Below are 144,179 nucleotides of genomic sequence, written 5' to 3'. Positions count from 1 at the left end.
GGGTTCTCACAGAGCTGGCGGGAAGGGAGTTCTGGGAAGCCAGGAGTGTCATTGAGGATGGAATCTCAAAGCCGGGCCGGGAAGCTTGTATCCGACCCCACCCCGGTACTTGGGGACAGACTCTGACGCCCTTCCTCGCGCCAAGTGGGGCCATGCGTGGTGGAAACCCCGGGGCAGTACTGTGCTCTGCCATGTGATTAAGGGCAGCGGGACGTAACCCTTTGTTATTCATTCCCAGGCTTTGCTGTGAGTCAACGCGCTGCCCCAGGAGCAGAGCACAGAGCAAATCTCCTGCTTCAAGAATGATGCGCCCCACGCCCTCCCTCCGCTTGGCACAGAATACACCCTGTATGCGCCAGTGCCCCTGCAATGCCTCCGCCCTGCTGGCGCCTGCCCGCCCACACGCGTCCACCTGTCTTTCCTCTGACTTCTAGAGGCTCCGCTCATGTTCTGTGTCCCAGATCCCATCCATGCTCCCTTGCGTATATCACTGGACTTCTTGCTTGTGTTCTCCATCACGGCTGATTCTTTTTTCAGAAACCTGATCATGTTTCCCCTTCTAGTTTCTAGTAGATTGTGATTTGCTCCACTCCTTGTTTCCCAGTGAAGCACAAACCAACCTGTGGCAGAAAAAAAAGAAAAATTGTTCCGACATCTCCAGGAGCCCCTCTGGGATGGTACGGTCCAGGGGCGACAATAGGGATATGGGTGCTGGCAGCAAGGGCGATGACTTGCAGGCTTAGTCATTACAGCCCAGGCTGGCCCTGTCAGACGGCTGCGCCTCATGCATCCTGGGAGAGCAGAGAGCAGCCGCGAGCTGAAAAGCAGGAGAAATGGCCAGATGACCTGGTTCTACTGCAGTGCAGCGGGGTCTGAACCAGCAGACCAGGTGTGAGCACTGCTAAATGCTTGGCGAGGGCAAATCTAGTCTGGGGGAGCCTGGGTTTGGACCCAAAGCTTTCCAATGGAGAGACTGACGCCCGTCCTGGGATGTCAAATCTGGCTTCTCAGACCAGGACTCTGCCACCCACGCACTGGGGCCAGGTCTATTTCGAAGTTAGTAAATTCGACTTAACTCCCGATGTAACAAATTCGAACTCACGTGTTCTCAACACGGGAAAGCCTTGAAATGAGTCCAAGGCAGGCTCCCTTAATGTGGATGCGTGACCTCGGACTTAGAGCTCCAGGAAGCACTGGGGAGTAATTAGCTCCAGTTAGTCTGGGGAGTGATTATTTTGAAACAGCATCACTGGCACATTCACGCTCACGCTAGTTCGAAATAACTATTTTGGAATTCGTGTTACTCCCGATGAAAAGCAGGAGGACAGATTTCAAATTCCGTGGCTCGTTATTTCGAAATAACAGGCTTGGTCGTGTGGCTGCATCACTTATAAATTCGACCTTGGGGGAGGGTGGTTATTTAGAAATAAAGTCTTCGTGTAGACCAGGGCGGTTTGAGCCTGGAAGAGCCACACACATTGGGAAGACTGAGGGGGGACATGAGAGCAGTTTTCAGGTATCTCAAAGGGTGTCATAAGGAGGAAGGAGAAAACTTGTTCATCTTGGCCTCTGAGGATAGAACAAGAAGCAATGGGCTTAAACTGCAGCAAGGGAGGTTTAGGTTGGATAGTAGGAAAAAGTTCCTAACTGTCAGGGTGGTCAACCACTGGAATAAATTGCCCAGGGAGGTTGTGGAATCTCCATCACTGGAGATATTTAAGAGTAGGTTAGATAAATGTCTATCGGGGATGGTCTAGACAGTATTTGGTCCTGCCATGAGGGCAGGGGACTGGACTCGATGACCTCTCGAGATCCCTTCCAGTCCTAGTATTCTATGATTCTATGACATGCTGCTAACCCATCTGAGGACATACGGAAGAAGAGCAGATGCTGCATCAAAGCAGAATTTTGCTGAGGAAGCTATCTATGATTAAGAACTCCCTCCCTCTCCTTTGTAGTCCATGCGTGTCTTCATTTCAGAGGCCAGTTAGCCTGTGCTGTGTGTCAGGTTGTGGCTTTGATGAATAAGGAAGCAGTAAAATTCGTTCTTCTGGACAGGCCTTTGCATGTGTGGTACTACCTAGCGCCTGAGGGGTTCCAGCGCCCTTCGTATGGCGCTTATATTCCATACCTTACTGCAGCGGAAACTGTACATTTCTATTCTTGGCTCTCTGAAAAATGCTAATTGCTGTGCCTGACCTCTCCAAGATAACAAGGGAGAACCTCCCCTCATTAGCACTGCGGTCTGTGGGTGAAGGAAATCAAATGTTTATTGTAGAATGACTGCGCTTACTGTAAATTCCAGCATGGGCGGTGGAAAAATACTAGCTAAATAAGACTTCAGAAGCAAGGAGTGTTTAAATAATAATGAATACCCACTGCTGTTTATTACAGAGTAGAAATGTAATGAAAGACAAAGCTGCAGTTGCATTTCATCTTCCTTCCAGGACACAGTGTATCAGGCCTGCAGTGAAGAAGCTGAAAGAAACAAATCTGAGTGACACAGGAACACGAGAGCAGTAAGTCGGAGCTTTTATAGAGCTCTCTAGGAATGTTGACTCATTCTGCTTCCCAGCATCCGTCTGAGCTGGGTGACAATTTCCCCTGTTTCGCCAACGCGGAAACTGAGGCAGGGAGCCAGGCAGAGACTTTTCCTGGGTGCCCTTGGGGTTGAGGGGTCTGTATTACACAATGACAATAGCTGAGCTCTGAGAAGATCCCGAGAGGAGAAAAGCCAAGGCATCCGCAGGTCAAGCTGCAAGTGCTCAGGAAGGATTATACAGGGAGCCCCACTCCGGAAGAAAAGGAGGACTTGCTGCAGGTTAAGTATGAGGCACAGCTGCAGAGCTGTGTGAGATTGGGGTAGCAGGGATGTGGCAAAGCTGGGGTATTGTTAGCAAATTATTCTGCAAGTCAGAACTAGGACTCACTGGCAGAGCTGTGAGTGGAGAATACACCTACAAATATTACCCGCTTTAGCGAGAACCGTAGGACCAAATTCATGCCTCATGTCATGCCCTGGGCTTCCGTGCAATGCAACAGAAATTAATTTGGCCTTACAGCTGTTCCTGACAGCTTGCTATTCTGACATCCCTGTAAACCTCGTTCCACGAGGAGTAAGGGACGTTTTGGAATAGCGCTTTATTTCAAAATTTGGCACTGGGGAGACAGCGCAAATGATGAAATAAGAAATTTGAAAATAGCATCGAAATAAGATACACAATTTGGGCACGTCTAGACTACATTTTATTTTCAAAAGAGGGTGTTTCGATCGCTTTTTTGAAAGCAGGTGTTTCGAAAGTGAAAGTAGTCTGAACATGGGTTTTTTTCGGGGGGAAAAAACCCTTTCTTGAAAAACTGCTTATACCTACTTTTTTGAAGAAAAGTGGTTTTTCGAAATGGGTTTTTTCCCCCCCGAAAAAACTGCATCCAGACTACTTTCACTTTCAAAAGACACGCTTTCAAAAAAGTAATCGGAGGAAGTTATGCAAATTCCAGTGGAATTTGCATATCCTCTTTTGAAAATAAAACGTAGTCTAGATGTGCCGTTTGCATAATTCAAATTGCGTATCTTAATCCAAGTTATGGTGCAATGCAGCCGCACCCTAAAATTCCCTTTCTCTCCCACTCCCCAGGTTTGTATTCATCTGTCTTGATGCACAAATCCACCCACGCAGCGTGCGATATATCACTGGACTTCGGACAGGTTGCTGAAGGTGGTGCCCATTTAAAGAGACAGGCCTAATAAAGGCATTTTGGGGGACTTAGCTGCTTCAGCAGGTTTCTAATGCCTTTTCCTCCTTCCTCTCTCCTCAAGCTGAACGCTGCATGGACCATGCTAACCCTTGTACCTCCCTAAAGACGCCGGTGCTATTCTACAGCTCTCTTGCAGCTGCAAATGCCTGGCCCTGGCGCAAACTGCGGAGTTTGAATTTTTATTTGGCGATTTTTCTTGTAATGTGCTGTGGAAGCTGAAACAGCTGCCTCCCTCTCTCCAAAAGCCTGAGCGTGGCACAAAATGGCAACCTAGTCGAAGATTTACGGCCAGCTAGGAGAGATTCTCCAAGACTTCTAGGTCGCCAATGGTCACTGCTGGTAGTTCCGATGATATAAATTAATTATTCAGTCCTAATTAGGACTAATTACCACTTAACCCAGAGGAGGGACATGCCCAGAGTGCCCAGCAGTTCAATCTATTGCCTACTGAATAGCCTCCACCAGAGCTAATTAAAAGGCAGGAGCTATAGGCTGCCCTGGCCTTTCTGCAAACTTGTAAAGAAACCACGAAGTTTATTTGTTTTGGAAGGAAGGGCCTTGTGTAACGGAGCAAGCAAAGTGCTCACACTCGCAGCCTGAGGTCTGTGCCATTCCACTCAAAGCCTCTCTCGTGGATGTCGTCCTACAGGACAGTCTGCTGCACTCGTCATCTTATTTTGATTATTTTTTCCCTCCCTTCTGGTTCAGCTTCATCTTCAAATGTCATTCTCTCTCTCGTTTTTCACCTTTTGAAGAGACCTTTTCCTTTCCCCCTGGTCCCTTGAGCAGTCTCTTTCAGCGAATGTTTTTTCTGCATATAACACTGACCTTTCCTCATCTCCATAGGACAAAGGCAGCTTGGCACTTCCCTAATGGGAACTGGCTCCAAAAGTTCCCGTAATTGCTCCATCCTGAGTGTTTAACTGCGGAGTCTCATTCAGCTTCCACGGCTGCAAATGCCTTCCCCCTCTCCATGCCATTCTTCTACGATTGGGACAGACTGCAAACAGATTGTGAATAAGAGTCCCAATTAACAGCCCTTTAATCCGAACCTCTTTCCTTCTTACTGGGCCCTTTCAGTTTATTATTATTTCCACCCTATTGTTTGGGAATTCTGCAGCCTGAAAAACTCTCCAGGGCCACGACCTTGGCTTTGCGATCAGTGTTGCTGTGCTGAGATGCCCACTGCATTCTAAAAATTAAGGAGGTGAGATGCTCCTCGCCCCATCTTTTTTGCTTTTACCCTCCCTACATCCCACCCTGATCCCACTGTGCATTGTGGGCAGGAGTTGTATGGTGTGCTTGAACTCCATACACTTGCATGAATCCTGCATACAGATGTGGTCGCCTTATCTCAAAAAAGATACATTGGCATTGGAAAAGGTTCAGAAAAGGGCAACAAAAATGATGAGGGGCTTGGTAAGGGCCCCGTATGAAGAGAGATTAAAAAGACTTGGACTTTTCAGCTTAGAAAAGAGGAGACTAAGGGGGGATAGGAGAGAGGTCTATAAAATCATGACTTATGTGGAAAAAGTGAATACAGAAAAGTTATTTACTTATTCCCACTATATAAGAACTAGGGGTCACCAAATGAAATTAATAGGCAGCAGGTTTAAAACAAACCAAAGGAAGTTTTACTTCACACAGCACACAGTCAACTTGTGGAACTCCTTGCCAGAGGATGTGGTGAAGTCTAGAACTTTGACAGGCTATTAGCCAGGGTGGGTAGGAATGGTGTCCCTAGCCTCTGTTTCTCTGGAAGTGGGTGACAGGGGAGGGATCACGTGAGGATTACCTGTTGTGTTCCCTCCCTCTGGGGCATATGGTATTAGCCACTGTCAGCAGACAGGACACTGAGCTAGATGGACCTTTGGTCTGACCCAGCCTGGACATTCTTATGTTCTGATGACCGTGGCATTTATCTGGCCATTGCAATGTCAGATGTGAGCACCTTCCAATGATGAGCAGACCTGTGAAGGGGCCAGGAGTTGCAAACATCTCTTACAAATGAGGAACCAAGGCATCCCAAGGTGCTAACGGTCACATGGGAAGTCCATGGCAGTGGTGGGATTTGAACCTACACCTCCCAGGCTAGGACCTTAGCACCAAACTCATTCTTTTTCCTGCCTATTCCACTGCTTCCCTGCCAACGCACCATACTGGAGAAATTCACCCGGAATTGACCCTGTCTCACAAACAGTTTTGGTTTTGACTAATCAGCATTTTGTGTTGGAAAAAATACTGCCTGCAAAATGTCCTGGCCAGCTTCGCTAAAAACCATTTTCTTCCCTCCGACCCCTCACCCCGGGCCTGGACACAGAACTCTGGACAGTCAACTCAAATGGCCCATCTGCTCTCATCTGCAAGGCTAGAACGTAAGGCAAGAGGCTGTATTTGGAAGTGAGCAGCATCTGAACTAGGCTGTGTTTTACAGATCCCAGACACGGCCTGGGAGCTGTGACATAAGAAGTGCACAAGACCTACTCTGCCCTGCCAGAGATACACCATTAGTCCTGTGGGGCACTGCTTGCTGCCTCTACCACTTCCTAGGTGGTCTGGGATTGTCGCTCGCCCCTTGCAATAATCTGAGCTAGAGCAATAAATACAACAAGGTCCCAGAGCCAAGAGGAATGGTTGCAAATTCCTGGCCAATCTCCTACAACTTGTCTAGCCCCTTGCCTCAGTTTCTTTCTTCTCTCCCCCAGCCAAGCGGCATCACCCACCTTATCCAAACTGAGCGTCTCCCTCGCACCAGATTGACAGTCGCCGTCCCGCAAGCCTGTCCCTTTTTATTCACTCCCTACCAGAGGAGGAAAGAGTGTTTGGTGCCTAACCAGGTTTAAAGGACTTAAACATGTTTGGACAGAGCGCTGTGAATAATACTCATTTGGACTGGCATGTGCGCTCACTGGAGAAGGGAAAATAACATTTTCTCACGGCCACAATGAGGTTAGAGCAGCCTGTGGAGACAGGCTGCCTCGCGGTGAGAAGCAAACGCCGTTTCTTTGCGCATGGAGCTCACTCTGCATGCAGCCACATCCTTCGCCTCTTCCGGCTGCTTGTAAAGCCAACATCCAATGCCTGTCTCCTCCCCGTTCTCCAGAGCAGTGGAGCCCAGCAGCTCTGTGTTGAGCCGTTGACCGCTGAACAAGATGCGCCGGTTGCTTTCTTGCTGTCTGGGTAGAACCTACAGACATCTGAACTCCACCATGCACAGCTCCAGCTCCCAAGATCCTTGCAGAAATTCTAGTCTGTGTCTTTTTGCACTGCGTTAGCTCCAGCTTCCGCTGTGGAGGTGGCACTTGGGGTGTGTCTATACTACACCGCTCCGTCGACAGAGAGATGTAGATTAGGCACGTCAAAATTACTAATGAAACAGGGATTTACATATCCTGTGCTTCATTAGCATGAACATGGCCGCCACTTTTTTTCAACATGGAGCTTTGTTAACAAACAGCGGCAGTCTAGACGCAGATCTGTTGAAAATAAACCCTTTTGCGACAGATCCTGTTTTCCTGAAAAATGAGGATTACGGGACCGGCAAAAAAGGGTTTATTGTCGACAGATCTGCATCTAGACTGCCGCTGTTTGTTAACAAAGCTCCATGTCGAAAAAAGCAGCGGCCATGTTTATGCTAATGAAGCACGGGATATTTAAATCCCTGCTTCACTAGCAATTTCGATGTTCTTGATTTGCATCCCTCTGTCAACAGGGATGCAGTCTACAGGTAGCCTTGGAGGGCTCTTGGATGGCTCTCCCGTTTGCACAGCTGCAAGCCCATTTTGCTCTGGTGCCGTATGTCTGCCCTAGAAGTCTGCACCAGTGAAGGGATATTCATGTGGTTACCCCAGTGCAAATTCACCCCCTCCAGACAAGCCCCCACATCCATTCTTCCAAGCTTCAGCTGTTGCTACTGCGAGTGGCATGCAACAATGTTAGTAACACAGCTGGACCCGACCAACAGCTGTTCTTCCTAGCTCCCAGTCATCAATCACTGTTGATGGTCTGACCTCCTTGGTCAATAGCATGGGCTTCACCTTCATTTCTGAGGTGGTTTTCTTGCCCGTTGGAGGCTGCAAAATACCACTTTGCAAGCACAGGTAGGGCTAATGATAGATGGCAGCTTCATGGATATGCCAGAGGCTGTGACCTAATTGTCACCGAGATACTTTCTGATTAACTAACAGAAAACCTAATTAAAACTTCTGCTCCTGATCAAGTCTCTTCTCTCTTTACTGTTTCTCCCCCTTCTGCCCTTTGTTTTAAATTGGCTTCAAACTAAGCACACTTGGCTAGGTATTGCCCTTTTCCTTTGGTGCTCACCAACCACCTTGGAAATCAAGCCAGTCAACCAAGAAGCAAAAGTCCACGTTACTCCATGGCTGGGCCCAGCTCTGAGCTCACTGGAATGGGCTCGCTGGGAGAAGAACTGAAATTAGATTTCTCTGTCCAGCCGGAATGGACCCTCGGGCATCTCACAGAGTGACCCAGTGGAATCTGAACCAGATTTCTCAGCCCATCTGGAATGGATTCTGGGTACAGCCAACGGGAGGAGGAAATCGGAAGTGGAGTTCTGCAGCAGCCTGGAATGAACACTGAGTTCCCCGACTTTTATTTTTTTATTTCTTTGCTAAATCTGAATAAAACTACAACCCAGCATATGTCTCCTTAGCACATTTACTTTAGAACATAAGAACATAAGAACGGCCGTACCGGGTCAGACCAAAGGTCCATCTAGACCAGTAGCCTGTCTGCCGACAGTGGCCAGCACCAAGTGCCCCAGAGGGGGTGGACCGAAGACAATGATCAAGCGATTTCTCTTGTGCCATCCGTCTCCAGGGACACCATTCCTACCTCTTTGGCTAATAGCCTTTTATGGACCTAACCTCCATGAATTTATCTAGCTTCGCTTTAAACTCTGTGGGTATGTCTACACTACCACCCTAGTTCGAACTAGGGTGGTAATGTAGGCAACCGGAGTTGCAAATCAAGCCCGGGATTTGAATTTCCCAGGCTTCATTTGCATAAAGCCGGGCGCTGCCATTTTTAAATGTCCGCTAGTGCGGACTCCGTGCCCCGCGGCTACACACGGCACGGAGTCCGCACTAGCGGACATTTAAAAATGGCGGCGCCTAGCTTTATGCAAAGGAAGCCCGGGAAATTCAAATCCCGGGCTTCATTTGCAACTCCGGTTGCCTACATTACCACCCTAGTTCGAACTAGGGTGGTAGTGTAGACATACCCTGTTATAGTTCTAGCCTTCACAGCCTCCTCTGGCAAGGAGTTCCACAGGTTGACTATGCGCTGTGTGAAGAACTTTCACTTATTAGTTTTAAACTTGCTACCCATTAATTTCATTTGGCGTCCTCTAGTCCTTATATTATGGGAACAAATGAATAACTTTTCTTTATTCACCCGCTCCACACCACTCATGATTTTATAGACCTCCATCATATCCCCCCTCAGTCTCCTCTTTTCCAAACTGAAAAGTCCCAGTCGCTTTAGCCTCTCTTTGCATCACTTCGATGTGCAATAACTTAATTACCATAGATTCATCCCTTGCCCCCCTCCTCCCAGTGTTGAATCACATAGAGCATTCATACAAATCAATAGAGATCCTCTCCGATTAATTCCATTTCCCTTTTTTACAGACCGAGGCATGGTCGTATTGCTTCAGGTTCAGAAAGAGGCTTTTCTAGCCCCATTTAAAAGGCTTATTCATGGTCTTTTCCAGATATTCATTTCAGCTCTCTTTGACCACACATCAGGGCCTGAAAGGGGTCTTGTGTGGGAAGGGGGCTTCTTTGGCTTTGTAAACCCCTGTGGGGTGCACAGCTGGGAGTTCAGTCTTGCAGCACGTCAGTGCCAAGCTGGGTGATGGTTACACACAGGCGAAAGCAGGGTTAGTGCTGCGCATGACTCCCAGCACTCAACCCCACAATCTCCTGAAGGGTTCCATTCAGATCTTGCGCAGCCCAGTTATACTCTAGAGCAGGTCTAGTGACTCCACCAGCCTTATCTAATAGGTCTGAATCTGGGTGAGCATTAAATCAGGCTGCCCCAACCTCCTTGTCCTGCTCATCTCTGCAGGTACTAGACTCATCTGCTCAGCCCTCCATGCAAATGCGAGGCAGGAGCGAATCTTTCATGCACAGCAACATACTAAGGGAGAAGAAAGTTGCCGGGTGCCACCATCATGCTTTGAACACCCCGGCTTCAAGTGCCCATCACAGGATGTCTCTGCAGCACTCGGTGTCTCCGGAAGGTGCAGGCGTCCATCTCCAAGAGAAGGGGTCTCCAGAGCCAAGAATCTGCCAAGGCACGAAAGTCTCCTTGGCTGGGTGTTTTTCTGAAAGTGCAGAGCATTAAACTGACATGCGTGGATACTGGACTACAGAGCAGGCTCAGCATACGGACTGGCAGAGAAACCCCCCTTCCTGCTAATCTCTCCCATTCCTGACCCTGTCAGGTTAGTGGCAAGAGACTACTCAGTCCCCAAGACCAATACGATCTTTACCCTGACACTTCAACTGCCATTGAGGGCACAGCTGTCTGGGGGGCAGTCTCACTCTGCTGGCCTAAAAGCCAAGGCCTATTCTCAGCAGAATGGCCACCGGGGCATGGGCAGCTAGGAGCCAACCTCTTCAGAGGCTGCACCAGTGCTTTCTCTAACACCGTTCCCCATTCCTGGTGAGGGAGAGTCGTTGCCGTGCTGAGACCGAGGCTTCCCTGGAGTGCTTTTCTGCGCGCTCCCAGCCAGCTGATGAGTTTAGTAGATTTGTAACTGGATCTTTACTCTCTGTCTCCTCTGCTGGCTTCTTCTTCCCTTTTTGGTGCAATCTCTAGCTAACGAAGTCAGTCCCGCTAGGTCATTTTACACTCCCGGGTTGCGTCTAGACTGGCATGATTTTGCGGAAATACTTTGAATGGAAAAGTTTTTCCGTTAAAAGTATTTCCGCAAAAGAGCGTCTATATCGGCATGGATGCTTTTACACAAAAAGTGCTTTTGCGCAAAAGCATCCGTGGCCAGTCTAGACGCGATTTTGCGTAAGAAAGGCCCGATCGCCATTTTAGTCATCAGGGCTTTTTTGTGCAAAACAGTTCTTCCCTGTCTACACTGGTCCTCTTGAGCAAGTATTCTTGCACAAGAGGGCTTTTCCCCGAGCGGGAGCGGGAAAGTATTTGCGCAAGAAGCACTGATGTTGTACATTACAAAGTCAGTGCTCTTGTGCAAATTCAAGCGGCCAGTGTAAACAGCTGGCAAGTTCTTGCCAGTCTAGACGCACCTCTGGAGTTTTTCAGTTGACTTGGGCCGGCTGAGACCCAGTGGCTTCCCCTGGATTCATTCTGGCGCTCTGGGAACTGGTGAAGATTTGAGCAATGCCTGGCCACGGTGGTTTCGGCTGGGGCTCCAGGAGACGGGAGCAAAGAAGGCAGGGGGAGGATGTTTGACATTGGACCCATCTGAAGATGAGCAAGATGAGGATCAAAGGAGCTGTGAAGAAACAAGCTAAACGGTTCGGGGGGAGTGGGGGCAAAATGTGCAGGGTAATCTGAAACTGCAGGAACTTCTCTGTTCTAGCTCCTAGCAAAGGTAAGCAAGGCCTGTATCTCACGTGTGGCAGCTGCATATCAGCTCTGCTCAAACCGCTGCCACTGCCCTTTCTTGAGGGTGTTCCCGGGTTGGAGAGCACTTGCTGAGAAGAGCTAATGTGAGGTTACGCCTCCCTTCGCTGGCTGGACGATGGCTTGTTGCACCTGCCCCGGTGAGGTACCCTGTCCAGGGCCTGCTCTGCAGAAGAGGCCATCAAGTCTGTTTGCTGCTTTACCCAGGCTATCGCAATGCCGTGACTCAGCGGGGGACTGTAAATGACTTCATCGTTATTGTTCCTCAAATTGGACACCCCCTTGGAGCTTAGATAATATGATATGAAACTGCCGGCAGGAGGTTGCAGTCAAGTGGAACTGTGATGGAGTGTTTTTTTCCCCTTCCTAGAAGAAACACTCCATATATTTGCTCCTCCTGCACAGCTCCCCTTCTCTGTTACAATTTCTAGCAGAGTCACACCTGGCAGTGCCAAGGGTGAATTTAGGCATAATCACCAAGCAAATTGAGCTGCCTGAACCTTGTACGGATGAATGCATTTTGCATGCTAGGATTTGGAAATACAGATTTGACAGCAAGCCCTAAAGAGGAATGGAAAAGGAGAGTGTGTGTTTCGGCTTCTCACTCTATTTCCTACTCAAGCCGGGTTTTTCAGGGGAATGTTATTATCAGCAAAGTAGAAATATCGTTTCACGTCATTTGGCTTCACGGACCTCATAGAGCCATGTGAGGGCTGAAGGGGAGAGGGAGAGGGGTTTGGCAGAGAGGGACACTTGTGATGGGAGATGGGGAAAGCACAGGAAAGGCAAAGAAACAGCCCAAAGCATGGGGAAGGGAAAAGAGGGTTTCGGGGCTTGCAGTTATGAGATGGAGGCGGAAGCCCAAATGTGGGGGACTGGCAGAAAGGCAGCATTCTGGAGTGGGGACCCAAGCCAGAAAGGGTATGTCCAGACTACAGGCTTTTTTCGACAGAGGCTTTGTCAACAGATGCTGTCGACAAAGCCTCTGTCGAAAAAGAGCATCTAGACTACAGCCAGTTCTGTCAACAAAGCAAACCACTTTTTCGACAGAGAGTCTAGATGCTCTCTTTCGAAAAAGCACAGTGTGGATCCAATAGCGCCTTTTGTCAACAGAACTTTGTCCAAAAAAAAGCGTTATTCCTCGTAGAATGAGATTTACCGCCGTCGACAAAACTGCCGTGTTCTATCGACTTACTGTTTTGTTGACAAAAGTCCACTTCTGTTGACAAAACCCTGTAGTCTAGACACGCCCAAAGAGTGCCGTGCGGAGGGAGGCTGGGGAGGAGGAAAAGGAACTGGAGTGCAGAGATTGGTGTAGAGCTTGGAGGACAGCAAACCGCAGTTGGGGTTAGGTGTGGGGAGAGGAGAAATAGAATGTCACAACGCCCCAGGGTTCTTGGGAACTTGGCTTCTCGACTCCTTAGAAACTCCATTTTTCTCAGCTGAGTTATTTAGATTCACTGATTGGCTCAGCCACTGATTTTCATTTAGCTATTATCTCTAAGTCATGTAGGGAAAAAATTCCCTAGAATTTAAAACAGGGGTGGGGAACCCAAGGCCCAGGGGCTGCCTGGCGTGCCTAGATCCTGCCCCCGAAGCTCAGGACTCCACCCCCAGCACTGGGTGCCTGCGCTGGCTCTCCAGCCCCTCCCCACCCTTTGGAACACGCAGAGTCCACTAACCTGGGCCCCCCAAGGCTCTGGCGTGTGAGGGGAACGTGTGGAGTGTCTGTAGCCTTCTCCATCAGGGGCCACGTCAGCGAGGGTTCGTTTGTCATTAGCTTCTCACTTGCATGCAGCCCCCCTCACTGATTTTTCAGTGGGTCAGTGGCCCCCTACCCAAAAAAGATTCCCCGCCCCAGGTTTAAACAATGTTACCGGCGTCAGAAAAAACCTCTCACTTTGCAGGGACCTTCCTAACACCTGGAGTCACAGCACTGGGGAAGCAAATGCACAGGAGGCGGCAGATCCTCCCTACAGTCACAAAGCACATGCCTGAAAAACAAAGTGGTAAGGACATGCAGCTCTCGACTAGTAACAATAGCTAGCACCTCCGTGGTGAAAGGGAGATCCAAAGGCTTTGACTGGGAGGGGTTTCAGGACTGCAGCTAGCCGGAAGTCCAGGACTAGTGCAAAGGGAAGCACAACAAATGCTATAAAACCTTATCTGCAGGAAGTTTGGGACAGTTACTGTCTCTTTGGTCTGTATTTGCTACACCTAGCATCACGGTCCCAGTCCATGGCTTATGGTCCTGGGCACTAGCACTGCAACACACAGATAATAAAACAACACAATCAACTCCACTGAGCTGACGAAACTCCCATTAACGCTAAGGGCCCAGGATGTCAGTCCTAATGGCTGTCTACCTATCTGTACGTGTCTATATTGGCTGACACACTTACGTGTGTGTGCACGCACGCCCGCACACACATAAGAGGGGTAGCTTGAATTATATTTCTTCCAACACCTCCAAAAGGAGCATATTCACAGTACCCCAGCTAAAACATTTCACAGCATTCTTTCCAATTCCAGAAAACTCGCAGGAAGCCGAGCAGAGGGAAACTCCGCGTTGCATGTGATCACAGTCATTCTGTTTGCCTTTTTCCATAGCAGATCTGATGATTTAAATTAGGTCTCGATTCTTGTTTAAATTATAGTTTACTGTTCTGCGCCCCGCTCAGAAGTGAATTACCTTAAGCAGCAGTATTAATAACACGGTTATAATTAAGCTTCATTACTGTAGGCAGTTTGCTGAAACAAATTGCTTCTTCATTATTATTATGGCACCTTTGGTAAAAAGACATTTCCCCAGAATGCGACCTTGATGCTTTATATAGCAAAAGCCGAGATATGATAGAGATATAAGGATGAATTAGCATCTTTTGCCTTCTGCATCAAGCTCATTAAAAGGAAAGCAACTCAAGTCAAAACCAAGCAGCTTTCATGGAAATTTTAATCTGTGCGAAATGGATAATGAATAGGTTTGAACTTTCCCTGCCATTTTTATAACAGTGCTTTATTTATATTACACTATTAAGAAATACAAATAAATAAATAACAGAAGTGAGGAGATAGAATATGTACAAGAATCCAGCTGGCTCAAGATCCCAAATTGATTTTAGCCCTGGAACAAATTGCCTAGGGAGGTTGTAGAAACTCCATCGTTAGAGATTTTTAAGAGCAGGATAGATAAACATCTGTCAGAACTAGATGCTGCTTGGTCCTGTCATGAGGGCAGGGGACTGGACTTGATGACCTCTTGAGGTCCCTTTCTGTTCTAGTATTCTATGATTTTAGGATTACGCTGCAGCTGGGGTTGGACTGCAACGCTGTTGCTCAGAAGTCTAGACTATTCTTTTGTCCAGAGGTCTGGACGAAAGAATCCCAAGCATTGTTCCAGGCTGGGGACCGACTGGCTAAGTAGCAGTTCAGCAGTCAAGGTCTTCTCTAATCACTAGACCACACTCTCTCTCCCCGGCTCTGGCCCTAACCAATCCTTCCTTTCCTTGTTTTGAGACCTCTCTGCCGAATGGGCTTGCTTAGGTGGTCAGTCTGACCGCAGTAGGACTGAGCGTGTGCCCAGGAAAGGACAGTAAAGAGGTAGATCTAAGTTATCTGGAGGCAGAATACTTTGGTCGTTTCATGGGTGTTTAGCCCCAGTATAACAGCACCCTGAATTCCCCAACGGGAGCCTCTAGGTACTGCCATAGAACGTATGCAATGAAATATCTGCTCACGCGTTACTTTAAAAGAAGCCATTGGTCAGTGAATGTTTAATTCCTGCTCAGCGGAAGGGGCCATGCTGAAAATGGCTGGTCAGCAGCAAGGAGGATAAAAGGAAAAGAGTTTTGAAGGGCAGGCACAGAATGGGAGGGGAAGACGAGTCGGTCGTTGGGAAAGCAACAGGCCTCAGAAGCGTTTGTACAACACACACACTAGCACGGCGGTTGCCAACCTGGACCATCTCCCTTCACTCAGTGCCCTTGAGAAAGGGCTGCAAGGAAACCAAACGGAAAGCATCTTCCCACAGACCATCCCCAGCCGTCAAGTGGATCACACGCCGTCTGTGAGAGGTAACGTCACTCAGAAAGACTGGGCAAGAACCTTGAAAGAAAACAGCCTCTGTCCAGTGAAGCTGTAAGAACCGTGCACCCGCTGCCTCCATCCCTGTTTAGGAGGAAGAACTCGCATGCTAGTCTAGCCTCTTCTTTTATATGGCTCGCAGGAGTTGGTGCTCGATGGCCAGCTAACTGTAACTAGCCTTATCGCTGCCAGCACTCACCTGTGCCCACCACAGGTGGACAACAGGGAATCATTTAACCCTTCATGCACCAACCTTTACAGCTCGGTCCAACCTGGACACTAGGCTAGAAACTGAGCAGTGTGAGCACATGCAGGGCAGGAGTCAGGATGCATGAGGTATTCATGGGCATCTTCCACCAGCCCTCAGGGCAGCCTGGCCCACCACACTTCCTGTCTCTGCACCTCAACTTCTCCCCCCACCACCCATAAAATGGACATAACCGCAGCCATAACCCGGGGGGATTCTGAGGATTAATGAGAGTTTGCAACGGGCTTGGAAACTCTGGGGCGGAAAATGTTCTGGCAACACCAACCCTTAGCACTCGTATAAAGTCTTTGGCATAATTAAATCCCCAGGAGGGTTGTGTAAGGGTCATTTAATTATCCGAGGCGGTTGGTTTCTGGCATGGGCTATGGGGACCAATGAAGCAATGGCAATATGTATATGAGTCAGCAGGATGATGCTGTTGAAAAAAAAGCAAACATGATTCTGGTGAGTTATGAGCAAGACAGGAGAAGTCATTCCTCCGCTCTACTCTGCGCTGGTTAGGCCTCAGTTGTAGTATTGTGTCCAGTTCTGGGCACCACATTTCAAGAAAGATATGGAGAAAGTGGAAAGGGTGCAGAGAAAAGCGACAAGAATGATTAAAGTTTTAGAGAACACGAGCTATGAAGGAAGGCTGAAGGAATTGGGCTTGTTTAGTTTGGAAAAGAGAAGACTGAGAGGGACATGAGAGCCATTTTCAGATATCTAAAACGGTGTCACAAGGAGGAGGGAGAAAAATTGTTCATCTGGGCCTCTGGGGATAGAACAAGACGCAATGGGCTTAAACTGCAGCAAGGGAGGTTTAGGTTGGACATTAGGAAAAATTTCCTAACTGTCAGGGTGGTCAAACACTGGAATAAATTCCCAGGGAGGTTGTGGAATCCCCATCTCTGGAGATATTTAGGAGTAGGTTAGATAAATGTCTATCAGGGATGGTCTAGACAGTATTGGGTCCTGCCATGAGGGCAGGGGACTGGACTCGATGATCTCTCGAGGTCCCTTCCAGTTCTAGTATTCTGTGATTCTATGATTCTACTTTCCCTCACAGCTCTTGCTGCACCTCGTAAATAATGCACCTGAGTGATTATGTTTCACTCGAGGGACTGGTTTGCATGGTCATTTCATTCACTTCTTGGGTTAAAGGAAGGAGACGCCTTTCATGCATGTCATGGCTGTCTTTCTTGATGTGGACCAGATCTTTGGGGTTTTCTTACGCCACCTCAAGCCCTAATATGACTCTCCCAGCTGGGACAGGTGATGAAGTCTAGGCAGATGGATGAGGTGTTGGGGAGAGCTGCGGCCAATCATATTTTATTCAATGCCTGGTGGATGTTTAACACTGGCCTCTGGTTGATGGAGTCTCTGGTTGAGAGCTTTGATCTTTTCCTCTCTCATTCTTTGGTTCTCGAACCAGTTTCCAACGCACCCCATACATGTGACACACCTTTCCTGCCTGCCAGACACAGAGTCACACACATGTCTCGTGTAAAACAGTTGCAGCACTGAAAAGAAAAGCTGCCTCGTCGCTACTTTGGGCTTATAGATCTCTTCTAAGGAAGCATCTTGACACTGACGACTTGTTACTCAACTGCTACAGGTCACCTACTGCCACCGTAGCCCCTGTTAAGATGCACACACATGTATCTGTTTTTACCCAAGACTTTAGCCATAGACGCTACAGCCTGGCACATACCTGAGCAATGTACAATCACACCTGCATGAGCAGATTTTCGTCCACACAGCTGCTAGATACATGCTGGCTTCAGGCACCCAGACAATGCTCCAGGTAAAACTCCATAAAGCCAAGGTTCAAACTTTAACAACCCTTCAAACTCTTGTCATTCCCCCTCCATGTAGCTCCTAGCAGCTCTCTGTGAATGTCTGTTAGCATGCAATTAAACTAGCTTCTCCAAAGGTTACTGATAAAAATGTTTCTCTCCATTGTTAAGCTAGGCATTTATCGAGTCTTGTACTAACCTTTAGCATGGAACGGTTTAACACTTCATGTGCCAAAGGCTGCTGAACATATTTTTGTATGCTTATGCCAGAAATGAGGAAGCTTTATATTATGAATAAACTAGTAAAAAAAAGGCCCGTTTAGCTTCCCACATAGCAGAAGCATGGACATTGCTATGCAAAACAGATCACTGGTCAACTATTCTTATGTTTAGGGCTTCTGTGCAAAATAACTTTCCCTTACAATTGCTAGTAGCTATATGTAGAATACTTCATTATTGAAGGTAGGATTCCCTTTGAACCCTGTTTAATGCTGCAGCATGACAACTGATGTGACTGGTAACATTTTTACTCCAGTTGATGACAAGTATAGCTGTGTGAGATTCACTGATGCTAATATCAAATCGTTCTTAGGAATTGAATTGCATTCTTAATACTACTGATTTCCTGCGGCATTGAGTTCCACAAGTTGACAGTGTGCTGTTACATATTTTCCTTTCTATATGCACATTATAAATCTAATCTGTTTATGCACATACCCATTGAAAAATCCTTTCGATGTAGATTTAATTGAGAGCTTATTCTGACAACTATATTTATTATTTAGTTTATCTGGATCCAGTTTAAAATCCATTTAAGTAAAGACTATGTCTTTGATAACTGCGTTTTATTTGTAATGTAATAAAAAAAAGCTGAAAAATAATGTTCTTTTAAGTATCTTTGCCCCTGAGACACTTAGTTTATCTTGGATAAGCCACGGCCTGTCTCTTTGCCTGAGTTTTCCCATATCTACAATGGGAATAATAGTACAAAGTACCTCCCACACATGTGAAAAGTTGTCTTCTTCATCTTGTGCTTTATGGTGAAGCAGATTCACCTACTAAGTCTGTAACCACGAGGTACAGCATTACTGGTATATTCAAGCTGTAACACTCTTAAAAAAATATGAGAGAGCTTTTTAAGTGTTACTCCTACCTTTTCCCAACACTCACACTAAATGCCTCTTAGTAGTATACGCTGGCACTGTAAAACATCTAAGTTTGTCTGAAAAAGCCTCTTTCCTGGATCACTCCCAGTATTCCCATATCAGCTGATCCCTGTTTCTTTAACCGGACATGTTACATAACTCAGCTCTGTGTCTCTTCAATATGTACCAATTAGTATGTAAACCTCCATAGCCAGTTAATAGTCTCAATATGAGCATTTCAGGGATCCTTTCAAAACTTTGGAGTAGCACATTATCCTCTATTCTTGGGCACCCTTCATAGAATCTCCTTTCTCTTTGCTCCTTGGTCCCCAATTCTTCCCATCCCCTTTTTAACTCAACTTTATAATTCCTGTTTACTCAAAGGAATCTTTACATTCATTTCTCCATTTTTTAGACCATTTTTCACTTCTTTCTCAGCCATTTCATTGCCAAGTATCTCAGCATGTGCTGGAAGCCATGCTAGTACTATATTCAACCCCGGTGTACTAACTCTGTCAGAAACAATATTTCATTTTTTAGATCATTCTTGCATTCTGAGGTACTCTTCTTGAATTGCCAACCTACCTGATAATGAATCCGAAAAGCAAACAGCTGCGGTAGGCTGGAGATGCCTTATCCAGTTCAGTGCTAACATTATTCCCACCAATTCAGCTGTCATAATGGCTACAAAAATTAAATATTCCCTCAGATTTCTTAACACCCATCTCAGGATGCAAGAGGCTTCTCCAACTCTACTCTTGTTTTTGTTTTTTTTCATCCATCGCTATACATTTGGCAATGACAACCCCATTTACCATGTTACTCAAATGTTATCTACCATGCAGTGTGACTTTTCCCCCTGTATTTTATTATCTCATTCTAAATCCACATTTGGAGAGAAGATTTCTCAGGTATAATTTACTATCCCACAACAATAGATCTTACTGTCTTCTAGTCCTTCCTTTTCGTTTAACTCTTTTACCCACAATTTAACCCCAGGAGCATGAGTGAGTTTACTGTTCTGTATAACAGCTGCAACGTTATTCATAACATGTCTATCTACTAGACCTAGGTGTGTTTGTCCACTAGTCTTTTCTGCTCTGTTTCCCTTAACATTAGCTCAGAATGTTAGATCTAACACTTTCATTCTCAGGGCATGTCTTTCCTACAGACTGGATCGACAGGGAACAATCAATCCAGTGGGGGTTGATTTATCGCGTCTAGTTTAGACTAGATAATTTGACTGCCGAGAGGTTGCCTGTTTATTCTGCTATTCCAGCAAAACGGAAAGGGTGTGTGAAGTCGATGGGAGAGCATCAGCTGTCAACTTACTGCTGTGACGATACCATGGTAAGCAGACCACAGTATGTCAACTTCTGCTACATTATTTATGTAGCTGAAAATGTGTAATGTAGGTCAACGGCTAGCGATAGTATGGACAAGGCCTTAAACTGATAGGCATTTCTCCAGTAGCTAGCAGCATTACACACAGTGGTGTACAGGCAGTCCCCGGGTTACATGGATCCGACTTACATCAGATCCCTACTTACAATCGGGGTGAGGCAACCCCGCACTAGCTGCTTCCCCCCAGCAGACTAGGGAGACGCGAAGCTAGCGCCTCCCCCCCAGCAGACCAGGGAGACGCGGAGTGGCTTTTCTCAGCAGACACCTCAGCTTGAGAATAAAGGACTGAGGGAAGTGAGGTGTGGGAGAATAAAACTGAGCTCTGGAGAAATGTTTGGCTAGAGTTTCCCCTACAATATGTACCAGTTCCGACTTACATACAAATTCAACTTAAGAACAAACCTACAGTCCCTATCTTGTACGTAACCCGGGGACTGCCTGTAGTAGGGAATGCACCACATGTAATCTGTAGCACTTGAGAGCTTGAATTGGTGCAAACATTTAAGCTCCGATATGGATGCAGATCTTAAGGGCTGATATCTATAATCTATGACTGATCTTATTTATGCTCTTCATGACATCATGAGCACTTTCTTATGTGCTCCCTAGTTCATCCCAGTAGATCAGTTGTATCCTTTCATTTGTTTGTAATACTTTCCGTATAGCTCTTCTAAGTACATTTAGTATCAAACGGTATACCAGACATGTAAAACAGTTAACTAAGTGCACCTGTTCACCATAGATATATACATTACATTTAGCTTTAATCTCTTCTAGCGAACCCCACGCCCTTTGTTTGAATGACAGGATGGGGATCTGCTCATAGATTTAAATTTCAGCGACCACCTTGAGTGCCTCAGTGAGTCTCTCTCTCTAATTACGTTTATAGAATCCCAGGGCTGGAAAAGACATCAGGAGTCATTGAGTCCAACCCCCTGCCCGAAGCAGGACCAATCCCAACTTCTTCTGGGTTTAGCCAATATAACCGTTTTGTGAGGAGTATTAATTGTAGGACTGAAAGGGATATTGGCAGGTCATTTAGTCCAGTCCCGTGCACTCAAGATAGGACTAAGTATTGTCTGTCTAGACCAACATGTGTTTGTCTAACCTGCCCTTAAATATCTCCAATGATGGAGATTCCACAACCTCCCTTGGCAATTTATTCCAGCGCTTAGCCACCCTGACAGGAAGTTTTTCCTAATGTCCAGCCTTAACTACAACGTAACCCCATTGTTTCTTGTCCTATCCTCAGAAGTTAAGGAGAACAATTAATCTCCCTCCTCCTTCTAGCAACCTATATGCACTTGAAGATTTATGTCCCCTCTTAGTCTTTTCTTTTCCAGACTAGACAAACCCAGTTTTTTTTCAATCTTTCCTCATCATTGGTCATGTTTTCTAGACGTTTAATCATTTTTCTTGCTCCTCTCTGGACTTTCTCCAATTTTTGTCTACATCATTCCTGAAATGTGGTGTCCACAACTGGACACAGTTGTCTAGTTGAGGCCTAATCAGTGTGAAGTAGAGCGGAAGAATGACTTCTTGTGTCTTGCTCACAACACTCCAACTGTCAAAGAAAGCTATTAGGTTGGTTTGGCACAATTTGCTCTTGGCCAATCCCCGCTGACTGTTACTTATCACCTGAATATCTTGATTTCAGATCCCTGGATGAAAGATGTTAACATTCACTGTTGCTGTTGTTAATGATTTATTATTATTTATTAATACTGCTAATTATTTTAGCTAATGAGCTGTCCCTGCACTTTTCCAATGCAATGCCATAGATAACAAGTATACAGTACAAGAGAGATGCATTCCTAGCAGTGGAAGGAGTTGTTCCCAAATGTTTGGAAGTAACGGTCTCAGTGTCGCTATAAAGTGCAGAGTGCTCTCAGTGCAGGCTCCCCTGATTTGCATAAGTAATTGACAGCTCATTAACTGCTCATTAGAAAAATAGGGATCTTTATGACAAAAACAAACCTGAGAAACTCAGAAGGGGGCAAAGATCCTGCTTGGAAATTACCGAGGAAACGCTCTGAGATTCACAATGACCAGCCAGCCAGCAGCCTGCTGCCCTGGAAGTAGACACCCTGCGCTCGGGAGAAGCATCAGAAGCCGTAAACATTTGGAACGGAGAAAGGAATCATTCTGGGTGTTTAGAGTCTGTCCCTCTCCCATGTCTCTAGCCCACGTTTGCTGGCCATAGGGGGCTGCTAGATTTGGCGTCTCTATGCACCTCTCCAAGTCCCCTACACCGGTAAAGTCCTCCTGTCATCAACTACAACTGAGCCACAGGGCTACAACCCAGCCAGTGCTCTCAGGGCAAGTGTAATGTGTGTCGTGAGGCCAAGTGGATAGAGTCTATCTCTAGACTCAACAAGAAGGGACCACTACCCTCCGCAGAGTTAAACCTGCCCAGCCTTCTTTTCCAGTAGTACTGGGGGAGGACAGGAAGCATAAAAGAAGGACTCTGTAACTCAGCTGTGGCTGAAACAGGGAAGGAGGCAGATAGACGTCTGTTCCAGGAAGAATAGTAATAGAGATGTAGCCGTGTTAGTCTGGCCTTGGTGAAACAAAAGTCAGGACTATGCAGCACTGGAAAGACTAACAAGATGGTTTATTAGGTGATGAGCTTTCGTGGGCCAGACCCACTTCCTCAGATCAAATTGTGGAAGAAAATTGGCCTGACCATATATACCAAAGGGATACAATTAAAAAAAGTGAACACATAAAATTGACAAATCAGATTTTAGAACAGAGGGGGAATGGGGGGAGGTTCATGTCTACGAGATAATGATATTAGCTGTGGTAATTGGGGAAGCTCTCTTTGTAATGGGTAAGATAATTCGCATCTTTGTTAGGAGCTGAGCCCTCTTCAGACAGCGGCCGAGCAGACTAACATCTGACTGCCTGAGGAGGCTGAAGGCTCTGAGGAGTTACCAGAAATGACACCGCCCAACTGCCAAGCAGCGAGGTGGAGCCTGGTGCCAACACAGCAATGACAGCAGTGTTAGGTAGGAAATAATCCAGCGGAATCAGACTGTGGTCCGGTTGTGCTACTGGCAAGTGAGGCAGCTTGGACGTGTTTCTCCACTGACACAGGGGTGGGGGCCACCTGCCGCCAACGGGGTCTGGGCATGGACTTGGTAGACTAGTGTGGGCCTGGGTACCCTACCATCCTCCCCCTGCAAGTCTATGAAGAGGGAGTCGGCAGAAGCCATGGTTCTAGTCATGTGGATGTGGAGGAGGGCATGAAGACGAAGGTGAGGGGGCAAAGGGGAAGATTTTTAGCTAGCTCCCCTCACCTTTTCCCTAGAACAGTCAGTGTGGCAGGGTGGAGTCGCAGGAAATACCTTCCCCGAGTCAGAGCTGAGGAATGACCTCTTGAGTCACAACACATCCTAGAGGCTGGATACACAGTGGCTGTGTCTAGACTTGCCAGCTGTCTACACTGGCCGCTTGAATTTCCGCAAAAGCACTAACTTCCTACTGTCTGAAATCAGTGCTTCTTGCGGAAATACTATGCTGCTCCCGTTCGGGCAAAAGTCCCTTTTGCGCAAAACCTTTGCGCAAAAGGGCCAGTGTAGACAGCTGAGATTTGTTTTGCACAAAAAAGCCCCGATGGCGAAAATGGCAAAAGCGCGTCTAGATTGGCATGGACGCTTTTCCGCAAAAAGTGCTTTGCGGAAAAGCGCCGGTGCCAATCTAGACGCTCTTTTCCAAAAATGCTTTTAACGGAAAACTTTTCCGTTAAAAGCATTTCCAGAAAATCATGCCAGTCTAGACGTAGCCAGTGAGTACCCACCAGAAGCTGGTTGTGTGAGAAGAGGATACTTACCCTTCCCACAGCCATTGACACACTAGACGGATATTCAAGTTCTCGGAATACCACACCAGGCAGGTATTGTTACCAGCAGCCTTCTCTTGCAGCCCGGGGAACTGACGTGCAGAGAGGTTCCGGCAGAAACTGTTTGGAGGAGGAGGCCTGCCGTTAGGAACTTACATGCATTGGTACGTCTTTAGTAAGTGGCTTAATTTTCAGCTATGCCCGCAGCTCCTGTCGATTTCAAGATATAGAGGATGGAATCTTGACCTCGCTGAACTCAGCAGCAAAATCCCCCTTAACTTCAATGGATCCAGGACAGCGTTTCTCAACCTTTTTTTATGAAGTACCCCTTTAAAAAAAAAAGATAAGTACCCCCAGGACCTACAGTTTTCAGACACACAAACAATTTTTCTACGGTTGAAAAACATTTGGATAAACAACTCAATCGTAGCTGGGCGGGGGATGAAATTTTTGGGTGTAAAAAGTACAAAAATAATAATGCGCTGTAAAACTGAAAACAAAAATTCAGTTTTCTCCAAATTTCAGTTGTGTTGGCGTAACCCCCAGACTTCACTGGTTGAGAAACACTGACCCAGGACTTCCCCCAGTGTCTAAGGCAGGGGTTCCCAACCTGGGGTACCTGTGCCCCCTGGGGGTACAAGAAGCTTGTCAAGGGGGTACGGGGAATATTTGGTAAGTAACTAGATTATCCTAATTGAAATATTCCAAAAGTAGTCATGTTAGTGAAAAAAGTTGTGAATTCTAGAGTCTAGAATTTATTTCCTTTCATATTGAATAGGGGGTACGAGAAGGTTTAGAACATATATAACATAAGAACATAAGAACATAAGAACAGCTGTACTGGGTCAGACCAAAGGTCCATCTAGCCCAGTATCCTGTCTGCCGACAGTGGCCAGCACCAGGTGCCCCAGAGAGGGTGGACCGAAGACAATGATCAAGCGATTTGTCTCCTGCCATCCCTCTCCAGCCTCTGACAAACAGAGGCCAAGGACACCATTTTATCCCCTGGCTAATAGCCTTTTATGGACCTAACCTCCATGAAATTATCTAGCTTCTCTTTAAACTCTGTTTAGTCCTAGACTTCACAGCCTCCTCTGGCAAGGAGTTCCACAGGTTGACTAAACACTGTGTGAAGAAGAAAGTGACACGTTTACTAAAAGCCAAGAGGGTACGGGGACCAAAAAAGGTTGGGAACCCCTGATCTAGTGTCTGTCTTTATGGGAGACAGGTTTGGATAGTTTGCTTGATGTGACGAGCACTCTTGGGCGCCCTTCCATTACATGTGCTCTAAAAAGCAGGAGGGGGACCCGTGTCCATTTGAAGGGACAGTCCAGTTGCCTTTCTTGTCCTCTCCCCCACCACAGGGACCCAGGAGGGTCTGCTCCTTGCTGTCACATGAATGAAGAAATTGGTGGTGACCCATTTACATGTGACGTGGGGACATTGACTGAGGGAATTCCAGACCGAGCTGCTGAAACGCACCCATAGGCCCCATGCCTAGGGTCAAGGGGTGTTCGCCCCGGCACCCAGAAAAATGAATGTGTTGCCCACCCATGCTCTGGCTGGCCCACATCAACCTGCTCAGCAGTCAGAATCTGTGATAAAGTCCAAGGAATAGAGGGAGACAAGGTGGAGGAAAGGGCTAGAACGGCCCTTTCTGCCCAGCCGCCGCCAGCCTCATCTCTGCGAGCGCCGCTGAATAGCAAAGAACCATTTAAGTTTCTTTGTCTCCCTTATCAGAGTGAGCAGCCAATCTGCCATGGTAACTACAGTCTTGAAAGTCGGGGGTGACAGGAGGAGGCGATCCAGCTGTGGGGTATGAATTCCTGGTGCTCTCAATGGGACGGTCCACGTAGGCCTGCCTGCTACAACAAGATAAGGTGACTGTTCGCTCAGGCCTCTGTACAGATCTGGCGCCTGTGTGGCATCTTGCTGTGAGGGAGAAATATCTCCAACCCACATAAAGGGATTGCCATGGCAGAAAGGGAGCAGACGGTGCCAAATGTTACCCCTCTCGCTCAGTGCGGGGGCTGAATCTTAGAGCTCACGGAAATTAGGGTATGAGGGACTTTGGGCTGTGCCAGGGCAGGTCTCTTGTGCTCCCATGGGTGCCAAGAGGTAAGCAACACCACCCAGTCCTGCCACTAGAATTCAGTCCCGATGGGCGCCCCCCTTCACTGTTCTAGTCCTACTCTGACAGCTCTGTGGCAGCACCTCCGCCCTACCACCCAACCACGAGGAGCGCCACAGTCACGTGACCAGCACACGCCTCCCCCTCAGGGACATCTGGGGACCAGCAAAGCTGTGTTGCCTTGTTAGGAATTGACCTGCAAAGCCAGCTCTCCCCGAACGACAAGCATTAAACTCGCCCCAGTGAGACAATCTGCAACCTCAAGTACCGACCAGTGTCCTCATGTGAGGGGTGGGGAGGGTCTGGCCAGGTTGCCCATTCAGGGGAGAACGAGCAGGATAAAAACAGACAGGAGAAATGTCCACCTAAGGGTGGACTGTCCTGCTCTGCTCTTTGGTGTTGCTCTTGGTGTATTTGGGGAGGGTCTTATAGTTATTCACAGGAGAGCTGACTGTGAGCTCTTGGAAGAGGAGGGACCTTTGGGTCAAGGGGTGGAGCCTCGGGCAGAAGGGGCGGGGCTGGAGGCAGCAAGCCCTCCCCATGCCCAGTGTGCAGCACCTCCCCGCTCAGCTCCGAGTGCTGCCCGGCGGCCACTACTGCTCCAGCAGTGGAGGCAGCAGGGAGCCCAGGGGCTCTTTGGGCCACAGACCAGAAGGGTCACTTCACCCACCACGGAAATGCAGCTATCTCTGGGGCAGAGCACACTGGGGCTGTGCAACAGCACCAACCGTCTAAGGAAAGGAGGAAGAGGAATACTTAACATAAAACACTGGATCCACATGGAACAATACACGTGCTCAGTGCCTTACACAGTGTGGGCTCAGCCTTCATGGGGAGGCAGGACCGGTCTCCTCACTTTGCAGACTGAGGCACAGAGAAGTGAATGGCTCAGATCACAGTGAGTTAGCAGCAGGATCCAGGCATCCTGCCGCTGAGTCCCACGCTTGGCTCTTGCTTTAGCCTTCCTGCACAGGCCAGGGGGCTCAGAGCTGCTGATTTCAGTGGCCATGAGTGTACCTTGGAGAATCTGTGCCTCCGGGCCTGTTGCCTCATCTTTACATGGGAGAATAATCCTTCCTCTCCCCCCCATCTCCTTTTCCCTCTATGCAGCCTGTAAACTCAAAAGGGCCCATCTCTCACTATGTGTTTGTGCAGCTCCTAGCACCGTGAGGCCCTGATCTCAGCTAAGGCCAGTAGGCACGACTGCAAAGCAAATCCATAATAACTCCACTGCAGCCGTGATTCCCATCTGCCGTTAGCAAAGAGTACTGGAACCGCTGTCGGTCTGAAAGGTAAGATAATATTGTCACTATTCATCCACTTGTTCCAAAAGGCCCTGGCCTTCAAGCTCCAGTTTGCTCCCCCTTAAATACCATCTCGTAGTGGTGTCCACACTGGGCTCGCCACGTAGTGGACAAATAATTTGCATAACTTAATTAAATTTAAGCAAGCTTCCCTGAAGCCTGCCTGGAAATGATGCTGTGTACATGGTCTTAAAGCAAATCAGTGCAAAATGATGAAAGAGCCTATTTCAGTTAAGCAAATTATAAGGAGGCGGGTGACGTCCTTAGTATAATAATTCCCTGTGAATTATTTATATGGAATCTGCAATTACACTGAGCAAAACAGTGTTGTATGCATAAAGCACACTTAATGAGCCAACCACCTGTTATGAATTCAGGCGCAGCTCGTAGTAGTAGGTTATCAACATACGGGGCAGGAAGAATTGAGGGGCACATCACCTGGGTAAAAGGGAGCATTGGAAATGAATTGTCTAACTTGCTTGGCTGCTGAAAATAGCAACAAGTCAGTTTGGCCAAGCTCAGGACTAGCTCCCCTGACAACAGACTCTCATCTTTCTTCACTCTATCCCTTATTGGCATTGCTCTTCCCAGACCTGGCTCCAAGCCAGTGTCTTTGTGGGTGTTTCTCTTACAGGGTATGTCTAGACTGTAGAGTTTTTCCGGAATACTGGAGGTATCCCGGAAAAACTCTGCTGTGTCCAAGGAATGCATCTGGTGTTCCACATTTTTTTCGGCAGAGTAGATGCATTTTTTTGGCATCCCTGTAAACCTTGTTATACAAGGAAGAAGGGACGTTCTGGAAAAGGGTTTCTTTCTGACATTTGGCCCAGTGTAGATGGGCCAAATGTCGGAAAAGCCTCTTCCGAAAAAAGAAGTGGAAAAAGATACGCAAATTTCGGTTCACAATTTGCGTAGCTTTTTCCAGAACAGCTGTGTAATCTGGACACAGCCACACACTGATTTCCAGATCCCTTCTCTATGCACTTGCAGACACCAAAAGTTGGTCAGTTTGTCATCCGTCTGGATTCATCTGTTGGCACTCCTCCCGGTACCTCCCAATCCCATCTCCGACCTGCTCCATCATGCCTCAGCAGCCTCCTCCTTCCATTCTCCCTTGAAGCTCGCCTGTTCCAAAAGGCCAGTGGCGCCCCACAGGGAAGTGGTAACGAAGCCAGCCAGCGGGAATCCAAACAGACGCCCAGAAAAGTTCCAGACAGAACAAACGGAGTTAACAAGAAGGGAGCGCATCTCAAGCTGGGATTCCGGCTCTCTTCCCCTGCCCCCTGGTTAACCCAGTGGGAGCAGTCCGTCAGCCCCAGGGCACAAAAGCAGCTGCCACCTCAGCTCCCCTCTATGCTAAGATGAAGTGTAGAGCCGATACTAAAGCCAGCAAAGAGGGTGTAGCTGGCGCTGCACTACAGGCTGCAGGGAAGGAAACAGGGCTGGCTCATGTGGGCTCTGTTAGGTCAGCGGGTGATCAGCGGTGTCACCGGTATAAATAACCCGTCGAGCACCTCAGAGCAGTAGAAATAAAACTCATGAAGGATTGGGTCCGTCAATGGCCATTAGCCGGGATGGGCAGGGATGGTGGCCCCAGTGTGTTTGCCAGAGGCTGGGAACGGGCGCCCGGGGAGGGATCACGTGAGGGTTCCCTGTGCTGTTCACTCCCTCTGGGACACCTGGCACTGGGGCTGTTGGAGGACGGGACGCTGGGCTGGATGGACCTTTGCTCTGCCCCAGCGAGGCCGTTCCTCTGCACAGGAGCAGCTAAGCGGCAGTTGCACCTGCTACCTGGGCTGCCCTTAGGGAAAATGGCCAGCTGGGCGAATGTTGGGCCCCTGTCTCCTGCTGTGTCCCCCTCCCTCCCTGCACCACTTGTAGCCACTGCTGCCTCCCCCCATCCTTCCGGTGACCCTCTTCTTCCCCTGCGCTCCTTTCCACACCCTGCACCTCAGACCCGGTCCAGTCCTTCCCTCCTGACCGCAGCGGGCCCAGAGGCATGGCTGCTGGACAGGGCCCCGACTCTGAAGGCAGCGCCAGGGCCATCAGTGGCGCAGAAGTAAAGGCGGCATGTTAGGGGGCCAAGTGTCCGAGGCCGAGGCAGGAGCTGAACCACCCTCTCCCACAGCCTCCGTCGATCACGGCGCAAGAGAAGGCGCCTCGCCGGCTCGCTGCCCAAAGACCACGTGGCACAGCGTCACCCGCTGGCCTGAGGGAGCCGCCCCATTTCTGTGGCCCATCCCTGGGCTGTAGGAGGAACCTCCTCACATCCTTGCGCCACAGCGGGCCACAGCGGGCCGGGAGCGGGTATTAAACTGGGAAGACAGTGCCCGGTCAGACTTATACTTTCATGCCCTTGCTGCCTCCTGACATAGCCTGGCATCGCCACAGCCCCTGCTGCGGCTCCTCCCAAGGCTCACTGCCCCCACGACCGCCCCATTTGCCCTCAGCTTCCTCCCGTGGCACCCCAGGGCAGGCCCACCCCGCTCCTCGCCTCGTGGCCACGGCAGCTGGAATGCAGCAGCTTCTGACTCAGCCCCGTGGCAAGTTAAGCACTGATAGTGTCCTCCCCTGTCTCCCACCCATGGAGCCCTGGGCAGTCGCCCACCCGTAGGGCCGGACCTGCGAGCGAACCCATTGGTAATTGGGCCGGAGCACCAAGTGCTGAGCAGTTCTCGCCTGCTTTGCAGCCCTGACCTGCTTTGCCGCTGCTGGGCCACTCCGGTGCAGACATCACCAACGGTGTCACACCACGTACCCCCTTGACGTGAGGCAGAAACAGCCAGCGTGGCTGCCTCCCATGCACTTCGCACCTGCTCCACCGCAGCGGGTTTCCCACTTTTTTTTTCCCTTGTAACCCAATTGAAGAAAATCGTTGATTCCCGCGACCCAGCAGAATGTGACTAGAGTAGGGGGCTCCGGGGTGGGGCTGAGGAGGAGAGCTTTGGGGTGTGGCAGGGGGCTCTGAATTTGGGGGGGGGGGGGTCAGGCCTGGGGCAGGAGGACTTCCCTTGAGCAGCTCCCAGTCAGCAGTGCAGCGGGGGGGCTAAGGCAGCTTGCTGACTATGCTGCCCCCAGAAGCAGCCGGCAGCAGGGTCCCAGCCAATGGGAGTGCGGAGCTGGTGCTCAGGGCAGGGGTAGTACACAGAGCCCCCCACCCTCCCACCTAGGAGCCGGGCCTGCTGCCGGCCTCTTCTGAGGCGCAGCACAATCTGTGGTGCCAGGACAGGCAGGAAGCTGCCTGCAGCCCCCCCTCTCCCCTCCCGACAGCAATGAGACCCAATGCCTGACGTTCCACGGCTCAGTACCGGGTCGCAGCACCTTTTCTAATGTAGCATCCCCCCCCCCCCTCGGCGGGAAATGGAAAATCCCTTCCCTTCATGTTCCTCGGCCCCCAAGGGGGGTGACATCGGCTGGGGCAGGAAGCAGAAGCTAGTTGTTGAGCGAGTGGCCCATGACGGCATGGGATCTTCCCCCGTTCAATATTGGACCATTCGTGAATGTTTAATAGAACAGAAATGAGTGTTTTTCTCCTTTAAAGATTTACCATGTACAAATGTATGAGAATATTAAAGGCAACAATTAACTTTATTGGAAACCTTATATTCTCCAGCCTCATTAGAACTGCCAACAAGATCTATTATTAGTATTACTATGCAGATAATGTAATAAAAAGGGTATTTAAAGTAGATAGTTTTGCATTGAAATCAAATAGCTTTTCTTTCCCTATTCTCTCACTCACTCTCTTTTTAAAGAAGTTTTACATCACATTAAGCAAGTGTCTGATCACTCCACCACCCAGCCGGGGGAGGCTCTGGACCTTTTCCGGTGAAAATGTTTTCCAGCAGAAACAGCATCGGGATAATGAACAATGCACTGTACTCACGGAGCATCTCGCTGAGTTTCGGAGATGCTCCTCGCACAGCCTCTAACAAGGGAATCCTCACAGCCCCTAGGGTCTGTATTAACCTCAATTTCACCCCCGGGAAAATCTGAAGTGCAGCAAAGTAAGGTGACTGCCCCAAGGCCACACGGTGCATCACTGGCAGAGCAAAGAACAGCACCCAGGAGTCCTGACTCCCATGGAGCCTCCTGTTTTAAAATGCAGATGCCTTGTAGCTCGGGGGCTCTGCTTCCAGCTGCAGCTCTCAGCTCTACCAGCCCTGCCACACGTGCACTGATTTCCTGCACCACTACAGCGAGGGCACAAACTAGCGCCTTGTGTCTGTGCTCTCCACGCAGCTGTAAGCACCCCGGGGACCCAAGCTGGGTTCCGAATGAGTGAGCTTCCCAGCAATACCCCCACTCACAGGGCCACCTGCTATGGGCACCGCTGCTTTGTCAGGCTCTGGTGGCTCGTGCAAAAAGAAGGCAGCCGTGCAAGGCTCCCAAACTATTTAAAGCACAGGTGGGAGGGAAAAAAGTGATCGCCCCTGGTGAGCCGCTGTGAATACATTTACCTGCACCTCTGCAGGCATGGGAGATCACAGCTCCTATTGGCCCCAATGGTGATCCACGGTCAATGGGAGCTAAGATCCTCTGTACCTGCAGAGATCCCCTGGCAGACCAGGTACAGCCTGCAGGCTGGTATTTGCTCCCTCCTGATTTAAAGGGATACTACCCACTTCCTGGACACAGCACAGCGGTTTTACATGGGCGGTTCACTCAGGGCAGATGGAGAGCTGAGCTGTTAGGGGAACTAAGGGGATTGGACAGAAGCTGGGTTCACCAGCAGATCCCTCCCTTTTACGGTGAACCACACCAGGAAGCTTCTGAACTCCTGCCTTTAAATTTCAGGTCAACCAAACTTTCCCTGTTCTTCACCGGGATACCCGGGGGGCACCGAATTTGTAAGGGAGAGGGGGCGTAGGAGGGAGGCGGGATGGCAGGGAAAAGGGGCTAAAAGTGCAGAGAAAGGCAGGGGTTGCGTTGTGTGAACCTCCCACCTACTGCCGGCTGTGGGTGCTCTGCAGGGTGGCATTTGAGTCTTTCCCGACTGGGCGCCCAAGCACTCAGGTTCCAGGGAACACTGCACAGCCCCGGAGTGATGGCACCAGGGAACGCAGTTGGAGGCTGCCTGACAGCAGGAGGCGCAATGGCATTTTCAGAGCGGAGAGCACGAAGCGTGCGTTATGTCCTGGTGACAGCACACGCTAGCCGATGCCCTTCACCGCGGTGACCATGTGAGTGGGGCGTGAGTATGGTGTGTGCATGTGTGCGTGCGCACGAGGATGTAAACACAGACGGCTGCCCGGCAGCATCGTATAGCACATAAGTGGGGAAACAATTTGCATAACTTAATTAAAATTTTACAGTAATCTTCAACTCGAGTCAGGTTCTAACAAACAAACATAAAATCCTCTGCCTTAAACCCCAAAGGTTAATTAGCCTTTCATAGATGGCTGCCACCTCAAGGAAAGCGAATTGCAAAAGAGCAACAGTGGTCTTGCCTTGTTTTTTGACCGGCTGAGTAAGATAAATCAGCAGCTGCTTAAACAGAGCCATGAAAACCAAAATCGCTTGGAATGGATACTATTGCCAACCCTCAGGTCTCAGTCCAGAGATTTGCTCCTCTTGGTCTTTGTGGTAATCACTGGTCCCCCAGGGTGAAGATGCAGCTCATGCCAGGTGCAGACCAACTGGAGAAGAACATAGGAATCGTTGTCCTGTATGAGATCATTGTCCGGCTAATCCAGTGTCCTCTCATCAACAATTGCCAGCACCGGCCGCTTTAGAGAAAGGTTCAAGAAACCCTGCAGTTATAACCTATCCCTGGAAAAACTTCCCAGCCCCCCCAAAAGCTAAAGGCTGAATGAGGCTCTGAAGTCTGTTGTTAGTTACTGGAACGGGTCAGAAAATGACTCCCCCTCCTCAGAAAATTGTGACTCTTCAAATAAATCGAACCCCGAACATTCTTGGCTGAAAATTAAACTTTGGGGGCTGAAAAGGTTTTGAGATGCTTGGTTTTCTGGATCAAAATCAAAAACTTGTGAGGAGAGCAGACACATTCCTCCAGAATATTTGTGTAATCAAAAATCCGATTTTCCATAGAAAAAAAGATACCAATGAAGATTTCCCACAGTCTCAGACCAACGATGCAACTCTGCTTCGCACTGGGAAAGACAAATCTTTCTCTGCATCACCAAACTGTAAAGATTTGATCCTGTCTGATGCCTATTTTTTTCTGTTTTATTTTATGAGAGACACTTCCATCTCTTGTTCTAGTCACTTAGGCTACATCTAGACTGAAAACCTCTTTCAAAAGAGGATTTCTCAAAAGATACTTTTGAAAAAGTCTCTTTCGAAAAAGAGCCACTAGACTACAATCAGTACTTTCAAAAAAGCAAGCCGCTTTTTCGAAAGAGAGCACCCAGGCAGTCTGGAGGCTGTCTTTCGAAAAAGCACAGTTTGCATTACATAGCATCTTTTTTCGAAAGAGAACTTTCGAAAGGCATTATTCCTCATAAAATGAGGTTTTCCATGGTCGAAAAAAACTGCTGCATTCTTTCGATTTACTTCCGAAAGAATTTGGCAGCAGTCTCGATGCAGGGGAAGTTTTTTCAAAAAAAGGCCACTTTTTTTTTAAAAAAAAACCCTGTAGTCTAGACAAACCTTTAGGCTACGTCTAGACTGGCATGATTTTCCACAAATGCTTTTAATGGAAAAGTTTTGACGCGCTAAATCTAGAGGCGCTTTTCCGCAAAAAAGCCCCGATCGCCATTTTCGCAATCGGGGCTTTTTTGCGCAAAACAAATCTGAGCTGTCTACACTGGCCCTTTTGTGCAAAAGCTTTGTGCAAAGGACTTTTGCCCGAACGGGAGCAGCATAGTATTTCTGCAAGAAGCACTGATTTCAGACAGTAGGAAGTCAGTGTTCTTGCAGAAATTCAAGCGGCCAGTGTAGACAGCTGGCAAGTTTTTCCGCAAAAGCAGAAAAAATTGCCAATTTAGACACAGCCTTAGGGTATGTCTACATGGCACACTTATTTCAAAATAAGCTATTTTGGAATTTTTTTTCTGAAATAGCTTATTTTGAAATCACACATCTACACTACAGAGAAGCCTCAAAATGAGTCTGAGATAGGCTCCCCTAATGTGGATGCAGTACCTCGATTTAGAGCTCCAGGAGGCACTTGGAGTACTTACTTTGAATGGCCCTGGGAAGGAGCTATTTCGAAATGGCAGCAGTGGAGCATCCACACATCTGCTATTCTGAAATCGCTATTTCGGAATGTGAATTGCTGTGTAGACACTCGCACTGTTATTTCAAAATAATGTCGGTTATTTCTAAATAAACTCTGTTGCGTAGACTTGCCCTTATTCTTGTCCATAGTGAGCTGCATGGGTTAGAACTGCTATTCTTTCATGCTGCAGCTTCTATTTAGCCAAATTATGTCCGTGCAGCAGGTGAGAGTGGGAGAGGAACAAGCGCTTAAGGAGTCCAAAAAATATTTACATTTGGTCACACACACACAAAAATCACTGCGTAAAAATATCTGGGGGCGTTCTCCTTCTCCTTCCTCTCCTGAGTTTTGCTCTGAATCACAGTGTTAAATATGAACCTACAAGCACAAAGTGGCACTCGACTGCAGGATTAAGTCAATCGAGTTACCCCATGTAAAACTGGTGTAAATGCAAAAGAGAACCAGGCCTTCTCTCTCCTCCAAGGCAATGCGGAGCAGTGTCCAGGGGGAGCAATGAAATCCACGGCCTAGCAGCTCAGGCCCAGCACGGGGATTTGAGAGGCAGTGGAAGCTGGTCGGGAATGAACCGACCTGCTCTTGAAAGCCGTGAGCCGTTTGTGAACAGTGGTTTTGCTGCCCGCGCTGGCCTGCTCAGCACAGCGGCGCGGCGCGAAGGGGTGTTCAGGGACTCGGAACACGGCCTCTTATCACCATAAAAAAAAGGATTGTTTAATTTGTGGGTTTAAATTTTAAATAACTCTGCCAGAGCAGCGCTGCTCCTGGGCCGCTCTGAGCTCTCGACCTCGCTCTCAGCCACTCCATTCAAATTCCATCTCTGTAAGAGCCCCCTCAGTGGGGATTCAAATGCCATTTAAATGAGTCTATCGCTCTCATTCCTCCTCCTTCTGAATTCCTCGCCGCTGCGCAACACAGGGCAGGACAGTGGTGCTCATGCCCATCACTACAGAGCATCTTCACCACACACACTGCAGCAGCGCAACCGTTCTGGCTCCCATGCGCTGCTGCCCTGCTGTTCACCTGGACACGGCCTAAGAGAGGTGAGCCGAAGGACCCGGAAGCAATGCTAGCCATCAATAACCACTCCGCTCCCACCGACTGACCGTTAATATTCCACCAGGGTCTCCTCCTGGCCTTCCGGCAGCGTGCGAGGGAAGAATTTTCTGTCGGATATGTTGAGGGCTGTCTGGAGACCTAGTCGCTATAGCTGAGGCCTGCCTGCCCCTCCTCATAGAATCCTAGAGCTGGAAGAGACCTCCGGAGGTCATCAAGTCCAGCCAAAGCTGGACCAATCTCAACTCAATCAACCCAGCCAGGGCTGTGTCAAGCCGACACTTAAACACCTCTAGGGATGGAGATTCCACCCCCTCCCTAGGGAACCCATCCCAGTGCTTCCCCACCCTCCTAGGGAAATAGTTTTTCCTAATATCCAACCTAGACCTCCCCACTGCAACTTGAGCCCATTGCTCCTTGTTCTGCCATCTGCCCCCACTGAGAACAGCCTCTCTCCATCCTCTTTGGAACCTCCCTTCAGGAAGATGAAGGCTGCTCTCAAATCCCCCCTCACTCTTCTCTTCTGCAGACTAAACAAGCCCAAATACCCCTCAGCCTCTCCTCATAGGTCAAGTGCTCCAGCCCCCAAATCATTTTGGTCGCCCTCCTCTGGCCCCTCTCCAATGCGTCCACATCCTTTCTGTAGTGGGGGCCCAGAACTGGACACAGTACTCCAGATGTGGCCTCACCAGAACCAAAGAAAGGGAAATAACCTTCTCTAGATCTGCTGGCAATGCTCCTCCTAATGGACCCTAATATTCCATTCGCCTTCTTGGCTATAAGGGTGCACCTCTCCTTCCATTCCTTCACTTAATACTTGAGGGGCTTCTATGCAAATTCAAGAGCTTCTTGGCCTCTCTTTGGCTTGGTGGCTATTAAAAGGATGGCATTCCAGTGCCTTCATTTCCAAGGCAGTGGCAGAACTGCGGTGACAATCAATAGCCCTTGCCTAGAACGCTGATGGCTCAGGCTAAACTAGATTGTAACGTCACTAGTTCAGGGAGGGTCTTTCCACTCAGAGTGTGAATGTTGCCTGGTGCTGTGGGGTCCTGACCAGATTTAAGGCTCCTGGATGCTAGCACGTTACAAATGCAAAGAAGAAAAATGCAGGCCCAGCAGTCTTGCCTTACTGGGAGGCCCAGTGGTCCAGGCAGCCTCGCCTCTCGTTACACAGTGAGTGAAGCCGTGAGACCAGACACGGAAGCCACGCCACCTGGTGTGCCTTCCAAGTGCAAGGCTCAGCGCCTCTGATCGGACACTGAGCTCAGATCTATGCAATTATCTGTGGAGAGCCTGGCTTTGCTGATAATTTGTGAGCTCCGCACATATCCTTACTAATTATATATCTCAACCAAGATTTGCATTTTTATGAAATGCTGGTGCTGGAAATCTTTATTAAAAAGAAACACCCGTACATATTAATTCAATCTAATCTTGGCCATTTCAAGTTCCATAAGAAAGTGCTTTTGTAAGGCTACAAACCCAACATCTATAATTCTCCAGTTTCCCTAGCCAGCAAACCTCTGCATTAAGTGTCACATTTATCTGTGAAGATGGCATATCATCCATTTATAATAGAATCTAATGAAGTCAGAATCCTCTACTACCCCAGCATCTCCCTGGATGCTTACCGAGGCTGAATGCCGTGGGTCAAATTTATCCTTGAAGTAACTTTATTGCAGGAGGATAGACATGATCTACAGCTTTGCAGGGAGAGAAAGCAATCAATGGAGTTACACCAGACGTGAATTTGACCCAATTATTATTAGTCCCATAGATTGTAGGGCCAGGTGTTTTCCAAAGACGGAGAGTATCACAACCCCTACACCAGCGAGCTGGCCCTACAATATTTTTATTAAAAAGAAACACCCGTACATAATAGTTAACCAATGACCAAGAACTTGCTTTTCCATCACTGCACCAGCTTTGTTCAAATACAATTCCACTGACTCCAAGTGGGTCGTAGAGACACATAGCAGAGGATAATCAGGCCTTACAGTTTCTATTATTTTCTTTTCCTTTCCCTTCAAACATTTTTTGAGTCTGTTAACGGTGCAATGGAGAGAATCAGGAGCCAAGCCATGGGACAGAGATTTTGTGTAGTATCCATGGGGAAAAATCAAGCCAGATTCCAGTTTGCAAGGGACTTGTGCAAACATCTGGCAATCAGACTTTGGGGAGTTCCATTCAGACCTGTGAGGATTGGCCCGTAGGGATATCAGTTAGCAGGGGGGTTCTGGCAGACCTTTGGGGTACTGGAGGGCACACGCTGGAAGAAGGCTTTTTCAGTCAGTGGTATCAGTCGGGGAATGTGAGCTGTCACCCACACAGGCCAGTGCTGGTTTGCAGCTGCTGAGATGTACAGTGCATCACTGGTTTAATAGGAATAAAACCCAGGGGAACCAAGGACAAGTTTGGGATGGACACGATGGAGCAGATCCAACCATCTGCCCAGCCTTACATGAGGCAGATTCATGGGGAAAATGCATGAACCGTTGCACAGTCAGCTTGAGAACTGGTTTATGAAGAAACTTGGAAGCTGTCCTGCGGTCACTGTGTCACACGATGGAACTAATCAAAGACAACTTCAGTTCCCCTCACGCTTCCCTTTCATTGGCCATAGGCGCTCCTGAAGGAACGCTGCACGTGCAGGGTACATTGGGCCGTTTGAAACCTTCTGTTCCACTGGCTGAACAGGATTCTTCCTCTGCTTGTTGGAACAGGTTTATTGTTTAATGTGTGGTGGTAGCACCTAGAGACCCCAGACAAGATCAGGGCCGTCCTGTGCTGGGTGTCGTATAAACCAAGATGGTCCCTGCCTCATGGAAATTAAAGCAGGCCACTTGTCCCCAAGGTGCCGATGGGGAATTGAGGTATTGAGAGGTAAAGTGGCTAACCCCCACATCACTCGGAGCGTGAGGAGCAGGACACAGGGTAGACTCTAGAGGTCCCTATTCCTTATCAGGCTCAGTGATTGATCTGCTGTGCTCCCATGGTGTGACGTAGTGGGGGGTACCTTGCTGGTTGCTATGCTGGGTAGAGGGTTGTGAGTGACCTCCACTGGCTGCTGTCTGCAGCACGGCCCAGCAGGGCAGGGGATGAGTCATTATGCAAGGGGGCTTCGAACCTGTCTGACCAGTATCTCCCAGGGAGCAGAACAATGGGAAGAAGGGGAGTGGAGCCCTGGCTGGGGGCAGGGCTGGAAGTGAGTCAGATAGTTTTCTGTCTGGTATCATGGAGGAAGCAGCCTAGGCAACAGGCTGGGATTTAGGGGCCCAGGCTCCCCCATCTCAAGGGGGGCTGAGGCATCCTAGGCCTGCCCTGTAACCAGATGACATCTGTGCTGTGCTGTATCCTGGAGAAGCAATAAACTCCCTCTGTTCTACTGGCTGGTGGAGTCTGTCTGTGCCACTACGGGGGTGCAGGAGATGGGAAAACCCCAACGCTCCATCACACATGGGCAACTCATCTCACTTTGCCGTGCCTCAGTTCCTCTGCCCCCACACTCTTCTGCTATTTCGATTGCAAGCTTTTGGGAGTGGAGAATCTCTCCAGCGATGCATCCCTACAGCATCTAGCTCAATGGACCACCAATCTCTCTTATGACTGTGATAGTACAAATAATGAGCAGATCCAGGAACTCAATGCAGAGTTCCAGAATCCCAGTTCAGGGCCTTAACCCCACTCCCCAATATTGTTCTTTTCACCTTCTATTGGGGATGAGAATCCCAAGCCCATCTTTCAGCTAGAGACAAATCGAGTCCCCGGGCAGAGGAGAGAGTGTTTCACTGGGCTCTGTCGCGAAAAAGTCACGGAAAATGTTTTCTTCCCTTTAATAGGGACTCTTTTTTAATTGGGCTCTTCCTCCATGAGGCTCAAAGCCAATAATTTAATCAGCAATTTGTATCACATTTGAAATGCCTTTGTCTGGAGTCAGGGGAAAAAAAGATTAGCGTTTGCTCCCTGAAATATGGCTGCCGGATGCAAGGGAATAGAGAACGCAAATAAGCAAAGCAAAGTTAAGCTTTCTGTATAGAGCTGGAGGCTTAGCAGCGCAGATTACAACAGCAGGTGATGAGCAACTTTAGCCTCGACTGTGTAGGCTGTGAAAAATCCTGTTACACTCCAAAAGCATTTTAGCTACAGCTCTGAGCTTCAGAAATGATTGATCTGAAATCTAAAGGGCCAGCGACAACTGGAGACCAAAAGTTATTTCGCTGTTGGCCAGGAGGAGACAGTCAGGCCGCCAAAGAGCTGTCGGATTCCAGGAGCGAGCGCGAGTTTGGAGCCTGCCTTCTTTCTCCTCCTCACCTGGGGGAACTTCTGATCTGCCTTGGACCTTCTGGATGATGATTAATGAAGACAAAGCCCAAAGAGATGAAAGGACAATGGAGAAGAGACTGGAGGACGTGGTGACACCAGAAGGACGCGAACACAGAAGGAATGTTGTCTTGAGGGGAACTCGAGGAAAGGTCAGAAGCTTCATTTATTGATTTAAATAATGTATTAAACACTCATCTGCAAAGACAGCTGAGCACAGTACAAAAACAAAAACACAAATAGCCACACACTGGGGCATGGGGATTTTAAAGCGTCACCAAAAGAAATATTGGAAGATATGATGTGTGCAGAGGTCTGGCAGAGCCACATAGCTGAGCCTCACCTGGATCCCCAGCAATGCCTGTGAAGTTTCTGTTCATTACAACGAATAATTAACTAATTAGTCAATTAGCTAATTTTTTTTAGATTAGATCTTGTTGACTTCAATGGCGCTGTGCAGATTTTAACCTTCTGAAGATCTTGGATGAAATACTGGCCTGGTAGAAGAAAATGGCAGAAGTCCCATTGACTTCAATGGAACTAGGATGTCACTTCTTGGTTTAAAGAGATGGTCTCAATCGGGGTGGGCAATATAACTGTGGTGTTCACCTTTGGTGGGCTGCAGCCGCTATATTTACCCACACCTCCGCAGGTACGGGCGATCGTAGCTCCCATGGGTCAGGAATGGCAAGGTGCAGCCAATAGGAGCTATGATTCCCACATAGCTGCAGAGAAGCAGCTAAATACATCAGTGGGGGGGCCTGCTGGACCAGATCCAGCCCATAGGTTGGTATTTGCCCACCCTGGTCTAAACACAAAACTGGCATCAGTTTAACTGAAATCGGTTTAGTGAAACCAATGCAGGCTCTATATGTAGACACACTTAAATCATTTTGCAAGACGAGTCTGTGGATGGGATGAATGACCAGTGTAAACAGGGATTTAGGGAAAAATCGGAACAAAAAAAAACCCTCAAAAAGGGTTCCAGAACCAAAACTCTTTTTGTGCTGCGGAACACTTGCAGATGGGGAGGAACACACCTGTCCAGTCTTGAGACGCTCAGCAGCCAACTCTTCCTGCAGTGTGGACAGACCCCTGGGCCAACTGGCTTTGATGGAAAATGACACAAAAGGCCACATTGTGGTAGCTGTGTGCCGTAGTGGGGGTACCTTGCTGGTTGCTATGTTGAGCAGTGGGCTGTGGGTGACCTCCACTGGCTGCTGGCTGCAGCACGGCCCAGCAGGGCAGGGGATGAGTCATTATGCAAAAAGGGTCTCTCAACCTGTCGGACGAGCTACCCCCCAGGGAGAGAAACAAAGGAAGGTGGAATGCCGCCCCTGGCTGGGGGGCAGGGCTGGAAGAGAGTTAGGGTATGTCTACACTACCCCGCTAGTTCGAACTAGCGGGGTAATGTAGGCATACCGCACTTGCAAATGAAGCCCAGGATTTGAATTTCCCGGGCTTCATTTGCATAAACTGGGCGCCGCCATTTTTAAATCCCTGCTCGTTTGAACCCTGTGCCGCGCGGCTACATGCGGCACGAACTAGGTAGTTCGGACTAGGCTTCCTAGTCTGAACTACCGTTACTCCTCATTCCACGAGGAGTAACGGTAGTTCAGACTAGGAAGCCTAGTCCGAACTACCTAGTTCGTGCCGCATGTAGCCGCGCGGCACAGGGTTCAAACGAGCAGGGATTTAAAAATGGCGGCGCCCAGTTTATGCAAATGAAGCCCGGGAAATTCAAATCCTGGGCTTCATTTGCAAGTGCGGTATGCCTACATTACCCCGCTAGTTCGAACTAGCGGGGTAGTGTAGACATACCCTTAGTTAGTTTCTGTCTGGGAGCATGGAGGAGACAGCCTAGGGAAAGGGGCTGGGATTTAGGGGCCCAGTCTCCCCCATCTCAAGGGGGGCTGAGGCATCCTAGGCCTGCCCTGGAACCAGATGACATTTGTGCTGTGCTGTATCCTGGAGGAGCAATAAACTCCCTCTGTTCTACTGGCTGGTGGAGTCTGTCCGTGCCATTATGGGGGTGCAGGAGATGGGAAAACCCCAACACACCGTCACAAACTGCTAAGCTCAGCACGGATTAACCCTGTGTTAGGACAGCACCTAGCACTATAGTGCCCTGAGCCTTATGAGGGGCTCTGCCTTCTATTATCACAGGGCTTATTATTCTACTAGGCAACACTCTCTGAAGTCAGAGTCTGTTTATTTCACTCCTAGTGAGGAACTAGCTCGTGCCAGGGCTCCACATTTTCCTGTCTGCTCAGGAGTTGGAAAAGCATCCTTTAGTCATACTGGCAGCCTGCCTTCGTATAGGGAAAAGTACCATCCTTATCCTACCTCCAGAAGGCTCCCAAGAGGATATGAACACCTGGGGCTGTTTCACAAGTATTCCTTCATGGCATTCCAGTCTCTTGATACTACATGAAAGGAAGCCTCTTCCTAGGCCGTGTCGGACATCCCTGGAGCTTGTCCCAGTCAGCAGTTAAACCTACAGGCCCCATTTGTGCAGCCAGCCAAGGAATTTACTCTTTCTCAGAGAAAAAAACAGACGCGTCGAAAATCTCCTGGTTTGCTTTCTTAGCTGTCTCCCCTGGGCACACCTCTAGGGATGATGCCAAACTCCCCCATCTCTGAAGCTTCTGCAGAGGACAGAGGGGTGGGTTCACTGGGGCAGACCCGTGAGCTAAAGACAGGCAGAGAGAGACGTCAGGGGTCCTTGGCTGGGGCTGGCCCAGGTTTGGGGCATTCTGTCTACCACTGTGTGCTTGCTTCAAAGCCTCATTAACGACAAACCAGGCGTCGGCGTTCTAAACCGGCTGGCTAATGAAGCCCAGCTGTTCAGAACCCTGCAAAACTCTGAGGCACAAAGGACAGGTTAGAAACCTTTACACCCTGGGAAGAGCCTTTTAGCTGTAGTATTCAGGTGTGTATATATATATGTGTGTGTGTGTGTGTGTGGCGGGGGAACACAAGAGAGGTGCATGGGCATTTACTTCAGTTCTTAGACATCTGTAGTGTAACGCCAGGACAGAACCTACTGCCAGGCGGGGATCGCTAACATCACAAGGCGCGGCCTGCTGCAAGGGCACGCTGCCCTCCGATGCCAGTCACACCGGAAAGCACCAGCAAGCGGTGCCGGGAGATGCTGCCTTGGGAGGTGCAGCCGTAGGATTCAGCTCCATATCGCTGTGCAGCAGTGTGACGCCGTGTGGCAGGCAATCTAGTGTAACGCCCGGGGTTTGAGGGTGTGCAGGGCAGTCTGTCACCCCATGGCAGTAAATGCGAACCGTGCTTAGACAGAGGCACGATCCAAGATACTGTACTTTTGGCAAGCCAGCAGCTACCGATATACCCGGAATATTCAGAGGCACAAACAGGTGCAGCCTATCTGGACAGACAGACCCTGGGATGTGCAGACAGTAAGCAACTCAGGGTGTCTCTTTAAAGCAGGGGTGCAGAATCTAAGGCCCAGATGTGGCCCCTGGCTTGCCTGGATCTGGCCCCTGAGGCTCGGGGCTCCCTACCCTCCAGCATTGGGGAGCTCATGCTGGTGCTTCAACCTCCTGTTCCCATGGGGCTGGCGCACCACAAATCTAGTAGCCTGGGCCCACTGAGGCTCTGGTATGGGAGGGGAATGTGGGGCGCGTCTTTCTCCTTCTTAGTCGGGGGCCACGTCAGTGAGGGTGTGTTTTGTTTTGGGGTTTTTTTTTCGCTTCTCACTTGTGTGTGGCCCCCGGCTGATTTTTTTGTGGTTCAGCATCCCCCCGACCCAAAAAAGGTTCCCACCCCTGCTTGAAAGACCCAGGCACTGTCCCCAACAGACGGCGGAGGCCAAGCGCACGAGTGAGACCTGTCGAGCCCCATTGCACTCCACCAGCTTTTCCCTCTCCACGTGAAAACCCTTCCTGCGGCTTCGGATGCTAATTTCCCCCTGTCTGGAGGAGACAGGAGGGAGTGAGGTTGTTAAGGAGACGGGCTCTGCATCCATTCTGCTTTCCTCCCTTGGCATCGCATTTCATTTTGGGTTTATTATCATTATTGAGGGCTTATTTTTATTAACTTTATGGTAATGATGCTGGAGCGGTGTGGGTCCCAGAGCCTTTGGGTTTGGCTGAAGGAGGGGCTGACATTTCCAAGCAGCAGGCTGCGCAGAGACGAGATGCAAGCGGACGCGCACGCTGGGAGAAGATGCTCGCTCTGGCGCAGCTGAGTCAGGAGCTCCCCATACGCCCAGTGGCAGGGAGAAGAAAGCAGCTTCATTAAATGTAGGGAAATGTCTACTAAGAATACAGAGGGATCCACAAAAGGCCTTCCCGTAGGAGAAGAGAAAACAGAGCAGGATATGCTGGATAAAATACACTGCTGGGCCCATATAAATATTTAGTGGGTTCAGAAAACTTTCCCCATCTTATTGGAGTGCGCAGGTGGCAAAGTCAAGCTCTCCAAGGTTCGTAAATGCCAGAATGAAATTGCCAGTGCCTAATTTGGCCCCCTTGTGTATATTCATTACAATATATTGCTTCCTTCGGCCATGGGACTCTGTTCCAACACAAGAATTGTTGGGAGACATAGGCTCCGCCTAACCAAGGGAGGGAAGAGCATCTTCATGGGCAGGCTTGCAAACCTACTGAGGAGGCTTTAAACTAGGTTTGTTGGGGGACGGTGACCTAAGCAGGGAAGTTGGATACCGGGAAGAAACACAAGGAGGAAGGAACAACAAAGGAGGACCCTTGATTTGAATGGAGATGGTCGGGCAATCAACTGGCTGTCTAAGGTGTTTGTACACGAATGCAAGGAGCCTGGGAAACAAACAGGAAGAATTAGAAGCCTTGGCCCAGCCAAAGAACTATGATTTGACTGGAATACCGGGGACTTGATGGGATGACTCACAAGACTGGAACACTGTCATGGAAGGGTATAAAGTGTTCAGGAAGAACAGGAGGGCGAGAAAAGGAGGAGGAGTTGCACTGTCTGTAAGAAAGCAGGAGGATTGCTCAGAGCTCCAGTCTATAGAGGGAGAAAAGCCTGTTGAGAGTCTATGGGTTAAGTTTAGAGGCGGGAGCAACAGGGGTGAGGTTGTGGTTGGTGTCTGCGACAGAGCGCAGGATCAGATGGATGAGGTAGATGAGGCTTTCTTCAAACAACTAAGAGAAGCTTCCAGATCGCAGGAGCTGGTTCTCATGGGCGACTTTAACCACCCTGACATCCGCTGGGAGACCAGTGCAGCAGGACACAGACAATCCAGGATGTTTTTGGAGAATGTTGGGGATAACTTCTTGGTACAAGTGCTGAAAGAATCAACCAGGGGCCATGCGCAGCTTGACCTGCTGCTCACAAACAGGGAGGAACTAGTAGGGGAAGTAGAGGTGGGTGACAACCTGGGCAGCAGTGATCATGAGATGATAGATTTCAGGATCCTGACAAAAAGAAGGAAGGAGCACAGCAAAATACACACCCTGTGACTCCCTCAGAGAACTGACGGGCAGGATCCCCTGGCATGTAACAGAAAGGGGAATGGAGTCCAGGAGAGCTGGCAGGATTTTAAAGAAGCCTTATTGAAGGCCCAGGAAGAAACCATCCCAATGCGCAGCAAGAAAAGCAAATATGGTAGGTGACCAGATTGTCTTACCAGGGAAATCCTTAGTGAGCTTAAACACAAAAAGGAAGCTTGCAATAAATTGGACAGATGACTAGGAAGGAGTATAAATATATTGCTCAAGAATGCAGGGGAATTATCAGGAAGGCAAAAGCACAATTGGAATGGCAGCTAGCAAGGGATGTGGAGGGGAACAAGAAAGGTTTTTACAGACATGTTAGCAATAAGAGGGTGATCAGGGGGGGTGTGGGGCCCTTACTGGATGAGGGAGGTAACCTAGTAACAGATGTGGGAAAAGCTGAAGTACTCGATGCTTTTTTTGCCTCTGTCTTCACAAACAAAGTCAGCTCCCAGATTAAGGCACTAGACTACGCAGAATGGGAGAAGGTGGGCAGCCCTCGGTGGGGAAAGAACAAGTTACGAACTATTTAGAAAAGCTAAACATACACAAATCCATGGGCCTGGATTTAATGCATCCGAGGGTGCTGAGGGAGTTGGCAAATGTCATTGCAGAGCCTTTGAACATTATCTGTGAAAACTCATGGGCTGTGTCTACATTGGCACCCTTTTCCGGAAAAGGGATGCTAATGAGACACTTCGGAATTGCAAATGCCATGGGGGATTTAAATATCCCCCGCGGCATTTACATGAACATGGCTGCTGCTTTTTTCCAGCTTGGGGCTTTGCCAGAGAACAGCGCCAGTCTAGACCGGATCTTTCGGAAAATAAAGCCTTTTCCAGAAGATCCCTTATTCCTGAATTTAAGAGGAATAAGGGATCTTCCGGAAAAGGCTTTATTTTCCGAAAGATCCCGTCTAGACTGGCGCTTTTCTCCGGCAAAGCCCAGAGCTGGAAAAAAGCAGCAGCCATGTTCATGGAAATGCCGCGGGGGATATTTAAATCCCCCGCGGCATTTGCAATTCCGAAGTGTCTCATTAGCATCCCTTTTCCGGAAAAGGGTGCCAATGTAGACACAGCCATGGAGATCGGGAGAGATCCCAGATGATTGGGAAAAGGCAAACATACAGTCCATCTTTAAAAAAGAGAAGAAGGACAATCCAGGGAACTACAGACCAGTCAATCTTACCTCAGTCCCCAGGAAAATCTTGGAGGGGATCCTCAAGGTGTCCATTTTGAAGCACTTGGATGAGAGGAAAGTGATCAGGAATAGTCAACACGGATTCACCAAGGGCAAGTCATGTCTGACCAATCTGATTAGCTTCTATGATGAGGTAACTGGCTCTATGGACAAGGGGAAGTCAGTGGATGTGATATACCTTGACTTTAGCAAAGCTTTTGATATGTTCTCCCACAATATTCTTGCCAACAAGTTAAGGAAGTATAGGATTGGATAAATGGACTGTAGGGTGGATAGAAAGCTGGCTAGATTGTCGGGCCCAATGGGTAGTGATCAATGGCTCGATGTCTGGTTGGCAGATGGTTTCAAGTGGAGTGCCCCAGGGATCGGTTCTAGGGCTGGTTTTGTTCAATATCTGGATGAGGAGGTGGATTTCACCTTCTCTGGAGACATTACAGCCTTGCTAATTCACACCTCCCTGGTCCACAAACCCAGTAATACTCCCAAGGATACCTCAGCCCTCCTCTCAGCTCTGATTTCAGAGTAGGAGCAGTGATGAGTTTTCAGTTACTTATAAGCTCTTTCACGGAATGTTCACTAGTGTTCACTACAATACAAAGTGTCATTGTCACTTAAGAGTCTATTGCTCTTGCTCAAGTTAAGAAAAATATCAGGGAAGCAGCAATGCTGAGGTTTATTATTACACTTGCTCACCAGTTCATAAATGACTTGAGCCAGAAACCCAGTAAAGATCATGGAAAATCTCCCATTGACGTCAGTGGCTTTTAATCAGGACTCAATTTGGCAACTTGCAATGCCTCTCCTAATAAGTAGTGTGAACTCTGTGGTTACTTGTATTTGGAAGGGGGCAAAAACTCTACATTAACCCTTTCAGATCTCAGCGTGTGTGACAGTAGTTGGCTCTGAATTCCCAAAGTCATTTCCAACAGAGTTTGTTCCATGCTGGATTAAAGATAAGCAAAGGCCCAACTGTGAATTTGTTCTTACAGAATCCAAGGCCAAGCTGGTGGATGTCTAATGGGAAGAACTGGCCTTGGAGATTTCCACAATTCAAGATGGTGGAGACAATGTGTGTTTGGCCACAGAGGATTGTTACTGTTTGGTGCTGACAGTGCAAGAGAGAAACTGAGTTCAGATTTTTTGCTTTGAACCTAAACCTTGATCCTAAATTGGATGTGACCAGTGGAGTGCCGAGAAGCTAATTAGAGCTGGCTGGGAGGTTTTTGCCAAAACCTTTTATTGTAAAATTTCAATCCATCACAAGGTGAACTTTTTTGCAGGAAAGGGTCAGTTCTGATAATTTTTTTAACTCAAAAAAATCTTTTCCAAAAAGTTTTTGAATGGTTAAAACATTTTGTTTCAGTATAATCCAAACAAAAAAAATCTGATTTTTCCTATTCAAAATTACTTTTTCCCTTCATTTTAAGCTAATGGAATAAAAAAGGGTTAAAGAATAAAGAACAGTCAAAGCTGAAAAGAAACACTTCAACTGACCCAATACAATTTTTTTTCCAAATTTTTTAAAAAATTTGGGATTTTGATTTTTTCCCTGAGTGAAGATGAGAAAAATGTTGAGAGCTCAAAAATTTCCATGGCCTGGGAAAACCATTTCCCACCCAGCTCTGAAGCGAATACCTAATGTGAAGTCATGCCCTGGGAGGGTATATCTACACTGAACACACTGCACTATAGGTCAAAATAAGATACACAATTTGAGCTATGCAAATTGCATACTTTATTTCGATCTTATTTCAAATAGCTTATTTCAAAATGTGGCGCTGTCTACACAGCACTTATTTTGAAATAAATCACTATTCTGAAACATCCCTTACCCCCCGTGCAATGAGGCTTACAGGGACGTTGGAATAGCAAGCCGGTTATATTTCTAAATAACGGGTTTGCTCAAAGACGCAGAAGTGTAGACGTAGCCGAAGAGAGTGAAGAGGCTTCTCTTGCTTAGAAGACTGCTAGTATCTGAGGATGGGTCAACACTAGAAAGTGAGGTTGACCTAGATACCTCACTCCACAATATGACAATTCACAGCCCTGAGAGACAAAGCCCAGTGTAGACAGAGCCAAGTTGATGCTAAAGTTCTTCTGTTAACCTAGGTGCAGCCTCTCAAAAAGTGGATTTACTACCATGATGGAGAAATGTGTGAACAAGTCCCCACCCCGCTGAAAGGCCGCGGATGGAGAAGAATTATTCCGAAACAAAGCGTAAAAGACTGGCAAAAACATCTCTCTCCTCCTCTGGAGCTGCTCTTTGAAATGGATTTCCTTTGCGGTGGCATTTCTCATTTTGATTGTTTGTCTCCCAGGAGCATCCTGAATTAATATTCTGTGTTCCCGGTGCCTGATGCTGTCTGGCTACCTTTTAATTGAGGGGCACATCTGACGAAGCCTTGAATCACCGCAGATAGCATGAACAATGGAACTTGAAACACCAGTATCTCATCCCTGGGAGCTGGCAGCTTGTTTCATTGCAGGTGTCTAGGGCAGAGGGGGGAGAAAGAGATGAGCTACGCATCCAGATTCAATTCGAGCCACTCCTGCAGAGCGACCTGCTTCTTCCACCTTGTGCCAGAGCTGGCAGAAGGCCCCGTGTAGATCACAGAGGATGCAAAACATGTCTGATAAGCCACCTGTGTTGTTTTAAGTGACTGTGATGCTGCTAAAAGGTGCCAGGGTAACAACCTGAGGGATATAGTGGCTTGTAGCCACAGAACAGGTACAACAAAGGAGGGGATTCCCACACCCTCTTCTGCCTACCAGTGGGCCCAGCTGCTCACTTGGAAGCATCTCCTCTACTAATTCATGCGCTGAGGATCCGCTGAATTCTTGGCCTCTGTGCTGAGAGCAGCCAGCGGAGCAGACAGGGTGGTTAGACACTTGGAACCGGGCTTGTCAAACTCATTTCACTTGGGTCACCAAATCTCTGCCTCGTGCGGTACTGGGGAGAAAGAGATGAAGTGCTCGTAGTTTCCACTGGTCCCTTGCTCTGGCAGAAGCAGGACCAGAAGGGAGAAGCAGGGAAGGGCTGGCATTTTGGGAGGAGGGATGAGGATGGAAGAGAACAAAGAGACGCACCCCAAGTGTAACGGTCCTTTGCAACTCCAGCACTTGGCTGCAATCCATGCAAAGAGGATTCCTCGGTGGGGGCTGTTTGACACACAGACCCTGCAGCTCTGCCTGGCTCTGGCCCTCCCACACTGCCTAACGCAGCCCCCGCTGCCTAATGCCACCACACCGCATCGCTGAGTGTTGGTCTATCACAAGCAGCCAGGAAACAGCTGCCTACGTGGCCGAACGATTCAGATAAGCTCTTGGAAAAACAAGCAAACAAGCTTTCACAGGCTTATCCATAGGGATGCTCTGCTCCCTGCGAGGTTTGTCCTTTGCTAGAAATTAGCGACAACTTTCCAAAACGTTCCTCCACCATCTGCCCTGGCTCTTTTGGAAAGTGCGTTGGACGGGCAGGACAGGCGCTGCTCCTCACAGTAACGCCAACATGATTATGAAATGTTCGCCAGAGGGAAGGGCTGCATTTAAACTCGTGGCTTCCCCCCGTAAGTGGAGAAGGGGGGGACTGAGGTTGGCTTGGAGATGATAGAAAGCCACGGGAGCTTAAAATAAGCATCAGCTAATTCCAGCAAAAACAAACCTGCCCTGAGAAGAGCTATTCCCCCGGACCACATCCTCACTTTACAGTGCCTGGGACTTCTCGGAGGCCCATTTAGAACACCGTCTCCTTTCAGGATTTCTCGCTTGCTTTGCTTTGCTTTGCCGGCTCCACGCAGGCAAGTGAGGTTTCAAGTTTGAAACCCTGTTTTCTTAGCAATGCTCAAACAAATCCTAATAAAGGTGCTGCATGCTGATCAGCCTCCTGGCATTTATAGCACAGTCCTCATTATCCTGGGGGCGCTACTGGGGCCTTGGCACTTTGGAGGGGACAAAGTTAGGCAGCCGGGTGTTTTTTTAGCGGATGCCGTAGGTGGTTTTTCTGCAGCGAGGCTGGGGTGTGTGAAGCCGGGAGGCAAAGGGGTTTTCTGTGGGTACAAAATGGGGTGAATTTTTTTTTTCTTCTCTGAAGCATCTTGACATGATGGAGACCAGCCTGGCTGCCCACGGGATGTGATGCAAAGTGCCCCTTCTCCTCCTGTCCCCCTGCAGGTATCATTAAGCTGCTCTCTATTACCAGTGCTGCCAATCCTACACACATGCCAGGCACGAGATTGCCTTCAAATCATGACATTCTTTTAAAAGTAATATAGTGTGGCTGTGTCTACACTGGCAAGATTTTGCGCAAAATCTTGCCACCTGTCTACACTGGCCATGAGTATTTGCACAAGAACACTGATGTTCTACTGTCTAAAACCCGTGCTTCTTGCCCAAATACTCTGACACTCCCGCTCAGGGATAAGGGTTCTTGCGCAAGAGGCCAGTGTAGACAGGTAACATGAATTTCTTGCGCAAGAAAGCCCAATGGCTAAAATAGCCATCGGAGCTCTCTTACGCAAGAGAGAGTCTACACTGGCACGGATGCTTTTGTGCAAAAGCAAATCTTTTGCGCAAAGGCACATGCCAGTATAGACGCTCTCTTGCACAAATACTTTTAATGGAAAAACTTTTCCGTTAAAAGTATTTGTGCAAAATCATGCCAGTGTAGATGCAGCCTGTGGGAATTCTTATTAGCCTTTTGGTTCCTGAGCTTTTCCCTGCAACCGGGAAGGTTGGAAACTTACCTTTCACTTGGAAAGGAAGCCTAAATTCCACCCGCATGATTCCTGGAGCTGGGGCTTCTGACGAGACTCAGGATAATCACGAGAGTCGACAATGACAACTAAGTATTTCATGCCACTTATCGCCTTTCCCCAATGGATCTTGCTTGCCACTCTATTGGCTTGGACATGGGCTGTGAGTCAGGCCCCGGGGGATCTAGGTGCAGCTTCACGCCTGCCGACAGGGGAGCAGAGGTGGCAGAGATTCAAAGGGGGGCCCTGGGGCCGAGAGATTCAAACAGACCCAGAGCATCGCTCTGTGCTTTTCTAAGGGTGGGCGGGGAGTGGCGGCACTAAGGGCTGAATGCCTTGGCCACGCCCCTTCCACCTAAGGCCCCGCCCCTTCCAGGAACACAGAGCCAGCCCCCACACACCCCTTGCTCCCGGAAACCTCAACCCAGCTGCTCAGCTCTGGCACTGACCTGGAGCAGGACCTGGGCTTCCTTTCCCTGGGCTCCCATTGGGGCTGACCAAGGGGCCCATCTTAATAAAGTGCTTTGAGATTTACCGCTGAAAAAGCAAAGCGAAGCCCAGAATCTGCTCTCAGGCCTTGTGCAGTTCTTCCCCCCTCCATCACCCACAAGCGGTGCACACCCCGCCTTTCCTCCAGCGCACGGCACAATGACCGGGCGGCTCTTTGTCACCTCTGGTGTCGACGCCTGGAATGTGGTTTATGAGTCTGAAGCTGCCTCTGAGCGCAGGACCCCCCCGCTCCATTGAGTTCAGAGGCGTTGGGTTTGTTCTCCGTCCATTGTCGTTATCTTTGCCTGCTGCATTCGTGGTTTGCAGCTGTTCAGGGTTTGGGGGCAGTAGCTCCCTGTTATTAGGTTCACTGTGAATTCGGCAAGGCAGACTGGCCCGTCTTCCCAAGCAGGCGACCTGACAGATTCTGCTAATTTAAAGGACCAGGGGAGGGGGGGAACCCCCAACCATAGCCCACTCCCAGTAAAACAGTCCATCACCTAGGCCATGGTAATCCACTTCAGACAGATCTCCTTCGTCCACAAGGCCCTCCCTCTTTTCTTTGCATGCCACACAGAGGTAGACATTGATCATTAATAAATCTGGCAGAGGGGAATAGAATATGCTGTCAAATGTTAAGGCATCAGAGGTGCTGGTGGGATTGATCACGGTGTGAGCTGAGCAGCCAGTGCTAATTAACGTATTGTTTTCCAGACACTGCTCTCCTACAGCTCTGTGGGCAAAACTCACATGCCAGTGTAACCCGCACACTCTGTGTACACTAGCGGGTTCTTGCGCAAGAACCCGCAGAGCGTCCACACTGTCCGTCCACTCTTGTGCAAGAAGATTTACAGTACAGCATCAAAAGACAGGGCTTCTTGCGCAAGAGCTACGTTCTTTTCTAACAAGCGTAAGCCCTCTTGCACAAGAGCTCTTGTGCAAGACGGCAGTGTGGACGCACGGCAGGGGTTTCTTGCACAAGAAAGCCCTATGGCTAAAATGGCCATCTGAGCTTTCTTGCGCAAGAGAACGTCCACACTGCCATGGATGCTCTTGCGCGAAAGCACATGGCAGTGTGGACAAGATGTTCTTGCACAAGAACCCGCCAGCGTAGACATAGCCCTCGTCTGTCCCATGCAGTGGCACCGAGACCACAGCAACCGATAAGACCAAGAGACCTCGACAAGAGGGGCTGAGCATCAGCTGGCTGTTAGCTCAGAGGGTAGAGGCACCTTTACCAAGCTGCAGCAGTCCCAGGTTCAAATCTACCTGGTGGCAGTTACACCAGCTCTTGCAAAGCTGAGTGGCCAATCTCTGCTCTCTAAGGCTGTGTCCAGACTCAGGGTTTTTTTCGGGAAAAGTAGCCTTTTTCCAAAAAAACTTCCCCTGCGTCCAGACTCAAGCCGCGTTCTTTTGAAATTAAATCGAAAGAACGCGGCTTTTCTTTTGATGGCGGTAAACCTCATTTCACGAGGAAGAACGCCTTCTTTCGAAAGTTCCTCTTTCGAAAGAAGGCGTTCTTCAATGTAAATAGGGCTTCTTCAAAAGAGAGCATCCAGACTCACTGGATGCTTTCTTTCGAAAAAGCAAGCCGCTTTTTCGAAAGTTCAACGTGCAGTCTAGACGCTCTCTTTCGATAGAGGCTTGCAGTCTAGACATAGCCTAAGCTGGTGCCAGTAGCCAAGCACCTTGGGTCTGTGTGCCAAGATTGGAAGAGGCCCTAGGGAGATGTGGTCTCAGAGCTCTGCTGGAGGACAGTGCTTTCCCTTCCTACCTGTGATTGGGGGGAGTAGATAATGTTTTGCTGGGCTTGAAATGTCCCAGAAAATGGCCAGGCCCTAGAAAGAGACTTCGTGCACTTCACCACTTTGTGTGTCTCTCTAGTCATGTGGCTGTTGCCTCCTGTAGGGGGGATGAGAGAGTGTGACTATGGGACTGAAACAGGTTGAATTTACTGTTGCACCATCTCAGCCTACTGAGACAGGCCTAGGATGGCCAACAGGGAAATGCCGGCATTGCTCAGCCCCAAAATGACTAACTCACGGCAGAAGCCCTGGAAATGTGTTCCCTCCCAAGCTATGTCTACGGCTTCTTGCGCAAGTAATATGCAAATGAGGCTAAGCATGGAATATCGCTGAGCCTCATTTGCATACCTAATGAGCCACCATTTTTTTTCAGAAGAGGCTCTTGTGCAAGAAGGAGCGTCTACACTGCCCCTTCTTGCACAAGAAAACCCCTCTTGTGCAACGCCGTTCTTCCTCTCAAGTAATCGGCATAACGGCATTGCACAAGAGGGTTTTTCTTGCGCAAGAAGGGGCAGTGTAGACACTCCTCCTTGCACAAGAGCCTCTTCTGAAAAAAAGGTGGCTCATTAGGTATGCAAATGAGGCTCGGCGATATTCCACGCTTAGCCTCATTTGCATATAACTTGCGCAAGACGCCACGAGTGTAGACACAGCCCCAGGGTACAAGAGCCCCATCACCAGTGGGGTACTAGAGAGCCGCCGAAAGAGAAGGGCACCTCCAGGGAACTACCCTGCCAAGCAGCTTAGCCAAGGCATGCTTTACAGCCTCCCAGGCATGCTCAGTTAAGGCTGACCCATCTGGCATGGCGACCTCCAGCCAAGGGTCTCAGAGCACTTCCGCATGCGTTATGTCATTGTTACCATAATTATTTACATTAGCATGGTACCTAGATGCTCTCATTGTGAAGGCTGCGCACTTGGACGGACACCTAGGAGACTCAGATGCCCCCCAGCTGATTAGCAGAGCGTCCACAGTGCCCACAGCTGGCAGCGTGTGTTTCTACTGGTGGTGCACATTCACACATGCCTCAGTGCATATACACATTTATTCCACACATGGAGAAATTAGAGGAAAAGAGAGGAGCATTGACCAGGACTGCACTTACATAATGAAACCCGCTACTGCCCTTTGCCATGTAGGTAAGTATAATTTTCTCCATTTCAGAAAGATCCAGCTGATATGGTGATATGGCTTGCCCAAAGCAACACAACCGAGTGAGGAACAGAACCAGGACTAGAACCCAGGCGTCCTGATCTAACTAAGATAGCCCTGACGGCAGCAGGTAGTTTCCTGTAGATGTGTGTTATCTTCTGTCCTCATTTCACAGAACACTAGAACTGGGTGAAATGTTTCCAGAAGGAGAAAAAATTCCACCCCCAAGACAGAGTTTTGCCAAAACCACTTTTCCCTCCGGGGAAAACATTGGTGGGAAGAGGGAGCATTACTACACATTTTTTAACCTTTCAAACAGGAAATTCCAAAATGAAATGGAATATTTGAGGGTTTTTTCGAAGATGAAAATGAAACAAAAGTGTTGACTCCCACCAAATCAAAACCAACATTTCCTATTTTGAATGGACATGAAACAAAACTGTTTGTTTCACTTAGCTTAGAAATCTCTGCTGAAAAAGCCTGACATTTGAATAAGGAGCTTCAAATGAACAAAATGTTCAAAAGGCTGTGTGGGGGAGGAAAAACAAGTTTTTTAAAACCAGCTCTAGAAAATACAGGTCTTTCTTCCCTGCTCAGTCTCCTAGGTATCTAGCAGGTTAATGTGCAGATGTAGTCGAGAACCTCTGAGCCCATGGGTCTGATTCTACAAAACAACCGTGTTCCGAGGTTCAGATGAGTTGCAGAGCCAGGAAAAGCATCCAGGCACTTTATCAATTCACACAGATAATAAGCAACAGGGAAGCAGAAACCAGGATTTTTAGATCTAACATTCCAGCTGCCAAACAGCTGCCCGAGGTCTGTCCCCTGCAGAGCGGAGATGCCAGGGATGTTACCATGCAGATGTGCAAAATAATTGTGAGTCATCTGGAGGCAATTTAAAGCTGGGAGCAGGCATGAAATATGCCCCTACCCCAATGGAGAGGGGAAACTTCAGATGGATTTCAGATGCATTTAAACATCAGAGAAAAGCAAAAGCAGAGGCCTCTTTTGCTTGCATTGCTAACTCTTTTTTTGCCCTCGAGATAGTAGAATCAATGACTGGGGTTTTTAAAATAGCACAGACACAAAGCCAAGCAGACAGACAGGGGAACCTTCCTTTCCTTGCAATCTAGTTTTTGTTGTTTTTTCTGTTGCCCTAGATTATGCGTTGTTTGATATGGAATTTCAGATGATCATTTAAGGATCTAATTAGCCCAGAAGAGCGCCAACTAAGCAACCGGGTGTAGCGTGGGTTTAAGTGTTTAGTGCCTTTTTCGCTCGCTTTTTAATTGGTGTTTAACTAAAGAATAAATAAAAAAGAAAAGCAGCTTTGCTTGGGCCATTTGGGTTTACTTATTAAATAGCATGTTTGTTCTTGGGAAGGGAGTGGTTTAGGTTTGCCAGCAACGGGCTTTTCGGTTCTTTACACGATGCTCGGCGGACGCTCGGGGTCAGCCTTGCACATCCTTCACCTTTCTTGAAGCTGTGTGAGGCGCAGATGTTGTTTGAACCAGGGAAAATGTCAGCTCCCAGGAGGAGCAGAGAGTTAACTCACGGAGAGCCCCGAGGAAGGCCAGCCCTGCAGGCCAGCTATAGTTTCTTGCATGCATTTACATATGCTCTTTCAGACAGCTTTCGGTGGTCTCCCACTTCATTGATTTCCATTTCTTCCCCTCCATTTCCAGGCAGGTTTTCCCCTCTCGTCTTTCTGCCCCTTCCTCTCTCCCCTCCAGGCCTTGTAATGTCTTGTAGACACACGCATGTGCGTGCGCACACACAAACCGAGAGGACATTTTCTCAGTGGCTTTTGATGTGCAGGGAGGAGAGCAACAAAAAGAACAAGAGGACCAGCGCCGTGAGAGCGCGAGCATATTGTGAGTCTACCGCAGAACAGTGGGCGGAATTCTCTGTGACTCTATTAACCTGTGTGGTATTGGGGCTGCCTTCCTGCAGACAGGCAGGGACCTTGCAAAATGGGATGACACCAAAAATAAAACTGTTAGTGTTGGATTGCAATCAACACCCAAACCTCACTGCTCTGTACTCCTGTCCCTGCTCCCCCGGCCTGCCCCAGCCTCGCAGGGGAATCCCTGCGGGATGCCCATTATTGCCAGAACAAATCTTCAAAAACCGTGATTCTGACCCCAGAAATCCTGAGATATATATTTTTTTAAAGACTAGACTCTGGAATCTTTGTCTTTGCCTTCTGGTTTCTGAGATTCAGCTTTTCTCTGCAAGCATGAGGATGACTCTTATTTCTATCATGTGTAGGTGCCCATGTCATGGATCAGGACCCCGGCGGCGATGTGCTGTACTAACCCGGGCCAGAAAGCCATTCTGTGCCCCCAAAGATCTCCGAAACATGCTGAGCACAAAAGATGAGCTTCCCAAGGAACCCCATGTGGGCACACGCTGGGGTCTTGCGGAAAACCTCACATCGTGTGAGAGCTGGCCAGGAGCACTGCTTGAAAAGTGGCCTTGCCTTTGAGCACTTGTACATCTATATTTGCGGCTGATTTATCCTCCCTCACCAGGGCGATCAGCATGAGCGACCCAGCGACGGCACCTGCCTGTCTCCGAATTCTGGGCGTGTTTCTCCAGACGTCACCCTGTACCTGCTCTCTCTCACTTGGCACCCTCCTTTCCCTGAGTACATTTTCCAGCGGCGGCCTCCTTGGCTTTCCCCTTGAGGGGACAGTCTTTGCGCCTGCAATGCGGCCTGAGCCGAGATGCAGCGGAGGGGGCATCCATTAGCAAAGTACACCATCATTCCTGCTCTCTGATTTATGATCGTCACTAATGCCTGAAAATTGTCTAGTGTGCTCACTTCCTTGGTCTCTTGGCAAAGGGCGGAAGGGCTGGCAGACTAAGTTATAACAGCATCAGGAAGGCTATTATGTCTGTCCCACTGCTCAGGCATCCAACAGTAACTGAGGAGCAGGTAGTCCTGAGCAACTTTCGAACAGAGCAGCTGTCTCTGCTTTCTCCAGGAGCGTAATTACAATAGGGGAGGAAAGAGCTAGGTCTTCTCTTCCTACCTTTCCAAGGTCATCCCAGCTAGGACTATCGGCTTGAGGGCTAGTCCCATTCCCTCACCGTTTCCCTTCTGATTTGGAAAAACACAAGACCCTATTTGTCCTGCAAAAGCCAGACTCCACCTCCTGCAAGCCCCCTGCAAGGTGCTTGCTTTGTAGGCAACGGCGTATTGCAGTGTTTCTTAAACTGTGTTCCACTATATACCGGTGTGCGGCGAGGCAGTTGGAGGTGTGCCGCGGAGAACAATAGAACTCAAAATGGACAGCCTTAAAGGGGCAGGCAACCTTTTTTTTTTCTCTTGCTCAATAACTTTCCCCCAACCCTTTTTTTCCCCTCATCAAAAAATCCTTGGTGTTCCTCATTAAAAAAAAAGGATTGTTTGGTGTTCCTTGGTCTTAAAAAGTTTAAGAAACACTGGTGTATTGCAACTAATTGAACCCTCCCTGCTTGGTCTCAGTAAGGGAGTCCATGCATAGGCATGGACAGAGGAGGCCCATCCATATAGGCAAACTAGGTGGTTGCCTAGGGCGCTAAGTTAAGTGGGGCACCAAATGGTGGCGCAATATTGTTGAGGGGTTTGGAGGTGGGGGCGTCAATTGCATGGGTCGCCTGGGGCGCCAGTTGCTGGCAGCTAGTCTAGGGCCGCCCCTGGGCAAGGAGCTTATTTCAGTGCAACGGAACATGGCCAACATCCCAGCACAGCGCTGGCAGCAAGACGTCTTGAAATAGCAACGCAGCGTTTCTGCACCGTTCCACAGCTCCCATCGGAGAGGAGGTAGGCTGTTCAAATCTTGCCAGCGATGGCGGTCTCTCCACCCTCCCCCTCTCCAACCCAGCTAGCACTGCACATCAATAAATAAATAACCTGGGAACGTTAATGGTCACAAGTTTATCTTTCCCCTGCCTCACTAGAATCTGGGGGGATTCGACTCCAAACATACAAAAGGCGCGTGCCGAGGAATCTGAGCATGTTCCCGGGTTAGAGTAAATCCAGAGTACCACAGGAAAGCTGACAGATGAAAGCAGATCACAGGCCAAAGATCAAACAATCTAGAACCACTTCTAAGCCTTTTACCACTGGAGATTATTAGCATTTGAAAGTGAAGAGTATTAGTGAGGTGGGTGTGGAGAAGGAAAAGTTGGAAGGAATTTCTGTCGCCAAGATATAAAAATCTGAACTGAGCAAGAGTGGACAAGGAGGAATAAAATGGATCAGACATATTAAGCAACATTCCCAAAGCGGGGGAGTGGTGCATCTCTGAGGGAGGGGAAATCACTCGTTTATTTTTAGAACCCGGATAAATATTTTAGTGAACTGAGCCGATGGTGCGTTCTCAGCCGTGTTGTTGAGGTGGTTTGGTCCAGCAGGGGAGTGGTTTCCTGCAGCAGCTGGGAAAAGGCTCCGTCTTGCTCATACTGCGGCTACCGTAAGTGTGTGGGAGGGATGGCACCTCTGGTAGGGCCTAGCTGCAGTGCACACCTCCTTCCCCCCATATGATGCTGAAGGACAGGCTGCTTCGCACGTCGGTCCCAAGGGCGGACCGTGGGGTGAAGTGGTGGGAGGGAAGGGTGTTGGAGAGGGTGACCCCCTGCTGCCCTGTCAATCCAGACAACCTTCCTCCCCTCGCCACCCCGCTGGGTTCTCTGCGGCCTGTCTCTTTAGAAGGGGTGGGCTGCGGTTGACGGGAATGGAAAGGGAGCCCAGCAAAATGTCAAGGATGGGGGCGGGTTCCCGGTGAGGCTCTCAAGCAGCAGGAAAATAATTTGAACTGACCAAATGAGAGGGGGGCCGTTAGCAGGGGAGCGTTCTCCCGTTCATAGCAGTGCGCCGAGCGCGGCTGGGTTTTGCTTTCGGTCGGCTTCCTGCCGCCTCCTCCTCCTCCTCCGTGTGAGCGCTTTCCCCTCCAATGTGGCCACTATTAGCAGCCTGGTTTGTCAGGCAGCGGGGGGAGCACAATCAGAACCTGATCACAACACCCAGCAGAGCTCACGCATGGCACCAGCCTGGCCATTCAGGCTAATCTCCAGAAAGGAAAAAAGAAAAAGAAAAAAGCCTGGGTAGAAAATCTCACGCTGGATTCTGGGCTACTTAGGTAGCCTTGTCTCTGAGCCCTGGTCCTAAGGGGAGTCTTATGGCATGCAGACTGAAGCCTCGCTGCCTTTGTGGGCAGGAGCATGCTTTGCAGACACGCTTGTGTGCCCTCAGTGTTAGCTGCAGGGGCAAATCTACAAATGTGTGCCACAGGGGACTGGATGCATGGTAGCAGGAAGAGACACAGAGGCTCAGCTCTGCTCTCATAAATCACAAGTATTCCGTACCCTGAGTGCCAGGGGCAGTTCCTCACACAGGAACACTTACCTCCCAGCTAAAAAAGCTCATCCCAGATGTGCAGCTCTAGCAGTCTCTGAAAAGAGGCCAATTCAATGGACCATGGAAACTAAATTGTCTTTTTCTGCACGTGGCATGTCCCTCTGGAAGAATGTTGTTATATTTGGGGGGAGTGTGCCCAAAAGAGGCAATGCGACCTAGTGCACGGGACTCTGAGATTCAGAAAATCCAGGTACTATTGCTGGCTCTGCTATGCAGTGCATACTGCTGCGTATACTCGCTGCTTCTGCTATGCAGTGCATACTGCTGTGTATACTCACTGCTTCTGCTATGCATACTGCTATGTATATTCACTGCTTCTGCTATGCAGTGCATACTGCTGTGTATACTCACTGCTTCTGCTATGCAGTGCATACTGCTGCGTATACTCACTGCTTCTGCTATGCATACTGCTATGTATATTCACTGCTTCTGCTATGCAGTGCATACTGCTGCGTATACTCACTGCTTCTGCTATGCATACTGCTATGTATATTCACTGCTTCTGCTATGCAGTGCATACTGCTGCGTATACTCGCTGCTTCTGCTATGCAGTGCATACTGCTGCGTATACTCGCTGCTTCTGCTATGCAGTGCATACTGCTGCGTATACTCGCTGCTTCTGCTATGCAGTGCATGCTGCTGCGTATACTCGCTGCTTCTGCTATGCAGTGCATACTGCTGCGTATACTCGCTGCTTCTGCTATGCAGTGCATACTGCTGCGTATACTCGCTGCTTCTGCTATGCAGTGCATGCTGCTGCGTATACTCGCTGCTTCTGCTATGCAGTGCATACTGCTGCGTATACTCGCTGCTTCTGCTATGCAGTGCATACTGCTGTGTATACTCGCTGCTTCTGCTATGCATACTGCTGCGTATATTCGCTGCTTCTGCGATGCAGTGCATACTGCTGCGTATACTCGCTGCTTCTGCTATGCAGTGCATACTGCTGCGTATACTCGCTGCTTCTGCTATGCAGTGCATACTGCTGTGTATACTCGCTGCTTCTGCTATGCATACTGCTGCGTATATTCGCTGCTTCTGCGATGCAGTGCATACTGCTGCGTATACTCGCTGCTTCTGCGATGCAGTGCATACTGCTGCGTATACTCGCTGCTTCTGCGATGCAGTGCATACTGCTGCGTATACTCGCTGCTTCTGCGATGCAGTGCATACTGCTGCGTATACTCGCTGCTTCTGCTATGCAGTGCATACTGCTGTGTATACTCGCTGCTTCTGCTATGCAGTGCATACTGCTGCGTATACTCGCTGCTTCTGCGATGCAGTGCATACTGCTGCGTATACTCGCTGCTTCTGCGATGCAGTGCATACTGCTGCGTATACTCGCTGCTTCTGCTATGCATGCTACTCTGGGAACTTACTGAAGGACCACTAATATGGGCAGGTGCATGTGAGCTGTGCTCAGACCCCAGCTCACTATGCAGACGGAGTCTAACTTTGCACACCTGTCAAGTGTGCCCAAGTCATTGCTGCCAGTGTGTGCATTGTGAACAGGCATTTGCTATTCACTGCTCAAAGAATCCCCTTTGCTTTCTGTAGATGCAGAGACGGGTTGTGTCACAAAGCTGAGATTCACAGCGCCTCAACTTTTGGGTGTTTGGGGACCCGGTGTTGGTTCGGGCCCCTGTCTGTCTTGTACTTCGCAACCCCAATTTACAGCGGGCTTCATACACAAAGCCTCCATCTGTGAGAATGCGTCGTCTCTCAGATGGGCCATGGCTACGCACAGCTCTGACTTTCCTTCAGGCTGAGGGTATGAGCTGCCATTTGAGCATAAGCGCTCTTCCTTGTCTCTCCCCCCTGCTGTGGCTGCCAACCTCCCAGCACTTGGGCTCACAGAGCTGGGGGCAGTATCTTTTGGAAGATTATTTTAAACCTAGGAGGAACCTTCCCCTTCTGCTTGCATATGGAGCTACTATTTTGCTGTTGGAGGGTGATAAACCGTTCTCGTTATCCGTTAGGCACAGGGCAATAAATGATGGGCTGGAGGATTCCCCAACCTCCCGGGTCCCCTCTGTCTGTCCTTTGCTCCAAGGCTGCCAACTCTCTCCCTTGGGAAGCTGGTCATGGCTGTACCCAGGGTGGGTAGGGCTCACACCCTTGATCTCTGGTTCCAGCAGCAGGTACCTTAGCTGCTCCACCACTACTCCCCAACCTGATTATCTTCATAGACCCCCTTATCATTCCTGTGTTCCAAAGGATGTCAGCTCTGTCCCTTGGGAAGCTGGTGTTGGGTGACTCCACATTGGGTGGGCAGTGTTGAACCCTCAGCCACCTGGAAGGGCGTTTTAGATTAGACATTAGGAAAAACTTCCTATCAGGTCAGCTAAACACAGCTGCAAGTCTCCTAGGGTATGTCTACACTACCACCTTGGTTTGAACTAGGGAGGCTAATGTAGTCATTCGAACTTGCAAATGAAGCTTGGGATTAAAATATCCTGGGCTTTATTTGCATGTTCCCGGGCGCCGCCTTTTTTAAATGCCCGGCAGTTCGAAGTCCCTGCCCGTGGCTACATGCGGCACGGGCTAGGTAGTTTGAATTAAAGCTCCTAATTCGAACTATGGTTACTCCTCCTGCAATGAGCCCGTGCCGCGTGTAGCCACGGGCAGGGAGTTCGAACTACCGGGCATTTAAAAATGGCGACGCTTGGGAACATTCAAATAACGCCCGGGATATTTTAATCCCAAGCTTCATTTGAAAGTTCGAATGACTACATTAGCCTCCCTCGTTCGAATTAGGGTGGTTAGTATCACTATACCCCTAAGGAGGTTGTGGAATCTCCATCCCTGAAGGTTTATAGAACAGGTTTGACAAATGTCTGTCAGGAAGGGTCTGGACAATACTTAATTCTGCCACAGCCCAGGGTGTTGAGACTGGATTCAATGATGCATTGAGGTCCTTTTCTGTCCTAAGGATCTATGGTTCTGCTTTTTATGTAGTAAATGAATGAAAGAAAGTGGCAGAAAAATCCCTTCTGTGTAGCTTTAAGTGACTTTTGACTTGATTGAGGGAGAGGGGAGGCGCACAGCTGAGCCAAAAGGAAAAAAAAAAAAAAAAACCCTGTCCAGAAGGCAGCAGCCGTGCCAATAAAACATTGATGTTTTCTAATAAAGATGTTTAATATCAAAATATTTATTTATAGCCTTTCATCTGTAGCTGGAACTTCCTCAGCTGGCCAATTAACATCCTTGGAGTCGTAGCCAGCATGCAAATATGACATGCATGAGGACGAAAGGAGAGAGCGAGACATTGAAAGAGGCATTTGGGGCCAGGCTTTCAAAAGCAGCTGCTGGCAGCGAGAGATTTTCAAAAATGCCTGGCGGTTGTGGGTCTCTGTTTTCATTTGCACAGCTCCTTGCAACAGTATTTGGATCCCCTTTTAAACTTTGCAGCGCACCTGCAGTTCCCCTGGACTTCGGCATATGCGGCCAGGGCCGACTTATCCATTAGGCACAATAGGCACAGTGCCTAGGGCCCACGATACTTTTAAGGGCCCACAAAAATGTTTTAATTTCTTTTAAAATCAGAAGAAAAAAATGAACTTTCAGGGTCAAAGAAAATGTTTGAATTTTTTTCTCACATCAGAAAAAAATGAAACTTTTAGGGCCCACATAAATTTATTAAATTTGGCCTAAAACAGAAAAAATATAAAATGTTGAAGTATTTAAAGTTATATCAAAAATAATTGTTAATATTTTTTTTATGGAGGAAGGGGCCCACGAAAGTCATAATGCAGCCCTGTGTGCAACTGGAGCGCAACGCCTCTAAAAGCCAGAGCAATCTACTGGACGTTAGCACCCTCCCTAAAACAAAGTCGCCCAGGATGACTGGTTATTTTTGAACAAGTTGGCGCATCTCTCTATCCCGCTCCCTTCCCATCCGTGTCCCTGCTCCGTCTGCCCCTGGGAGGGAAGGGGGGAGGAACAGCTCTCTACTTGCTTTACAGAGGATTCAGGCAGCACCGAGCTGCCCATAAAATACAGACTCTCCTAATAGTCTCGCAGGGACTGTTTGTCCTCAGCTTGCTGTAATTTCCCTCTGTCCCTCCCCCGCGCTGTGTCTGACACCTCGTCTCTGAATCTGATTTCATCCCACCCTTAAATCTGCTCTGCAAGCTGCCACCCTGGCGTGACGGGTTTTATCTTTAATTTTTTTTTTATGAGGTTGTGAACGACTGCCTGGGAGCGCGAGGAGTGGATCATGGTCTGGCCGCAGCCCCCCTCTTAAATCAGCCGCAAGCAGCCTGTCACTGCACAGCCAGCGAAGTCTGGGGCCATCCCGGAGCTGCTCCCCACCTTCCCAAGCTTGGGTGACATTTGCATTAGTTCGTCCCGACTCTCCCCCCCATCCTCAAACACACCCGCTCCCTCCCCCCTTTCTCTATCTGTCCCACGACATTTCAGCAGCAAACACATCCGCTTCCCTCGGCTTGATCCCGGCTCTGTTTTTAACCCGGTGCTCGCTTCTTTCAGAGCCAGCCTGCTCTGCGTGCTGGTGGATAAATACCTCTCTGTTGAGCCCAGCCCAACCCCAGCCCATGACATTACTGGCGTTCACTGCATGGGAGTGGGGGAGGGAGAGAAACACAAGACGGCTTGGCCTATTTCCTGGCAGGACTGATGATTGGGGTTGCTTGCTCTGACTTCTGAGAGTTAACTTGCACATTGGCCTCTCTTCGGGTCAGGTGAAACCAGGTCAGCACGAGATTCTGCCTCCTCTCTGTTTCCACTGGCTGCCTGGCTGATGGATACAGCTCCTATTGCAATTTTCCCATCCAGAAAGGAGTCCTCTCTATCACCTACTGACAGGAGTCCTGAGTCTGATTTTGGCTGGTCTCCAGACTATTTCTGTAACCCTGGTTCAAGCACAGTTACAGTCCAGAGACGTGTCTCAATTGTGGCCTTCCAAAGCAGGGCTATTGACTTCTCATTCTTCTTTAACTCTGATCCCATGCTGGCATCTACAGCCTTCAACCAGGTTGGCACCTCATCGTGCCGGGTGCTGTACAAAGTAAATGAGTCTTTATTATGTTCGTCTTCTATTAGCCCAGACGAGCCTATTGTTTTTGTTAATATTGTAATGGCCAGAGGCCTTAGCCTAGATTTGGATCCTATTGTTGCTAGGTAGAGGGCAAACGCCTGGTCTGAAGAGAATTGCTCTCTAACAATGAGAGCAAGAGATAAAGGCTGGTAGGATACCATCCAATACAGACCGTTTGGAAGGCAGAGAACCTCGCAGACAGGTTAAAATAAAGCAACTGCCAACGCCCCTCACACGGGGGATATAAGCGTTATACTGCAGCGCTCGTGGCGAAGTCTCCTCAGGAGTCAGGTCGGCAGGCTCCTAGGGATTGGCTTCATTGTAGGCTCTGCAATATGCCTCTCTGGGAAGAGTTGGCTGGTGCAGTGAAGCCAATGGGAATCCATTAAGGTTGAGGCTTACCACTTAACCATTTACATCCCGACCTCGTACATCTTTCTTCCTAACTTTCCGTTGCTGGTAATTGTGGGGAAGCAGGCTGGATTCGACCGGGGGTCACACAGCACCACCACACCGGCGCACTGATTCTCAGTGCGAGTTCTTTATCGCTAGTGAAGATGCCTAAAGGAGCCCCATCCGATTCTCCTCCTCTAGCGGCCATGTGTGAACGCTTCCCCGGTCGCTCAGGCAACACCAGCACGCCAGAGCCCCGGTGCTCAGCTGTAAAGGGCACGGGGACTCACACCAGATCTTCCCCAACCCCGCAGAACCTGTCCTGCAGGGGTTAAGTGAACCCAGACACCGAGGTATCAGAAAAGACAACTATAGCAAGAAAAGCCAGCAAGAGGAGGGTGTCAGAATGCACACATTCATGTAAGCTAGGGCTGTCAAATCCCATGTAAATTGTTAACCGGTTAACCACCTGCCCTGCTGGTTGGCCAGTTGCCTCGGTGAGCATGCTAAGGTAATGCTTACCAGTTAACTGGTTAACCAGTTAAACCTTTACATCCCTATTTTAACTTACACTTTGCTGGCACATAACTTACCTCATCTTAGGCTCCCTGACATTCACTTACGGCTGGGTCTAACTCAGGGTACATCTACACAGCTACATTATTTCAACATAACTTAGTCCACGTCTACACAGCAGGCCGTTATTTCGAAATAATGTCAAAATACTGTCCAGCTGCAGGACTGCTTACGCTGACTCCTGTAACCCTCATTGTACCCAGAGAGAGGGAAGTTGGAGGAAGAGCGCTCTGTTTCGGCATAAGCGCTGTGTAGACACTCCCCATTTCGAAATAAGCTACGCAACTGAAGTAGCTCAGTTTGCGTCGCTTATTTCGAGTTAAGACCTGCTGTGGAGAGGCACCCCGGGTGAGTGGGAATCTAACCCACATGACTTCTGAGTGTGGCCCTCTCTCTCTCTGCTTACATAGCTGCATAAGGGGTATCAGTAACTCCCTCTGTGGGTGTTGCATGCCTTTAATTAATGTCGGTAAAAGCTCTCTGAGTCTCTAGATAAAAGCTGTTTCTCTCCACGTATTATTTTTGCTCCTTGAGTACCAGGATGAGAGTTATCCAGGTGAAGAAGATACTAGATGACCCCAAAATAAAAAGTAGGCCCCAAGGTTTGGTTTGCACCAAGAGAAAAAGGAAACACGACAACCTGCCCTTTTGCAAATTGCATCTCTAAGCAGAAACATCAGAGGCAGGGAACCTTGGTACACAAGAGAGGCCTCGCGACGAGTATCGAGAGGATTGACATAAACACAACTGTCTGTGTCTGTGCAGCCATGTGGAAGGCAGCAGTCTAACCTACGGATGCTGTGTGGCAGGGGGAATCGAGACTTTGAAAAGCAGAAACTATTTGCCTTTCAACCAGCAATTGAAAAGGCCCTTGGCGCCTCTTGGAGCTGGATGCGGCGCATTTCTGGAGGAAGGAAAAAAAATCTCTATCTAAAAATACCCCTACGTGTAAGAAAAACAAGCAAACAAAACCCCAGTGAAATGTCGGGAGGGGGGAGGGCGGACGGAAACTTGGGAAGTTGCCTATCGCTGCCAGTCCCTGGCACATGAGCATGCTGGGTAACATCACAATGGTCCCAGCCAAGAGCACAGCAAAGCCAGCTGATTATTTAGCCCGTATATGATACTTGCCCAGACCTGGGACAATCTGTTTGCCAGATTCACTGCTGGTGGCACCGAGACATCTTCTTTGGCATCTTCTGAGATGTGGGAGGGCCGGAGTGCCGCAGGTCAAAGAGCGAGGTACATGGACAGTGCCGGCCGGGAGTAACCAGGCAGCTGCAGGGTCCAACTGCCGGGCATTGGATGAGCTGTGCTCCGGAGCACAACGTGACACTGCAAAACAGGAGAGAAAAGTCTTGCCAGGGGTATGGAAAGGCTCCGGCTGGAGGAGCCGGAAGTGTTGTAGAGGGTCAGGGTTAAGCTAAGACACAGCACCTCCCACACGTCATCCCGTGCGTGACGTCTTGCACCGAGCAAACAAGTCGGGCTTTTATTCCCCTCACCCCTATGCCCAGTCTGCCATCAACACTAGCTGCACACTCTCCGCCGACAGGCCAGGGGTTGCAATTTCAAGCAGCAGATTATTTATTTAAACAAGGAAGAGAGGGGGCGAGAGAAGAAAGTGAATGCCATATCTGTTAAAGGCAGCCTTGGTTGTAATAAACACTGAAGTTGACTATTCCCAGAGGGACTTGCTAATGTAGGGGATTGATTCACTGCAGCATAACCCCTCAAGGCCTTTACACAGAGCTCTGACTAAACTTCCTATAAAATCAATCCAGCCCTCTCACCACTTTTGACAGGGCGTTCTAATATTAATCCACTCTCCTTGTCAGTCAGTTCCACAAACAAAGGTTTTAATGAGCATTAACCAGGCATAATAAACACGAAGTGGAGAGGTCCTGGGCCTCTTTGGAAAATACCATCCTGGTCGCAGGTGAGAGGCGGGCATCACTGCTTTAATAAAAGAAATGTCAACAGCTGCCGAGCCTGGGGGAGGTGGGGGGAGAGGGGCTGAGTGGAGAACCGGCTTCTCTCTCTGTCAAGAAATGTGTGTGCGCAGAGAGAGGTTCTTTCCTTGGCTAAAAATTATCCGGATTGAAAGGCCCAAGGGGCGGCCGCTTGCTGGAGCCACTGAAGTGAAAGGCAAAGGCGAGCCGGCACATCAGCTTGGAGCAGCACAGTCAAGATGGTGGGTAGCTTTGGCCGCTGCAACGAAACGGCGTTTTGGGGGGTGAGCAATGCCAAGCAGATGGACCCTGCGGTTAGGCCAGGCACAAAATACAACCCCGCACGCCCTTGCTCCTGCCTCATCGCTGCAGCTTTGCCTCAGACTTGGGTACCGCCCCGCTCGGCGGGAACAGATCCGTGCTCCAGGGCTTGTTTACGCGGTAACCTGGCAAGCTCTGTGGCTGAGGGTCAGGCGGGCTCAGGACACGCTGCAGGAGAAGCACGGTTTGAGAGGCCTTTCCAGAGCCACAGGGCCTTTGAGTTATTGTCTGGCAAGCTAAAAACATGAGGGAGAAAGGGAAGAGATGGAGGGAGCTGGGCTCAATCACAGTTTCAGGTGCCCCGGTGATGTGGCAGAGCTGTGGGGGACAGGGTCCTTGGGCCTGCTGTAGCGGGGGGTACTGGAGATCAGAACTTATTGGCGTGCTTTACTTACAGGTCACTTTTGTAATATCGGGCGGTAGGAAAAAAACAACACAGACGAAAACCAGCAGAATCTGGTAATTATGTGCATGGGCCACGGTAAACAAAATGCCTCCCAGGCCACACCGAAAACTCTGAGATGGGCCGCAGGCTGCCCGCCACCGCCTTGGTGGGTACTTTGCCTGGAAGCTGCATTCAGGGTGCTGGAACGCAGCTGCTTTTGTTGCTGGCGGTGTCTCCCAAAGAGTGAATTGTGGCTGGTCGCTTTCAGAGCCAGGAGCTCATTTATGTTTTCCTCTCCCGTTCTACAAACTCAAGAAATAGCTGGCAGGACTTTCTTCCCGTTTCTTCCCCGACTCTAACAGCAAGAAACCCCATGCCCGCCCTCTCTGGGCCCAGAGCAATGCCCGGATAGTTTCATTCCCAGAGATAATTTTTGACTGATAAAGAAACCTGTGGAAATAGAGGATTGTGGTGGAAACGACTGTGATGTGAGCTACAGCAGGCTGCACGAGCAGCCTGCACATATACATATGTTATAGACGTAGTATAATATTGATAGTGCACATATAATCTATCAGCACAATGCGGCTGCAGCATGTCAGCTCCCTATATTTCCCCCTGAAAACCCTTTTAAAGGTTGTCATTTCTCCTGACAGGCCGGTAAGTGGCTTTCTTTGAGAGACGTTCCCTGTCTCCCCGTCGCTTAAGTGCCACGTGCAGCAGTGACATGTGGAAGCTGCAGTAACTATGCATTTTTTATTGAGTAAGCGAGTTAATGGGCATGTAAAACACATACAACTTGTCAGCACCGTTCGCTGCTGCCACGGCTGCTTCCACCACCGCTGCTGCTGCCTGGGGCTGAAGTAAATTACACATCCTCTTGCGTGCTCTCACTCCGGGTTTTTCTCCCCCCCGCCCCAAGCTCTCCTGATTTTTTATTATTTTCAGAAATGCTCTGCTGAGGAGGCTTTGGCAGCAAGGTGCCTCTGGCTCTGCTGACTTAGCTGTTTTCCTTGGTGCACTTACGCCTGGTGCGTTAGCAGGAAGAGGGGCGAGAAGGAGTCTCCATATGGAGTGCAGCAGCTAAACCCACGTGCGCCTCCCCTGGCTTGCAGAATGGTATCCCCCTGCATCCCTCTCCCCTGAACCAGCCCATGGAATCCCACAGAGCAACCTCGCAGGCCAAGAGGCACGGCCCGTCTCCACCGAGGCGTTTGAATGACGGATCCGGGGAAGTCGGTCTCTTCCTTTCGGGCCAGCTACCCTAGTCTGTAGTTCCTTCCAGGCGTGCTCTGTCCAGGCCAGGACTTAGGGAGACACTGTGATGACAACAGGGAGCACGGGCGGGGGTTAGTTAATCCAAAGCTAGAGGAACAAAGAGGGCCTGTTTGTGCCCATCATCCTGAATCCTGCAGCTAGAGCGGGTGACAAAACACATTTTAGACTGTGCCTGCACTTGCAGAGGCTTTGCGCTGTCTGTTTCCCCGGCAATACGGAACCTGTGGAAGAAAAGCACTGGTTGGGATTCCTGCTTACGGGCACAGGTGCCGGCGTGTGTTTACATTGGCAGCATTTCCATTGCTGAGGAGAGAAGCAGCATGCGGAGGGCAGCTCTCTCACAGGGCAGCTCTCCTGGGAAGGAGGGCGATGTGAGGGGGGGGGTGATTGCAGGGTATCCTGGGTCCCTCTTCAAATACTGATCAGCTCCAGTAGCTCAGCATTGCTCCAAGTTTGGGATCGTTCACTCCATGGAACAGGCACTGTCACTGGGCCTGATGAGATGTGAGCACTTGCCAAGGACATAAGAAGGGGAGTTTCTAAGTTCCTGGGGCTTTACGGGGAGAGGGGGGCAGCTGTTTACCTGGCATCAGAGCTGCGGAAGTGCTAGCCACAAAGTTCACCTACGCACTGTGGGATAGCCCGCCCGAGGCTCAAAGCTCTGTAACGAAGAAGAACCACCCCAGCCGATTAGCCGATTAACCGAAATTCAACATCCCTCTGATGAAAGCCAAGACGTTAGGTCTAAAAATACCTCCTGGAAAGATGGACCATGGTGACCTCTAAGTCTGCCGAACAGGCAAAGTTCTTCCTATCAAAATCGGAGTGGGGCACTGGAGCATGTTGAACCATTCCAATATCTGGAGGCATGGCTACAAGGGGTGTTACACATCATTTAGTGATCCAACAGAGAAGGTGACTTGTTGCTAGAACAGCGTCAGATCAGCCGCACGTACGGAGGCAAAGGTAGAACTGTGACTGTAAAAGGAAATTGCTGCAATCTCTCGTCTCCAGCATCTTGCTACATGCATGAGCGATGCGGCCGATAAGGAAACAGGACATTTGGAGGCTTCTGCCTTGGGACTGAAGTGCTACAAGTGATTGCGGCATGTGAGCTATATTTCACCCACAGCTAATGAGGACATCATCAGGCGGATTTCCCTTCTTCCCCGTCTCCCAGATGATACCTGAGAGCAGAAAGATAAGACAAAGACAACTTGAGTGTGTGAGAGATGAGGGTCAGATGAGCAGAATGAAGATTGCCCCAGGCCGGGACAGAAGATCCCCCCCAAATACGTGGAACCGTAAATAGCAATTCCGCGAATCACAGGGGTCGCCTGTAAATAAAATAATGACCTTTGGCAGAGACTGCTGCCAGCTGCCCGTGAGTGTCATGCCGGTGGCAGTTTTGGGGTATACCTCCTAAGACTGTGGCATGTGGAAGACTGCAGGCCAATGACTCACCATGGACCACATTCATTGCGATGTGACCTGCCTTGCGCTATGAGAATAAGACGACAGAAACCCCTCACCATGCGTTCCTGGCACCATCGCGAAGGGCAAAATTCACAAACTCTGAGAGCCATCTCCTGAGCCCCACGGTGAGTTCCCCGCACCTTCCAGCCCCTCCAGGCCGGGACGGACACCAATACATGGAACCGCAAATAGCAATTCCACCAAACGTGAGAGGTGCTTGGGGTCTTGGTACTTTGCTTAGCTAAGCTAAGTGGGAACATCACCCTGCCTTTCTGTAGCAACGATTCAGTGAGCAGCAGATGGGTCTGTTCACAAAGGCAACACAGGCAAAGACATTCCAGTGAGATGAGAAACATTCTACCGCCTGCTTTCCTCTGGAGTTGGCTTGTCCCTAACCCTGGCAGCAGGCTGGTCTCCCAATCGAAGAAACCTTTCTCTGATGCTTTCCTTCTTTATCTTTTTGTGAGGGAAAACTCCAGTCAAAAGCTGACGTCCGTGAGCACGCTCCTTCCCTCAGTTCCCTGACGAAGCCCTGGACTTGCTCTGCATACACACCAGGTCCAGGGACCACAGATCTTGGCTCTGTGCCTTGAAGTCCTGTACTTCAAATTAGCACCGGGACCCCGATTCCCAGCTAGTGGAAGTTGGCCAAGCTCCTATGAACTACGATCCTTCATTTTTTAGTCTACAGCAGAACCGAATAAAAAACGGTCAGTGACATCGGGGGAAGGAACACGTAGGAATTCTCATCTGCATGAGAATCACAGTTAACAGGCAAAAGATCTCTGGGATCCATTCTTTGTGCTTAATTATATGGGAACTGGAAATGCAAATATTTACTTAAAATTAATATCACATCATCAACAGGAAGTCCCGGAGCCATTTCTTAAGGGCCGTCTTAATATCGTGCCTGGAAAAAAGGCCCTGAGTGGGCATTACAGTAGCTATAATGTTACAAACAAATCTAATGGTTTGCTTTACTTTTCCCCTCAGCAGAACTCTTAATTATGTATCCTGCAAATGTGCTTGGAAAATGGATTAGATGCACCAGCTGTTTGCTACCATGGCAAGAGCCTTTTCCGAAGTGTTTGTAGTGGCTCCAAAGTATTAGCCACGTTCCCAGCTCTGCCAGTGCAAGGCATGTGATCAGGAAGGACCCGCTTTGGTTCAATGTGGAGATTAGCTTGGATTTTGTAGACCAGACGAAAGGTATTTTGCTTGAATCTGTCACAGCTGGCTCTGCTCAGAAGTGGGGAATTGGGATAATTTGTGCCAGGCTGGGTTACTTGTTGGGGATGTTGTTTTGCAGGAGGAGGGGGGACCGAATACAGGAGAATTTAAAAAAAAACTTACCCATTAGAGGAATTTATCGCAGAGGCAATAGCAGGGCAAGGGAGAGCAGCAGGCTGCGGATTTTGCAATGTGCATAGACAGCAAGAAGAACAGTCAAAAACCAAAGTGCTGGCATAGCAGCAGAATGTGGCATGTTTCTCCTCCTTCCCAGTGCCCAGAGCCCTACAGTAAACTCACACACAGGTTTGTCTTCTGAGTCACTTTACAGAGGGTTCCCTGCTTCCACACTACCTGGCACTGACTAAAAGGGAGGGGGGGTGCATCTTGAAAGCAGAACTAAGACACAAAAACAAGGCAGAACCATCCACAATAAGAGAAAGACTGGTCCGTGTCCAACGTTTCTTCTATTTTGTCCATCCCTGTGCTGAATCAGTTTTGTTCTGTGCACCAAGGCATGGGCAGGTGTGCACCACCAATAGAAACACACGCCTCCTGCTGTGAATGCTATGAGTGCTCTGTTAATCAGCTGGGCAGCACCTGAACTTCTCCTGGTCAGCCACCCATGCGCTCAGCCTACAGGGAATGCCGTGTCTATCACAAATTTCGCCACTTCCCATGGCAAATACAATGCACATTTCTTTGGCTTTGCCGTCTATAATATAAACACATAGCAATAGGTATATTTAACAAACAAACAAATAAATGCCCTGCCAATACACGCTTCTCTCTCTGGGAAAAGAGCAAACAGCAGATGCCAGCTGTGTCGTCACGTTGCCTGGTGCACTCCTGGAAGGTGCACAGCCGCTATGGTGTAAAGAGTAAAACAGAATTGGTGAGCTGGCCTTTCCTGCCCAGAATAGCCCAGCTCTGCTCAAAGAGACTCTGTTCCATTTTAAGGTCTCTTCTGCTGCCCTGCAGAGCCTCTGAAGACTCCCGTCGCCTCAAAGGGCAGGAGGTTTTCTGTGGCTGTCTCATTACAACGCTGCCCCTTCCCCATTCCTGCTGCACCACGAAGGCCAGTGCGAGTGATCAGTGACGTTCATTTGTAAGTTATGGAGAAAACTGCAGCCAGGCACTGAAAGGCTGGATCCTGCAGCTTGGAAAATGTGTAAAATAAAAAAAAAAAGAAACGTGGGTTATAACGCAGCAGCATTGCTCTCACCAGGGCTGCATTTTAGCTGGTTCACAATGAGTTTAGTCCCATGTCACGTACACCGGGGGGTCTCAGCTGTGGACCCTGGAATTCTGAAGATCCACAGAGTCAAAGATATCAGTGTCACCTTGTTCCTTTGATACAGGTTGAACCTCTCTGGCACGCTTGGGACCTGACCAAACCAGAGCATTTGCCAAACCACTGACGGTCAATATTGTCTAGCACCATTCCCAACACGTCCACTGCTTACGGGGATGGTAGAAGACATTAAAGTTAAATAGCAGCACAGAACACTGAGAATCAGGACTGGTAGCAGTGAACAAACTGTGGGAAACTTGGCCACACTCAATAATTGGTTAACTAACATCATGCTGACCACAGATGTTGCCAGACCAGAGAGTACCGGACTAGGGAGATTCAACTAGTAGCATTCTTCCCCCTTCCTCCCCTCTCCCCCCAAAGAATCCTCTTAGACATTTAAATACAAGATTTTTAAAGTGACTGGTGGTTCCGGGTGCCTCTGTTGTAGGGTGTCTAGTCTGAGACGCCTGATTTTTCAGAAACTTAGGCACCTTCTTATAGACCGATGCTTTAAAAGAACCCATTCGTTGCTTTTGAAATCCTTGGTCTCCAGCTGTTCTCTTTGTCATTTGGCTACCTCCGATTCCTGAAACACAGCCCAGGTTGTGCACAAGTTTGTTAAGTTTCATGAGGAGAATGTGAGCCAGGGCCAAGCCAGCCTGGATTCTAGTGCACTTGATCTGACTTCTGATTCTGCACTGAAAGTACAGACAATCATTTCTTTGTCTGCAGTTCATGTTGAGATTTTCTGAGGTCATTCAAACTCGCAGGAAAGAGCGAATCCCTGGAGCAAAGTGAAGCAGAAAACTGTGAACCTATGCAAGCTGAAATCAGAAAAAAAGATTTGCATAAAGTTTTACAAATCAAGGCTGCTGAATTCATGGCGTGCTACCAACGTCCTTCCGCTGTTTGTAATGAAGCAGTGGCCCCAGCAGTCATTTTGATATGTGCTCCTGGGTCACCAGGAACACGAGCACAGCTCTAGGAATAATAATGAACAGCAGAGCCAGCAAAGGGACCTCAAACCTGTGGGTGTTTATATCGGTCGCACCTTTTTCTATATAGCGTGACGTGGCATGAGTCATGCCCAGCCAACTTTCTTTTCAGCCAACCTCCCCGCCCCATCTTGCCCCTCTGATCTTCTCCTCCAGAAAGTGTCAGACTAACCATAGGACTGGAGCACATGTGAAAGTCAATGCTCTAGGAGGGTGTCATGAGCATCCCCGCAGCTAACCCTGCAATGCCCATGTCTCCCTGTGGCAGTAACGTGTGAGGCAAACCCCAGCCAGCAAATGCCCCACTCCAAAGTCATGGTGCTGAAGAAAAGAGCTGAGAACCCATCACAATCAACTGCTTAGACAGCTGCTACCAACATCCCTCAATGTCTTGGCTTATCTCCCGTACTCATCACCAATGCAGACAAGGAGCCATCCTTTAAATAAGCTCCCGAGGACACCCATTAATAAAATGCTACTTATCTCTCCCTGCTCTAAAATGGCTAGGTGGACAGTGCGCTATAATGGAACTTTTAGCTCAAGTAGCAATGACTTTGACTGTGCAAAATTGCACTCTATTCTAGCCAAATTAACCGGTAATGCTTGCATTAGTGTAAAATCCTCCATCAAACCATGAAGGCTGTCATTAAAAACACTCAAGGCCAAAAAATACAGGGGGGAAGGGAGGAAGGAGGGACTGATTTCGCAACGACTTGCTCCTCGCATCATCCTTTGTACCTGGGCACAGTGTATACCCCGCTGCCTGCTTTGTCCGGGGTAAAAGACAATGCCCAAGGGGAAAGGCAACAAGGAATCTGGCCCGAATGCACCATGCTGGAGAATCAAAAGTCAGATCTGAATAAGAATTTCCCTGTGACTATAGACCCGGCACCTTGTTATAGATCTTGGTGCGAAACAGGTGGGAGCACGTTCCTTTGGAAATCCCTCCCCTCCCGGCAGAGCGGTAGAATTCATGCTGGCGTTTGTTTAACACCAGGGAGCACCACGTCCGGCCGGCCCTCTTCATCTCCGGCCACACAGCCCCGTTCAGCGCCCGTGCAGACTTTCCCCGATTGCTGTGTGGGCAGGCGGCGAGCAAGCTGCATACATTAACATTTCTTTAATTCTCTCCGTGCATCTGAGCTACGCTGAGTCACAACTCAATGAGTTTCACTCTGGGTGAGCTGTCAGGCTCGTTCAGAAATGCCATTTCTACTTTGCTGCCTGAACAGGACGAGCGTCTGGGCTATTCCGGGCAGCCACAGTGGCTGCGGCTTGCTCCATTTTCGGGAGCCATTGCAGATCTGCTCCGGGCACTTCTCCCGGACAAGAATTCTGCTGGACATGCAAATAGGCTTCATCTGCGTAGAACGACAGACTCGCCTTTCCGGCGAGTCTTAACTCTAGCCCAACTCATTGGTGCAGAGTTCAAACGATCTGCAGATTGCAGAGTATGTACAGTGGCCACTGCCCTAAAAGGTGAATGGATATTTGCTAAAAAACAGGGCTGTCAGGCGGGCTGGGCCCTAGTGCCGACATTGCCACACACTCATGGGGAGACCTTGGCTAAAGTTGCACAATCCCTTTCAATTTTTTCTAAAGCCACATCTATACGAGCCCCAGAAGGTCGTGTTCAAGCACACAACTCCGGCTACGTAAATAACGTAGCTGGAGTCCACATACTTTAAGTTGAGTTTGGCACCATCTTCACAGCAAACGCTCCCATCAACCTCCCTTACGCCTCATGACTGCGAGAAGGACTAGCACCAACCAGAGCCTTCCTCAGAGTTCAATTTAGCAGGTCTTTGCTAGACCCGCTAAATCAAATGCCAGAAGCTCGATCTCCAGCATGACAAGTGGAGACGTGGCCTATGCCTTTCACCACACTAAGCTCTGTGGTATCACCCTGTTCCCCTTCCCCATCCGCAGAGTAGCTACGATACCTGCAGCTGTGATACCGCAAGAATGGTTGGTAGCACGCTACAGGGTCTCCAAATGGAGAAGAAGAGTGAAATGTCATTGATTCAGTCCCGGAGCTCTCTGCTGCCCTGCTTTCTAGGGCTGCTTTATTAACAGAGCAAAACAGAAATGTTACTGGGTCCCAATGCAAAAGGAACATCAATCATTAGACAAACAGCACCCCCCCCCAAAAAAAAACCTCCCCAGATAGCACTGTGATGTTTTTAAGGCACATTAAAGTGCTGGGGAGGGTCTTGTTACAAACCCATGCTATACTACAAGCTGGTCCTCCCTGGTCCGGCACCCATGAGATCTGATTGGTCCCGAACAAGGGGTCTTCTCCCAAGAGGCTGCCAGCCTCCCAGGCAAGCTCTGCTCCTGGCTACAGACGCCATTGCTGGCCACAGCTGGGCTCCCTGGCCCAGCTCTGCTCCTGGCTCTGGCCAGGCTCCCTGCACCCCAGACGATGGACTAACTCTGCTTCCAGCTCAGCTGGGGTCCAGCTGCTGGCCCCTCTGCCAGCAGCTCCCCAGCCTGGCTCTGCTCCCAGCTGCTGGCCAGCCCCTCTGCTGCCTCCCCAGATAGCACTGTGATTGTGCCTATTGCAGCCAATGGAAAGATTCCATTGATTGCAGTGGGCACTGGATCTGCGCTATCGTCCACACTCCTTTGCTTGAGGAGGGGGCCTGGGGTAGCTGGTGACAGCTGCTCACCGGAGGCTGTATGACCCCGCCCTGGGCGCTCATTCCAGACCAGCTACTGACAGGGTTGCCAACCTTCCTGATCCGATGGACTGGACACTACTTACAGCAATGGCATCTGAGCCATCCAATTGGGAAAGTCGGCAATCTTAGCTACTGAACCCATAGCCAGCCCTAAGCATTCATGACGCTAGATCTGTTCTATGGAACACCTAGGTGCCCCGCCCCAGGAGCAAGACAGCCTGCGGTTAAGCACTGGGCAGACACACAAGAAAAAGTCAGTCCCTGCCCCACAGTGCATACAGTTTACCTTGGGGCATGGGGAGGGAGGCAGGGTTACCCCCTGTACTCTCGTGAGAAGATCCTGAGCTAGCTCTTCCCACAGTAGCAGAGCAAGGAACAGAAGCTGCAGAAACCTAATTGTGAAATTAAAATAGGAAAATCAGGCGTGGGTATTTTTTGTGCCTGGGTGTTAATGATCACATTTTGTTATGCCAGCTCTTTCATGGCTAAAAGCTTCTCTCTTTCTCTTCCACAGGGGAATTGAGACCCAGTTCCATTTACCCTAACACACAAATTCTGTCATTGCTGTAATGCTGTCTTAGTTACAGGGCTTTTTGGTTTTTTTTATTTTAATTCAGGCAGATCAGTATGGGGGAGTTGTCTATTAATAGGTGTTCCAGGAAGCTTCAGCAACTCATGCAGAAGAAAACCTAGAAGAAACTAAAGAGGTTCTGATGGAAGAATGTGCTGAAATCAAATGGGGCTTAATTAGGAGAACATGACTTTCCTATTAATGCTCCCCATCCATGTGACAAAGGCAAAGAGAGAGGAAAAAAACTGCCAAAGAGCTTATTTGTTTTGCAATTACGGATGAAATAAAAAATTACTTGGTCTAATTAGACCTCTTTTAGTAAGAGAACCATGCTAAATAAACTCCATTTCATTATCAATTCCAACACAATTCTCTCTTGCGCTTTATATGTTTAAGTGAAAATGTGGAGGGTCAATTTGCTATGTAAATTTCCACAAATTTGGCTAAACTAAAACGATTAACCTAATGCGTATGCAAATTAGCTTAATTGATGACTTCTCTTGGTAACTTTAAAGAGAGGGAGGGGGCTGTGGAAATTATTCCAATTGTGGCAATTCTCTAAAGCATTTCTTTGCGCAATAAAGAAATTATATCTTGACAAATTAAAGAGAATATAATGAAATCAGATTAATTAATGCCAAGACCAATTAGCACATGCAAAGAGAGAGAGATTTAGGGAATCAAGATTTGCTATTAGATGATTCCAAGAACTCATCAGCCTTCACAAAGATAGCTATAGATATATTTTCATTATGCAGAGAATTAACAAGCTCCTTTCTTGCATTCCATTTGCTTTTGAAATGCACAAAAAGGCCAAATGCTGGAACATGGAGCAAATCAGGAATTACAAATAATTTTCCCCAGGCAAACATGGATGGACTCCTCATCCTTAAATTGCAGAGGTAGCGGCATGTCCGTGACACAGATCTGGTGAGTGAATGCGAGGGTGAGAGTAGGCCTTGAATCTGCCCAACTATTTCGATATTATGCCAGGATGCAACAGAGATGTTTTCTTGCCCCCTTGCAGTTTATATTTTTTAAGCATGACGATCCATGATCTTTGCAATTTTTCTCCCAGTTAAGGTCATTAGTCTTATGCATATATGTTTCCAGCTCTTTATGGGAACTTGCTAAGATTTTTGTCCTAATAATATCCTGCTGCAGCTAGTTCCACACATTAATTACACAAACATTTATCCCAATAACATTTCCTAAGAAATGCAATTGAAAGTTGTATTTTTATCACAACACCACAAGAGACTGAAGTAGAAGGGGTGCAGTGAGTTTAAACTACTACCGAGGGTAAAACATGGCTGAATTGGAGGAGACATTAGCTATACTAATTAGGGTTGGCAGGTGTCCCGTTTTCGCCCAGACTGTCCATATTCGGGTCCCATGTCTGGTAAAAAAACTCCCGAAAATACTGGATATGTGTAATGTCTGGTATATCCTGTTTCACTCAGAAGGAAGCCCAGTGGGGACAATTTTCCCCTGCCGCGTCTCGTGGGGGCAGGGGAGTGAGGAGCGTGGGGCCATTTAAAGGCACAGCGCCCCCCCCCTTTTTTTCCCCTCAACAGAATTTTTCCCCGGTGTTTTTTGGGGGGGAGGAGGTGTTCCGTATTTTTTGTTAAACCATCTGGCAACCCTAATACTAATAAAGGGAACCAAAGGACACAAATCCTTGTTGCCATGTACTTTGTGAAATTATTTATACCAGTACAAAGTGCCCTGCATGGGTAGAAGGCAATGAAGAATGAAGTGCAAGATTTGATTCTATATAAATCAGCAGGCAATGAACTGATGTCAATGGATTTGCACTGCTGTAAAACTGGGGTGAGCGAGATTATAATCAGACTCCAGATGTAAACATCAGGGATGTGTATCCAAGACGATGCCCATTCCTTCCTGGCTCCCTTAATGCCCTTCTGTTTGTCTGAACTGATCTCTATTAGCTCTTCCTGTGTCCCTCTCCTTCCACGTTAAACGAGGGTCCCCGCATGGGCATGTTTTGCTACAGCCTCCGGAGCGGCGATTCTCTTTCAATATGGCAGAGTTCCGAGCCGAGCTTTGTCTCCACGGCCACGGGTTGAATCGTTACAGCCTGCAACGTGCTCTTACACTTCGTGACATGTCAGCTCACGCTCTCCCAGGGAGGTGGAGGGAGGAAGTCGTGCTGCTAGGCAGCCTCCCTGCTGCTGAGGGAAGAGCAGCTTTGATGGACACTGCAGTGAGTTCTCTCTGATCTGCCCTACGTGGAAGAAGGGCGGCAGCGGTCGCGGGGGCCTAGGCAGGGATGGAAGAGCAGAGGCTGGTGTGGAGAAAAAAGCGAGGAATGGTGTAAAGGCTTTTTCCCTACAAAGGGGTGCCCAAAAATCACATAAATATCCCTTCCCAAACTTGCAGCAGAGCCCCCCTAGAAATAAATATATTAATGGAGATGCCTATCTCCTAGAACTGGAAAGGACCTTGAAGATCATCGAGTCCAGTCCCCTGCCTTCACAGCAGGACCAAGTACCATCCCTGACAATTTTTGCCCCAACTTCCTAAACAGCCTCTACAAGGATTGAACTCACAACCCTAGGTTTAGCAGGCCAACACTCAAACCACTGAGCTATCCCTCCCCCAATACCATCTGTCGGAGGGTGAGGAAGACAAAATCTGTCCGCAAGCAACAGCGTGTCCAGTGTGCACAGGCTGACGGGAGAATTTTGCATTGGCAGACAAGACGACTGACTGGCTGACATCCACGGCAGAGTACTGAGGGTAAAACATGGCTGAATTGAAGGAGACATTAAGGCCAGCAAAGCAGGAAACACGTAGATATGTATGTGAAGGAGTCCACTGAAGTTCTCAGGGCTGCTCCTGTGTCTAAAAATGAACATGAACTTCAGAGATTTGCTGGGGATCAGGCCCCACATGGACAAGCTCCCTGGCCCTGTGCTCCAGAGGCCTTGACTTTCACTGTCTCTCTGCTGCCACCGTGTACCCCAGGTCTCCCTCAGAGAACGTTAATTCCTTTCGCACTGACAGCCAAGACACAAACGTCTCTCGGCCAGCATTATAAAATGCACATGATGCAATGAAAATAATTACCAGCAACACTGCATAGAATATCCTTCTTGTGTCGCCTCTCTCTTGTTGGTAATAAAGCTACATAACAAATTAACTGGAAGGGAGGGCCCGTTTATTTACCTTGTAATTAGACTATGCTGGGAAATGCTTAATATAAAATGTCACGCGGAAGGGCATAAATTACCGAGTGTCAGATAGAACACGATCTCCGTACAGCATGCCGGCTCCTTCCCGCGCAGCCGTGCAGGCTGTGGTGAAAGACAGGCTGATCCTTTCAGCAACGGGCGACCGCATTTAGCTTGCCAGGGTGCATGGGACTTTAGCCTGGGGACTTCCCTTTAACAAGCAGCAGAGTCAGGATATCTGGTCTCTCTGTGTTCGATTTTTATCTCACCTCCATTACCGCCACGCCCAAACCCCTCATCATCCATACTGCACTCAACCTCAGTGTCGCCATGGGAGGCGGGAGCGGCTATTATTCCCATTGCACAGATTGCAAACTGGGGCTCAGAGGCACAAAGTGACTTGATCTAGGTCATGCTCAAAGTCGTAACAGAGCAGCAAATTTGAAATCGGGCTACCTGAGTCCCAAAGTATTGCCCTAACTCCTAGGCCTTCCTTCCTTCCTCTCCACTTCTATTAGGCAGAGAGAAAGAGGTCTTGGGTACCCCATTTTCTCTCTCTCTCTGAGCCCCTCTCAGAGCTGAGAAATTCTGGGTGTGTCCCTTACCTCATGTCTGTGTGTCTGATAGCCTAACTTCGGTTCTATGCAAATTCGTAGAAACTATAGCAAAGGATGAGCTATCAGCTGGTACTTGTCAAGGTCTCCTTTGGAGCCCTTTTTAAAAATCAGTGTTACATTAGCCACCTTCTAGTCTGGTACACAACATCCCCTTCTCTGAGGCTATGTCTACACCGCGGTGTTACTTCAGAATAACTTAGTCCACATTTGCACACAAGCAGTTATTTTGATAGCATGTCGAAAAAATGTCAAGCTGGAGGACCTCTTACTCCGACTCCTGTAACTCTCATTGTACGAGTGAGGGAAGTCGGGGGAAGAGTGCTCTATCTCGAAATAATTGCTGAGTAGACAGCACCAAAAGCTGAAATAAGCGATTGCAGAGCTTATTTTGAGTTTAGCCCTGCTGTGTAGATGGGCCCAGACGGACCTGCAAGTTTATTCCAGACACTGCTCACTGCTCGTAACTGTGGGCAGCAAAGAAGGGAGAACAGGTTTTATGGAGACCTTTATCACGCATGGTGACCAGATACCACAGCAACGGGCGTAAGATCCGATTCAATTCAATGGCACAGGAAAGCCAATCCTTCGAAACCTGAGGCTGCAGCATACCAGACTGCCTGGACTTGTGGCCTGCTCACGCTTGCAAAGTCCAAACTTGGGAATAATTGAGTCTCTTTAGAGGACTGACAAGTAGGTCAGTGCTGTATGATGAAGTGCACTCAGAGACGGGCATTTTCTGAAGGCATTATCTGAGCTGTTAAGATATTTGAACCATTGAATGAGCGTTATTGTAGGCATTATGTTACCATTCACGTCTAAAGTTCATGTCTCCGATGCATTACCTCACTCTTGCCATTCAGACGGAGGAGAAAAAAAAAGGTCACAAAAAAAGAAAGAAAGAAAGAAAAAGAAAAAAGGGCTGTGGGTCCCGGCAGCACTGTAACCTGCCTGCTGCCGGATGGGAAATGCTCTTTATGAAGTGGCAAGTAACCTTCAATCACAGGGGCCAGGCAGCTGATCTCCTCTGCACCCAGCTGCGGAGAACTCAGATGCTGGCTCCAGCCCAGCTAATGGCCTCTGAGCAGGAAACAAAGCAGGCAGCTCTAGAAAGGTTTACGGCTTTGAAGCAGAAGCTGGAGAGCAGGAGCCCGAATGAGCCAGGCTGCATTCTCACTGATTCCGAGGTCTGTCCTCCTCTGCTTGCTGCACACGGCGGTAAACAACTGGGGAAGGCTTCCTGATACTTGCGGGGTGTTTTACACTCCGAGACCAATGGGTCCGTTCCCGTCTCTTAGCACCGCTGAATGGGACTGGAGAAGTGTGAGGGGTGAAACTAAGGTAGTGAGGGGAGTCAGTGGGGCGAAGCACGACACTGCCGGCCTCCCACCTCCAGCTCCTCCAATGTCCTTGCGTCCCATGCTAAACCAGCTCTGGGTTTGCCCTGCCCAGCTCTGCCACGCACAGACATTGCCTCATCAGGCTACGCTCTCACCGGCTGCCACAGCAAAGTCACCCCAGAGGTGCCGGTTTCAAAGGGTTTCCTACAGAAGCCAGCTAGGGACAATGGAGCCCTCACCTGGCAGAACTGATGGCTGCCAACAGAGCAGCGCCTCCTGGTGGTGCCCTGCCGCCTGCCCCCATGTGCGCTCGGAAGGGGCGTTCGCTTGCTCCTGGCCATACCCCCGTCTCGTGTGGAGCCCTGCTTGCCTCTTCCCTCTAATGCGTGTCGGCACAGACTGGATCGCTCCCTGCCCGAATTCCACGCACTCACCCACCACACAAGTCTCATGCTGAATCATGAAGGCGCTTCAGGGCAGATGTAGAAAGAAGGGGAGATGCAAGGAGTCGAGCACCACATATCCACACACGCACACTTGTGTGTGTGTAATACACTTACACACACGCACAGAATTGCATGGCTATGGTGGCTTGCAAGGAAAGGTTTGCCCTCCTCCCTCTCTTCCCCCAAAACATAGCAGGGTTGCCAAATGGAACCTTTGCTCCATTTCTTTCACTGCGCTCGACTCCATAATGTGTATCCCAGTTTACTGGTACCTTGAGAGCAAAGCAGGTTCTTTCCATCTCTTTGGCATTATGCACGAGCTAAGCTACAAAATGAGCAAACATGCTGGCTGGATAACACCCTGAAGAGGTTCTTTCTTTCCTTTTTTCCCCCCCTTTCCTTCATTTTTCTCCTCTTCATTTTTTTGGCACAGTTCATCATCCACACAAACAGCAGCAGCACAGAAGTGCTTTGTCTTCCAATCACCAGGATAATTCATTCTCTCTCCTCCCCCAGTATGCAGCGCTATTTGTTAAACTGTAAAATGTTAAAGAAGAAAAAAACCGATGTGCTTTTTCAACTTTGCCTCTCTAATGCCTTCGTTAATTGAACTCATCAGCTAAAATCATTTGTGGAGGGGATGTTGAAGAGAGGGGGGAAAAAGAGAAGGAGCCGATCATATGCAGGGAAATAACTCAGATGTGAAAATACTTCAGACTAAGAGATTGCACTATTTATTCACACAACTGCCCTGCTGTGTTTCTGAAATACTGTGATTTAATGAGATGCTGCAAAGGTATTTGTTATTAAGAAATTCAGTCTCTAGTTATTCTCTTCTGTATGATCAGGACAAAGCTCGGCAGTTCTGACTCGGTGCATTATTTAGAGGGTTGCGCTCCCCCTTCCTGTTCCAGTCGCAGAAGGTTTTGTTTTGAAACTTTTTGAAACCAAAATTAAATATTATACAAGCTGAAGGGGGGCAAATGTCAAGCAAGAGATAAGAAGAAATTAGAAAAGCATTCATGTTACCAAACGTTCCTCCTCGCTGCCTTGGATCTGTGAGGAGTGGAGTTGGGTAGCTCTAAATTTACCTACAGCCGAGAAGAAGCCAGAGCTGAAAGGGGTTCAGAGACAAACTTTCAGTTCTTTCAACTCTGGCTATCGACTGGGCTGTGGCAACGGCAAAGCCATCTGCCTGCCTGCCCTTGGTTACGTGACACAGACACGCACTGCTCTGTGCCCCTGTGCAGTCACTGGAGCTTTTACATCTCTTGCCTCTTCTCTCTAAATCAGCAGTGGGCAACCTGCGGCAGCCCATGCGGGTTCTGCGACATTTTGTTACCGTTGCCCACACACAGAATTGCCGAATTCTGCTCATTTCCTTCCACATCATTTTTTTTCTTCCTCTGTTACTAAGATGACGCACCCGTAAAGCCAGGGTACGTGACGTGTGGTGCGTTTGAATGGCCCACGACATTGCCTGGGAGCGCCATGCGCTCCCTCCGCAGCCAACCACAGCCCTGCTCTGGTTCCGTCGGTTCCCACGTTCGAGGTGTGTAAGCGCAGGGAGTAAAACTGCCCTGTCTCAGCACAGTGTCTTGCTTACGGCCATCTTGCAGCTCGCTGAAATGAAGGAAGCCCATCGGGCAGCACACTCACTAGCCTAGGTTGCCCATCACCGCCGTAAATCCCAGCTCTCTTCTTCCCCTCACTCCGTCCGTGTGGCCACGTTACAAATGTTGTGTCGTTGCTGTTATAACACAGCAGCATCTAGAGACCCCCAGCCATGATCAGGGCCGCACTTGCCAGTCGCTGCACAAGCACACAGTGAGAGACAGTCCCTTACATTCTAGGCCAGGGGAGGGCAAATACCGGCCACCAGTCTAGATCCAGTCCAGCAGAATTAGGTCATGGTGAACTCCCTCCACTATATTTACCTGTGTTGCCACAAGGATTGGTGACTGCAGCTCCCATTGGCCGTGAATCACCAACGGGAGATGCGGGAACCAGTGTTTTAGTGTGTGCTTCTTCCTGCTGCTCCCATTGGCTGTGGATTACCATTCCCAGACCATGGGAGATGTGGGAAGCGGTGTCTCAGTCTACCCCGCTTCCTGCGTCTCCCATTGGCTGGGAAAGATGATCCGTGGCCAATGGGAGCTGCAATTGCTGGTACCTGTCGGTGTGCAGGTAAATATAGCAGTGGGGGCTCACCACCAGCCTGTTATTGCCCACCCTTGCTCTAGGCAGACAAAGGGTATGAGGAGAAATGGAAAAAGATTTGCCCAAGATCATATAACAGTCCAGGGGAGCGCTGGGAATAGAACCGAGGCTCCTGGCTCTTACTCCTGCATTCTGTCCATTGGACCGCATGCCTCTCTATCATAACAGGCAGCACTTTGGCTCTTCACGGGACTCAACAAACATTAAGCTCCACAGCCCCTAGAAGGCAAGTATCTATGCTCCTCATTGTGCCGCTCATTATGAGCGAAGGCACACAGAGAGTAAATAGCTTGACCAAGTTCATGGAAGAAATCAGTGGCAGAGTCGGGACTGACACTTAAGAGTTTCTGGCTCTGAGTCCCATGAACAAGACTGTAGCCTGATGCTCCCATGCAAATACTTTTAGCCCACGGTTACCCTGAGTATGCCCACCCTGCATAAACCAAAGAGCCAGCCAGAAGCGGGAAGACTAGTCCGCAAAGACTCTCTACCCTGTTTCCGAAGTCACTCTGAGATCACCAAACACCCGAGCCTAAAGAACAGCACAGACATGCCCAGTGAAAGCAAAGCCACCTCGAAAATATTGTTCTCTGCCTCTTTCATCTGGCTGGGATCTGATCAATTAGCTCCCAGTAACTGAGTGTCACATCTGCCCTTAGGCCTGGTCTCCCGCGCGAGTAATTCACACCTGGCACCAGCTCACTTTGCCTTGTAGCTGTTGGGAGAAACTCACGGGTGACTTGGAACTTCAGCAGCAGCAAGAGCCTCCTGCTGGCAGGCTCTGCAGACCTGGCCCATCTCCGGTGTACCAGACACACTACAGAGAAGGCGAAGGGGGAGGCTAGTCCATTAATACCATGGGTGGGAGACAAGATAATGTGGGAAACATCGGCTCAGACACATGCACATTCATGTACACACACATGTCCTGCACACTTGCCTGCCCTTCTTGGTTCCCATTGCTTTCCCGAGGCCTCAGCCCTAGTTTTCAGGGGACAAATCAGCCTCGCTCTTTTATATACATTGACATATGTAAATGAGCAGAATTTGATTCTCACCTTGACCATAAAGAGGTTGCCAACACAAAGTCATCATTTGGATCTAGTGCACCGGTTCCCAAATTTTTTGGCATCACTCCCCATTTTTGATTTTTGAGAAACCCTCACGCCCCACCCTCCAAAAAACCAACAAAACTTGTTGGAAAAAAAAGAGCCCTTTTAAGAGCAGAGCAGGCATTGCCCTTTGAAGGTGTCCATTTTGAAATCTGCCCCAGCCAGCCCAAGCTGCATGTGTTCCGGCGGATGCCCGAGTGGACGGATGGACCGGGCTCTTTCTTGGGGAGGAGGGGCTGTGCCACCTTGCGCCCCCACCCTGGAATTTCTTCGCTCCCCCCCCCCCCTCAGTTTAGGAACCCATACTAGCGGGACCTGCAATGATGCCAAAAAGTCTCCTTGTGTAAGAAAAGGGATCAGTACTGCACTATCCCAGACTTTACGGAGGGACAGGTATTGGTGGCTCTTTCCAGGTGAGACTGAGGTTCATTAAGATCACACGACATATTTAGAATTCCCGATGCCCTTAACTCAGTGTATTTGGATGCATTGTGGGGGGTTTATCAGAGCACGTCTGACAATCACGACAGATCTCCATTTGACAAACAATCCATAAGGCCACCTCTGATTCTCCCCTTCAGTTCTTCATCTAACGATGCTCAGTTCATCAACTAACGATGCTCAGAAAAAAAAATTCACAGAAATAGTTCTCCCTCAGAAAATGCTGTTTTGGCTAAACCAAATTATTTAGCAAAATAGTAGCAAAGCTCACAAAATTGAGTTTTGAAACAATGGATTAAAATCCATTTTAAAATATCAAACTGTCATGATTTGACATTTTTTAAATGAAATGTTTGGATTGTGACTTTCCAAAGCTACTTTTCATTTTGAAATTTGTTTTCTTAAATAAAGTGAACGGTGAGGGTCAAAATCAACACAAAGCATACACACAATCATTGCAACTAAGTGTTTTGATTCACCTGAAACAAACGTCGTTTTTAGTTTCATAATTCTGTTTCACAAAATGATTTGCAATGTTGGCTATTGTTCCAGCTTACAAGGGGAAAACAAATCCACTTCTCAAAATGAGGAATGGGATGGAAAATCCACATATTGAACAATGAGCTCATGAAGGCCTCTCAGTATCACACCTCTGGGTCAAGGCAGTTTATTGGATGGCAGCCATCATGAAGGAGTGGGTTGATTTTATAGATCTTCATCATATCCCCCCTTACTCATTTCTTTTCCAAGCTGAAAAGTCCCAGTCTTATTACTCTCTCCTCATACAGCAGCCGTTCCAGATCCCGGCTCATTTCTGAACTTTTTCCAGTGCCAAGGTATCTTTTGAGATGAGGTAATCACATCTGTACGCAACATTCAAGATGTGGACGTCCCATGGTTTTATATAGAGGCAATAAGATATTCTCTGTCTTATTCTCTATCTCTTTTTAAATTATTCCTAACATTCTGTTTGGTTTTTTGACTGCCGCTGCACATCAGGTGGATGTTTCCAGAGAATTATCCACAAAGACCCCAAGTCTCTCTTGAGTGGTAACAGTGAATTTAGTCCTCATCATTTTATATGTATAATTGGGATTATTTTTTCCAATGTGCATTACTTAACATTTATCAACATTAAATTTCATTTGCCATTTTGTTGCTCAATCACTTAGTTTGGTGAGATCTTTTTGAAGCTCTTCGCAGTCTGTTTTAGTCTTAACTATCTTGAGCAGTTTGGTATCTGCCAATTTTGCCACGTCCCTAATTACCCCTTTCTCCAGATCATTTATGAATATATTGAATAGGATGGGTCCCAGGACAGCACTGTGAGGGTCACCACTAGTTACTTCTCTCCATTCTGAAAGCTGAACATTTATTCCTACCCTTTGCTTTCTATCTTCTAACCAGGTATCTCCATGAGAGGGCCTTCCCTCTTATCATCCCATGACAGCGTACTTTGCTTAAGGGCCTTTGGGGAGGGACCTGGTCAAAGCTTTCTGAAAATCTGAGTACACTATATCCACTGGATCCCCTTTGCCCACATGCTTACCGATCCCCTGAAATTATTCTGTTTGAATGGTGAGGCATGATTTCCCTTTAAAGGAACCATGTTGATTTCCCCCCAAAAAATTATGTTCCTCTATGTGTCTGACAATTCTATTCTTTTTACTATAGTTTCAACCACTTTGCCCAGTACTGACATTAGACTTACCAGCCTGTAATTGCCCGGATCATCATTAGAGCCCTTTTTAAAAATTGGCATCACATTATCTTTCAGTCATTAGGTACAAAAGATGATTTAAAGGATAGATGACAATCTATGGTTAGTAGCTCTGCAATTTCCCATTTGAGTTCTTTCAGAACTCTTGGGTGAATGCCATCTGGTCCTGGTGGCTTGTTACTGTTCAGTTTATCAATTTGTTCCTAAACCTCCTCTAATGACACCTCAATCTGGGACAATTCCTCAGATTTGTCACCTAAAAAGAATGGCTCAGATTTGGGAAGCTCCCTGACATACCAGCCACGAAGACTGAAGCAAAAAAATTCATTTAGTTTCTCTGCAATGACCTTATCGTCTTTGAATGCTCCTTTAGCATCTCCGTCGTCCAAGGGCCCCACTGGTTGTTTAGCCAGCTTCCTGCTTCTGATGTACTTTAAAAAATTGCTATTGCTTTTTGAGATTTTGGCTAGCTGCTCTTCAAGCTCATTTCTGGCCTTCCTAATTATATTTTTACACTTCATTTGCCAGAGTTTATGCTCCTTTCTATTTTCCTAGTGAGGATTTAACTTTCACCTTTTAAACTATGTCTTTGTATCTCTCACTGCTTCTTTTACTTGGTTGTTAAGCCACAGTGGCACTTTTTTAGTTCTCTTACTGTGTTTTTTAATTTGGGGTATACATTTAGGTTGGGCCTCTATTCTGGTGTCTTTGCAATGTTTCCATGCAGTTTTCAGGGATTTCACTTTTGGCCCTGTTCCTTTTAATTTCTGCTTATGGTCACTATTTCCAAGCAACCCAGCTATTTTCACTTCTTGGACCAGCTCCTGCACTCCTCTTAGGTCTATATCAAGAATTTCCTCTCTTCTTGTGGGTTCCAGAACCAGCTGCTCCAAGCAGCAGTCATTGAAGGTGTCAAGAAACTGAGTCCCATCCTGAAGCGATGTGTACCCGGTCAATATGGGGATAGCTGAAATCTTCCATTATTGTTGAGGTATTTTTATTTTTATAGCCTCTCTAATCTCCCTTAGTAGGATATGATGGCTGCCCTCTAACAATCGGACCTCCCCAGCCTTCTGTACCATGAAAACTACAAGTTGTTGCTTCTGGATCTACCCCACAATGGAAGGGAAGGATGGCCTTGTTGCTAAGACTAGAGATTGAGCTACAGGAGATCTGTCGTATATATCTACTTCTGCCACAGACTTCTTATGCAACCTTTGGAAAGTCACTTAATCTTTTTGTACCCAGCTCTCTCCATCTGCAGCGAGATAATGCTTCTTTTCTTCTGCCCTTTTTCTAGCTTGCCTAGTTAGATAAGGCCATGTGCCTGCACAGTCCCAGACAAGAGACGCCTGATCTCATATGGCGCCTCTGGGTGCTGCTGCAAAACAAATAAATAGCAGCAATAATGAAGAGCTTCTGCTGAGCCTCTTCTCCCTGACCGTTTCAAAGACACTCCATGCAGCAGGTCTGCTCTGGTTTCTCCGCTGGAGCAGAGTGTTTCTCCTTTCAAGTTGCTCGAGCTCTGCCATTTCTCTGAGGCTAAGCAGCGCTAATGGAGAAAACATTCCAAGTTTCATTTTCCTCTGTAATGGAAAACGCAAGAGCGAGATTTCAGTCTGTGAGCACTTGTATGAAAAAACAAATATCTTTATTGGCACTGGACAGCCTGCCAATCAGCTCCGAAATTGCCGGCTTCTCTTTCTCCCCTGAAGGAATGCCTCTGCATACAAAGCTACGGAAAAACTTCAGGGCCTGGAGGATAAAAGGCCCCTTCTCTGCCTGTCGTTCAGTGATTTGCAATGCATTGCTTCGGCATAATTTCCCATCTCTGCTGCTCACAAAGGAAGCTCTGTTGCTATCTGTGAGTTTAATAATTTCTATTCCCTACACCTTGCATTCATAATGCATCCTTCGACCCTCCAGCTCATGCGATCTGTCTGCTCTGTGACTCTGCCTCCGCTCTACCTTTTAGTTAGGGCTGCGAAAGGAACAAAAATAGAGTCTTAACATTCGAAAGACGTCTCGCAGCAGGGAGTAGAGACGATGCTCGTTCTGGAACAAGAGGGAAGGTGCAGACCCTCAGCAATGTGTCCCTTCCTCCTTAGCCCCTAAAGCACCAGTGTCCATATTTTGCCCAGAAGATAGTGTCATCTGAGGGCCACCCCTTAGTTCCCAGTGGAACGAATCAAACTGCAGCTCGGCCTCTTTAATGCCCCAAAATTAATGCAGTTCCCAATGGGCCCATGCACCATCTTATTGCCTCTGTGTGGGTATGTCTAGACTACATCCCTCTGTCGGCAGAGGGATGTAAATTAGACATACCGCAATTGCTAATGAAGTGAGGATTTAAATATCCTTAGCATAAAAATGGCCACCGCTTTCTGCCAATGTGGCACTTTGTCAGCAAAAAGCAGCAGTCTAGGCAGGGATCGGTCAAAAAAGAAAGCCTTTTTCGACCGACCCCTTCCGCATCGTGACACATGGTTTACAGGATAGGTCGAAAAAGGCTTTCTTTTTCAACCGATCCCCGTCTAGACTGCTGCTTTTTGCCGACAAAGTGTGGCATCAGCAAAAAGTGGAGGCCATTTTTATGCTAATGAAAGGCAGGTTATTTAAATCCCCGCTTCATTAGCAATTTTGGTATGTCTCATTTACATTCCTCTGCCGACAGAGGGATGTAGTCTAGACATACCCTGTATGTCCATGATGCACCTGCATCTTGAATGCTGTCTGCAGATGTGGTCGCCCCATCTCTAAAAAGGTATCTTGGCACTGGGAAAAGTTCAGAAAAGGGCCAAAAAAATGAGTAGGGGTATGGAACGGCTGCCATATGAGGAGAGATTAATAGGACTGGGACTTTTCAGCTTGGGGAAGAGACGACTAAGGGGGTATAGAGAGGTCTATCAAATCATGACTGGTATGGAGAAAGTCAATAAGGAAAAGTTATTTAGTTGTTCCCATAACATAAGAATTAGGGGCCACCAAATGAAATTAATGGGTAGTGGGTTTAAAACTAAAAAAAGGAAGTATTTCTTCATGTAACACACAGTCAACCTGTGGAACTCCTTGCTGGAGGATGTTATGAAGACCAGGACTTTGACAGGGTTCAAAAAGAGCTAGATAAATTCATGGAGGTTAGGTTCATCAATGGCTATTAGCCAGGATGGGCAGGAATAGTGTCCCTAGCCTCTGTTTGTCAGAAGCTGGGAATGGGCAATAGGGGATGGATCGCTTGATGGTTACCTGTTCTGTTCACTCCCTCTGGGGCACCTGGCATTGGCCACTGTCAGCAGACAGGACACTGGGCTGGATGGACCTTTGGTCTGACCCAGTCTGGCCACTCTTATTTTTTTATCTCAATCCAGGCAGAGGCTGGATAGTCATATTCTAGTCTCTGTGGGGTGCAGACCATTCCATTTAAAACAAGGATGGGCAAGGTGTTATATTGTAACACTCTGTGTGTTGCCTGTTTTCCAGCCTTGCCCTAAGAATCAGCAGCAGGTAGGAACCAGAAGGGAAGAGAAAGTAATGGTTCAAGATGGTTAATTAATTAAGATCAAGAGGTGATTTGATTAGTGTATAAGTACCTTCACAGGGAGAAAATACCAGGTACTAACCAGCTCTTTAATGTAGCAGAGAAAGGCAGAGCAAGAACCAATGGCTGGGAGTTAAAACCAGACAAATTCAAATGAGAAAAAAGGGACAATTTTTAACAGTGATGGTGACTAAGCACTGGAACAAACCACAAGAGAAATAGTTCTTCCAGCCATTCTTCTGCAAAGGAATTTCACCAACCAGTTACAGAGAGAGACTGCAGAACTGGAATTCACTTACAAATCTGACACTGTCAACCTGGAGTTGAATAAAGATATTAACTGGTTAACGCATTACAAAGGCAATTTCCCCTGCCTTTGACATTCACATTTTCACATCAAAAGTTATGAATGGGACATATCCAGCCTACTTAATTAGCTTCATTAACATGGGCCCTACAATTGACAGATAATTGCTTTTGCTATTATATATACATTGGATTCTGTTATTTCCATTTCATCTCATCTGATGAATTAGGTTTTGACCATGAAAGCTCATGATCCTATATATTTGTTGGTCCCTACGGTGTCATAGGTCTGCTTGTTGTTTTGGCAAGGGAAGCGGTGGATTTTTGGGAGAGAGAGGCCTTTCTGGGAGAGAGTCTTTTAGTCAAATACAAATGACTGAGCTCAGTGTGTGGTAACTGGGTGAAATTCTCTGGTCTCAGACTAGTCTAGCGGTTTCTTCTGCCCTTAATATCTGTAAATTGTCTGAGCCATTCCCCTTTGGTATCTTGTGTCTCACAGGATGGGAGAGTCTTTGTTCTGATTTTTAGAGATTGATATTTCTATTTCTCCATTTCAAAGGGCTTTCTTCCGTTCACGCTGTGTAACTTGGTGTTTCTCGTAAATATCCACTATATTTTCCTCCACAGTCCTTTGGGATTCTGCTCAGGTTCTTGTCTCTCCCTCATCACCTCAGGATCTGAGCACCTCCTGGTTGGGCACAAGCCATGTGACGAACATCTCCCATGTGTGATTCTCTCCGTCTCTCCTTTCCTCTCCAAAGAGGAAATTAAGGCGATTTTCTTCTCATTCAGTATACCATGTATTTATTTCCTATCTGCTGTCCGGTGTGCGTTTGTTATCGAAGACAAGCTCAAATCCAGAGCTGACCCTGGGTGAATGGTGTTTCAGGGCAATCACTCCAGGCCCTGCACTTGGGCAGAGGGTGCCTTATGGGCCAGCGCGACTGGCCAGAACGGTTAGCCCTGAAAGTGAGGGCTCAGTATTCGTCACGTCCCCCCCAGGCCCTCCACCACCGGGGAACCACTCCAGCTCAAACACATGCACTGAGACTAGGTGGTGGCTTGAAGGCATTTTTAATTTCTCCAGAATTTGGTCATGTAGCAGTGTACCAGCCCCCAAGAAAACTCCTAAGCCAGGGGTGGGAAACTTTTGGGGGGTTGGGGGTTGCTGACCCCCAGAAAAATCGGTTGGGCAAAGGGCAGCAGGGGTTGGAGGAGCTCTGAACCCCAGGGGCCAGGTCCAGGAAAGTCGGGGACCCCATCCGGCCCTGGGTGTAAGGTTCCCTACCCCTGTCCTAAACCTTTGCTGGGCACAGTTCTGTGGCACCCACAGAGAGAACTTCTCTGCCATGACCTTCCTTCTGCAGCATAAGGTACGACTGGGCCTTGAACTTAACTTGCTGTTCTACGGGAAGCTGGATGAAAGGTGCTATATGTGCAATACGATACCATTAAATATTAGCCATGAAACTGGCATCGCTCTGATCTAATAGTTGGTTTTCGCACAAAATTAATGGTGACATTTAGAATAGCTGAATAATCTCTGTAGAGCAGAGGAAAACATATTGTCTAAAGACTGTTTGGTTCCAAGCACAGCCTGAGTCAATGTAACCGGACTCGACCCTTTCCAGCATGTTTCAGCGAAACAAACACACACACAATTAAAGTGAAAGAAGTCCTTGTTAGCGTGTACAGTCACTTGGCAGCAAAGGGTTTTAATTGGACCCATCACTTTACATCTGAGCCCTCCCCTGTCTGCTCAGCCCACTCATTACAAATGGAAACTGGCAAAACAGAAACACCGAGACTTAAGTGATTTAAATATATGGGAATATTTGCCTCTGTTCCATGCATTATGCATCTGCGTGGTGTCAGTTCCCCTCCTCGCTTGTTCTTTCACACACACAAATCCTGTAGAGAGACTGGGAATACAGACCTTCTTGCCAACATCCCTGGCTCTGAGACAGTGACATTTTATTCGTGGCAAAGAGAAATTTGCCATGCCCGAGATTTGGCCGTGAACCAATCAGTCAAAAAGGAAGACTGCAGAAATGGCCTCTTAAGTGATAGCCAGTTTCCTCCGCCAGTGCAGAATTGTTCCTTGAAGTGTATTTGATAGTGGCATCTCTCTAGCTAACAAACCTACACATCTATTTATCTGTCTGTCTAATCTGTCTTGGGTTTTTCTAAGCAATAGTTTGGAGAGTGCAGGCCAACAGGTTCCCACTTTGATGATTTCTTCATCACTAAAAGCCTTAGAAGGAGATCGTCACATCTTTTTCCAGCCTGAAGAATAGACTGCCCCACGGTTGTTTTAATTTCTAACGGGCTTTTAGGATCTTCCTCAACAGAACAGAACGTATCTTTCACTCATACAAAATGAAAATAAAAAAATATCCGTGCCAGAGTCCAGCAAAGGTGAACTAAGGAGATGTTCATTCTGTGATTTAAGAACAATTGTTCTTCAGAAAGCGTAACCAGAGAGACGATTGTGTTTGCTGCACTAAATAAATCTCTCTTGGCTTAGTGCTCTCCAGCATCTGACCCTGCTCTCCAAAAAGGTGTCATAAGGCTTCTCCTCCATCAGACAAAAGCTCTTTTATAAATGAGAGAGAAGGAAATTTATTTCAGTATTTATTAGGATAAATCCACAAGAAGTATTGTCAGATCTGCAGCCGGGGTTGAATCAGTCACAAAGGGGCAAGCGTCACCGAGAACTTGCCTTGAGGCCTGGAAGACGGATGGTGATTTCTTGCCGTGTCGGTAAAGCAAACTTAAGTGAATGCTTTCTGTGTTCCTGAGACATACACGTTGGCCATGCGCCAGCCTCACAGGGAAGGCTCAGATTAACCAGGAGAGCGTAGCAAGGTGAATGGCGGACGAGTGGAGGGCATCTTGTGAAAACGAGCAGGGAAGAAGGAGATGGCACCCCAAGGATTTGATTAAGACTATATGGAGTTTCCAATGTCAGATCTGACTTACGGTCTGAGTCCATTATCCTACCCACCGTGTGGTCAAAGGATAATGCTCCAATGAAAGATGAAAATACCAGGTTAGTGAGCTTATCCAGATGTGCACTGATGTAGCCTCTCCCATCACATGCCTCCCTCCGCCCAAAGCAGCCAGGCACTCTGGGGAGGAAGAAAGCAGAAGATCAAACTGAAAACCAGATCCCACTGGATTGTTCTCAATGGAACCCAAAGAGGGGGGGCATCTACTGGAAACAATGATTTGAGAGATGCCCCCCCCCCCACCACTGAAATTGTTTTGCTGGGAGGCTCGGTGGAAGTTTGGACTTGGAAATTGCTGGTGATGGAGGGGATTCACAATTGCAATGCTAATTGAACGGAGGAGGAAGGGCAGTGCGGGACCTTTGGCTATGCAAGGACACGGGTGGGGAGGGCTTGGAGGGGCGAGGAATCTGCTGTCACACGCTGGCTCTTTGTCTGCTCAGGGAACTTGAACAAAAGGAAAAACTCGGATGAAGTCTCCATCTCTCGCTTCTTCTGGGTTATCTATTCTTCGGGAACTTTATCCCGAGAGCTTTGTCCAGTGCTCCCGAGTTCCGTGGTGGTGCCGGAAAAGTGCAAAGTAATTAGTAACTATTATTACCAAGCATCAGTACTGTGTTCAGAGGGAGGAGCGGCCGTTGCTGTCGGAGAGTGAATACTGGCATTGCGCGGCCACTCTTGCACTGGCAAGCGGGAATCTCAGAATTCCCTGGGCAGTTCCTGGCTTCTGTTCCATGTTGGGAGCAGGTGAGACGCTGCAGTGTTTTTTGCTCCCACGCATGCTACAGGCATGTGTAAATCTTTCATCACTGAGAGCTTCTCACCCACCAAAGGAGCAAGATGATGCAGCTGCTCCTCCTTCTCCATCGACTGGGGACATCGGTTTATTCTCCTCGCACTGGGGTCGTTGGCTGCAGATCCCCCGAGGGCTCTGCCCTTTCAGAGTGACGGGCTTTTCACAGTGGAGTTAGAGGCAAGCTTGGCTCCTTCCTGAGCTTGGAGCGACAGGCTGGGGGGCGCCCAGCCCCAGAGCCTGAATGCTAAGGCCTAACCTGGGTACCAGTTTGCTAAGCCTGCTGTGTCCCGAGACCTAGCTGGGAACTCCTTTACTGCGAGGCATGTGTTGATTTCCTATGCTATCTTCGTCCGGCTCTGTTGCTTGTCAGTACATTGTATGCGGTGCATAATCTATCAGCATAGCACTGGGTTTCATCTAGCACTGCTTACATTCAAGAGGCATCTCAAAAGCACATTACAAAGCAATTGAGTTAGATCCCGGCAGTGCAGTGACTGTGCAGATAAATACGGCAGCTACTAGGCACCCAGAGAGCTCTCACGTGACCGCTGAAAGGTGCATATAAGCAGCACAGCTGGGGAGCAATATCAGGGCTCACAGCCAAGATTCCTCGTGTTACACCAAGCCCTATCCTTACTCAGCTTGACAGAGACTCGGAGACTGTGCACATCTAAGTCTCTCTCTGTACAGGCCTAGCTACTCCCGCAGACCGAGATCACGATGCAATAGTTAGCCTTTATAAAGGGCCTGATCCAAACCCTGCTGAAGTCAACAGGAGTCTTGCCTTTAAGTTTGCAGAATTGTAGAACATTAGAACTGGAGGGGACCTCGCGAGGTCATCAAGTCCAGCCCCCTGCCCTCACGGCAGGACCAAGCACCATCTAGATCATCCCTGACAGGTGTCTGTCTAACCTGCTCTTAAGTATCTCCAGTGATGGAGATTCCACAACCTCCCCGGGCAATTTATTCCAGTGTTTCACCATCCTGACAGGCTGGCAGGTTTTCCTAATGTCCAACCGAAACCTCCCTTGCTGCAATTTAAGCCCATTGCTTCCTGTCCTATCCTCAGACGATATTTTTCTCCCTCCTCCTGGTGACACCCTTTTAGGTACTTGAAAGCTGCTATCTCAAGTTGTGGCGGGAGAGGTCCAGGTTGGATATTAGGAAAAACTACAGGCAGTCCCCGGGTTACATACAAGATAGGGACTGTAGGTTTGTTCTTAAGTTGAATCTGTATGTAAGTCGGAACTGGCGTCACCGGCTGCTGAAACTGGATGCCAGTTCTGATTTACATACAGATTCAACTTAACAAACCCAGGCGTCCCCAAGTCAGCTGCTGCTGAAACTGATCAGCGGCTGATTCCAGGAAGCCTGGGGCAGAGCAACTCTGCCTCGGGCTTCCTGTAGTCAGCCGCTGGTCAGTTTCAGCAGCGGCTGACTTGGGGACGCCTGGGGTAGAGCAGCTGGGGTGCTGCTGGGTTGCTCCACTAGCACGGCTCCTCGGCACTACTGGAAACTGACCAGCAGCGGCTGAATCAGGACGCCTGGGGCAGAGCAGCTGGAGTGCTGCCGGGTTGGTCCAGAGCGGCGCTGCGGGACCAACCCGGCAGTCCCCAGCTGCTCTACCCCAGGGGTAGGCAAGAAAATCCTGGTCTGCTGGGGGGGGCACTAGCTGACCTGGGAGACGCGGAGCAAAGCCGCAGAGCACGCAGGCAGCGGGACAGTCCAGTGCTGGCGTGCTCCGAGGCTTTGCTCCCCATCTCCCTGGTCTGCAGGGAGACGGGGAGCAAAGCCTTGGAGCACGCCCGCAGCGGGACAGCCCAGGCACGCTGCGGCTGTCCCACTGCGGGCGTGCTCCGAGGCTTTGCTCCCCATCTCCCTGGTCTGCTGGTTGGGAGACGGGGAGCAAAGCTGCGGAGCACGCCCGCAGGGGGACAGCTCAAGCACGCCCGGGCTGTCCCGCTGCGGGCATGCTCCGAGGCTTTGCTCCCCATCTCCCTGCAGACCAGGGAGACGGGGAGCAGCTTTTGTTGCCCCAGAGGACAGGGACGGCGGACCGCGGCACATCTGGGCGTCCCGCCGCTCCCATCCTCCGGGGCGAGAAAAGCCCCGTTCGTAAGTCGGATCCGCGTAACTCGGGGACTGCCTGTATTTCACTAGGAGGGTGGTGAAGCACTGGAATGGGTTCCCTAGGGAAGTAGTGGAGTCTCCATCCCTAGAGGTGTTTAAGTCTCAACTTGACAAAGCTCTGGTTGGGTTGATTTAGTTGGGATTGGTCCTGCCTAGAGGTCTCTTCCAGCTCAATATTTCTATGGTTCTATATCCCCTCTCAGTTTTCTCTTTTCTAAACTAATCAAGACCAGTTTTTTCAGTCTTCCCTCATAGCTCATGTTTTCTTGACCTTTAATCATTCTTCTTCTCTTCTCTGGACCCTCTCCAATTTCTCCACATCTTTCCTGAAATGTGGTGCCCAGAACTGGACACAATACTCCAGCTGAGGCCTAATCAGCGCAGAGTAGAGCGGAAGAATGACTTCTCGTGTCTTGCTCATGTTACTCCTGTTAATGCATCCCAGAATTATGTTTTTTGTTTTGCAACAGTGTCACATTGTTGACATATTTAGTTTGCAACGGGTCAATAGAGAAAAGGATGCATGGTATTTAAACATAGAATCATAGAATACTAGGACTGGAAGGGACCTCGAGAGGTCATCGAGTCCAGTCCCCTGCCCTCATGGCAGGACCAAATACTGTCTAGAGCATCCCTGATAGACATTTCTCTAACCTACTCTTAAATATCTCCAGAGATGGGGATTCCACAACCTCCCTGGGCCATTTATTCCAGTGTTTGACCACCCTGACACTTAGGAACTTTTTACTAATGTCCAACCTAAACCTCACTTGCTGCAGTTTAAGCCCATTGCTTCTTGTTCTATCCTCAGAGGCCAAGATGAACAAGTTTTCTCCCTCCTCCTTATGACACCCTTTTAGATACCTGAAAACTGCTATCATGTCCCCGCTCAGTCCTCTCTTTTCTAAACTAAACAAACCCAATTCCTTCAGCCTTCCTTCATAGGTCATGTTCTCTAGATCTTTCATCATTCTTGTTGCTCTTCTCTGGACCCTCTCCAATTTCTCCACATCTTTCTTGAAATGCGGTGCCCAGAACTGGACACAATACTCCAACTGAGGCCTAACCAGCACAGAGTAGAGCGGAAGAATGACTTCTTGTGTCTTGCTCACAACACATCTGTTAATGCATCCCAGAATCATGTTTGCTTTCTTTGCAACAGCATCACACTGCTGACTCATATTCAGCTTGTGGTCCACTGTAACCCCTAGATCCCTTTCTGCCGTACTCCTTCCTAGACAGTCGCTTCCCATTGTGTGAAACTGATTGTTCCTTCTTAAGTGGAGCACTTTGCATTTGTCTTTATTAAACTTCATCCTGTTTACTTCAAACCATTTCTCCAATTTGTCCAGATCATTTTGAATTATGACCCTATCCTCCAGATTAGTCGCAACCCCTCTCGTCTTGGTATCATCTGCAAACTTAATAAGCGCACTTTCTATGCCAATATCTAAATCGTTGATGAAGATATTGAACAGAGCAGGTCCCAAAACAGACTCCTGCGGAACCCCACTTGTTCTGCCTTTCCAGCAGGATTGTGAACCATTAATAACTACTCTCTGAGAATGGTTATCCAGCCAGTTATGCACCCACCTTATAGTAGCCCCATCTAAGTTGTATTTGCCAAGTTTATTGGTAAGAATATCATGCATGACCATATCAAATGCCTCTTAAAAATCAAGAGTCTTCATATTAATGCACCCCTCGCTGCACTCCACATGAGGTGAACATTGGTCTCCCCATTTTATAGATGGGGAACCTGAGGTGGGGAAGTGGGCAAGTTACTTGCTGAGGGAAGGAGGCAGGTTTACAAACCAGGAATCGTTGGTTGCCAGTTCTCTCTTTTAACCAGCAGACAGCTTTCCCACCTGCCTCAAACTTAGAATGAGAGACCCACCAACACGCTTGTGCAACCCAGAGAAAAATTTGAAACTCGTTCATTATCTGAAGCTGACTGCAACGGTCTTGTGTTGGTGTGGTTTGGTGTGTCGCAAGCACAACCTTACACAAATGAATAATTCAGGCCCCTGAAGACTGCCACACAGGTGACTTTCCTGGGGATTAAATGCTCACGTCCTCCACAGTTCTGCCACAGTCAAAAAAGAAAAATTACAAATTGATCTGGATTCCCCTCTCCTACTCCTTTGCTACTTCTTTATAATAAGCCTTTGGCAGCTTGGATTTATTTAGGGGGGGAAGGGGGGACAGGCAGAATTGAGGTTCAGTTCTGGGAAAACTTTGGTGCTGGGATGAATAATGCATAAGACTGCAGAATCAATATTGATGCATCAGAGATGGAAGCCAGACAACAGATATGGGGCTCGAGTGAGCAAATACAGCAAAGGCCGATTTGCTTCAGTGGTGTGAGCAACTCACTTGGCTTCTGGCAATGCCCCTCTGCCTTTCTTCCTGCTAGTATTCCAGAGAGTGGGTTCCCAAGAGGGCCATTCACACCTGCACTCTCTGGATCTCCATGCACTTTAGAATCACCGGTGAGCAGAGATATTGAAAAAAAAATTCCTGTCCCTCGCCCTCCCAAAATTATAATTGTTTCATTCCAAAAGCTGAATTTATGTAAAAGCCAATGGGGCCAAATCTGCAGATAAAGTAAACTGATGTGTCTCCTCTGGCATCAACAGGTGAATACACCAGCAGAGCGTTTGGCCCGAATCTGAAAAGAGGCTACTTAATCAGAACAAGAGCATCTAGTGCCATTTACAGACCCCGAAAAAATCCCCTTCGGCTCTTTTGTGTCTCCCTCATTGCCCCTTTTCTCAGCACCAGGGCCCCTGTCCTCCAGGGCACAGACCAGGTTGCCAAATAGCAGCAAAGACGGTTGCTCTTGGCATTCTTCCCCACCCCCATGGTGCATCTTCTGCAGTCCTTGAAATTTTCCATCTCAAGGGTCAAGTCCCTGGTGCATCCTCACAGCGTAATTGTGAAATTATTATGGCTGGTGATTTTAATTTAAATTGGATGGAGAAATGTTGTACTGCGGCTGACTCATTTGCTATGGATTTTCACTTAACCAAATTGATTAGTCAACCAACTAGACTTAACTTGAAAGTTGTAATCATTCATTATTAGATCTAATTTTCGTGTCGCTCCCAGACAGCGTTCAGAAATTACACAGCAAAGAAGACTTTAACGATGTCAGGTCCAGGGTCCTGACAGAAATTCAGCCCCGAGGCTCAAAGCTCTCTCTTTGAACCACCCTTCAGCACCCAGGAAGAGACAATCACCTCAGATTTTGCTGAGGTAAGCGCTGCAGAAGAGTGAGTGAGAAAACGGCATGCCAAGTTTCTGTGGAGATTTTTTTTTCCCTAGGATTGGGGAAAAAACGGGTGCAATGCAGCACAAGTCACATACGTCTCTCTAGGTCTATGATGGGGAACGTTCCATAGCTACTTGGCTTCTGCACATCTCTTGTGACAGTGCGTTGGGGTTTTCCCGTCTCCTGCACCCCCGTAATGGCACGGACAGACTCCACCAGCCAGTAGAATAGAGGGCTGTGTCTAGACTGGCCACTTTTTCCGGAAAATCAGCTGCTTTTCCAGAAGAACTTGCCAGCTGTCTACACTGGCCACTTGAATTTCCGCAAAAGCACTGACTTCCTACTGTAAGAAATCAGTGCTTCTTGCAGAAATACTATGCTGCTCCCGTTCGGGCAAAAGTCCCTTTTGCACAAAACTTTTGCGCAAAAGGGCCAGTGTAGACAGCTGAGATTTGTTTTCCGCAAAAAAGCCCCGATCGCAAAAATGGTGATCGGGGCTTTTTTGCGGAAAAGCGCGTCTAGATTGGCCATGGACGCTTTTCCGCAAAAAGTGCTTTTGCGGAAAAGCATCCGTGCCAATCTAGACGCTCTGTTCTGAAAATGCTTTTAACTGAAAACTTTTCCATTAAAAGCATTTCTGGAAAATCATGCCAGTCTAGACGTAGCTGAGGTGTTTATTGCTTCTGCAGGATACAGCACAGCACAGATGTAATCTGGTTCCAGGGCAGGCCTAGGATGCCTCAGCCCCCTTGAGATGGGGGAGACTGGGCCCCTAAATCCCAGCCCCTTTCCCTAGGCTGTCTCCTCCATGCTCTCAGACTGAAACTAACTCACTCACTTCCAGCCCTGCCCCCAGCCGGGGCTCCACTCCCCTTCTTCCCATTGTTCCGCTCCCTGGGAGATAACTCGTTAGACAGGTTCGAAGCCCCCTTGCATAATGACTCATCCCTGCCCTGCTGGGCTGTGCTGCAGACAGCAGCCAGTGGAGGTCACTCACAACCCAAGCCTAGCAACGAGCAAGGTACCCCCACTACATCACACCCCTCTCCACAATGACATGCCCTGGCTGTCCTGCGACCTGCTCATGAGGAGACATGCTTGTTCTCATCCCTGACAAAACGCTTCCACCCCAGCTTGTTGTCTGTCACTAGCCCGCGGCCTTCAGACATGGTGCCTCCGCAGGCTGAAAATCTTTCGGCTACAAATCGCGTGTTCCTGGGGTTAGTCCCTGTTGAAGAGACGTCAGGACTCCAGATTGTAGCCCTGACTATGTAAGTTAGTTTGTCTGGCCGTTCTGGTTTCTCACCCTACACCTTCCGCAGGCTCTCTGGGTTTCCTCCACGAAGCCACTGCAGCTTGCTCTGCCTCCCTCTGACTACCTGCACCACAGAGGATAAGAGCGCCTAGCTTTGGGATCCGGGGCTTAAGTCGCTGAATCGTCATTTGACCCTTTGGAGGCCATGGAATATAAAACCCTGGTCTCCATTAACTTGGAGCTCCCACAATGGCCCCCGGAGTCAGGAAGAGATGGGAGCTGTCGCACTGCTGCAAGTCACAGCAACGCTCTCCTACTCGCCCCAGGTTAATGCTCTGGAAAATGCCAGAGATCTTAGGGGCCACACGTGCAGGTGTTTGCCGGAAGGGCAGGGCAATGAAAGAGGTTGGCGCCTCACACGTTATGGGACACCGGGGCTCTCAACTCTGGGGCATGTATGAAACTTGCCAGGTGGCCGGGACACCCGTAAAACTAGCCACGTAGCCAAGGCTCAGACTCCCCACACAGAGATGTCTTGGGTCAACTGATCCATGCCCTCCTTTTTCTCTGGCTCTACCAGTGCTTTCAGAAAACTTCACTGCATCTCTGATCACAGCCATGCACTTCAGAGACCACCACATCAGCTCCCTGTGTATAAATAAGCAGGCTGTGTGCCAATTAATACCTTTAATTAACAGCGAGGACTCACTGGAGGGACTAGAACTTGTCCTCTCAGATGGTCCTCCTGCCCGTTGAGCTACACGGATCAGCTCTGATAGGTCAGGCCAGCCACGATGTGCTACTGAGATACCTGCCGTTCCATGCCAATTAAAAGAACCGCCAGGGAACAGATCCCACCTCGAGGACAGGTGGGTGGGTGGCGGGGAACCTACCCAGCATGGAGGCACTTTCAGTGGAGTCAGGTCTGTGATGAAGCGTTCTCAGAATGTCTTGCCAAGGCCTCTCCAAGGGACACGGACGTACAATGGGGAGGCTCATTCTGTGGCCGAGCAGGCCAGTTCTCGAGACTGTGAGTGCCGAAATGAGGCAGGCATCTTCCGTGGCAGGAAGGGGAGAGAGGGTCAGTTTGTCTCTGTCGTATTCTTTCACTTCCAAGCCCTCCCTCCACTCCTCGCCACCTGTAAGATGTGGGCAGCATCACTTTTCCTGTCTCCCCAGCCAACAACCAGTCCCTCTCTCTATGCAGACTCCCATCTCCCTCACTCCCTTCCTCCTTTTTGGCTCAAACTTTTTTTCTCCATTTTGTCCCTTCACCCCCCCATTGCATTAGACAAGCAGAGGATGCTGCTGAATAAAAACAGCAACAAGGCATGAGCCAACCACCCGCAAGCAGGTGGCATCATAATTATGGGGCTTCTTAAATCAAGGCACAAGATGGAATTAGATGAGCTCTTACTTTGATCTGGGATGCCAGTTTCACTGCTTCCCTCCACGGTCTCTTGGCCATCATGTCAAGGTTGGCTGCAGCCAATCCCACACTTTGTTCTTCCAACGCGGAGAATCCAAAGGAATCCACAGGGCAGAATGCAGATCGGCGCTAACCTTCTCCAGACATGTAGCCCTCACACGCCTGGTTGGTGCATTACTTCTGCTGTCTGGAAAAAATTAAAAGAAACGCAACCAGTGTGATTTACATAATGTAGATATATCTGACAAAAGTAGCGGGGTGAAATTCTATGGGTTGTATTGCACAAGAGGTCAGATGAGATGAATTAATGTTCTCTTCTAGGTTTAAATCTACGTAGCTATAAATCTATATCCATTTAATCTATGCTATTTCTGAAGCATCTGTCTCTGTGGTTTTTAAACAGCACGAAACAACATTGACGCCTGTGCAGAAAATGTTTTGCATTTTCGCCCCAAACCTCCCTATTCAAACAATTTGAGTTGTAGTAGGTGTGGGAGTAGAGGGCCGGCAAGAGATCCTTATTCAAAGCAATGTATGTTAACGGCTCCAAAAGCTTTTAACGGAGACCATTATTCCCACTCTGAGAATCAATGTATTTTATTTTCCTCTGAGGTATTTGTTTGGCTTTACTTCTGTATTTCAAACACACCAGGCATGTTTAACAAAACAAGGCAGCTCTGCGATAGAGACAGCGCATTGTATTTTCCCTGAAATTACTGGAAGTTCATTTTCAAAGCAGAGCAGTTTTCTTGGAATCAATATGTATCAACTAAAATCAATAGCTACTCTACGCAGATGGGCCGAGACACCTCACTGATAGCGCTCTATTGCGTTTGTATCCAAATCTGTACATTTTCAACAAGTCAATGTATCTAAGCATCTGCCACTGTCTTTTCATTTAAAAATAATCTGTTTGCAGATAACACTGTACCTTTCCATGGAGTCCGGTAATATACTCTCTGTATTTACCACAGCCAATGTGTATTTACCATATCAAAACGTTTCCACTTAACGTCCAATCTAGTTCATTTCAGCTTCAGCTAAACACGTATGTGCCATTGTGAACCAACTGACTTCAGCCATCTCCCTGTATTTCCCCTCACAACCACTTGTCTTATGGCTTTCCCACAGCAGGGCCTTCTGGATATAAGGATGCAATGGCAAATTCCCCTGAGGGAGGATGGAAACCATTCTGTACAGGCCAGAAAGGGTGGAGAAGAGGGGGGAGATTGGAGAGGGCTGGAACATCCATGTCAGGGGACCCGAGGTGAAAACAAAAGCAAGCTCCTTCTGTGTTTGTTGAAGGACAAGCAGTGATCACTCAGGTGGACACTGTAATAAACCTTGGGCAATGGGGACTCCGACCTCAAGAATCTTTCTCGCAAACACCCCTCTGGCAGATCTGATATTCCATAGGTAGAGGGCACTGGGTACACAGCCTTTTAAATTCTCTGACCAGTTCAGCTAGCTACATTCTGCCTGGCCACCTGTCCCCTCCATACTTTCAACTTGAAGTTGGTTTGGTTCTCATTTGCTGCCCTGCTCTGCTGGATAGCATTGTGGTGGCTGCATTTTGGCAGTGTGAGAAGTGCGTATTTGCATACCAGTTAATTTTTCTGTGTGTGTGTATTTCAGATATTTAGCTATACTTGTTTTTTTAGGCAGCCAACTTATATCTCCCATGACACATAGTATGCCCTCCGGTTAAAGCACCCTGGTGCATCCTGGGAGTTCCATGACTGTGGTGCATCATGGGAGATTAAATAGAACCAGGCCCATAGGTTCTGAGATTCTTCAGACAAAGGGGGGGGGGGGGGAGTCTGAGATTCTTCAATGATGAACAAAGGCAAAATGAAATATTTTGACATTGCCCAAACACATTTTTTTGGAACTTTCCACACACAAAAAATTGATATTTCCAAACAAATGGTGAAATTCTGGAATTTCCTGCTGGCCACTTCTACTATCCGTGTGTGTATGTGTATATATCACATCACACACATGCATTTACCTACCCTAGATCTTTCATAGAACACATCACCCTGGTATCCAGGTGCTTTGGCATGAAAGACAAATCTGTAAATGTTATTTTTACAGGACAGAGGAGCACAGCTTTGTTGAAAGACTCCGTTGAGAACTGTTCCTTTAAGAAGAGAAGAATTGCAAGTCCCATTTGTCCCCGATACTAATAGAAAATTCTAAGCAGGGAAATTGGCCAGGGTGAGGGTTTTTTTCAATCAAATGCTTCTCTGATGTTCAGAGGGAGGCATTTTTCTTGGGTTCTCTCTGTTCCTTGTGCTGTATGCAAATCACAGTTCTCTGTAAGTTATTAGATAACAAAGGACTGTTTTCTCTGCAGAGACTTGCTTGCGTCTGAACCTTGTGAGAAGGATAATTAAGGAATGCCGTAGGAAGCTGCATTGATGATCATTTGCAACCCTTCCCTGATATAATCTCTAGGAGGAAAGTACAACAGGTTCCCTCCCACCTTAAATGAGCTATCAGCGTAGCTTGGAAGGGAGAGAGAAGGTAACATGTAGTGAATAGCAGCATCTTTAGGCCAGCTAAGAATGCCCACAAGTATGTGGGTTTGCACACCCATGTCCCCTGTTTCCATCATACGAATGGGGCCCCCTTCTTGGTTTCCATGTTGGACATAGTCCCGTAATGCAAGTTTTTACTGTGCTGGCACCTATGACAGTCCCTGCCACGGGACTGGACCCCACCCTGCTGGGTGCTGTACGAACACAGAACAGCAAGGGTGCCTAACCCAAAGAGCTCACCATATTTTGAGGTAGACGTTCCCCTTGGTACAGGCCTGGGACTTGTGCTAGGACATCAGAACATTCCATGGCCCCTGAGTTTAGGAACGCTCATGCTAACCCAGACATCACCCCTTCGCTCACAAGGCACGTCCCTGTGCTCTGCCCAGGAACTGCAGGCAGCTCGCAACCCGGCCAGAGCGAGAATTCAAACCTTCCATTTTAGAGTCATTTTTTCCCTTTCTCCTGGGAAAAAATAAACAAACTCAAGCGCCTAGGAACTCAGAAGCTCCGAGGATATTTGATAAGCTGGTCCTCTCATTATCTGCTGCAGGCATCCACTCACTGCCCCTATGTCTCCACAGGCTTCTGCTGACATCTCACCCAGAGCCCAAAGAAAATTGTGACACGCTAAACAAACGCCATTTAAGAATTCCCATGAAAGAATTCCTTCAAGGTGCCGTTTGGGTTCCTTCCCCTGGCTCTGTCCCCACCTCCTGCCTGTGGATTTTTCCTTTCCTGTAGGAATCTTGGCAGGCCCTTGCCAGGCCTGGTGCCTGTGAAACCATACTGTGTTGCCATGGTGAAGATTATTATGACATCAGTAACACAAAGGAAATTTCACGATCCTGAGCTCGCCTGGGATGCAGAGTTAATGAGGAGGAGGCGGGGGGAAACAGGAAAGGGTTTTTTCTTTCTTTCTTTCTTCCTTTCTTTCAGAAATGACAAAAGAAAACAAAAACAATTAAAAAAGGGGGGAGGGATCAAATCTGGTTCAGAGGGGCCCAGCCTGCCAGCGAGGCAAACGGCGGAAACATTTGCAGCGAAAGAGCTTTTGTTCTCCATTTGGGCGATCAGCGGGCAACGCGCCCGTAGGAAATGCCACTGAACCAGCGCCAGCTGCTCCCAACATCAGATCAACAGGCGAAAAGAGAAACAGTGGCACCGGGTCCCTGCCTTTACCCTGAAAGCTCCACCTGGCCCCTCCATACTGAGGCCCAGAACACCACAGAGCGTAAGAGCCAAGCGGATGGGCAGAGGAGTGGATCAAAACTTAGCTGCAAAACCTGCAAGCAGGGCAAGCGGGTGCACCCGGGGCAGGATCCTGCACCCAGAGAACACCCTGCATGTGTGTGTGTTTTTCAGGCCTGCATCCAACAGGAGTTTAGATGGGAGAGACCAGTGGCTTCACCCCTCATCTCCCAGGCCTGTCCCACTGCTGGGCCATGCGGGTGCTTCCCCATATTCAGTGACAGGCATGATTCAGCCCAGTGCAGAAGGCCCTAAGCCAAACCCCACTTGAGTGACGCCCAGGCTCCGTGCTGGGCCTCTGCAAAGAATCGGCTGCTACATGAGTCCAATGAGATCAGCGCTCAGCGGTTGGGGCTGGGAGGCCCCAGGGAGACAAGGCGGCGAGTGCCAAGCTCTTGGCCAGGCCATGCGTCTGTCCCGGTGGCTGCGCTCCAGAGCTGCCAGGGAGAAGGCCGCCCCCCGCGGATTCTGCAGCGACATCCAGAGCGTTTCAACCCATGGGGCAGTGAAGTGAGCAACTGGGCTAATGAGAGAGGAGGGCAGATGATAATACTCAGGCAGAGAATACACAAAGGCCGTGTTGAAAGGATCCTGGCTGGGGACAGTCGTTATCAGATGTCCCTTTAACTCCCTGGAGGCCGGAAGGGCACCTTCGCGTACTGGTTTTGTCTCATCTGCAACGTGCCAAACCCAGGACTTCATGCCTGTTACTGTTAAGCAGGAGCCTGCCTCGCGTCTCCACCCTGCACGTGCCACCACACAGAGAGGAACTACCCTCCTCCCGCCTGGTAAGTGAGGTGCCCACTGGTTAGGAACCTCACGTTGCTGCCATCTGTTTGCTAAGAGTTCTGGGGTACGGAGGAGTCAGCCGGCAGTCTTTGTAAGCCAACACCTGCCGCCAGCCCTGCACAGAATGTAGAAACCAGTCAAAATGGGCCTGTTTCCATCGCCTTCGTTTACTGGCGGCCTTGTTGCAGCTGGCCAATGTCTACATATCACCACACCCCACCCAGTGACGAGGGGGAGCGCAACGACATCGACGTTGACGCGTTGGCGAGCACGGAGGCAGCCCGACCATAGGTGGGCACGCTGCATTTCTGGATGCCTTGCTCTGGCCGTGCAATGCCGCGCAGCCTTCCTGCAGCCAAGGAAGGAGGCCACCAACCTGACTTGTGCAACTGTATCCTTGATAATGGCATAATTAGAGCTGCACTGTGGGCGAGTGGATAAACCGGGAGACCTGGAGTGTACTCCTGGCTCTGCCACTGAAATGTTGGGTGACCCTGGGCTAGTCACTTTCCATCCTACCCCATTGTCTGTCTTGGCTAGTTGGAACAGCAGCTCTTTGGGGCTGATCTGTGTTTGTACAGCACCCTGCACAATGGGGCTCTGAGCTCAGCTGGGGCCTACTGCCATGTAATGCCAATGGCTGGGCCACTTGTATACCTTGCAAGTAACTCCACCGGCTCTCCAGCCAGCCCAGGGCCATAAATTCCCATTTACACTACAAAGTTTGGGTTTTTAGCATCTGCCAGATTTTCCCTCATATTCCTAGAATTGATGGGATCATGTGTAAATGATATTAAGCACAGTAATAACACTCGGGAAACCAAGCGAAAATAATAAATTAAAAATGATGGAGCAGAAATGTGGCTTCTTTGCTTCTTGTGCTGACTGATGGCTTTCACAGCGCCTTCTACACGTCAAGGCTCTCAGACAAACTCCCCCCCACATGATACATCTGCATGGGAACCCAGCGGGTGCAGCAAGGGGCGAAGCGCAGGCTTAGACAGCAGTGTTTGGACTCCCCGGTTTGAAGGTAAGCAACATCCTACTTTCAGGGGAAGCCCTGAGCCACTGCGGTGATGGAAGATCCTGTGGAGCTTGTAAATGCCTCACACTGGCTGCATCTGTCACATCCCTCCTCTACTGACTGAGCAGAATAGAAGATAATTACCCACTACTGCTGCCACCTGGTGGTATTACTCCTTTAGTTCCAATGGGAGAGGCCTGTGTATTGGCACTGAAGGTTCCAGGGTTATTTTTTTCCCCCACAATGGGGGGTCATTATACCAGGGCATGAGCCAATTAGCCAAATTATTAGTAATTGCTTTGCCCTCCCAAAGCTATCCCTAGAGTGTTATTCTTCCTCTTCCTGTTCCAAGAATGTAGCTAGCATTGCTCCTAAAAGCGTCTCTGTTTCAGCCCAGAGTCAGTTGCATTATTGTGACGAGTGAGATAGTTTAGGATCCCTTGCAGGGGGAAGGTGCTCTCTAGAATTGAAGCTATGTATTACCTGTGCTCAGAATTCCTGAAATGAAGGCTAATGGTCTATGATCTATGGTCTATGATCTTTTTCTTGATAAAATTATGAAATTAAAACAGAAAACAATATTGGTATCATGCAATATTATATATACATATATATAGTCCCCTTACTAAAGGTGCCTCTGCTTATTCTCTGGAAAGATCCTGTGTGCTGCAATCTAGCCCCAGAGACTACAATTCCCATGAGCCCTGGAGGAAACCAGGAAGGAAGTGACTCTTTATTTTTGGGTTCTGGGGGCTCTCCACGAGTATGAAGGGAAGCTCAGCAGTCTGTGGACTCTTCCCTTTGTTTTTTGGAAAAAAAGGAGCCTGGCTTCTGTGGAGGAGTTTGATCCAGTCCAGGAGCTGTTAGGTTGCAGCTACAGACTTGGACTAAGAGCCTTTGGGACTGGAATCTAGCAGGCTGCTTCTGATTGCCCTTTGGCTGTACCTGTGGCTAGAAGTACTACCCTGCATCCAGCACACGGAAGGAGACTAGAGTCATCCACTCCAGCTGCAAAATCTTCAAGTGCGCCCACGCAAGCAAGTGTATGGTACTGTGAGTTCTAGGAGCGCACGCTCTAGAGTGGGATAAATAGTGGCAGTGCAAATGCCAGATAGATACGTTTCCTATTATTTCTGCATACTTTGTTAATGTTATTCACTGTTAATCTGTTAAACCCTGTTTCTTTAAGTTGTTAAGTAAAGGTTGATCATTCTAATGTAATCTATTCGTTGTATATGATTTGTTGTTGTTTTGGAGTTAGAGCCAGTTTATTGCTGGAATAGTTTTATTCCTGGAGGCTCCCAAGGCACACCATTAAGTGAGTACAGGGCCAGTCAGGTGAAGGCACTGCCACTGTATGTTCTTCATGAGCAAGGGACTGCAGCAAAGGGGTGGATAGCGGTTTTCCCCAACTAAACTACATCACCACTGGGGTACTCAGGATCTTTTTTTTTCCATGTTAAAACCATCAGGCACCCAGGCACACCTGTGAGTGTGACCTGCCCCCGAGTAACCCGGGGAGGAAAAAGGGGGTTACATATATATATATAGTAGCACAATATAATACTAATGATCTAGCTCTCTGTCACCGTAAATAAGCCAATGTCTACATATCACCACATAAACAACAGTATCAACGGATCTATCATCACATCAGCTTTCTCTCTCTCCTCAACTACTGCCATCTATTCTTTCCCTGTCTGTTACCATATGTACTCTCTATACAATGCTCATCAATGTGGTTTGATTGCCTCTGCCCCTGACCTCCTATTAAGAGCTTGTTTACATCCCTATCAAAGGCACTCTTGCCCTTAGATTGCTCCTTGACCACAGCTGGAGGGGCTGCGGGAGAGCTCTTTGCACCCTGGTTGCAATGTAAATGTGTTCTGTTGAACTAGCTGCACTTTTTTCCCCCCAAGCCAGGGATATCATGGCTATCCAGACAGCAGGCTCTGCTCAGTTCTGTTGAAACCTCTGCTTCAGACACCGCTTGACAGGGGCGCAAACTCATGCATTTTTCAAGCAGATCAATGCGGCTCGGCACCCTGTAGACATAATGACTGCATTGGCCTGGCTGCGAGACAGACTGGGTGAGTCTCTCCAAGTCTGGCGTAATAGCCAGAGCCTTGGAAAGCTGGGCATTATTTATAATTTAACTTATAATTTGCTGTTCAAACCCAGTGGTTTCAAGTAGTTGGATGTCAGTGTGCTTTTGGAGAAAGGAGCGGGGTGGGGGGTGGAAGAGGAGACAGAAGGATCATAGATAGCACTTCACAGCTTCAAAAAGCAGAGTATATGAAAAGCTCTTTGCTAAGTTTCTGACCTACTTTGCATGGCAATAAGCAAACTCCATCATAGAAAAATATTAAAAATAGCAAAATACAACCCAGCAGGTTATAAGAAAGCAGCCCCAGCAGCTCCAGCATGGCAATCAGAGGCAATTTGGGAACAATGCCTCAGATAATTATCAAAGATTTCAGCTGCAATTTTCCCCCCCTTTAAATGGAAATAGGATGCCAGTGTAAGAGGGCAATGGGGAAAAAATGACAGCTTCTCACTTAATGTTCCTGTTCTGGGAGGTGCTGCCATGTACTTACCCTTCTGCCTGTCTGCAAAAACATCCTTGCAAAACTGTAATAATCAAAATCAGAGGGTGTGATGGACATCTTGGCTGGGGATGAGCAAAACACACTGATGAAAGACTAACAGGGGCATTTTGTCAATGGCCAGCAGTTGGGTTGCTCAAACATTTCAGCTGAAACTTTTCTTGATTATAGAACATGGCAATTTCGAAGGAAAGAAAAGTATTGTTAGAAAGTGTCTGCTTTCCTTGAAATATTTTCAGGCTTTTTATAGGATTCGACCAATTTTTTTGGCATTGTGATTAGTACTTTTTGGCGTAATTTTTTTCCATATTTTTATAGCTTTCAGCTGAATGGGTTTGGGGGGGTTGACAAAGAATCACAAGTTAAAATGAAATAAAAAGCATGTTCTGACCAATGCTAGAAAGAAGGAATGGAACCTAACCAAGCCAACGATCTACCCAGCCCAGAACCCTGACTTCCAACAATAGCCACTGCCGGAGGCTTCCAAGAGAAAGAACAAAACAGGGCAACTGCAATGTGAACCACCCCTTTTGTCCAGGTTCAGTGAGAAATTTAGAGACCCTCAGAACATGGGAGGAGTGATAACAAGGAAAACAGCATTTCTAGGTACAGGCGGACCATTGTTTCTTGTGAATCATTTATATAACAATCCTAACCCTTTCTGGCTTTCAATAGGCAAACCTGGTTTCTATAGACTTTGGATCGCATAGAAAGCAATTTTCCGTTGGGTCTCATAGAAGGCGACTATCCACTGGGCAACGTTCCGTTGAGTTCACTGAACTTTGGATGAACTTTCTTATTCACGGTGGCTGGGACAGTTTATGCAAATAAGTTTCAGCCTATTCAGCATTTATTATTCCTGATATGCAATTGGTCATTTAAGTTGCATGCCCTTATATCTGCATCTTGATTGAAAGACTGTGGCTCTTTTCACCCCCAGAGGAGAAACAGGAATAAGGAAAACTGACAAGCAGAGAATAAATTGTGGACTCACACCTTCCATTGATGCAGTGAAAATAAGCGTCATCCCATGAAGGACAGATGAGCCCTAAACATCTGTGTGCTGCAAGACATGGGCCCAATTAAGTCCTAGGGGCCTGGTTTACACTACAGTGGAAGGTCAAATTAAAATATGCAACTCCCGGTATGTTAATTGAGTTTCCATGCCATCCACACAGCTTCCCTTACTCCTCATGAGGAGCAGGAGTACTGGTGCTGACGGGGGCGCCCTCTGAGTTTGATTTAGTGGGTCTTCATTGGACCCACTAAATCAAACCCCAGAAGATCAACTGCAGTAGTGTCATGAAGACGTGGCCAGGATTTCAGCAAGGCTTTATGAGTGCTTAAAGCGGTGCTGGCAGCTCTGTACAGGGATGAATTTCACCCTTTGTGCATCGTGTGTGTGATGTGGGTGGGTGTTCTACAGGTGGGTGACTGAGAACGAAGAGCCACAACTGCAGGGACTGGTGACCCTCCGTGCCCTGGGACAGACAGTGGCTTGTCTGCAGAACATGCTCCACCGGCTGCTGCTGGCGAGCAGGTTGGAGTTCCAGCAAGAGATGATAAATGGGATCGGCATGTACAGACCAGGAAGAGGGGGAAAAGAAAAGGCTCACACTTCTCCAGTCAGCTAAAAGCTGCTGCTAGCAGAAAAGATGGTCCAGGAGTGAAATGGAGGGAAGGGACTGCAGCTAAAGGAAACAACATGGGAAGGGATAAAAATAGACTTTCCATACACACACAGTGAGTTTCCTTTCCAGTACAGAAAAAAAAATAGAAGTCGTGCTTTGAAGCATCACAGTTTGACTTCTGCCTTTTCTCTGTCCCACGCTGCAGAGGGGCATGCAGGGAATATCCACCAAGGGACCCAGGTTGGCATCGCTGGAGAACGTCCTAGTGCTTTTCCACAGAGAAACGAGGGCAGTGCAGGGCCCTGACCTCAGTGATCCCTACCGCCATCCCAACCCTGGAAGTGTGTCTGGGCAGGGGCGTGTTTTATTGTGCAGCACACCTGGCCCTTGTGGACCCGCTCTCCACATGTCTGGCCTCCAGGTGCATCACTGAGTGAAACAATAGTAATCGTCACAACCAAGTGTGCTTGATATACTGAGAAAGTCAGCTGGTGGGGTGGGGAAGATCCAAATATGCTAGATATTTTCCACACAAAAATGAACCAAAAATGCACATTTTTTTCATTTTTATGCTCTTTTTTCAGTTTTTGATTGAATAAAGATGGGAAACTATTCTCTCTCCCCTTATTTCCCTTTTATTGCTTTTCCCCTGGCCCTTCCTCAATACCCCCCAAAATACAGAGGGAAGAGAGGAGAAAAATTGGACATTTGGGGGTTTTATAAAAACATGGAAAATGTTGGACCAAAATAAATATTTTTGTTTTGGTCCAAAAGCCCTTTGTTTGGTGGTTGGTTGGTTGGTTGGTTGGTTGGATGGGTTCTTTTGTCCCAAGCAAAGTTTCAATGACAAAATGTCGGCCGGCGCTCAAGGGATCTGAAGAGAAAAGGGATGTGGAGTGTTTAGAGTTCGAACAGCTTCTGTACCCCAGAAGTGGGGGTGCAGCCTGGAGCAAACAAAGGCAAAGAGCCATACAGGCCCCTCCCTTTGGAAGTGGTCTCTGTCTAGGACAGTTTGCATTAGTCTGAGCATGTCTGGCAGGACTGCACGTAAGCCTGGCATGCGCTGGCTAGTGTTCAGGGCCTTGTTTACCTGCAATCTCTGAATATGCAGATAAGTGCTACTGGATTGTGAGAAACTGGCATGGACCTGGACAAGCAACAAGGACTGAGCGCCAGGCGGCTACTTGGGGATTCATTAGCCTCGCAATCAGCTAGCCTGGGGAGGGGCCTGAGGCTAATTTCTGTGCTTGGGATTAACAGAGGAAATGAAATGAAATAGATGTGATGGCTCTCCCCTTTCTCCAGCCAGTCCCTGCCCAGGGCATCCAACGGCAGAGCTGCTAAGGAATTCAGAGCCAGCCTCTCAACCCATCAAAGTGTTGGATTTATTCTATGTCAGGGGCATCAACAGCAGCTTGCACGCTACAAATAGGCCACCAGCAATAAGATCCCCTGTTCCACGCTTGCATCCACCCCCAACAACCAAAAGCTGCCCTCACCCAAGTTAGGCCCCGCAGTCACAGTTCAGAAGCAGATACTCTCACTGGCTAAGCTAGCAGGCACCAACTCATCTCACTTCCAAGGGAAGTCACCCTGGGCAGATCTTGTACGATATGGATTTCCTCTGGACCTCATGTGGCATGTGTGTGTTCTGGCTTGACCAGAATGCGTGCGCACACACAGCTGGTGATGGGGTTTGTTTTCACGACGTACCGAAGGACATTGTGAAACTTTGTTCTTGTGCGTGGACTCCAGAGGAGTCTTTAGTGCCTGCTAATTCTGTGGCACTAGGATGGGTTCCCTAGGGAGGCAGTGGAGTCTCCATCCCTAGAGGTGTTTAAGTCCCGGCTTGACAAAGCCCTGCCTGGGATGGTTTAGTTGGGGTTGGTCCTGCTTTGGGCAGGGGGCTGGACTCAATGACTCCTGAGGTCTCTGCCAGCTCTAGGATTCTATGATCTCCAGGACATTCCAAGCAAGCTGCACTGAGGGGAATGGGCTGGCCCTGTCCTGTCCCTTTCAGTTGTATGGGCAGATCCTATACAGTACTCAGCCACCTCTGCTGTATTTCAGGAGGTCCCTGTGCTGGACAGCTCCCCAGCTGTCCTAGGAAGTTGGGCATCAGTACAAGAACCAGCAATCTCTGCTGCGGCATCCACAGCAGAACTGGTGGCTGAATCCAGTCCCCACTTTTAAATATTTCCTTTTTTCTTCTTTGACTCTGGGAGGGGGAGGCAGAGGGAGAGAAGATGAAGTGTCTCTCTCTCTCTCTTTCTCTCAGACACAAACACTCATGAAGGAACAAGTGTGAAAAACCGAGGTGATGAGATTGTTCTGGTAGCCTGAGATGTTGTGAAATGAAATCCCAACATGCCCAGTCACCGGGAGGTGTGCCAAGGCACCGGAGAGGACATGACGGCTCTCGCTGTGCGGGAAACCAACAACAACAGCATCTTACAGCACCAGGCCCTGCTTCCCCTGAAAGGAAAAGCTTACACATCGCCTCCATGCAGCAAAGCAGAACCTTGGACCACGGACCATCTGGCGGTGATGGGTGAGTGGGTAGTACGGAGCTGTATTCCTGGCTCTTGGATTTTTCTGGGGGGCCTGCTGCCTCCATGAGGCCTTATTCTCTGCTGTTAGTCACTAGCCAGGAGGAAGAGGAAGGTCTACTAGGTTAACACAATGTTTTCATAGAATACTAGGATACTAGGACTGGAAGGGACCTCGAGAGGTCATCAAGTCCAGTCCCCTCCCCTCATGGCAGGACCAAATACTGTCTAGAGCATCCCTGATAGACATTTATCTAACCCACTCTTAAATATCTCCAGAGATGGGGATTCCACAACCTCCCTGGGCAATTTATTCCAGTGTTTCACCACCATGACAGGAAGGAACTTTTTCCTAATGTCCAACCTAAACCTCCCTTGCTGCAATTTAAGCACATTGCTTCTTGTTCTATCCTCAGAGGCCAAGATGAACAAGTTTTCTCCCTCTCTCTTATGACACCCTTTTAGATATCTGAAAATGGCTATCATGTCCCCTCTCAATCTTCTCTTTTCTAAACTAAACAAGCCCAGTTCTTTCAGTCTTCCCTCATAGCTCATGTTCTCCAGACCTTTCATCATTCTTGTTGCTCTTCTCTGGACCATCTCCAATTTCTCCACATCTTTCTTGAGGCATTGGTTCCTCCCACCATCCCAAGGGATCCTTCTCCTCCATCCACCCTAGATAGAATTCACCCCGTTGCAGAGGACTAGCGTAAGGCTTGTGTTCCAATGCCATCCTCATATCAAGGTTTAAGTGGGGCACTGACCTTATACTGTCTTTTGAACCGGGCTGTATTCCACCCCATCTTTCTCCTGTAAAAGAAGGGAGTGATTTTCACAGGGACCCCTGCCTGGATTCTTTTTGCCTGGTCCTCACACTCGTGGACACAGGCTTTCCATTTGAGTGTACAACTTGGATCACCTCTCGTCATTAATTGAGTGTATCCTAGCTGGGCCTGGTTGTCCTCAGAACTGCCCAAACACAAGGCTCTAGCTGCCTAGAGAGCTCAGACTCTAAACAGACAAGACATAATGGGAGGGGAAGAAAGGGGAAGCGTTTGTGCCAGGTGATACCTCTGCTGCATGCCTCTCGCAGCTATCCCTGTGTAAAACCTTAAGGGAGACAAGACATTGTCCATCTGCTCTAACGTATGAAGTTGAATTCAACCTTGTTCTCCTCCAACCTGGGGCTTAACTAAACTGACTGCACTGAGGTTCAAAATGACCTGTGCTTTGTTTCCACTCAGATTACACACCACAGCATCTTATTCCTTTCCCTCCCCTTTGCTAAAGTCAAGAGCAATGAGTGTGTGTTGTGGTCTTTTGTTTACCAGTTCTGGCATCTCATTAAAATTAGCTGATACTCTTCTGGGTGGGTTTGCATCTTGCCTATTTGAAGCCCTGGATCAGCGAGGCAGCTCGTAAACCGTCAAATCAAATTTTCAAAAGCAAATTGCTTTTATAATTAATTTAATTATTATTACTGTGCCAAGTTTGTGTGTTGCCTTAATGAACACAATCAGGTTTCACCCTCTGTTTCCCCAGCTCCCCCTCCTTAGACCCCACCTCCAGTTTGGCAAAGGAGGGGGTGCCAGGCTCAGGCTGAGTAATTAAAGTTTAGATTGTTGTCATTTGTTAAATAGTACATGTTTTAATTATCCCTTGAGTCTGCCCATGCGTTCAAGCCACCTAGGCTCGCTGAGGAGGAAACCCGCCACCACAGCCTGCCACAAGCTTGCACAGAAACAGAAAGACTTTTTTTTCCTCCAAAGTGAGTAATTTTGAGTTGCCATGGTGACTGTAATAGAGGTGACAGTTTAAGAGTTTGTTGTTGTTGTCAAAAATGCTTGAAACTTAATTATCATTGCAGTTCCTTCCCCCGCCCCACCGGGCACACCTGTGAGGCCCCATTGGCAAGGGTTGCAGTAACTGAAATCAGGGCCCCACTGTGCTAGGCACTGTACAGACACAGTATTGAATAGCCCCGCACCCAAAGAGCTTCCGATCCACACAGAAAAGGAGGGGAAAATAATACAGGTTGAACATCGAAACTGGGACTCTCTGGTCTGGACCATGCATGCTCCTAGCCCACAGGGCTCCGGTGGCTGGGAGTCCTGTGCAGGCCAGAAGCCCAGCTGGGCCTGGGTCAGGAGACTGGCATTGACTTCCCCTGCTCCAGCAAACTCCCTCATTTGGGACATAAGAACGGCCAGACTGGGTCAGACCAAAGGTCCATCCAGCCCAGTGTCCTGTCTGCCGACAACGACCAATGCCAGGTGCCCCAGAGGGAGTGAACCGAACAGGTAATGATCAAGCCATCTCTCTCCTGCCATCCATCTCCACCCTCTGACAAACAGAGGCTGGGGACACCATTCCTTACTCATCTTAGCTACTAGCTGTTGATGGACTTAAACCTCCATGAATTCATATAGTTCTCTTTTAAACCCTGTTATAGTCCTAGCCTTCAGAACCTCCTCTGGCAAGGAGTTCCACAGGTTGACTGTGCGCTGCATGAAGAAAAACTTCCTTTTATTTGTTTTAAACCTGCTGCCTGTTAATTTAATTTGGTGGCCCCTAGTTCTTATATTATGGGAACACATAAATAACTTTTCCTTATTCACTTTCTCCACACCACTCAGAATTGTATAGACCTCTATCGTATCCCCCCTTAGTCTCCTCTTTTCCAAGCTGATAAGTCCCAGTCTCTTTAATATCTCCTCATATGCGACCTGTTCCAAACCCCTCATCATTTTAGTTGCCCTTCTCTGAACCTTTTCCAATGCCATAGAGATGTAGCCGTGTTAGTCTGGTGTAGCTGAAACAAAAGGCAGGACTATGCAGCACTTGAAAGACTAACAAGATGGTTTATTAGGTGATGAGCTTTCGTGGGCCAGACCCACTTCCTCAGATCAAATTGTGGAAGAAAATTGGCACGACCATATATACCAAAGGGATACAATTAAAAAAAGTGAACACACATAAAATTGACAAATCAGATTTTAGAACAGAGAAGGGATGGGGGGGAGGTTAATGTCTATGGGTATGTCTACACTACCACCCTAGTTCGAACTAGGGTGGTTAATATAGTCATACTAACTTGCAAATGAAGCCCGGGATTTGAATTTCCCGGGCTTCATTTGCATGTTGCCGGGCGCCGCCATTTTTAAATGTCCGCTAGTGCGGACTCCGTGCCCGCGGCTACATGCGGCACGGACTAGATAGTTCGGACTAGGCTTCCTATTCCGAATTCAAATCCCGGGCTTCATTTGCAAGTTCGTATGCCTACATTAACCACCCTAGTTCGAACTAGGGTGGTAGTGTAGACATACCCTATGAGATAATGACATTAGGGGTGATAACTGGGGAAACTACATCTCTTTTTTGAGATGAGGAGACCACATATTTATGCAGGATTCCTGAAGGCACCAGACCAGAGAGGTCCAACCTGTGCGATGCCTTTTGCTGGGAAAAGAGACACCAACGGAATGAATGGTTTGCCTAGAATCTGTGGTACGGCGAGGATTTCAAGCCTGAACCCCAATCCAAGAATCCTTTGTCCCAAAACCGCCTTTCCAGTTCTCCGAGGCTTTTGGCTACATCCCACACCCGTGCCGTCCTGAGCTCTTGGAGATGCTGATTGGAGGAGCCTGCGATCGAGTCACGAATTGAGGAAGGGCTGGATCTACTTCCTTGCTGAGCTGTAGTTCTCCCTCCGGAAGAACATCCTCAAAAATCAGCATTCTACTGGTACCATGAAGCCCCTGCCTCAGTGCACGAGGGACGGGAGCTAAGTAGGTGCTCAGAGAGGATGGTAAACAAGAAGGTGAGGAGAGATTCTGAGCAGCAGGGATTTTCAAGATAGCATCCCTCTGCCAGTCTGTGGTCTGATGGCTTTTTTCCCCCTTCGCCTCTGCTCTCCTTTTGTAGATAGATTTCAGTGTATTGATTTCCTACCTCCCCAGACTTTAGTCTTTTATGGATCAGAGGTGAAGAGAAAATGAAAGGCGAGGTTTAAGGCCCCTGAATTAGATGGTTTGGGAGATTATTTTGATGAAATACCGCTAAATAGGCCCTTGTCCTGGGGGAGGGGCAGGCGGCATGCCACTGAGGCTTGAAAGATCCAATTAAAATTAACCCTGCACCCACCACCTTGCAATAAATAAATAATCCAGATGCTAAAATTGGCTCTGAAGTGGCGCCGCAGCAATTCTGGAGAAGAGCTGGGTCATCGGTGGTTAGTGCTAAAGCTTTAAGCACCTCCTCAGCATCTCTGACCCCTCCTGTTGCTGCCAGGAAAAGACAGGGGTGCGGTAAATTGACATAGCTGTCTGGGTGTCATTCTCTGCTTCTCCTACAAAGGGAACTGACCCTCAGCTTGTGCTGCTTTTCTAGAGATATTGGTGTAAACCCCCTCCAGCACCAAGAGACGTCTGGGGGACAAGTGATCCTGGGGCTGGTCTGTTCAGCATTGGCACAGCCTAGAGCAGCCTCCGGGCTGCTCTAATTTATGCCAGCTGGCAGCAGTTGGGGGTTGTTGTGGCTCTGGCCACAACCTGCATGTTTTCTATGCTGAGACAGAATAGGGATGGCGTGTTGGCCGTCTATAAGCAGCCATGCAGCCATGGAGAACTGCCCCATGCCAAGAGAGTTCTCAGCTGACCATGCCCCCCTGGGTTCTAGCCTCTGCGCTGCCACAGTGGAGCCTCTGGCTTTCAGCGCACAGACATTTGACAGAGGGCCAGAGAGATCCTCCAAAAGAGCTGGGACTGACAGCCGCAGGGAGCGAGAAAAGGAATAAAGAGCCGCTGGCAAAGGGGAGCCACCAGGGGCCTCCGCGTGTGAAGGAAGGAGCAGGCAGGGTTCCCCAGAACAGATGGGCTCCCAACAAGCATCAAGTGCCTAGCGCACGTGATCACGCTCACATTAGCCCTTCTAGGCACAGCGGCACGCGGGGGACTCATGTTCAGCCCTCTGTCCTGTTCCTTTGCAGAGTCACTGCTACCCAGGATAGATCCACCCATCCCGTATGCAAGGCCTACACCAGTGGTCACCAGCCAGTCGATCGGGACCCACTGGTCAATCTTGGAGCCTCTGACAGGGGATCCAAACTGGCTTGGCCAAGTGCCGGCACTTCAGCTGCCCCTCCCACCACTGCTGCTCGTCTCCTGCCCTTTGCCTTGGAGCCGGCCCTGCAGGAGCCTCCTGCTCCCTGTGCAAGGCAGGGGAGGGAGAGGAGGGTGCTGACGTCAAGGTGCCCCTTCCCCACAGAGCAGAGAGGGGTCACAACAAGACTTGGGGGTGAGGAGTTTGCTGGCTGCTTTCGGGAGCGGTGCAGGGCCTGGCTGAACCTGCCTTAGCCCCACTGCACCATCACCCAGGAGCCACCTGAAGTCAGCAGGGCCTAGCTGGAGCCCACAACCCTACCCCAGTCATGAACCCCCTCCTGCACCCCGAGCTCCTGCCCTAGCCCCGAGCACCCCTGTATCCAAACACCCTTCCAGAGCCTGCACCTGGAACCCCCTCCAGTACCCCAAGCTCAGCTCAGCCCCTCTCACGCTCCAAATCCCTTAACTCATGACCAGAGCCTGCACCCCAAGTCAATGCCCCAGCTTGGGGAGGGAGGATGGAGTGAGCAGGAGCACGAAGCAGGGTATTTGGGTTTTAGATCTTGGATTGCATTTCAATTCAAAAAGTGAACTTGTGCTTAAAAAGGTTGGAGACCGCTGGCCCGCACTCCCGCTTCCTGCATATTTCACTTGACATTTGGCCGTCGTAAAAAGCATGTTGTTTGCTTGTGCCAGCGGACCAAGCAATCCAGATGGGTCTATATCACTGGCTGTCCTCTTCATTATTTACCACCCCTCCATCAATCTCTGTGTCATCTCTAATTGCTATCAGGGAAGATTTTTTTTTTCTTCCAGGTCCTTGATACAAATGTTTCAAAGATATAGGACTAAGAACCGATCCCTCAAGGACCCCGCTAGAATACACACACGAGATGAGACTTCCTCGTTTACAATTTTATTCGGAGACCTCGCCGTTAGCTAGTTTTTTATCTATTTAAGGTACGGCCCCTTGAATTTGTATTGTCGTAGGGTTTTTTTCCTTTTCTTTTTTTTTTTTTGGATCAAAATGCTGACAGGTATCAAGTCAACTGCTTTACAAAAGTCTATTATGGCCACACTATTGTGTTTATCAACCAAGCCCGTCATCTCAGCCAAAAAGTAGCACATTTGCTTGACAGGTTCTGTATTCCAGAAAGCCACGTTGATTGGCATTAATTGTATTACCATCCTCTAATTCCTTATGAATGGAACCTGGTATCTGCCAGGCTGTTATTTTTGCCTAGGATCAAGGTCAAGATGACAGGCCTTTGCAAACTGGATTGCCCCATTTCCCCTTTTAAAATATTTGCGTAAGATGAACTAGCTCCCACTCTTCTGGAACCTGTCCAGTCAGGGCCGTCACCAGTCGGGGGTGAGGCCCAGGACAACCCCCCCCCCCCCATCCCTGCTTCCAAGTCCCTGCACCCTCCTCTCCTGAGCGACACTGGGAGCCAGTGAGGCAGAGCGGAGCAGGTGCTGCTGTCGGACTGGGGCTAGCGGCACGGGCTCCTCATCCCCCTGAAACTCGGGGCCCCGAACAATCCTCTGGACAGGACAGCTCCGTCTCCAGTGTACCGAGACTCAGCATATGCCTGCCCTGCAGTGGTGGGGGGGGGGGGTGATTGCAGCTCACACACAAACCAGAGCTCACTTTAAGCTATCTCAGGAGCCAGAGCAGTGATGCCACAGCTGAGGTTTTGGTTTGGGCTAACTGCCCAAGGGACTGATCAAGGCTCCGGGTTGGACACACTACGGCTCAAGCATGTGCTGCCAGCTCTGCTACTCCAGTGCACGACTCAAGGAGATCAAATTCAGCTCTCGTGTATCCGCACACGCAACGGCCACCCCTGGTGGTTGCAGCGTAGTCCTATCCTTAGGCATCGCGGTAGGGAACAGGCCTACGGAGCCCCAATGGGAAGTGTGGCCAGTCCCCGCTCCCCGTCTCTCCACCTAAAGGCAGCTTGCGGGGCTCTTTGGCCTGCTGTCTTATTAATTCCTAATTTCCAATTTGCAGGAGGCGAGAACCTTCGCCCTCCATCACGCCAGCCCAGCAATCACAGCAATGAGCCAAGTATCTCTAGACAGTCTTTAATTTATTTTCCGGCGCACATGGGCACTGCTGAGAGACTGGATGGCACCAGCTTAAACATAATAAATTACTCAAGTACCAGAGATTAGTTAATAAAGTGTCAAGCGCCTGTAAAGTGCTGGTTTGTCAAAGATACAAAATATTCTGCTGTTTTTCCCAAAGATAAATAGGTTCCTGCAGAAGGCTGGAACGCCCCGTCTCATGCCGCGCCGCAGCCGCCTCCTTGCAATCAGGTATCTCTGCGCACAAAATACTTCAAGATGCGACCAAACTGCAGGAGCATACGAGCCAGCATCTCTCAGCATGAAGCTAATGCTTTAGAAATCAACGGGCCTGGCTCAAGCCAAGTGGTCTCTCATGGTGACCCCTGAGGTCTTCCTTTGGTGCTATGTTCCCAGGCAGTTTTGTCAGGAGAAATGCAACACTGTCCCACTAAATGGCGCCTCCTGGGTCTTCTACGCTGTTGTCCTCACGACGATCCTCAAGAACCGACAACAGCCGCTCCTGGGATATTTCAGCATTTGCACTCTTAGCTCCACGTGGACCGGCCCAAACTGGAAAAACAGTTATCACAGCTTCTCTGAAGTCCTAAGGAGACCTGGTCTGGGCTGAGAGTTTGAACGTGGGTCAGGAAGTATTGAATTCTTCTATTTTAAATCCAAATTGGTTCCTTGGTGCCATTTGAAAAGCACATCCTTGGGTAGTGTAAATTCACATAGCTTTGTTAAAGTCAACAGATTTGCACTGATTTGCAATGTAACTTGAACCTCTCTAGTCCGGCGCCCTTGGGACCTGACCGGTGCCAAACCAGAGAATTTACTGGACCACGGGAGGTCACTATAGTCTAGCAGCATGACCAACACTTCCACTGCTTACTGGGCTCTCAGAAGACATGTTGGGGTACATTAGAGCGAAAAAACAGCCCAGAACACTGAAAGCCAAGACTGGTGGCTGTAAACAAACTTTATGGGGCTGTGGGAAACTTGGCCACACCTACAGTAAGTGGATATCAGGCTAATCAAACTCATGGATTTTGCTGGGACTAGAGAGTGCCAGACTATAGAGTACCAGATTAGAGAGTGCCGGACTAGAGAGTGCCGGACTAGAGAGGTTCAACATGTAGATGAGGGGTTGTTCCCAACTGTTCACATTCTACTCGGTGATCAGATTTCACAGACACCTTTGGAAAGGATAAAGCTCCATTCTGAATTACATACATTGTGAGAAATATCTGGCAGGAACAGGAGACTCCAAACAGGAGTGCTGGGGACCCAGGGTGGGGAGGAATGTGAGATCAAAAACCAGAGTGATTAAACAAACTGCTTGCAATAAATTCAGAACAAGGTAGGAAATTGTGCACTTTGTTTTTCATGTGAAGTGATTGGCAGCTCCTGGGTGTTGATAGGATATCAGATCGGATCGCGCTAGGTGTTTTTGCCCTTCTGCTGCTTGATTTAATTACCAAACCCTGGATACTGCATGTAGAGACAAGTAATGACAGAGAAAGGTAGGATTATTTGGGGGTGCGTGTTTAAACTGTGCTGCAGGGAGCTACAGGAAGCCGATTCTGATGCAGGTTATTACATGCAACCACTCTGGAAGCATGTTTTTTTCAAGAGGCTCAGGAATGCCTCCCAACGGTGAGTCTGTATTACATCCCACCAGACGGATAGAAAACCTTCAGTGCGCAGCTCAGGTGTAAGCAAAGTTACTCCTCTAGCTCTTTGCTCCCTTTTTACAAGTACGATCCGCACTACGAGAGCATTTGCTTCTCCGATACCGGCGGGGAGTTTGCATTAACTGGTGTAACGTGGCTGAACTCTCCTTTTACATCGACATGTTTATTAAACAGGAGCGGTAATGAGGGCTGGGTGTGTCACGGGTTAGTGCTGTGGGTGTTAATTAGCAGACCTGTCCTTTCCCCGTCAAAGTGTCTGAACGAGGCTAGTCCAGCCTCTTCACCTGATTGATGCAAACACTAACTCTGGCAACGGGTGCTATAGACATTCACGTCACAGTAAAAACAGCCCTCACCAGCGCTTGCCTGCCTACCCCTGATGGCGACGGTGTACGTGCCCAGGGTGGAAGTGGGTACATCTCCCAGGGTTCTTCCCTTGCAGGGATGCCATTCCCTCTCGGAGAAAGGGCTGGGCAGGAGGGGAGCTATGAGAACAGCTGCTTAGCAGGCAGCATGTGGCCAGTTCCCTTTGGTCTCCTCCCTCCCTTCTCCTGACACCATCTCTTTCTTCTGCCCCGGCAGTATCTTTGGGGCAGGGATTGTCTCTGTGGGACCCTGGGCAAAGTGTGGGGAGGCCAGCTCCATGCCCCTGGAAGGGGACATCCCCCGGTGTGCACCAAGGCACCCTTGGCATTGCCTGGAGCATGTGGCACTCCGGCAGTGATTCAAAGGACAGCAGCCAGGAGCCCCAGGGTCCCTTTGAATTGCCAGCCCCTGGGGCAACTGCCCTCTTTGCCCCTCACCTCCATCAGCAGGCCTGGTTGGTCATTACTCCTCTAGAAGTCACATCCTATACCAAGATCCCATAGTGGCAGCAGCTGCACCGGCACATGGCACATGACAGCTGCACCCACAAGGTTACAATCCGAACCCATCGTCCAAAGGCAGGACCATTCACCCCCGCTGGGCAGATGGGGAACGGAGACGCAGCTGAAGCGAGTGGCTGAAGGTTGCACAGGCTGCCTGGGGCAAGGCTGGGACACGAACCCAGCTGTCCTGAATCCCGCTCCGCTCCATAAGACGTGACCTGTCTGAATGTGGAGGCACCAGAGTTTTCTCTGCTCCTTTTCTGCTAAGGAGCCGAAGCGTTGAGCTGATCCCAGCACACTCATTACAGCCCTCTCCCCGCTCTTTCAGACCCTCTCTGGGGGCAGGAGATGTTTAGTTGGTTGGTTGGGTTCCCACCCCCTTTAGACAACCCTTGAATCTGGGCTTTTTCCTGCAGATTTCCTTCCCAACCCTTAGGAGGTCTAATGCTCATGCTCGGTTTTCTTCCACCGTGCTGGCGGTCCAAGGAGGAGATAATATATTCCAAGAGGCTTTCAGATCTCCTGCACCGTTGACCAAGTGACTGTAGGTTATATTTTGGCTTTTTTATCACAAAGGAGCCATGTATTTAATCAAAATGTAACAGTGATTTCTTACTGCATGAAACATGAATGTGCATCCATCCCTCTTCCCTGGCTCCCTCCTTCATTCACACACACAAATCACACACTCCTTCTGTCCATGATACACACAGAGACATTTCTCTCTGATTTTTTTTTTGTTGTTGTTGGTGAAAGTGACAGTACTGAATTTCTCTTGTCAAAGCAGTTGTATATATCCCGTTGGTACATATCTGAATCTTGCTGTCTGATTCCCATGACATGCGATTCTATTCCTATAAAGTAACACGTCAAACATATGGTTCTAAGAAAGTTTCCCTGATAGACTCCTGAAATCATGTGTGTGCAGTGCTCACACTGATTATAATTTGTATTGGGGTAAAGCTGCCATCAGGCTCAGGATCCCATCCAGCCAGGGGCTCTACAGAACTAAGAGACAGCCTATGCTCCAAAGACCTTATAAGTAGGGCCCTACCAAATTTATGGTCCATTTTGGTCAATTTCATGGTCACAAGATTTTTAAAATGGTAAATTTCATGATTTCAGATACTTTCATCTGAAATTTCACGGTGTTGTACTTGTAGGGGTCCTGGCTCAAAAAGGAGTTGTGTGGAGGCCATAAGGTTATTGTAAGGAGTGTTGCGGTGCTGCTACCCTTACCTTTGTGCTGCAGTTGGTGGCAGTGCTGTCTTCAGAGCTGGGCAGCTGGAGAGCAGCGGCTGCTGACCAGGAACCCAGCTCGGAAGGCAGAGCCTCTGCCAGCAGCAGCGCAGTAGGATGGCCTGCTGTGGTGTTTCCACCCTTATTTCTGCCCTGCGGCCTGCAGAGCTGGGCCCTCAGTCAGCAGCAGCCGCTCTCTAGTCACCCAGCTCTGAAAGCAGCAGCACAGCAGTAAGAGCGACATAGTTATAGTGTTACCACCCTTCTGTGCTGCTGCTGGCGAGCACTGCCTTCAGCACTGGACACCTGGCCCACATTACAACCACTGATCTCCAGGGGCCCAGCACTGAAGGCAGCATGGAAGTAAACTACCGTGACCCTCCTAAAATAACCTTGGGCCCCCCGTGCAAATCCCTTTTGAGTCAGGACCCCCACGTTGATAAACACGTGTCTCCTCCTGTGAACTCTGTACGGTACAGAAAAAAAGCATTGAAAAGACCAGATTGAACAGGAGGACACTAGATTTCATGGCCCATGATGCATTTTGCATGGCTGTGAATTTGATAGGCCCCTGCTTCTATTACAATCAAGTGAAAGGTTTTGGTTTGTTTGATTCTGGTTTGAGAGAGACCAGTATTCTCCACTTAAAAATCTAGGTTCAAAACTGCAAGTCTCTCAAACCAGAGAGACATTTTAAGTGTGAACACACACACACACACACACACACACACACACACACACACACACACACACACAGAGGAAAGTTAGGTATTCTTGCTCTTTCTAGGTACTTCTATGCCCTCCTTTTCCAAGAGCATCTGAGCCATATTAGTCCTGGTCTTCAGTCTCCTTGTTTCATTATAAGTCCCAAAGGTCAGATTTGAATGTTGTGCCAGATGACCAGCCCTGGAGAATGGAGTCCGCCAGTAACCAGCATGTGGGAAGGGAAGAGACACCAAACTGCCCCCTGCACTACCTTTCCACTAGCGTGACCCATCCATCTTGGCCTGTTGGGATAAGCAGTGTCCAACGCTATGCGGCCCATTCAAATCTCCCGATCACTGGCTGAAAAAGAGAGAGGCCGTTCAATGCCCTGCCAGAGCGAGGTGCATGTGCGGGGCAGGTGTCCAGACAGAAGAAAAACCTGGAAGGATGGACAGACAGACAGAGCAAGCAGATCTTCTCCAGATCAAGTCTGAATTTGACTACACGTCCAGTGAGTGGTTGGCGCACCGCTAAGGAGAACAAACCTAGCCTTGATTGCAGTTCACATGCATGTAAATACCACTCAGAGGCAATGTCTTCTCCGGCCAGGTTTTTGCAAGCTGTCCCTCTTCTGCCTCGTGCCTGCTCCCTTTCGGAGGGGCTGACCATACCAGCAAACATGCTGCGACGTAGCTGGGGATGCCACCTCTTGCTGCAGGCAAATCATTCAGCTTTGCCAGTTACAGCCCAGCTCTTCAATCCAGGTTAGCTCCCTCCATGTGAAAGCTCTGCTTCCGCACGCTAAGAATGATTGCACTCTACGTTTTAAACTCCCTCGGTGTGGATCAATTAAAATATTGATACGGACACGCTGTAGATCAAAACTGTCAGCCCTGTTTACACGGCGTATGGCTCCCAGTCAATAATCCCTGTCTGAAAGGGCTGGTGTGTTTGCTCAAAGCAACCTTTTGGGGTTGGGAAAACAACCAAGGTTTTAAAAATACTGTTTAACTAGCAGTTCCTCATTTCAGTCTTTACACAGTGGAGGAGCTGTTCCTGCTGGTATTGCTGCTCTTGCACGGATGCTCGAAGGATTGTGAGCCGTGTTCCCTATAAGCTGGGCCCTTGTGCAGCTGCTCAGAAGAAATTCCAATGCCGCCCAGCTGATTAGCAGAGCGCACTCAGGTAGGTTTTGTGTTTCTATGGGTGGCGCGCACTGACACGTGCGTCAGTGCACGCAAAAATTTATTCCGCACCTGGATGGAAAAGATGAGAGGGAACACTGATTGTGGGGGCTAGTCATCTTTTTTAAGATCAGTTAAGCAAACCAGTAAGGAAAATGAAGTGTGAAGAAAGGTAGCAGTGTCTGGGACAGGTGGGGAAAAGGAAAGAAGTCTGATCTTGCATTATCCTGTCCTGGTCCCATTTAACAGAAGTGCAAACTAAGTGCAAAACACTGCCTTTCTGTCTTTGCTCTTTACACCCTGAGAAGATGAGGAAACCACCTAGATACAGCAAGGTTCCAAATACCTAGGTTTACTAATTGCATTCAGGCACCTAAGGCCTAGCTTTCTGCAGGCACACACATATATATCTTGACATTCTGTTCTGGGTGGCTTCTGCCAATGACTCTCCACTCCCCATTCAATTCCCATACACTGTAGCTACCACTCTTAGGTAGCAACATTTGACTCCTACTATGCACAAGTTGCTGGGCAACAGAGAATCAGGCCCAGAGAGTTTGGCAAGGAGCCAGAAATCCCTAGTTCTAATCTTGGCCCTCTTGTTTGTGTTAGCTTTGGGCAACTCACTTATCCACCATGCCTCAGTTTCTTCCTTTGCATAATGGATGTAACAAAATGTGCTTCCTCCAGGCTCTCTACTCACTGCATTGCAGAGTCCCTGCCATGAACAAATACCAGCCATAGGAGCAAGCAGAGACAATTATGATTGGGTTGCATTTAACACCCGCTTGGCACAGGTGTAAATGAATATGCAAGATGCAAGGCACCGTGGTTCAGGGAGCTCTGCCTATCTAACAAGGCTGCTAAGAGGATTAGCCTCCTGGGCACTGGAAAGACAAGCGTTGCTGAGAATTGTTACAGCTGTTAATCAGAGAGCAGAGCAATTCCAACCCCCCACCCTAAATGCAGCCCTTGCTGTGGAAGTAACACTGAAGGGAGAAGAACAGGGAGAGCTGTGTATAATACTAAGGTTTTAGCTTGTGTTGCAAGCCAGAGCATGCTGTGGTGCTTCTGAATTCAGAGGCAAGACCCTTCAGCGCAGGGTAATCAGGTGTGGTGTGCAGCCAGGCCGATTTGTCATGCATAATCATTGGTGAGGAAATGAACTCCTTGCATTAAGCTGACACCCAGCTCTAGTAGGAGGCAGTGGGGCAGGAAATAACCTGGGAGGTGGGAGGAATCGTGTTTTTCTTTTCCTCCCCTAATTTCCTGCAAACCCAGGAGAGAGGCGCTCTGGAAAAGGCCTCAGCCCTGCACTTACCAACCCTCTCCACTTTTCTGTCTCTTGTGCCCCTTTTGCCTATCTAAATTAAAAATCTGTCTCTTCCCTCTCCCCTTCCATCTCCTCCTTTTGAAGTGCAGGGAGATCCACCCCTTGTGCGGCAGTGACTTCAGGGGTGTGCTCAGAGGTGGCTCATACCATGGCTGAGATTGAATTCTGTGTATCCCTAGACGCTTGCTCAGCTGAAGACAGTGCCATGGCCTCCAGCTACAGCTCTGTGTTTAGCTGGAGTCATTCAAAATGGAGGGTGGTTTTTTATAGAGCACCCCTCCTCCTCCAATAAGCAGGCAGGGTTATGCTAAGTAAGAGGCAGGACTGGGCTCCTGCAATGAATGAGGATGAGAGTGCACAGGAAGAATGGAGAGATGCAATCATCACAGGTAACAGAGGGACAGCTTTGTGGGTTAATAGTATGGCCCAGACTTCCAGAAGCACCTAGGGCCAGATATTCAAGTGTCCTGAACTCACAGTTGGAGCCAGGTTATCTAAAGATCTTAATGCCCAAAATGCATGCAGTGTGCTGTTTGAAAAAGCTACCCCCTTGTTCTGGTGCCCCAAGGGGAAGTGAGCAGTTTGGAAAGTCTGCCCCTTAATGTGCAGATAAATTAATACATGGCCAGCAGAAAAACATTTTCTTGACCCAAGATGGGTGAATGCAGCAAAAAGGTTCCCTAATTATTTTGTCTGGTTTTTTTTAATTAATTTGCAGTGGCCACTTTCATGGCCCGGGGGAGTTTGCTTTCCATGAATATTTGATTTACTGGGCATTACTAGTACAAGTATATACATGAAGCAAATGTCAAAGTTACACAATTGTGACTGTTACCACTCACAAGTACCCAGGTGGGGGATCTTTTTCACAAGTGTCCAAGTGACTTCAGACCACAAAATTGCACCCTGTGTACTCATCCAATCAGAGAACAGCAAAGATGCCATGTAACTTTTGTATCCAGTGCCAGCTAAGCAATCCAGCTTGTGTGTTGTATACTCCCAGAGAATTGTTTGGGAGCAAGCCATTCATTTTTAAATAAATTAGTATTAGGGTAGAAAAATTTTGAACAACAAATACATTGGAAGATTTCAAGAGCCATTTGTAGATATCCTGTGAGCAGAGTAAATTCATCTACAAATGATCAGCTATCAATTCTTAACAATGTAACAATCCCTATCTTGTCCTGACCAGATTACAAAAACACCGAAGCCAATGCACAGACTAATGTGAAACCCCTAGAATTTCAATCAGATTTCTGAATAAGCTTCAAAACAGTTGTGCAAGCAGCTGTTACTCCCTCGTATACATCTTTGCATGCTTCAGTAGAGTTTGTGGAGTCTATTTACCACATCTAAGACCAATTTCCTTCCCTTCAGTTGCTTTGAAGATAATTGAAGATACTTGCATTGTCTGCCTTCAAATGTAAAAAGCTGGCTAATGCTGAAATCGATGCTTCCTAGTTAATGCTGCGTCTCCATTGGCATTGAACACTGAGTAACAAAGCCTTGAATGACTGAATCAGCAAATCTTCACTGGCCGGCTACTTTGTTAATCAGAAAAGGCTGCAAGCAAGCTCTGGCCCCAGTGATAATGCCAGATGGATTGAGCTGTTAAGACTGAATTAAATATTTAATAGCAAACTTTGCAAAATTGTACTGTGGTGTTGGCAATTCTCCCCGGTGAAGCAGGAGAGGCAGCAGAATGAATGGCAGGGATTTTGCAAGCCGGCACTTGTTTATGTCAGTGATAGGCCGCTTCCCAGGTGACCGACGGGAAGGGCTGGGATGCACGTGAGGGGTGAGCTTGTGTAACCCACACACCTAGGTTATGTCTACGCTAGTGGCTTCTTGCGCAAGAACATCTTGCGTAAGGGTTCTTGTGCAAGAAGTCTTGCGGAAGAAAACATCCACGCTGCCATGTGCGAGCTGTGCTTTCGCACAAGAGCATCGATGGCCATGTGGACGCTCTCTTGCACAAGAAAGCTCTGATGGCCATTTTAGCCATGGGGCTTTCTTGCGTAAGAAACTCCGGCCGAGCATCCCCACTGCCCTCTTGTGCAAGAGCTCCTGCGCAAGATGGCTCACACCTGTTAAAAAGAGCATAGCTCTTGCACAAGAAGCCCTCTCTTACCACTCCACACTGTAAATTTCCTTGTGCAAGAGCGGGCGGGCCGTGTGGACACTCTGCGGATTCTTGCGCAAGAACTGCCACACTTGCGCAAGAAGCCGCGGGTATAGACATCGCCCTAGTGTGGTTCACTGTCCCACGCAGTGGCACATAGACCACAGCAACAGCTAAGATCAAGAGACCTCTACAGCAGGGGCTGAGAGCTTGCTGATACTTAGCTCCGAGGGTAGAGGCGCCTATACTGAGGTCCCAGGTTCATATCTGCTTGGTGGTGGTTACACTTCACCTACCAGGAGTGAAGGGCTCTCTGGGTCTTCTGCAATGAAGAGGAGGGATACAACTTTCAAGATCCAGCTGTGGGTGTGTATCTCTCCTTCTGCAGGGGATGTTGTTGCCCTGTCAGGCTGCATAAGCTCCTGCAGCTCAGTACAACAAGACATATGAAGCCCAAACAGGATTCCTCAGTGGGCTAGTACGAAGGGAAGAACCACAATGCAAAGAAGGAAGGCAGCTCGTTTGCTAATTCTGAGGGCCTCTTCTGATGGCTGTAATTCAGCTGCTGCTTATCCTCTTCCTTACTTATCTTGCACTTTCATAGTCAAATGATGGCATGAGATTTGTCTCTCTTGCTAATGTGAGTCACCATGGGCTCCCAGCTATCTGCCTCTCTCCCTCTCATCGACTCTGCGTCCATCCAACTCATCTGAAAACATCTCTTTTCTCGCTTGCCTCTTACCGACGCTCCCCCTCCCTCAGCCATTCTGCATTATGTAACAGCAGGCATGTTGTTTATTTAATACTGTGAAACGTTTGGTGAGTGTTGTCTGGAAGACCTTCTACAAACCGGATCTGTATTGTGCTCCCCTGTAAGTGGTTTGTCCTTTGAAAAATGGAGATATCTGAAGAAATAAGAGGCCAGATTTTTTTTTTACAAGTCTGAGCAGAGTTTTATCTCAAATATCCTTTTCTTTTTTAAATCAAAGTCACGGACTTTTCAGGTTCCCAGAGGATGGAGATAGGTGTCAAACTTAGTTATTGTTGTTATATTGTTGTCATAGTTACTATTAATATCTAAAGGCGCTAACCAAAATCAGTGCTGGGCATTGTGTAGAGATCGAGTCAGAAACACAAGTGCCAGGAAGAGTTCACGATATAGACAATTTACTCAATAAGACTTGTGAGGAAACTGAGGCATGAAGTTTGTTGGAAGGAGGAGTGTTAATCACACAGGAAGACTATAGCAAAGTCAGCATCTGAATCCAGCATGCCCGGTTTCCAGTGCGACTCTTTAGCCACATGATCGTTAGTCACCAATCTCCCTGTTTTGTTTTGTTTTGTTTTGTTTTTCTCATTACACTTGACTCGTCCCTGTATTGTCTTTCATACCAGATTATTCAGACGTCATGCCCTTTTGGACTCAAGAAGACTGGGCTACAAATGGCCCTAAGTTTTCTTTCCTCTCTGCAAATAATGTTGGGTCACATATGAATAAACTTAGTTATTGTTGTTATAGTTACTATTAATATCTAAAGACGCTAACCAAAATCGGTGCTGGGCATTGTATAGAGATCGAGTCAGAAACCACAAGCTCCAGGAAGAGTTCACAATTTAGTCTAATGAAGTGCGTAGGAGTCCAAAATCAGCTTAGCTAGCAAGTTGTTCCTTGTGGTTTGTTTTAGACTGGTATTGTTTGATGTCATGGAGTTTTGTTTCTTTTTGTTTTATGCTCATAGAACTAATTTCAGCATATGCTTGCCCTGCAGTCACTACAGTGGGAAGTGATCTTAGCATTTCCGGCCTCTGTAGTCTTAGGGTTAACATAATGTGATAGAAATGTAGCCGTGTTAGTCTGGTATAGCTGAAACAGAAAACAAAACTATGTAGCACTTTAAAGACTAACAAGATGGTTTATTAGGTGATGAGCTTTCGTGGGCCAGACCCACTTCCTCAGATCAAATAGTGGAAGAAAATTGTCACAAAAATTGTTGTGACAATTTTCTTCCACTATTTGATCTGAGGAAGTGGGTCTGGCCCACGAAAGCTCATCACCTAATAAACCATCTTGTTAGTCTTTCAAGTGCTACCTTATAAACGTGTGGAAGGAAAACCTTCCAGAACTTCTGGGTGTTTGTGATTTAGAAGGCTTTCTTCTTAAGGGCTTGATCAGTTCTCATTAAAGATCTCTCCCTCAAGAATAAAGACTGCTTAAACCCACTGCCCTGCCCGAATTCTCCCCTAACTATCTTCCCTGTCTAAAATTCCCCTTTCTCTTTTCAGTTCAACAGAATGTTCTTTTCCACTTCCCCACCCTAAAATAGTACTTCCCTGTTACACAGGCAGGGAGAGAGAGGGAATTACAGAAGGGTTAATCTATACCTGGAGTTAGTCCAGAATAGTTGTGCTTTAAATTCACACCCTACCTTAATCTTAAATACCTTTTAAGTGTAGACAAATCTGAAGTGACTTGCAAGCGGTCACACAGGTTGTCAGTGGCAGAGCGGTAAGTCTCAGGCAATATGCCCTCTACTCTTTTCCATCCATGTGCAGTATAAATGTTCTGTGCACAGAGGCATGTGCACCACCAGGTGAAACACAAACTCATCTGTGGCACTTTGCTAATCAGCTGGGCAGCACTGGGATCTCTCCTGAGCAGCTGTGCAAGCACCCAGCTTATAGGGAACACTGGACTCAGGCAAGAGCCCCACCACTGGGCCGTCCTTCCTCTCTCTAGAGGCCCGCCTCACCCACGTGATGCCAAGGAAACTCCACTTCCATTTAAAATACATTGTGTCCAAACATTCCTTTCGTTCCAGCTGGAGACCTCTGAAATCTTCCTGTTTGTGCTTCTCCCGTGGGTGACAATACCCTGGCAGCTACAGAATTCTGCAAGGGGTGGAAAAAATGCAGCCCACCGTGCAGAAGAGAATTCCTGCTCTTCTGGCTTCCCTACGCAAGGCCCACTGGGTTGCTCTGGATCTGGTAGCTAAGGCTGCCTTTCCCTGCACTGTCAGGGCTTAGGCACAGTGTGATCCACCGGCAGAGGGTGGAGACGGGTCCCAGAGATGACGAAACACATATGCTTTAATTACAAAGCATCCCTAAGAATCACCTCATTCTCTTCCACCAGCCAGCCATGGCAATCACGGGGCACTGTATTCAGTTACTTTGCAGGTGATGCCCACAGATACCAATGCTGGGCCTGACTTTTTGAGGGAGGAGTGTGGGGGGTAGGGAATGTTCAGGTAATAGGGCTGCAGGGGATTGTTTGTGGGATCGCCTTGCATCACCCGCCAATGGAGTGCTGCCTCCGGTGCCCAGTTCACTCTTGTGGCAAGACATTACGTTTGTACCCCGTCCCGTACGTGTCCGGTTACCGAGCTGTCCCTGCGGTAGGCAGGCCGACCCCTGCAGCTAACCCAAGGGAGGTGGGCTGAGGTAGAGCCTTGTCCGGGGAGGGAATCTGGAGCTGGCGGATAGTATGTGCGCCAGTGAAGCAACTCACCTGCGAGACAAGGAAGAGCTTAGTTCTAGAGAGAACATAAACTCCCTTGAGGCTTTGAATGGGAGCAGAGGAACCTCTGGGGACCTGAGCTGCTGCAGAAAGAAAAGCTTTGAGGGAAGGAAAGACTAGAAATGTCAGTCGGAAATGGACTGGATTGTGACACGATGAATAAAACAAGTGACCCTTGGGAGACGGTGTAACGGGATTGTTGCTTTTGGTATTTAATTAATAGCTATCCATTTCCATCCAGACCATCCCTCTCTCTGTCCCCATACAGCTCTCTCTCCTGTCACACCCCGTGTTTCTCTCATTCAATACAAAATTGCTCCAGAACCATTGTTCCCGTGGTTATTATTTATTTGCTAAGTGCTGATAATGGCTCCCTCCTCCCCTGTTGTTACCCCGCTCTCAGAGCCGGCGCCTTTCGATGTGTAGTTTCGTTTTTTTATAACTTCCATAAACTTCATGGCGTGGCAATAAAAACTCATCATTTCACCTGAGCATAGTGGATCATAATAATGCACCGAGCATGTTTACGAGGCTGCTCAGATTGCTGGTCAGACCTTTAATGAGTGACCCCAGTGGCTTTGTGGAGAATGGCTCCTTTTTATTGAGTTACAGACAATAAGAGTACAGAGGTAGCCTCTGCAAAGGGCACTGGCGCTTTAACAAATTGCCGGCACCTTCTTTTCAAATCGGCTGCCTCCTTTCGCATCCCTGCACCAATCAAGAAATAGGGTTTAAAAGGCCAGAGATTATTTCTCATTTTAAAAAATACAGAGAACATCCTGCCGCTGGCCTGAGCCAGCCCACTTGGACTCGCAGGGCTCAGACTGCGGGACTGTTCCATTGCTGTGGAGACATTGGCTCACCCTCCCATCCCAAGGGTCCGAGACCCCCGGCAGCAGAGCCATCCCAGAAGTCTGCAGAGTCATGACGCAGCGCCACAGCCTGAGCCTGCTGGGTTCTTCTTTGCTGTGTACAGGGCCTCCCTGCTTTAAGCTGCCCCGGTAGACAGCCCTTCCACACTCAAGTCACGGACGCTTACAGGAGCTGATGCGTTATAAGCCCTCCCATTCCCCGCTCTTAACTCGCACACAAAAAAAAATTGCGCAAATTTATCCTAGTTAATTATCAAACATACATAAAAATGGCCAGACTAGGTCAGACCAAAGGTCCATCTAGCCCAGTATCCTGTCTGCCGACAGCAGCCAATGCCCGGTGTCCTAGATGGAATGAACAGGACAGGAATCATCAACTGACTCCTCTCCTGTTATCCATTCCCAGCCTCAGACAAACTAGGACCCACTTACATGAGGGAAGAGAAAAGCTTCAATAAGGAAACAGATGTTGCTCTCAAGATTCTGAGGGTATGTCTATAGGCCGTCCTCGCTATATGTCCAAGATACACTCCAAAAAATTTGGACTTATAGTGGGGAATTTTTTCCCTGCAGCTGGCTTCCATGGACACTATCCCTGCCCCTCCTGGCTAATAGCCATTGATGGACCTAACCTCCATGAATATATCTAGCTCTTTTTGAACCCTGTTAAAGTCCTAGTCTTCACCACATCCTCTGGCAAGGAGTTCCACAGGTTGACTGTGCGTTGCATGAAGAAATACTTCCTTTTCTTTGTTTTAAACCTGCTGCCTATTAATTTCATTTGGTGACCCCTAGTTCTTATGTTTGGGGAAAAAGTAAATAACTTTTCCTTATTCACTTTCCCCACCCCTGTCATGATTTTATAGACCTCTATCCTATCTCCTCTTAGTCTCCTCTTTTCCAAGCTGAAAAGTCTTCATCTCTTTAATCTCTCTTCCTAAGGCAGCTGTTTGAGACAGGGCCGGGGGATGATTTCCCCATCCACTCAGCATGTTGTGATGTTATTGCCGGAAGGGTGCTGCCAACATGGCTGTGGACACAACTTCCCTGTTGTAGGGCTGGTGAAGGATATTGGGCTGTATTTCTCAGGGCATGTCTACACTAGGGAGTTAATTTGAAATAACTCCCTTTGTTTAAAAAAAACAAGGCGAACGATCACACCTGTTAGTTTGAAATAATAGCTCCTGCTTGGGAAGAGGAGTAAGTTTATGTCAAAAGCATTATTTGGGGAGTTATTATTTTGAAATAACCTGGTAGTGTAGACATAGCCAAAGTGTGCTACTAGAGGGAGAGTGGCTGTGATCTGGGAGGTGGTGCTTTTTCTATTAGTTAGTCTACACTAGACGTCTTTACTTCTAATTCATTAATTGCCAATTAACTCAAGTACTTAATATCTTCCTGTAGTCTAGTGGGAACATGTTTGTGCTCTACCCTGGGCAAAAGCACAAAGGTCTATAGTCCAGAACAATCACAGAAACTGCCTTCCCCTCCCCCAACCTCACTTCCCAGCGTGGAGGCTGCACTTCCAATTAAACAAAGGAAAACGGCAGACTAGCCGTGCAGGGAAGTGAGTGGAAGGAAGCTGTTCTGCATGAGTTATGAAGAAAAGCCCTCAGCACACAGGACATACAAGTTTAATTACAATGAAGTCTGACCTAAATCCATTTTGCATTTGTACATACCTGGTCCTGACAGTTACATACTTGTCCCTGTATGACTAAATTAAAGGGTTTAGAAAGTACAAAAGCAGTGTGGAAGCTAATTGTATTCCTCAAAGACAGCGAGAATAAGATGACCGGTTCAGCACTGATTTAATTATGCAGAGAAACCCATTGCAGCTGCTGAAAATCTCTAGAAGCCTTTAATGTTTGAACGGTGACTGTGTGCCCGGATAGACGGTGGTGAACAGAACGGGCAGTCCTGCCCAGCCCTCTCAGAAAGGCAGGGGGGAGACAGTCCATCATTATTCTGTTGTCTGTCCGCAGATTGGGTGAGTTTGATGGTTCTCTGTTCATCCCAGTCCAGATGTGGCAAAGGCAGTGGTATGGGGAGTTTCCACACATGCTGTCCCATGAACCAGCATAAACCGTGCACTAACGGGCAGTGTTCCCTGTAAGCTCCCAGGAAAGATTCCAGTGTCACCCAGCTGATTAGCCCACAGCCTCCAACATGTGTTCCTCTTGATGGTGCACATCTGCACATGCCTTGGTGCACAGAACAACATTTATTCTGCACGTGGATGGGAAAAAAATTAGAGGGAACATTGATCCCAGGGCTGAGACAGGAGTTTAAGCTGCATTGACCATTCACTCCTAGGCCTGGCTGCTCAGGTCAGTAGCCGGGCTCAGTGGCTTTTCGGCGGCCCTGTGCTGGCAGAGATTTCACACGAGCCATTGGCCAGCCATAGGAATGGGCGCTTCGTCCCCATACTGGGGGCCACGTTCTTTTCACTCCAGGCCTTGTCCAGCCTCCTATGGCGCTCACAGGGCAAAGTGCCGGATCCGAACAAGCCTCCGCCATTTCTCCTGTCCGCTCAGCGTTATCATAATGCAGCCTCGCTAGGCCATTTCCCGTCTCTCTCTGCAAACGCTCCTCTCTGGGTGCTTCAGGCTTCCATTAAATGCATCAGTGAGTCCTACAGAACAGCAGCCTCTCCCCGGGCCCTCAGCCTGTTCCTTCTGGGAGGACTGCGCTTCTCCGGGCCTTTCAACCCTCTGGGCTTGTAAGCACATTCTTTAAACAACAAGGATTAGCAGGGAAGCGTGCACTGCCCCCCAGCGCAAACACAGCTCAGGGTGCAACAGGCCCATGATCCCCTCAGCCAGGCGTGCGGTTTTTACCTCAGGATGTGGGCTAGCCCGACGTCCCTTTCAGAAACGTCCTTGTCTGTGTCAAGCAGGCTGATGCCGGCCAGCTATCAATGCCTTGGCGGGGGGGGGTATAGCTTTTTACACCCTGACTCCCTCCCCATGCCGCCCCTCGCTGTCAGAATAGGGGGTGAATCAAAGCTCTGGATGGGAGTCTTCTCCCCAGAAATTTTGGATCTAGGTCCTCCTAGGAAAACCAGGCGCGATGGCTCAGGCAGAATGGGCCAAACCGCAACACTTTAGGAAAGCCCAGATTCAGAGGCCCACCTCTCCTTTTGCCCAGTTACCCCCCCCCCCCCCCCCCCCCGCCCCCGAAATGTTTGCAAGTTACTATTACAGATCATGTGTGTTTCTCCAGAGCCTTGCATTGGAGAATCTCAAAGCAATTTACAAATAGTCTCAAGAGAAGCTTCAGGACTTTGGAGGGGGGGGAGAATATTTATATCAGTTTCACACACTGGGGCGGGTAAAGAGGGGAAGTGGTTTGCCCATGCCTGTAACAGAGACAAGAAGAGACCCCTTGTCTCCTGCCTTCAAGTCCCATCCGGCACTGCCCTGCAATTTGTATCATCCTTTGCCCCTCTGCCAAATGAACATGCAATAAGCCCTTCGGTGGCCATGATTACAAGATACTGATTCTTCACCACTTTATGCCCATTCTTCCCTCCCTCCCATCTGGTTCCCAGAGTGTCACCTGGAGGTGAAAGCCATTAAGGGCCAAGCCCAAGCTTCCATACATGTGCAGTGATTTTCTTTAAAAAGCCACAGCCTGTGAGTGTAATGTCATAGAATCATGGAGCTGGAAGAGACCTCAGAAGGTCATCAAGTCCAGCCCCCTGCTCTAGGCAGGACCAATCCCTGTCAACCCAGCCAGGGCTTTGTCAAGCCGAGAATTAAACACCTCTAGGGATGGAGACTCCACTACTTCCCTAGGTAACCCATTCCAGTGTTTCACCACCCTCCTAGGGAAATAGTTTTTCCTAATGTCCAACCTGGACCTCTCCCACCACAACTTGAGACCATTGCTCCTTGTTCTGCCATCTGTCACTACTGAGAACAGCCTCTCTCCATCCTCTTTGAAACCTCCCTCCAGGAAGTTGCAGGCTGCTCTCAAATCCCCCCTCCCTATCGCTTCTGCAGACTAAACAGACCCAACTCCCTCAGCCTCTCCTCATAGGTCATATGTTCCAGCCCCCTCATCATTTTAGTTGCCCTCCACTGGACCCTCTCCAATGCGCCCACATCCTTTCTGTAGTAGGGGCCCAGAACTGGACACAATACTCCAAATGTGGCCTCACCAGAGCCACGTCCTACACACACGCACGTCACAGATCCAAGCCCGGCCTTAAGGGTATACTTAAGTCTGATATGGAGCTACCAACTGGTGCCATAAGGTGAAACAATGAAACCCAAAAGGATCTCACAAAACTAGGTGACTAGGCAACAAAATGGCAGGTGAAATTTAATGCTGATAAATGCAAAGTAATGCCCATTGGAAAACTTCATCCCGACTATAAGTATCAAATGATGGGGACTACAATGAGCTGTTACCACTCAAGAGAGAGATCTTGGCGTCATTGTGGAGAGTTCCCTGAAAACAGCCACTCAATGTGCAGCGGCAGTCAAAAAAGCAAACAGAACGTTAGGAAACATTAAAAAGGGATAGAGAATAAGACAGAGAATCTCTTCTTGCCTCTGTAGAAATTCATGGGACGCCCACATCTTGAATTCTGCATACAGATGTGGTCGTTCGTCTCCAAACATATATCTTAGCATTGGAAAAAGTTCAAAAAAAGGGGCAACAAATAATTAGGGTCTTAGAACAGCTGCCATATAAGAACCCAAGTGCGGCCAGACTGGTCAGACCATCCAGCCCAGCGTCCTGTCTGCCGCCAGTGGCCAGTGCCAGGTGACACAGAGGGAGGGAACCCAACAGGGAATCCTCACACGATCCCACCCCTGACACCCACCTCCCATACAGAGGGACACCATTCCTACCCATTTCTACCCTACTCTCAATGAGGACTGATTAATAAGACTGGGACTTTTCGGCTTAGAAAAGAGGAGGATAAGGGAGCTATGATACAGGTCTATAAAATCATGACTGATGTGGAGAAAATGAATTTGGAAAAGTTATTTACTTGTTCCCATAACACAAGAACGAGGGGTCACCAAATGAAATGAATAGGCAGCAGGTTTAAAACAAACAAAAAGAAATACTTCACACAACACACAATCAACTCCTTGCCAGAGGATGTGGTGAGGGCCAGGACATTAACAGGGTTCAAAAAGAGCTAGATCGATTCATGGAGGTTAGGGCCATCAATAACTACTCACCAGGATGGTCTCCCTAGCCTCTGTTTGCCAGACGCTGAGAATGGGTGATAGGGGAGTGATGACTTGAAGATTCCCTGTTCTGTTCATTCCCTCTGGGGCACCTGGCAGACCTGATACTAGGCTGGATGGACCTTTGGTCTGACACAGTCTGGCCGTTCTTATGTCAAATGAGACTGCTTCATATCTTGAACCATTCCGGAAACATTTCAACATGACTACTACAATAGCTGGTACTATTTAAGCTAACGTCAACTCCTTACTGTAGTGTTTATTGGTCAACACCTTGGCAAGTTTTTTTCTTTTCAGAAATAATGAAGCTATTTAGCATGTGGTAAAAATGGCAAATATCAATATTTTGTATGACAGTAACACAGCGCTTTCAGATTCCATCGTCTTCATTGTCAAAGTATCCCACAAGTGGCTATAGTGGTTTTCTATATTTTCAATTAATGTAGACCCCATCCCGTAGTTTGCGCTGCATAGTGCATGGATATCAATGTGCCTGAATTCCTAATGTAAAGCTTCTCCCTTTATATGCTTTTCTACATACAATGTAGCACCCAATCTGCTGGGTAGAAGGATTTGATTTCTAATTGCCTATTTATGC

General features: G+C 48.5%; 2 long non-coding RNA genes across 4 annotated transcripts; one reads left to right on the top strand and one right to left on the bottom strand.

The window, feature by feature from the left end:
- Nucleotides 1-67,334: 67,334 nt before the first annotated feature.
- LOC112545549 (uncharacterized) lies at nucleotides 67,335-108,572 on the bottom strand. Of its 2 annotated transcripts, XR_003089051.2 has the most exons (4): nucleotides 108,049-108,514; nucleotides 105,254-105,452; nucleotides 104,730-104,891; nucleotides 67,335-67,582 (listed from the first exon to the last, which is right to left on the bottom strand). It is a non-coding gene; the product is annotated as an uncharacterized LOC112545549 (long non-coding RNA). The 2 variants fall into 2 exon arrangements; XR_003089052.2 differs by lacking the exons at nucleotides 67,335-67,582; nucleotides 108,049-108,514 and adding an exon at nucleotides 108,522-108,572 and having other exon boundaries at nucleotides 104,519-104,891.
- A 4,164-nt stretch (nucleotides 108,573-112,736) lies between these two features.
- On the top strand, nucleotides 112,737-124,216 carry LOC142820509 (uncharacterized). Of its 2 annotated transcripts, XR_012897731.1 has the most exons (5): nucleotides 112,737-112,962; nucleotides 117,388-117,660; nucleotides 119,323-119,426; nucleotides 121,067-121,478; nucleotides 123,577-124,216. It is a non-coding gene; the product is annotated as an uncharacterized LOC142820509 (long non-coding RNA). The 2 variants fall into 2 exon arrangements; XR_012897730.1 differs by having other exon boundaries at nucleotides 117,388-119,426.
- Nucleotides 124,217-144,179: the final 19,963 nt, after the last annotated feature.

The sequence above is a fragment of the Pelodiscus sinensis genome, chromosome 26, assembly GCF_049634645.1.
Source record: "Pelodiscus sinensis isolate JC-2024 chromosome 26, ASM4963464v1, whole genome shotgun sequence".
Classification (NCBI taxonomy): domain Eukaryota; kingdom Metazoa; phylum Chordata; order Testudines; family Trionychidae; genus Pelodiscus; species Pelodiscus sinensis.
The sequence above is the reverse complement of the archived record's forward strand: the minus strand, read 5'-3'. Positions and strand labels throughout refer to the sequence as shown.